Here is a 107,372-nt window from a genome sequence, read left to right as displayed (position 1 = left end):
GAGATGGAGGGCAACCCACTTTGTTGGTTATTCATTGTGAGCAAGCAAAGGGACATAATTTTTGTCCATGGTGCTGCTGACATTGCGAGATGTGATATTAAATACATCTGCTAACCTCCATCAGGATGATCTGCGCAACATGACGGAGCATTTATAGAGATCTGTACACGTCCAAAGTAGACTCTGTGTCCTACAACTACTTTACCACCAGTGACCAATGGTGTGTGGTATGAATCTAATGAGGATTGTGACTTTACGCCCTATGTTCACTTGTAAACACCTCCAGGTCACCATATACAGAAGAATGATGTTAAGGGGCTGAGGGTAGGAATTGCCACCACCCTCTCCCTTGATTACCTAGTTAATAAATTGTGATTACATCCCAAACTGAAAACCTAGGTGTTTGTGAAGCCCGTAGAGCAATTCAAGGCCCTTAGCTCTCTCACAATCAGCTTATTTGGTTGCACTATCTATACAATGATCAGTCAAAACATTAAAACCACTTGCCTAATATCGTGTAGGTCCCCCTCATGCTGCCAAAACAGCTCTGATGTATCGAGGCATGGATTCCACAAGACCTCTGATTGTGTCCTATGGTGTAGGGCACCAAAATAATAGCAACAAAGTTGTGAGTTGGGGCCTCCATCGGATTTGTTGTTCCAGCACATCCCACAGATGCTTAATTGTATTGAGATCTGAGGAATTTGGAGGCCAAGGCAACACCTTGAACTATTTCTGAACAATGTTTGCAGTGTGGCAGGGTGCATAATCCTGCTGAAAGAGGCCACTGCCATCAGGGAATACCAGTGCCATGAAGGGGTGTACGCAGGGGCGTATTAGCCGCGAGGCAAACAAGGCATTTGCCTTAGGCGGCATTTTCCAGGGGGCGGCAAAAAACGCCGCCCCCAAATGCCCAGGGCAAATGCCTTGTTAGCCTTGCGGCTAACTGACAAGCCCTCTGGGCGGGCGATCTGCTGGGCGGCGCTGGCGAGGGAGCACTTCCTCTGAGCGCTCTGCTCAGCTCCCTCGCGCGCCGCAGAGTGAGACTGGGAGCCGGAATATGACAGCAGCCACTGGACCACCAGGGAGAGAGGGAACCCCCCCCCCCCCCTCTGCATTCCCAAAGGTAAGGAGGGGGGGTTAAATAAAAAAAAATTAAAAAGTGAGTGTGTGTGTATGTCTGTTAGTGTGTGTGTGTGTATGTCTGTTAGTGCGCGTCTGTTATTGTGTGTGTGTATGTCTGTTAGTGTGTGTGTGGTTGTCTGTTAGTGTGTGTGTGGTTGTCTGTTAGTGGATGTCTGTTAGTTGTGTGTGTGTGTCTGTTATTGTGTCTGTGTATGTCTGTTAGTGTGTCTGTATGTCTGTTAGTGTGTGTGTGTGTGTGTGTATGTCTGTTATTGTGTGTGTGTATGTATGTTAGTGTGTGTGTGGATGTCTGTTAGTGGATGTCTGTTAGTTGTGTGTGTGTGTGTGTATGTCTGTTATTGTGTCTGTGTATGTCTGTTAGTGTGTCTGTATGTCTGTTAGTGTGTGTGTGTGTGTATGTCTGTTATTGTGTCTGTGTATGTCTGTTAGTGTGTCTGTATGGCTGTTAGTGTGTCTGTGTATGTCTGTTAGTGTGTATGTGTATGTCTGTTAGTGTATGTGTCTGTTAGTGTGTGTGTGTATCTGTATGTCTGTTAGTGTGTGTGTGTCTGACTGTGTGTGTGTCTGTTAGTGAGTGTGTGTGTATCTGCTAGTGAGTGTCTTTTAGTGAGTGTGTGTGTTTCTGTTAGCTAGTGCATGCGTATCTGTCAGTGAATGTGTGTGTGTGTATTTAGAAGGCGGGGCGGGGGAAGGGTTGGGTGGGGGTGGCGCGGGCGGGCGGGGGGCGCCTGAGTTTTGTCCTGCCTAGGGCAGCACAAAACCAGGATACACCACTGGGTGTACGTGGTCTGTAACAATCTTTAGGTAGGTGGTATGTGTCAAAGTAACGTCCATATGAATGCCAGGACCCAAGGTTTCCCAGCAGAACATTTTCCAGAGCATAACACTGCCTCCGCCGGCCTGCATTCTGCCCACAGTGCATCCTGCTGCCATGTCTTTTGCAGGTAAAGGCCATCCACCTGATCTAAAAGAAAACATAATACATGTCACTTGTTTTAATGTTGTTGCTGATCATTCTATGTAGGTCATTATATGGTAACACATGCCATTTCTGATATGATTTAATAATATATGATGTGTTCCAAACTCTCATAATTTTATTATTCAAGGGGAACGAACATAAAACATGTATGGTTATACCAGCTGAAGTGGTAGAGGTTAACACAGTGAAGGAGTTTAAGCATGCGTGGGATAGGCATAAGGCAATCCTAACTATAAGATAAGGCCAGGGACTAATTAAAGTATTTAGAAAATTGGGCAGACTAGATGGCCCGAATAGTTCTTATCTGCCGTCACATTCTATGTTTCTATATTGTTGCATGCATTAATACATGGGTTTGCAGAGTTAAATATATATATATATATATATATATATATATATATATATGTAATGAATATATGATGTTAAGTTTTTTAAGTATGAGCTGTTGGTGAGGCTGTGTTTAATAGTTTATACCAGCGGTTCCCAAACTGTGAGCCGTGCACACAGGGGTGACGTGGAATGTTTTCCCGGTGCTATGATTAAAGCACCGGGGAAACATTACTGCTGAACAGGGGCCAGGCCGGGTGCCACTGTACTTTAAGACCATGACCGGGCCCCTGTAATATCAGCCAGCTGGGAGAAATTGACAGCATGTCACTTCCTCCCAGCATCCTGGAGGGAGACAGCGCGGGAGGGAGATGAGGCAGCCGCTGCATGAGGGGAGAGGAGCACGAAGATCTCCAGACCCCTCACTTCTACCAGACCCCTGACAGCAGCAGGACTCCAAATCACCCTCCTGCCACATAAGGTAAGCTAACAGGAGGGTGGCTGGGGATATTAAAAATAATCACTTGTATGGGTGTTTCAGGGTGTGCATCTGTGTGTGTGTATATATATGTCAGTGTGCTTCTGTGTCTGCGCACACATCTGTGTGTCAGGGTGTGTATTTTTGTTGTCAGTGTATGTATCTGCGTCATGGTGTGGGCATGTATCAATGTTTGTGTGTTTCAGGGTGTGTATATGTCAGTGTGTATCTATGTGTATCTATATCTGTGTACAAACACTGGCCAAAATTGGCGTTCAAATTATTTTTTTGCATTTTTCACACACAAACAAATATTAATGCTAACTTTAGCCAGTGTTTGTGACTAAGTGGCTACTAAAAAAGACTGGACATTCCCCATTTGTAATACCTTGGGTTGTCTACTATTGCAAATGGTATGCCATCATGGTGGTAATTCTCATTCCTGGGTTACCATACAGTCTCAAAGGCAACGTAACTAATCTGGCGAATTTCAATGTGAAAAAACTGAAAAATGTAACATGCTATATTTGACCCTGTAACTTCCCAAAACACCATAAAACCTGTACATAGGGGGTAGAGTTTTACACATGCGACATCGCTGAATACAAATATGTGTATTTTATTGCAGTAAAAGCAAACCGTATTATGACATTCACAGTTAAAATGTCATGTAGAACTAAAAAAAAAAAACACATTTCTTATTTCTCATTTTTTTACATTTTACTCATATTAAATTATGTTTTATAGTTAAATATTTGATGTTAAATGAAAGCCCTGTTTCCCCTAAAAAAACAGGTATATATAATAAGTGTGGGTGCACTTAATATGAAATAGGTGAATTACGGTTGAACAGACATATAGCGCAAATTCCAAGTTTTTTTTTTATCACAACATGTACATTTGGCTCAGCCCTAAAGGGGTTAAAACACAATAACTATACACAAGCACCCCTTTAAACACCAACACTGTACATTACACTATAGCGCCAGTAAATACCGCAGCGCTGTACAGATATACAACCTAGACATTTTGACTTGGGTTGCCTTGGAAAAATACTGAAATATTAAGGTCGCCGTGAACCTAAAAAGTTTGGGAACCACTGGTTTATACAAAGACACAATAACCTCAACAATGCATGCAAGGAAACCCATCCTCTCATGGCGGCAATCTTGGAAAACACAGAGGTATTTTCTTCATGGTGGATTTATATTTGTACTTGACGCCTTATGTAACCAGGCAAAGAGCTGGTAAGGATACAGAGTGGAACTTTTTATTCAGAAGGTAAATATTAGCCGAGGAAGAAAAGAGGGCACCTCAGGTCAATGGCTTCTGTTGTGATAGCAGGGATATTGGCTGACAAGTTAACTTTGAATAGTCCCTTAATTATTCACCCTCCCCTCCCGATTTTTGGATCAAAGACACCTAACTAGCACACAAATGATCAACACACTATGCAGCTTCTACAAATAAGCTAGGGCTTCCCAAATTAAAGTCACAGCAGGGAAAATAGGAATGAGACACAGAGTTCATATTTTTATTCATGCAATAAATTCACACTAGGTGAATGTGGATTTGAATGAACAGAGGTGGCTCTAGACCATGGGTCGTCAACCTGGTCCCTACCGCCCACTAGTGGGCGTTTTAGGATTTCAGGTGGGCGGTAGGGATTTCCAGGTTTTGACGACCTGACGACCGGGCGGACGGGCGGGTGGGTGCGAGCCGGCGGTACCCCTGCGACTGGGTACCGCCGTGACAAATTGCGGCTCCGGCCCGCGCGGCAAACCGCCGGGGCTGCATATGGAGGGGTCCATCGGGTGGCCCATGCTGTCAGGGCCACCCGATGGATGTGGATTGTGAGGGGGCCCGGTCAGCGCTGGGCGCTTTAACAGCGCGACCGGGCCCCCTGTGATGACATCGCAGAGCTGGGAGGAAGTGACTGCACATCACTCCTCCCAGCTAACCCTGAGAGCCGCGCGGGAGGAAGACCAGGGAGTCAGAGTGGGAACTCTGACTCCCATCCACCTGAGCCACCACTGGACCCCAGGGAAAGTCACCCTCCTGAATCTAAAAGGTAGGAAACAGGAGGGTGACTTAAATATAATGTGTGTGTGTGTGTGTGTGTGTCTTTGTATGTATGTCTTGTGTGTGTGTGTGTGTGTGTGTGTCTGTATATATGTGTGTCTTGTGTGTGTGTGTGTATGTATGTGTGACTGTCTTGTGTGTGTCTGTATGTATGTGTCTTGTGTGTATGTGTGTCTGTCTGTGTTCCTGTATGTGTCGTGTGTGTCTTGTGTAGGTGTATGTGTGTGTGTGTATGTATGTATGTGTGTGTATGTATGTATGTGTCGTGTGTGTGTGTGTGTGTGTATCTGTGTCTGTATTTGTGTCTGTATGTGTCGTGTGTGTGTGTATGTGTCGTGTGTGTGTATGTATGTATGTGTGTATGTATGTGTGTCGTGTGTGTCTGTATGTGTTGTGTGTGTCTGTATGTGTCGTGTATGTATGTGTCGTGTATGTATGTGTCGTGTGTGTGTGTGTATGTATGTGTCGTGTGTGTGTGTGTATGTATGTGTCGTGTGTGTGTATGTATGTGTCGTGTGTGTGTATCTATGTGTCTGTATTTGTGTATCTATGTGTCTGTATGTGTGTCTGTATGTGTGTTGTGTGTGTGTGTATGTATGTGTGTTGTGTGTGTGTGTGTGTATGTATGTCGTGTGTGTGTGTATGTGTTGTGTGTGTGTGTATGTATGTGTCGTGTGTGTGTATGTATGTGTATGTGTGTGTGTATGTGTCGTGTGTGTGTATGTATGTCTATTTGTGTGTGTATGTGTCGTGTGTGTGTGTATGTGTCGTGTGTGTGTGTATGTGTGTGTGTATTTGTCGTGTGTGTGTATGTGTCGTGTGTGTGTGTATGTATGTGTGTCGTGTGTGTGTATGTATGTGTGTCGTGTGTGTGTCTGTATGTGTGTCTTGTACGTGTGTCTGTCTGTTATAGTGGACTATATAGTAAGTGGGCTACCTAGCTCAGCCTTCCTACTGGGCATTGCTACAAGGAAGGTTAAAAAATAGAAAAAAGGGGAAAAAAAGGTGGGGAGGGGAATTGAGGAGGGAGAGGAGATGAGCTGACGCACAAGAAAAATCATAGAGAGATAATATGAGAAATCATATTATGCGCAAACAGAGAAGTCGTCTGAATATCACTGAAAGAGACCTTCGTTTGTTCCTTACGAAAATCGAACCAGATATCAAATATTAAGTCTCGCAGCATCAACCTCAAGGATCTCATTAATCACTAGTAAAGGTAATTTCAATTTACTTTATTGTTTTCTCATTAAACTTTATAAAGTTAAAAACCTTATAAACCTGCATTAAGTAGAAATAAAAAGATAAATGTACGTACATTTATTTTTTGTAAAACACCCTCCTTTCTAAAAAATATTCTGCATTTGCGCGAAAACTGGTGGGCGGTAAGGAAATTTTTTCAACCAAAAAGTTGCATTAGTGGGCGGTAGGTAAAAAAAGGTTGACTACCACTGCTCTAGACAGAGGGGAGGCCGTAAGCAAAGATCAAATATGAAAACCCACAACCCTTCATCCTCTGCCTGAAACTATTACATACCCCAAGCCCCCTAACCTCTACCCTCACAAGGAGTTAAACTGCTAATATTTTAGCTAGGCAGCGAGAGAGGGTGCGGTGCTCAGCTCTTCTTGCTCCATCGCACGCCCTTCTGTGATGCCGGGTGCCGGAATATGACGTTACTTCGGCCCTGGTACCACTAAGTGAGAGAAGAGCATGTACAGCTCAGTTCCCTTGAGGCCTCCACTGAACACTCGCCCAGCAAGCACAGCCAGCCGCCCAGCAAGGAGCCCAGTCAGCCCACCCAGCAGCAGTCAGTATCCACTTCAGCACTCCCAAAGGTAGGGAGCATGTGTGGATTTAAGTTAAAAAAATATTAATAATTGATGGGTGTATGAGAAAATTTTTCTGTGAGGGTCTGTCAGTGAGTGTGTCACATTGTGTGTGTCTGTTAGTGAATGTGCGAGTTTGTGTGTGTGTCAGTAAGTGTGTGTATAGCGGTCAGCTTGTGTGTGTGTAGCTGTCAATGTGTGTCTAAGTGAGTGATTGTGTGTGTCTGTCAGAGTGTGTCAAAATCAGTGAGGATGTGTGTGTGCCAGTGAGTGTATGTCAGTGTATGTGTATCGGAGAGTGTGTGCCTGTCAGTGAGTGGGTGTGTCTGTCAGTGAAAGTGTTTGCTTGTTAAACGGTGTGTTTGCCAATGACTGTATCTATCAGTGAGTGTATGTCAGTGCATGTATCAATGAGGGCCTGTGTCTGTCAGTCAAAAAAGTGTCCTTGACACAAAGTGGTGGAGCAAATTTAGTCATAACTAGGGCAACACAAATCCAAAATATACCACTGATAACCACTATAGCCTTCTTCAGTAGTTATGGTGCCAGAAGTGCCTTGGGTGCTCTCTCAGAGTAAGTAATCAAACTGTTTAAGAATGTTTTGAATACTTATTTATGTCCCTTAGGGCACCCGCTTCCGCCTCACCAGCAAGGGCAAACTCATGGATGCTAACAAGCTAATTTGAGCTTAACACCAGGGGAGGAAGTCCTGGGCACCCAGGTAAGTTGTCAAAGAACTTTGACTGTTCCTCTAACGAATATGTATTATATATACACTTTCACTTTCTGAATTTTAAGAAATTTTTTCAGAATTTCATCATGTGTTTTCTTTATTCACCCTGTATATTAGAGATATATGTACTTGTAAATTATTCTACCAGTTTATCTAACCGTTAAATTAATTTGCACCAATGCCTTGGAAAGCTATAGCTAAAGTTAGAGCCTAGGAACTTTTAAGTTTGGTCATAGATGTCTCTTATTTGACCCAGAAGATATTTAAAATGAATATATTTTTTAATTGTGGCTGAAGAAGCCATGAAGGTGGGATCTGCACTGGTGTCCAGAAGTTTTCTGGTGGCCATTCAAAGCAGGGCTTCCAGAGCCAAGGTTTCGAGAACATGTGTCCTATTAACAGCTCATTTGTGATCTGTAAGAGATTTATTTTGCCAAATATGAATTGTGAACTCTCATTGAATGTAACACGAATCCTAACCAGGATAAATTGAACTATTACATTTGTCTAACATGCTTTTCAAATCAAAATGATGATAATTTGTTAATGTGATGAGAAATGCATTTCATTTAAACATAAATTTAGCGGTTGCTGAGGTCCCATTTTTCTTTCTTTCTTTTTATTTTTTGAAGCTATTTTTTTAATCGGCTGCTAACCAATAGTTTTTTAAAAAAAATATTGTGTTTTGTTGATGATGGTCTATAAGTCAACCATCCATTTGTGTTTCGAACAAACCCTCACCCTCCCCCAAATTTGGAAAAATTTGAATTATTTTACCGATAATTACTACTATATGACTTTTACATGAACGTGTAATAGGGGGAAAAAAAGAAATACTAAAAAAAGGATCTTAGGGGGAAGGGGGGAGGTCTTGGTGATTTGTAATGTGTAGATTTATGCAGAAATCAGACCACCTCTTGGACCTACAGGGACTAAGATTTTTTTTTTCTGTATCTGTATACATCTGGTCCCATTGTCCAGTCCTAGAAGTCTTACTTGTGAAATGATTGCCAATTTTAGAAGTATGATAATGATTTATTTTAAAAAGCATGTATTAAATTCGCATTCCTCATATTTGCATTGATTTACATGACAAAAGGGGGCTGATTCCTAGTGAGTTATAGACGATTAATATTTATCAACTCATTACAATTGAAGTCCAACAAGAGCTTGGTACAGAAGTTGGACATCTAATTCCTAACGATTGACTGAGTATTACTGAAACTGACACGGAAGATAACGTTTGAAGCTGTCATTGCACCATGTATGAAATTATTATATGGTTTAAAAAAAAAAAAATATATATATATATATATTGACCAAAAACGAGATATAAATATGCAAATGGAATCCAGGCTGGGTGTATAGAATGCTTGCGGTTCAACACATTTGGACAGAGTCCTTAAAATGACGGTGCTTGATGTGTTGGTGAGGAGAGGTGGTCACGCTAAGGAGGATGATGTAATGGATTAATGTTCCAGTAGAGGAAATTAGGATTATTTTTTTCCTAGCTAATGCCAGACTAGTTTATTTTAAATAACTTAAAATGCTTTTTCACTTTAACCAGTGGGTCAATGTTTGGCCATTGTTACCTATGACCAGTATAAAGAGTTGGGAAGAACGGTCTACAACTTATAAATGAATGAAGTGCAAAAGAACAAAGTACACCAGTACAAGGATAAGTGAACCGCCCACCCAAAAAAAAGACCACGGAAAATATAGAACCCGCACCTCTGATTGCCTTAAATGTAAAAACAAAAGTCATTTATGTATGCCGTAGGCTATTTGTTATGTATCATCTCATCACAGGTCTTGTTTTGGGTCATAGCACTCAGTATGACGTATCCTACTCTTGGCTGCAGTCAGAGTAATGTTTCATCGTTACTGAGGCTTTGACTTTTCAAGCTTTGACTTGTAATTCCAGGCACTCAGGTGATCTGGTACCTGTCTATCCAACCTTTCACAAATTCTCTACCACATCAACAGCTCTTAATGAGAAATTCTCAATAAGCAGAAAGGTTCCAGCTGGCATTGAAAGTGGAATATTTTACATACACGGTTCCAAAATAAAGGTAGATGTGCCATATTTCGAACCATCTGCCAGAGAAACGGAGGGCTGCAGGGAAAAGAACTAGGTCACTGAATTATTTAAGATAACTTTCCATTCCCTCATAGGAATGTAATCTTCTGCAAATTACACCCCATCACCACCACCCCCTGTTCACGTTAATGAAAAGCCACACGACCTTCTGTGCTTGAAAATGCCTGATGTAAAATGTATATTTTCATTAATGACCTGTGCTCTGTCATTTCAAATCCTCACTAAATCGCAGACGCACTGGCAACCTCTCCTCATCCTACACTGTAGTCACATTCATTTCATGTTTATTGTGAGTTTTGGACTTCAGCTTCTAGATGTATTTCCAAAGGTACAGAACCCGCCACCCATAACGAAACATCCTGTAATTTGTTACAAAATCGCCACATTGCTGAATGCCCCAACTGTAATGTATGTTACAAAAACATCTGTTCGGAAAATGGTATTTAGGTTAGATAGTCTTCTGACTCAGAGATAAGGTCCACCTTAATATATATTTTTAGATACAAAATCACTGAGATGGCTAGGGATTTTTTTTTTTTTTTTGCAATTTAAATTTTATTGAAGATTTTCAAAAAATAGAATGAATAATAGTAGTAGCAGCATTACTGCAGTATACAATTCAACAAGGGATGATAAACAAGAGATAATAAGTACGTAATCGGGGGTTAAGGGCCATTGCTGTAAATAGTGATACAACTACAAGAATGGAACTGTGGTCATTTCGTCTACATATACAACAGGCAACCAAGTGAAGAGGGTTGCTCAAAGGCGACCTAGTGTGAAGGAAGAGAAACTTCTAACAATGGAAAATACACCGGTGGTTGAAAACCACAAGGAAGGGAGTGAGTGACAAAAGAGGGTATAGGTTCTGTGACACATCTATACCACTAGCAGTTCCGAGCTTGCCTCAGCCCATCCCCAATAGGAGGAGGAGATGTTTTAATTGAGCCATGCACCGACTTTCAACAGAGAAGTGCTCAGCTTGTCCTTAATCTACTCCTAAACTCAAGGTAATGCACCATGTTTTTTATTGAACAGTAAAAGAGGGAGGAAGAGACAGAAGACTATAGAGCCACCTGACTTGACTAATTTACAATGTTATGGATCTATTCCCAATACAGTGAAACAAATGCTGGATGCAGTGATTGAGTAACTAAAATAAATGAGTTATGACCCAAGTTTTGTCTAGTATAATCCACAAATATGAAACTTGGGTGTGTGAGTGTGTTACAGTCCTATCAGCTAATGGAACGGCCAGATGGCTATAACAGTCATCAGTTGGGATATTGATCACCTGGAGTTAGGGAGAAAAGAAGCCTTACTATTGGAAAGAGGATATGGGGATTGCGGCAGGCGCTGTACTATGGCGTTGGTTATTTTTATTTGTACCAACAAGTCTGTGCTGCCATTTGCTCCAATCCTGTGTTTCATATTCTACCCATGACATTTAAAACTGTAAAGTGCCCTATGTTTTTCTGTTTGCCCTCCACTTTCAACATTTAAATTAAGCACTGTAGCTTGCATGGCTTCCAGTGACTTACTTAAAGGGTTACTCCAAGCACCATGACCATTTCAGGGTTCTGAAGTGATCATGGAACCTGGAGCCTGTATGTGCAGTGTTTCACAAAGAGTTTAGCCCCTTGGCTGCCAAAGGTATAACTCCACCTCCTGTGGCATCATTGGGGCGTCAATAGCCAGCCCAAACTTTGTGCCCAGCTAATGTTAATTCAGTACGTATTTCTGTGACCAGACCCTCATTCATTGGTTGAGTTCTCAGCAGACGCTCTGAATGAGCAGGATCAGCATCTGGCTTTCTAATCATTCCCAGTCATATAGCCAAGCTCTAATACTAAATAATCTGTGATTAGCAATGGTCCTATGTAACGGACACTGTTTGTATGGCTGACCACTATATGGTGCTTATAAGCACTCCTTCCATAATATCTGTATACATTAACTCAGCTTTGCTTTAGGTGCCTCCCTCCCTGAAACCAATAGATTATGCCAGCAGTCAATGAGTTTTACAACGGTTTGGTTCTCAGCACCATTTTTAACCTGGAGAAACAGAAGGGTGGTGTAGCGCCGAATATGTCCTTAAAAATATGTGAGATGATAGAGAAAAAAATAATAATAGTGCAGTATGTAAATTACAATTGGAAAAGGGTGATACAAATAATTCACTCATGCTTTTTGGAAGCTTAGGTTCAGCTCCGACGTTTGCGCTTGGGCGGAATGATCCCCGCCAAGGGATATAATATGGTCACAGGTCTGCGAATAATCCTTCTTTCAGTTGGTTTCCTCGTCAGCATATAAAAGGGAAAAATTCAAGGAGATGTAGTGTAGTATGTCAGACCAAAGTATAAAATAGGGTGAGAAATGTGCACTCACATATTTTGGAGCCAGACTGTCAGCTCCCCAAATGGAGCATGGAGCAATATAATCCCCACTCTCTTGGACATAAACGGTGGTGGTGTTTCTCCGTATATAATTATAGAAAATAAAAAACCACAGTAGTGTATAACGGTGAGGTTGGAGTGAAAATATCAAATAGATAAAAAACATACTCACATGTAGTGAAGCAAAGTAAGGTTTGCTCAATCCAAAAGGCGTAGGTGGTTTAGTGTCCCCACCTAGCATACAGGTGTTTGTGAATCCAGCAGCAATCAGTATGGTCTGACAAAAAAGTACTCTTTATTTATAAAAACAAAAGGATGTAACAATAAAAACATAATAAAATAAACTGGCATAATATAGTATAAAATATACTTAACGTGTTTCACCAACAAACTGGCTTTATCAAAAGTGTTTTGAGAACACCACCACCGTTTATATCCAAGAGTGGGGATTATACTGCGCCACACTCTATTTGGGGAGCCGACTGTCTGGCTCCAAAATATGTGAGTGCACATTTCTCACCCCGTTTTAATTTTATACTTTGGTCTGACGTACTACACTATATCTTCTTCAGTTTTTCCCTTTTATATGCCGACGAGGAAATCAACTGAAAGGATTTTTACTGTGCACCACTCCATGCCTCCACTACATTCAATAGAGAGCCAAATGCTCTTGCTTAGAAACTTCCATTATCTCTCCTGAGTTAAGCCCAGCAGTGCACGACTAACACATTGGCTCTTAGTTGGCTGTAGTGGAAGCAGGAAACAGCGACCTGAGCACACCAAGTGAGAAGACAAACTGTTCTAAAATGATTTGTTTACTTATATTAGGATGGAGCCAGGGCACTCTTGGCACCATAACCACTACATATGCTGTAGAGTTTTTAGTGTTCCTTTAAATATGTATTGAATAAGCCCAGAGGTTGTTTTTCAATGAAAGAACATGAGAAATAATATTTTCTTTTTATTTATTTTATTTATAATGAAGAAAAAAAAAAAAACCTTTTATACAAAAGGAATAAAAAAAAAAAATCTCCATGAACAGGTTTATTCACTAAACTCTGAACTATAGCAAATTATAATCTGATGGCAAAATGGGCAACGTGGCTGTTTTGGCCTGGATTTCACGATTAACAGGGTCGTTCACTAATGTAAACAATGAACCTGTTCAAAATGGGGCAAAACTTTATGGTTGCATTTGCAGTCCATTTGGACTGCAAAATATGAGTCAGAATACTGCCTGGATTTCAGCTAAACCGAATGCTGTCGGACATAAAATTTCGACACCGGACGCTTAATATCCAGACTCAGATTTTAAATGTCTGAACTATTTGCTTACTGGCAACGCTAGTAGTTAACTAATCAGAGCTCCCTGACATTCAAGTTTCGCCTCTAATGACACTTGCCTGGGAATATTTTGAAGGTAAGTATGGTTTTTACAGGTATCAGATTTATTGTGCTTACCCTCACTATTAGGTGAAGGGCTAGGTAGATATTTTGTAATTGAGAGGATGACAAGGGGAGCGGTGTCAATAAGAAAGCCAGGGATAATGGAGGGGATTTTACCTTCTTTTGTGGGGATGGACTATGTCATTTCTACGCCACTTTATTTTTTTCAATACCTCCCACCCCCACTTGAAGCCCATACTTGGTCTATTTCAAAGCTCCCACCTGCCACAGATGGGTCTGGGGGGACAACATCATCTTCCCCCAATATCTCTTTAAGATGCTAGACCAAGGGTGCCCAAAAGGTAGATGCCTTTAGAATACCAAAGCATCATGACAGCTGTAGTTTAAAATCATCTGGGGATCTACCTTTTGGGCACCCCTGGGCTAGACACTCCATGGATCGGGGGGAAGGCACACATTCCTGGGTGGTAGCCAATATCTGTGTGTCTCCCACCCTTCCCCCCTCCCCTTATAATTTATCCAATGACGCTTTAATAATCCTTGTGGCAATCAATGCATTGGAACCCACATGTCAGTGATTAAAAATGAGGATACGGGATCATCAAAATAAAGTGAGAAATAAATATTAGAAACGTGCAGTTTATTTAGATTGTAACCATAACCACATTTATGATAAAAAAATATATATTTCCTATCTTTTTAGGTTAATATTTGCTATTTTACCTTTTTTATATATTTTCAGAAATTAGTTACTTTTTAAATCCATTTTCAGATATTTTTGTTGTTCCCATATAGTGTTTGTTTTTAGATTTATTTTTATTTTGTTTTTACATTTACATAGTTGTTTCTATTTTCTGATATATATATATTTTATGTTTTTATTCATTTTATTTTATGTTTATATTAATTTTCTTTTATTCTTAGATTTATTTTTATTTATTTATTTAAAATTTTTGAAAGCTATCTTTTCCATATATTATTGTTAGGTGTATTTTCTCCATTATTAATTCTGATATACTTTTGACCTACAGTTGGGTCTTGGCACTACACTTATGATACATACTTACAAGAGAATGATGAGAAAATATTTTAGTGTGAATTATATAAGGCAATTCATCAATGAAATGTTATTTCCCCTTTTTAGGTGTTTAAAATTTATTTTTAAGGAATTGTATCTGTTGTTTCTCTCTGTATTATTGTGACCTTAGTAATTAAAAAGCCACTATTAATACAATTTACAGTATTTATCTTTAACAAATTTGTACCAAGCTTTTATTGTAACCAATTTTTAATTTAGAACAATTTTAAGAACATTTTACTGTGAGTGGTTACAAAAATACAAACAGCATCTAGACAAAACTTGGTGTTTAGTGAAGAGCCCGGTCAGATTTTAATTTGCTACAGTTCAAAGTTTAGTGAATTAGTGATCCAGAGGAAGGCAAAAAAACTTGGACATACCATTAGTAATATGTCCAAGTAAAAAATTCCTTCCTGACTCCATATTAAGGCGATCGGCTACAAATCTGTCCCTGGATCTGTATTACATTTATCTCGTATGAATCATTTGCCATCAACCCATCCCTTTATACATCACCATCCTCTTCTGATCCTGTTTGGGTCCATGCGGTAGTGATACTGCTTAACAGACTTCATTCTAGGAAACCAAAGACATTGATATGTTAGCATTGTCCAGAATTATCCTGAAGGTTTCAGTTTGTTCTGATAATAGATATAACACCTGATGATGAGTTCCTGTTTACGATGTAGTCCCAGCTAAACACTGACTGGCTTCAGAGAGTGCAAGCAATTGTTACATTCCCTCAGCTTATTATGATGTAAGAGGCATAATGACATCACTGCTAAGTTACAACCTTATAAGGTAAATGGCACAGCAAATGGTTTGGGCTTTTTATCATTCAATGGATATCTATTGATACAGTTTATACATAAAAAAGACTGTATTGCAAGTGCATTGTTATAAAAGCAGATACAATTATTATTATAATTGTTTTTCTTTTTCGTTTAACTTTACAGTTACAATTTCATTAAAATGATCCTATTGATTGTAAATGGCTTTTTTTTGTTGTTTAACCCCTTAAGGACACATGACATGTGTGACATGTCATGATTCCCTTTTATTCCAGAAGTTTGGTCCTTAAGGGGTTAAAAAACAAAAAAAACACATTTTTACAAATATAAACCAACGATAATCACTCATAGTTCATAATGTCTGCCTGGGACTATAGAGTAAAAACATGTATTTATTAAGTTCTTTATAAAATTCTCTGACAGCCCATCTCATGCACAATTCTTTCAGTTGACGTCTTTTTAAACTGTTGATAGAAGTACATAAATTTTGAATGTAATATGATGCCCTCGTAGCTATTAAAAAGCTGTTACATAACATGTTAACAATAAATAGAACAATTACTAGTTTAAAGGGATAATCTAATCTAAGAGTGGCTTTAGTGTATAGATGCCATTATTCAATCATAAAAGTGACGATATCGCATGAAGTGCTTTATCGGTGTGGATTGGTCCTTTAACGTATTGGAGTTGTTTTGGAATATAGATCATTTCTGTGCCATTTAGGAGTTAAAGTTGTTTTGGTGATTATAGGGTCCCTACATTTTCTTTAAGGATAACAGTCACTTCTCTGGGAATGACACCATTGAAAACCACCTATAACTTGTCGTAACCTTTTTTATTACATTTATAATAATGATCTATCGGTAGGATGGAGGCCCCCAGTTCTAGGATCGATTTAAATACAGCGCGTTAGATTTTTACATTTAATGATATTTTTCACAAAACACACCTTTTCTATTTATAGGAATAAGTAATTATAATAATACAGATCCTGGTAATTGAGAGCTCCCCTTTAATTTGCACTTTTGATTTGCAATTGTTGTTAAACTTTACTCAAAGACTTGAGCCTTCTATCCTCAGTTGCATTGATGTAGGAAGTGGAGAAATTGGTAGACTAAATAGGCTTATGTAGGCAGGGCCAGCCTTATGCCTTTAGGCTCCTTACAGAACCCCTCCCTGGCCAAGTTAATGGGTAAGGAAACTGTAATATCTAGGCTAACATACCCGATCTGAAAATAGTTGAATTAGAGATTGTTTTCCAGTGCAGCCGTTTTGGAATAGGTTAATCCTTACCATGCCAATAGATTAGAATAAATGTCTGTGTGGTGCTTCATATATCCTGCATTTTTTTCAAACCCTCCTTGTGTGTCTCTTATGCCCTTATACTGTCTTTTATGTCTTAACCCCCTTCCCAATTTTTGCCCCCCATATAACTACACAGCCACATGCATAGATACCTTGGCATAAAATCACATGCACAGATGTACGCAACCACAGTCATTTGCAAAGACACAAATTATTATTATTATTTATAAAGCGACAAAAATAATTCTGCAGCGCTGTACAATGGGTGGACTCCCAGACACGTATTTGTAACCAGATTAAATTAAAACAAAACACAGTCATGTACATTTAAAGACACACAAAGTCCCATACACACACACACAAACACACACACAGAGTCATATAAAGCCACATACATACATAGATACACAATAGCAGGTACAGAGTCACACACACATTTACCTGACTTGGGGTTCAGATTAGACAGGGCAGCTAAGTAGGTAGATGGTGTATGAGAGTAATGCCGATTTGCCAACACCTATACTTGGTAGTTTCTTTGCCAGCCAAATACTGGGGGAGTTTCTGGGGCTGGGAACTCATGAAGACTGCATTTATTTTAAAGCAGCCACTCAATCTCCTACCTTGTCCTGAATGGCCATACGTTTCCTTGTGGTCTGGTTTTAAATAGCATAGACTGTTGGCTTAGATCATAATATTCTCTCCTTGTGATCCCAGCACTCAATGTTGAGTCAGATCACAGGCTAGGCTACTCAATAACCCAACTCCAAAGTCACAAGGAGAGAATATTATGGTCAGACTACACCTCATGTTGGTGCGCACCATTGGACCACCATGGAATCGGTTTTATTTAATTTGCCAGTCTATGCTTGCGAGCTGTGTTGGCCACTGGGTGCCCTGTTGTCATAGCGCCTTGTGCGATCGCACAGCTCACACATACCAAAGGCCAGTCCTATTATAGGTCTCTATCCAGTTCTATGAAGAGACTCCCTGGTGTATAATTTTGCCAATAGAAAATTGTGTAGTTTAATATTTATTATGAAAGGCTGACCCCCCCTCCCCACCCGCTTTGTTTGCTATATCAATGGGGACTCACCAGTCACTCATATGTCTCAACAAGCACACCCGTTTCCCTTGTGTTTTATGTACTTCCCCCTATATGTCTGTCATTCTTCTCATGTCCTCCGTCACTCTCTGCTATCCTTCGCACTGTCTTCACAACAGTAACCCCGCAATCGGAAATCTGAACAAGTTCTTGCCCCAATTTGCAGGGTCAGACACTGACTGTGTCTTGGTTCTGTTTGTTCATATATATTGCACACTTGGATTATTTACTGTCTTCTATCTCAGGAAGATAGAATTTTTGGAAACTTTAAAGTGTTTGCAGTCTTGGTGGACCTCTGGATCTTTCTTCCTGTTTCTTAGCAGAAAGGGTGTAAGTCTGTCACCCTACCCACTTTTGGCAGGCTTAAAAACAAGACTCACTGACCCCTCTCATCCTATTTCTGCACCATGATGTTACAGGAACCAGAGTCAGACCAAACGAGAGATTTTCTCTTCAGTGTCATGTTTTTCCAGACTGTCCTTTAGCCCCTTAAGGACACATGACATGTGTGACATGTCATGATTCCCTTTTATTCCAGAAGTTTGGTCCTTAAGGGGTTAAAGTTCAATGAATGAGAATATGTATTTTAGCGGTCTTTAGCAAAATCCTTCCTACGATAAATGGTTTTATAATAGTAATTTCTTGGCACACGTTATTGAAGCTACTCTATAAACACCTGCAAGCCAGTTCCTTAAAAAAGTTTTACCAATCTTCTAAATATTTAGATCAGTCTCCCAGATCCTAAGAATATAAGGTCTGGGCCCAAACAAATAGCTTTTATTTGGTCTGCTATGATCTACCTGTCAATATGAACTGGCAAAGGGGAAGAACTCTACCATTATAATGCCTATAGGTTGGTAAAACATGGATGGCACAGAGCCACAAAACTAATCATATATTCAGCATTAAAACAAAGGAATTGTGTTTTATGAGCACACAATATTGTTTATTAAATCAGTTGAACCATCTGTAATTGGTTGGGTGGGATAAATTGATCTGCAATGTGAAAATATATGCTTGGTTTTAAAATACAGTGTGTGCCAAGTTTTATGGAATTCTTTCTTCTGAAGTGCACACTGACCAAACTCCAATCTTGGCATATCACCAAGTCTCCCAGGTAGAAGATATTGAGCAGGGCTCTCTCCTTAGGATACAGACCTTTTTTCCCAAGTAAGAATTAGCTGTGATTAATATGATTTGTATTGTGAAGAAATTGAGCAGTCAGGGATTTATTTTACTTTAGGCCAACTGTTGACACTAGCCTGGTCTTTTTCCTTGAGTTTTGAGAAACAGAATTAAAAAAAAAAAAAACATATGTGAAACAGCTGAGCACAGCATAAACAAACATAACTACCACAGCTATCATGATCAATTTCATGGTGTGTGAGGCCCAGCCAAGCAGGATTTTCAAAAGGAAACAATAGTTAAAAGGGACACAGTAGGTACTGTAACTGCTTCATCTCTTTGAAGTGAATATAGTGTCTGAAGTCCCCTGGCACTGTTCTTCCATTTAGTATTCCACCATTTTTAATATTTTAATGTTAAACACAACAGTCCCATCCCCTCTGTGCTGCTTGGACTAATGATGAGCATTAACCTAAGCAGCAAAGGAGAGCTGTGATAGGCTAAAAGTGGTCAGCTTGCATTCTGAGACAATCACAGCATCCATTGCAGGTACAAACTGGTATGGTAGTAGGAAGTGTTTAAAGTGACACTCCAGGCACCCAGACCACTTCTGCCCATTGGAGTGGTCTGGGTGCCAACTCCCATCACCCTTAACCCTGCAAGTGTAATTATTGCAGTTTTTATAAACTGCAATAATTACCTTGCAGGGTTAAGTCTGATAGACAGCCACTAGAGGGACTTCCGGATTCTTAAAACCTTAAAAGTGTTATGCATGGGGGGCGGGGCCGGACCGCCGACGGGATCAGACGCGTCTGTCTGAGCTCCCGCTTTGGGGTCGGAAAACGGCGCAAACTGAAGGCAAAATCTACCCGCAACAACACCCACCCCGATCCCCAGACCCTGAGGAACGTGGAGATACTCTTAAAGCAGCCTTCTGTAACCCGACTACGACCCGAGGCGTGAGGAGCTTGAGCCGGGACGAGACGGCCGCTCTCCCGGGTCTCCGGCCGGGGTCTGGCATTCCCCCCCCCCCCCTCTGGACCGGGGGGGTCATCAGGTCTGCACACACACGCAGCGGCTCATGTCAGGCCACGACACGCGGGGCCAAGAAGCTACTGCCCTGCTACAAGGAACTCTCCGACGGAATCCCCCAAAATGGCCGCCGAATGCCAGCCACATGCGCGCCCTACAGCAGAAGCGTTTTGGAAAAAGCTGGAAGAGAGACTAAACAACTCACAAACTCAGGCTACAATTGCACCCATGGCTCTATCCTGCAGTTCCCATCCAGGCGGCTCGCTCATCCGAACCAGGCGCACAAAAAAATGGCGCCTCAAACGACACGCTCCCCCGCCGGAGAGAACACGGGTGAGGAGACTCACACCAGCGACTACAATCCAGCACAAGGCACAGCACATCCAACCCACAGCCCGGCGCCATTGCAGACTTGCCTACCCACGTCAGCAAGGCTCTACCACACACCGTCCCGGCAAAGCAGCTAACCATGAGAGCTGGGAAGAGCCAGCACTCACACCCGCGAAGGACCCACAGTATACCTGGGAACAGGACAGTCCGCCCACACCTCAGCAGGCAGACAGCGATATACATGCAACACGCAGCCCTTAAAACTAAACAAGCTCACAACGTAATATATGACTGCCAATTATTTCTCATGAGCATTGACTTAGCATTTTAGTTTAGAGTGGATGAGTTATATTTAAGCTTTAAGCTAGGCTTTTTCCTGCATCCAGATAGCGCAAAAATACTGTGTATGCATAACATTGTGTCTAACTACCTAACAGTGCAAGCCTTTACATATACCCTAGACGAGTTAGTTAACTTATGTCTATGCTGGGGGCTCAACAAAGTATGAATTGTAAAATCAGGATAGTGCTAGATTATTTAATCTGAACTTGACTCATGCAACACTTGAACGCTTATCGTTAAGTCTAGAAGTGAGCTTATTAACTAATAAAACTATGATTGTATCTCCATAAACACTATACATGACCTTGATTACATCTATTGTCTCACGTAATATACCTACATACAAGCTATTAGTACTAGAACGAACCACCCATGTTAATATAAAATTGTGCAAGTACTACCATGTACCCCACTGTTATAATTGTCATTGCAAAGTTTGTGGAATGCCGTTGGGGTACCACATACGCGTTGTTATATCTTTATGCACAACAAAAATAAAGAATTTAAAAAAAAAAAAAAGTGTTATGCATGAGGACCTCCAGCATCGTGGGAATCCCCGTAGGAAGGTATTGAATAATACTTTCCTATGGGGGAGGTCTAATGCGCGCGCCATTGCGTGATGTGGGCGGGGAAGAGTGTGGGCAGAGCCTGACCCAGCGCCGAGGAACACCGGCACTGGATTCAGGTAAGTGACTGAAGAGGTTTTAACCCCTTCAGCAACATGGGATGGGGGGTGGGAGGGAGTGGGGCACTGCAGGATTCTGTAATGCCTGGAAAACGGATGTGTTTTCCTGGAACTGGAGAGTCCTTTAATGTCTTCCTTATGCATACCTCCAGTGGATGTCAGACTGCTAGAAAGTGGTTTAATATTGAATGGAGGGACAGTGCCAGGGGGCTCTAGACTATAACCAATTAAATTAGATAAAATTGTTATAGTGCCTACAGTATCTTTTAATATATCTTCTTACAAATATCATGCTAAATAATAGGTACATACCGTTACCTGAAGCCGTATGATGTGCCTATCAATGAGGAAACTAAAAATATCAGTATAGCTTTTGGTCTTGATGCAGAGTTTTAAACGGCTGATGTATTAGGTGCATAAACAGAATAAGCCCTTCTTCTTCATATTTTAAACAGCCTGTGGTGGAGAGCAAAATGGGTTAGTGGAAGGGCACTTAAGGCCAAGGAAGGTAAAGGAAAAGAGTTGAAGCAATGTCTTGTGGAAGAGAAGTTTCCATTTGAAAGTGTAGGGTATTCGGTTTTGTAAAATATAGAGATAAGACCTATGTGAAGACACAAAAATGCAAAGACAAAAACTGGACTTTTGAGGAAGCGTCATGCAATGATTAGGGTAAAGAGTACCAGTCTGGAGGGTAAGAAAGAAAATAAAATCTCACATTGTGCCAATTGCAAAGAAATTATAGTCTATACACAACCCTCAAAATAATTTTCTCTTGAACAAACCATGATAGCACTGACATATTGGTGGCACTTTCGTTTACAGCAGAAAGAACAAGAAACAATACTTTGAAATAATTCTAAATAGTACATGGCCCAATCTATCAGACAGTCTTTATTTTCTACTCGTCCTTCATATCAGTATGGAGGGAGCCTGTTTTAATTGTGTCTTCACATTGCTATATGGAACCTTGATATTAATTGCATATTTTGAAAAATCCATTATTAGGAATATTTAATATAACGTAAAAGAACATTCAAAGCAGCATGTGTAGCGGCTATAGTGTCAAGGGTGCTAACAGGTTGACTTACTACAGGTTGCCAAGTACTTTAATAACAAAGAGCTGGTGGAACCTTCAGCTCACTGAAGTGGTCTTGATGCAGTGGCCCTGTCCTTTTAACCCTGCAATATAAAACAGTGCAGTATTTGAGATAGTGCAATGTTTACGCTGCAGGCTTAAACCCACTTTTAGTGGCTGTCCACTAGAGACACTTCCGGGGCACTGACCAAATAAAATTTGGTCATTTGACGCAGAAGTCCATAGGAAAGCATTGAATACAATGCTTTCCTATGTGGAAAGCTTTGATGCATGCCCCTACGAGGAGCATTGGATTGGACTATCGTTGAGGAGCCCATGCCTCCTCAATGATGTTGCCGGGGGCAGAGGTGAGCAGCAGTGTGGAAGACCCGGCTCTGCAATAAGGTAAGTAAAAGTTTGATATGTATTATTATGGCACTAGGGACAAGAACACTAAAACATAAGGAATACAGGTTTGTATTCTTTATGCTACAAAATTCATTTAATTGAATGCAATATATTATCTATAGTGGCCTAAATACACTTCTGGAACTTAAACAAATACTATTACTTTGACAAAGAAGAATACACCAAAAGTGACTTGTGAAACACAAATTGAATTTTACTGTCATGTTTGTCTTCTCGAGAAGTTTAAATATTGCTACAGAGACAATGTTAACTAGTAAATGTATCCATTTGTTCCTGAGTGCTGAAAGGTACAATGAAATGTTGCAATAGTCCAATAACACTGGAATGGCCCAGTAATAATTGAATGGAACATTAAGAAGCATTTTTACACATTTCACAAATTATTTTGAGTAAAATGAGCAAAGCCGAAACTGATTATCCACTTTGACGGTTAACAATCCGAGATGTGGCAACTACATTAACCAAATCGTTTTCAACGTGTGCATACATTCCCTATATATTGTGAGATATTCAATATACAGTTTTTAAAGTTAAAGAGCTTCATCTCCAGAGAAAAATCTCTCCATTGTTTCAGTGCTATTCCTAATCACGAAACAGTTTGTGATTGTGAAAATAAGTTTCCATAGGAAAATAGGAGATAGTCCTTTAACCTGCCATCCATATAGAATGTCTCCCAATGCAGTGCACATGTAGCAACAAGCATACTATATGTCATCAACGTATCTACACTAAATATGCGGATGGATCTCTTGGCTGCACATGAGTGGTTGCTAACTCCTACATTGTGACTCTATATTGGATCCCCATTATCTAGAACAGGCACGTTATATTTGGCTTGCTCCAGACATCCAGACACAGTAAATGGATTTCAGAAGTTTCACCAGTGAATCTTTTCACACCACAAAGAGCCAATAGTGGGTGTTATACAAAATGTATATACTATTGATATACTATGAAGAATGACTGTGACATATAGTTTCTATCTGATGCTTTGTTGTGTAATGATGTCTTTGATAAAAGTAGGGATATAAAGTTTTCTACATAAATGAAAGCCAATAAAATTTATTTTGTTTTGCATTTGAATATGGTCAGCGGTGGAAGCTCACAAATGCCTTCATGTCCAATGCCGAGAGTGGATGATTGACCATATATGATGGTTTATTATAGATAAACTGATTTACATAAATTAAATATAATTTGTAAATGCAGCATATTCTGTTTGAAGGCTGTGAAAAACAAGACGTAAATAAAAACAAATATGTGCAAATTCACATACAAATGTCTGCTACTTGGATTGGCCAGTGATAACACTAGTGTTATAAATGATGGGATGGTCTTAATGACATTATCTGTCCCTCTGGTGAATGGATGTCCTCAGGAAGACTGAACTATGAATTAGCCCTTCCAGCGATGATAATTAGATGTAGTCATTTGTTTTTACTGTAACACACAGAGCCACACTTTCTCAGAACAAAAGTCAGGGCTTCCTCTCTGAGCAAAATTCGTTTGAGAGGATGTATGGCCAAGATTGGCATGTTGTATTCTGTCTTAGGATCTAAGATGATGTAGGTAGGACACCAGTGGCCTTTGTGTTGCTCCTCAGACAAATATCTGTATTCTTTCCTTGATGAGCTGTCTGCAAATGGGGCAGGTAGTCAGGGATGTGCTGCAATCTGTGCACGACCCATGTCCACACTGAAACACCAGCTTGATGTGGCTGTCAATACAGATTGGACAAGTCATCCGTTCTTCCATTTGGCGATAGCGGTTTTGAAGATCTTCCATGATCTTGCGCTGATCAGATGCTTCTAAACTAGGAACACCATCAACTTCTGTGCTATCTAAAAATACAAATACAGTGCAATTCTATTATTGCTTTGATGCTCACAACCATATGACATATTTACTACAATAACTAACTGGGCATGAACCTCTGGGTTCTTGGATCAGTGTGTTTAGACTTTCAAACTAAAAAATGGCCTTTTGGTGCATTCCTCCTTTTCCTCTACCCCACTGATCTACACTTGCTATACCCCATACTCCCCAATGATTCTGTTTTTTATTTATTTTTACTTACATACCATCCCCTACTTTGAAAAATTTACTTCTACCTCTTCACACCATCCTTTACTTCTGTTGGTGTTCTATAACACATTTTCTTAGAATTGCTTCCTAATCAGGAGATATCTTAGAAAGTGCCCTGGTGTGATTGAGGTCACTACTTTTTAACCTTCACATATTCTGGCATTATGATGTATTTACCTTAGGCCTTATTTATATGTTGTATAGCTTACATTACTTTTTCATGAAAATATATATTTAATTGCAATTCCTTTGTTTTTAATAAAAATAAATATTTTTGATAAAAATGTTATTCTTTTCCTAACTGTGTCATCATATCAGCTTGCAGCTGGCTGAAAATTATGAGAAGAGCAGTCTGAGTTTGCAGCATAAAATTAAAAAAAAAATTGTCCCTAAAACTGCAAAGACATTCATAGTATTGTCTGCTTACCTTGCCTAAGTTTTTTGGTTATTGATACTTGACACTTAATGCATTTCTTCATTCGTTTGGAGCATTCTAAAGAGAAAACGAAGGGTAAAGGAAGACCAATATTAACAAGAGTCAATGATATAAGTAAATGTAATTCATAATGACAAATATTTGTTGTTGATAGGAATAGTTTTTATATTCCAACAGAGCACTTTATATAGTAAGTCTATATGTTCCCATAGTACATTATATACAGTCAGTCTATTTATTCCAAGAGAGCAATAAATACAATAATCTGTCTCGATATTCCCACAGAGAATTATATACACCAGTCTTTACAATCCAACAGAACACGGGATGTATTCATTATTGATATTCCCATGGATTACAGTATATAGTCAGCATTAATGTATAAAAAAATAAAATAAAATAATAATACATTTATCTTGCAATGTTTTATTTGTTAATTTTTAAAACATGGATATAGCATTCTTAATGTAGCTTTAAGGAACGGAATGCTGCGGGACCTCAATTCATTAAAGGAGGGTAGACCGAGGACTCCCCTAAACTCCCTCCGATACTGCAACTGAAACATTACTACGGCTCGCTACCGCACAAGGAACGTCTACACAGAGAACTCACATGGTTTGAGGGAATATGCGACCGAGGTACCACCATAGGCAACGCAATATCCACACTATCAATACGCAGTGGTCCACGAACAATAGGCAAACAAAACCTTCCGGAGACAATGGGAAGACCAGATGGGCAAGACATTCTCTTCAGCACTGTGGGACAAGGCACTGCTGTGGCAGCACAAGAGCTCCATGGGCTTCTATTACCAGGAGGTGAATTATAAACTAATATCGCTATGGTATAAAACGCCCGACATGCTGGAGATGCCAAATGGACAGGGGAACGCTGCTACACATCTGGTGGGATTGCTGTGACTTAGCCCCATACTGGGAGATGGTAAAAGACAAAGTGACCATGATCCTATGGGATATACCTGAATGGTCGGCCGACCTCGCCCTACTACATATCTCTCCACAACCAATTTCACGCTATAAGAAATCAATTTTGTGTCACCTACTGAACACGGCCAAGGCCAAGGCCAATATACTAGCCGACTGGAAAAAAACGGAAGTCCCTGGCAAAAACGAGTGGATCCATAGGCTAGAGGACATACAGAGGGTGGAAGTGCTACATGCCCTCCTGACAAAGAGAGACTAGACACGCAAAGGCATGGTAGCCGTGTTTCATATACATGGCTCTTTACAAGACCCCAGCTCCAGGGGTGGCGCGCCGGCGGGGCCGTGCTCCACCTGGCGGCGGCCATAGGCTAACCTCACCCAACCTGCTTCTCTATTCTGCCTCTACCTAACCTATCTTCTCCCATATCCCTGAACAGAGACTCAGGAACGCCGAAGGGGGATGCCACTGGGTGATGGCCCATGCTCTAGGTGGATGCTTACATCCCGGCCAACATGACCGTGGGACCTATAGCAGTCCCTGCGGCACGGATGCCAATCCCCGGAAGACAACTACAACACCTGCTCACACAAGACACAGGAGTGAAGGAGACTAATGGTTTACTGCATTGGCCTCCAATCCCAAGGCATCAGTAATCAAGATAACCACACCAACACATTGCAACCACGGGGGGCATATCCAATTGGCTAACTAAAACTAAGATGGGCACGCTCAAATGCTCACCAGAAAGAACAACTCAGAGGGATATAACGAAAGGTACCCACATGACACAAGTGCTGAGGGCATAACATGGGAAGTAGCGTAACAGTAAGCAAATACCGATAAATAAATTTAAGAAACACCGAGGGTAATGGTACAAGACACATGACTATTGTTGGTCAACCCTCTTATGCACCTATGTATATATGAATGCATACGTTATGCAATGTTTGAAAATGTAATGACACATTAACAGAGACCTGTGAGTCTCCACCTGCACTCTTCTCTTTACCTGTACTCAAAGTAAGAAGTTCAATAAAAACAGATTTACACAAAAAGAAAAAAAATTCCTAATGTTGCTTTTCTAAGGAAGCTGAAATGCTATTAAAAGTGAACACAGATTCTATATTTTTGAATTATTTAGAATAATGACTCGCCACATGCACTATGGATAGTGCACCAAAAATTCTTTTTTTTGCATTTTGCACTTTACATTTTTAATTATTTGGATATTTGCAAACTAAAAACACAAAATTTCAGTCTCAAATTGAATGTAGAGAGGCTTTGAATGAATAGGTCAAAGCCTGAACGAGGCAAAGGTTTTTGGTGAATAGACTAGAGTTTCACAAGCTTAATATTCAGGGACTCTGAATGAAAGAACAGACAGGGTTATTCACCAAACACTGAATTGACTTTATGGACTTTCTAACTTCTTAAAATGGTTTCCAGATCTCCCACTACAACCCAGGCTTTCAGGCCTACAAGAGGACATACCTTCACATACTATGCTGTGTTGGCAAGGAAAGAAGCTAATGAGGACTGCCAATTCTGAGCATACTAGGCACTCTGCTGGACTGGCAGGGCTGGATAGGCTGAGGTTAGTCATTGTGTTGGGAGTAGTGTGTACCCGGCGTAGACTACTGGTGATGGTGGTGGAGTCAGATTCCACCTGTTGCTCTCTGCAAGAAAGAAAAAACAAAATAGATTGAGCTATTGTGAAAATATTGAGGATCTAAAGTAATATCGAAGCCAGAATAACCAAATATAAAGCGATTAGATTCAGAATTACAGCTTTAGATTAAGGGCCAGCTGTATAATAACGGAAGGTCTGAAGTCTTCTTCAAATAAAGAATAACTGCCAACCAGTGGCCAGTTTGGTTACTATAGGTGTTGTGGATTACAGCCGCTATAAAAACAGGGTTCAAATCCTAAACAAATAAATGTAGGAGCTCCTGAAGCTTGTCACCTTTTCCCACCTGTTAAGTAATTCCCATTGTCCCGCTCTTAACCATCCAACCTCAAAACGTACATATATTAAATAATTAAATGTGTATTTTAAGGTGTATAATCAACTTATAATACCCTCTTAAATACGCTCCTTCACCACTCCTCAATTGCCGGCACAGTGTTAAAGGGATTCTATAGTGTAAGGAATACAAAGTTGTATTCCTTGCACTATAGCCCCCTTTATTTCCTTCTCTGGCTCAGAAAGGGTTAAAAAAAACTTTCTGTACTTAACCGATTCCAGTGCTGGGTTGGGTCAGTGCTCTGCCTCCTCCAACATCAGCCAATTCTCCAATTTGTTTACTACTGCTGTTGTTTCTTCTCTAACCATACTTCTATCACTTCTCTATGACTTTTGAATTGTATCTAGTCTCCATGCCTCATCATTTCTGTCCCTTGTGCCCTATTCCTAATGAAATAATTGTAATTTTTAGCCCATGTACCTGTATTTCTGGGAGAAGCTTTTAATCAGATGCGCTATCCTTGCATCTTTGATCAGGTCCATCGGGGACTTTCCTCGGTGATTAGCGTAGTTAATATCGGCTCCTGATTGTGCCAGAAAGCAAGCCATTACAGTACTTATATTCATTTCTATGTTTCCAAGCAGCCCGGATGCCTGCAACTTCAGTAAACATTAGAAAACAAAGTATGAGTTTTTCTACAGATCAACAGCAGAAACTTCAGTGGAGGTATAACATTATGTTAAAGGGACACTATAGTCACCAAAACAACCTTAGCCTAATGAAGCAGTTTTGCTGTATAGATCATGCCTCTGAAGTCTCACTGCTCAATGCCATTTAGAAGTTAAATCACTGTGGTTTCAGTTTATGCAGCCCTAGCCAGACCTCCCCTGGCTGTGACTGACACAGCCTGCATGAAAACAAAATGTTTTTATTTTCAATCAGATGTAACTTACTTAAGTTTTTATCTCCTGCTCTGTAATTTTAACTTTTATCACATGCAATAGGCTCCTGCAACACCAGCAGCATTAGGCTGTGACCCTTTTGACCATCACTGACTACCTACCACACTGTGCTGACCATTATATTTTAGCAGCAACACCTCCTGCACTCACTGAACTCTTAAACCGTGTTAAAGTTGGATTTTTTTGTAGACTTATACTGTTTGGCTGGCTTAGAATATTCCTGCTTGAAATACAGTTAAACCTAGCTTCTGTCATTAAGTTCAATTATAGACACGTTTCTCTACCAGACTTACACTGTGCATGCATATTACCTAACTTGACTACACTTACTATAATTAATCTGTTGTTTAACATTTAGCATGATTAGTTTGCTAGACTCTGCCCATGAAAAGCACCGTTTGAGTAATCTTCATAATCACTCACTGAACCTACTTGTTATACCTCGTCTGTGTTATTTTTTTTTTGTTTTAACTTACATACGACAGACACAACTTAACTAAGCCTGTGACCCTTTAAATTCACAAAATGTCAGTATGTTCACCCGAATAGCTTATCTTCTGCATTATCCGAAAACTGACATGTTGTCTTTATTCTTGACGATGTTACAACAAACTATCCTCTTAGTGCTTCTCACTCTGTTGAAATAACTGTTTAGTTGAACTTCCAAATATACAAAAATGTGCGAATCATCACGCCAATGTTTATTCTATGTACAAACCGTGATACGCTGTTGTGGCGTAAGTTGATATGTCTGTAACCCCCCGCACAACAAAAATAAAGAATGAAAAAAAAAAAATGAAAAAAAAAACATGGACTTACAATAAGCTAAAAAAATAATGCCAGTCAAGCACATGTCTAGTTATGATATTTGCTGAATAATTCAAACATTTTCTGCATGTAGCTGGCATGGAAGAAGATGACACAGAATGCATGTAACATATGTGTTTACCTCATTTTAATTTGCTGTATCAGCAAAAGTTTACCTAGAACAAAATTCTATTTTGACAGAATGTAGCTACTTAATCTGGTAACTTAAATATATGTCTCAGTACGCCATCCTCAATATGTACGGTTATCAAACACCCAAAATAAAATGTCGATCGTATTTACTAACTATCATTATACAGCCTGCTCACAATGTCAAAGGACAGAAGTAAAAATGATTTAATCCGTGAGTTGCACGATGGGTTGCTTCCCTGTCCGTTAATTGAGTTGCTGGATTTCTAATAGAAAAACGATTTAGGTAAACCTCTCCAGATCACTAAATGAACTGGCCATTCGAGGAACATCTGCCCAGTGTCAAGGATTATATTCATTGCAGAGGTCTCTTAAACTTTAGATTAGGCTACACACTATGTAGGCGTTGGGTAACTATACCTATCAGTTTCAGAACAGTTGGTTTGCTGCTGTTGACTACCCCTTTTTTATAGATCGTTACCTTGCTGAGTGGAGATGAGCCATCTTCATCCTGGTTGGCTTCCAGAAGCTCAAGATGCTGACGCATAAAGACAATGTGCATTGGGGTGTCGCCATCCTCATCTTCGGCATTCACATCGGCTCCTTCTGACAGCAGCAGATGCACTAAGTTGACATGGCCCTGGGTCACTGCCAAGTGAAGAGGAGACTGGTTCCTGTTATTCCTGAGATTGACATCACAGCGACCCTAGGACATGCAAACACAATAACCAATTTGTTGGAAAATGAAGATCTAAAGTGCAAAGACTTACAAGTAAAACTTTCTAAATATAAATAGAAAATAATCTATCTTTACTTGTGTGATTATAAAGCTTAATTTCTCGGACATCAATAAATGGAGAGAAGTTACTTGAACAGAACTACTGTCAAATCAAACAGTGTTTGGTTATACCCCATCGGGGATGCTGGTATCCCAATATCAGGCTTAAAACCTTAAGTCCTGTGCTACTAGCCAGGTCCTAGAAGAGATTTGAAATTGTGAACACTGAAAATAAGCCCCGAAATAATTCTGGTGGCAGTGTGTGACTGCTGGGGTAGCATGTGAATGTTATGCGTGAATGCTGTGTTCAGGGTGTGGAGGCGGCATCCAAGGTTTTAATGCTGTGAGCAGGGCCTGAATGTTGAGAGCAGGGCCTGAATGTTGAGAGCAGAGTGCAAATGGAAACTAAAAGCAGTGAGCCTCGAGGGCAACAATGTTTTGGAATATTCACCAGAACCTAAGGCCTAAGAGGTTTTTAATCTGTTTTCAAAACCCACACATCTAGCACTCTACAAGATAGATAAATAAAAATAACCATAATAATTGGTGCATAAACAGATATATCTTAAGTTCCGGTTTGTAGAAAATTCCCTAACTGCCTGTCAGCGGTCATGTAGATCCCTCTTTCTACAAAAGTGGAAAACATAAGGTCACTGAAATATTATAAAAAAATTTTTTTAACAATAATGACACTTGACTTTGACTGTCCTTGACAATTCTAGATGTGATAAACATTGTACTTCTGACATGCCAGGTTATTTGAGAAATAAAAAAATTCCCAGCATGCTCAGCTCCTGGATAATCATAATATACGTTTGAAAAAATAACCCTACAGCTTATGTACTTGAGACGGCCAAATCCTAGTTGTAATAAACAATGTTTGCAGTAAGACACAACCAACCATTCCGGTTGAACATTATTGTACTCAATTTTGCATCTAGCTGATTTTGGAACAATCCCTGCACTTTAATATATTATTTATTACCTCTTTAATTAAAACTCCTGCCACTTCCTGGTGGTTGTTGAGAGTTGCAAGGTGGAGGGCAGTGAATCCATCTTCCTTCTTGGAATCCACAAGTTGCCGGGCTCTCTCCAGAATCTTACGTACAGCCCTGGGAAGGAGAATGTCACACAATCATGAAATGTTAGTTCGCTGTGGGCTATGTCTCTGCAATGAAGAAGATATAAATACTGAAACGGCCTGTTTCCCACTGTAACAACTCCAAACAAAATGGAACATGAAACACAAACATGCGTGGGTCTGACAGCAAAATGAGAGTGATCATGACGTGAACACTCAGCTAGACAAAAGATGCTCAATTAAGAATGAGTAACTTGCATATTTATCTTCTGTAAGTGCAGTTAATCCTTTCTATCGTCTGTATACTTGACTTTGTATTTCACTCATTAAAACTTATAAATAAAGAATTAAGAAAATAAATTTAAAAAAAGAATGACTAAATTGAGCTACTAGGCTTTACCCTCTCTCATCACAGCAATCGCACACAAAGCAGAAATATTTTTTAGACTGTCTGTCAGACTAGAATTGTCCAATCCTGCCATGAAATGAACCCTTAAACAGGAGATGAAGCGAACTCCAGATTTACCTTTCAGTAATCTTTCTGCTCACGAGTAACCGAGAGTTAGGAATATGTGTTGCCCTGATAAGCTTTATATAGCAATATTAATTTTAAATATTTTTACAAAACAATACAATTCAAATAAAACATCTAAAACCTGGTAATGATACGATTTGGGAGACATGCTTAAATAGCAAAAAGCTATTTAACAAATCTATTCATATGCCATTATACAGCGATACGGAACTTGCGGACGCTATATAAAGAATAAAATAATAAAAATAATACATCCTTTAGCAATACAAGACAGCCCAGGTAAATTCAACAACATTATTTTTTTTTTTTTACACATTATTTGAATTTTTCACAGCTACACTTTTAGCAGACAAAATCTCAAACAAAAATTATGAGGTTTATTTACTAGACTGGGAATTATAAAAATATAAGTATCTTTGTCAATTCTTTACAATTACTGCTTTAATGAATATACAGCTATGGGTCTCTGTGAGATAAAGAAATGTACTGTGAGTAAAGACAGCAGCTGTGGTTTTTAAGACATGCAGTGGAAAATGTGATGGTGAACTGGATTTCACAATGAAGCTATTTATTTGTCTGTGCGATGGGAGACAGACCCACGTCCTCCTACATGTGTGAGCTGAGTGCAGCTTATCTCTGCCATGGTGAGTCAATGCAGGCATTTCAATTGGGAAATGTACTTGGATCAAAGGAAAAGGACTCTGTGACGTTTATCGGGATAAATCATTTTCAAAGTTATAGGAAAACAAAAAAAAAAACAAGTGTTAAAATTGGCAATATTTAAAGCAGGTCTGTCACATGTGTGAAGAGTGTATTAAAATCCTGGAAAGAAGAGTGGCTAGTATTTTTCTTTTTTTGCTTCAGTATCAAGTTATTTTTTTAGGCCTTAGAGGAGCAATGGATATAATTGACTTGATAACAATCTGATCTTCAAAGGTCCTATTTTAAAACAGACCATAGATGCCTCTAATTCTTGCAGTATAACTTCTAGTCAAGAGCTGTGTCAAGTTCAGTTCCTTAGCCCACGTCCCACCCCTTTCTCACCTCTGCTCTCATTCCTGTGTGCCAGTATAACATTCTCTTTAAAATATAAGACCAAGTAGGGACTACTTTGTTTTATGTATTTTTCCTACACCTGACAAATCTTGACAAAGGGTGGAGCTAAAGGCAAGCTTCACTTTCTTGACAAACCTTATGACTCAAACCTCCACTCCTTGTCAAGATTTGTCAGGCGTAGGAAAAATACATACAAAAAAAAAAGTAGTCCCTACTTTGTCTTTTGCTTTGAAGACAAATAGATTGGAATTAAAGAAAATATTCAGAAAGAGGAAGAGAAGAGGAAATATAAGAGACGGTTAAGTTTGAGACACTTTAATGTCCACATTTTATAATCCATCACAACCTAGCCATGTTTTATATTCTACAACCTGCAAGACTGTTTTAAGCTTTTACTGGTCACAAGACATTACACGTTTAATGTATCATACGACTTGCAGTAAATGGTATTTTTATGTTATGGCCTTTACAGATTTACGCTGTCAGACAAATGCAGGCTCATACTTCTTTATTGGTTGTTACTTTTTCTCTAAAGAACCATTATACAGAAATCATGGACTATTCCAGTTTTATATATCTGCACGAATAATAAAAGCATGTTGCTGTGATTTTGTGAAGGACACAATGTATCACTCATACGAGATAGCTTGTTAAGGTGGGAATATTTTAGTTTAGTGAAAATATAGGCATGTGTCGGCTCGCTCTAGTGAAGTGCAGGGTTAATTGAAATGTAGCACACGTGCACAGAGCTCAAGCTAATGAAATACAACTTTTAGTGAAAATGTATCAAGTGTGCACGACAGCTTGCAGATGTATAAATAGTTTATACCGCAAATTAAGCCATTTCAGAATTTTAAAAACAATACATTGTGATTAAATATTGAAGGATTTAAAATTAAATAAATAAAAAAACTATTCCGCTGACAATCAAACCTTAAACGTGCCAGATGATATACGTTTCCACTATAGGATATATTCACTCAACACTGAATTATAAAATTTAGGCTAAAGTAACCAAATTGTGACTAAAGCAGAGTTAAAGAATTATTGTTCAAACCAGCCATTTTAGGCCTACAAAATATTTATTACTTTACCACAGTTCAGTGATTGGTGAATAGAGCAAGGGAAATATAACATGCTGTATAATGTAGGAAGGTGCGCGTATTTGCCTTGTCTCGATAGGAAATATTTAACTATGGCCTGATTATTCATATTACATAAAGTAGAATTGCGTTTGGCGGGATTTTAGAATGTAAACAAATAGTGTGTTTGGTGCAAATTCTGTGACTGAACTCGTAACATTTTTCCCAAGCCCATCTAGATTAACAATAACCACAGAACTACAGCGGTTTGTGGACTAATCTGCCACGATGATCAACCTTTATCAACATGCAGCCCACAAACTTTTTCTGTGTCAAGATTGGTCATCATGTCCTAAGGGTCCATCGTTAGAAGATACAATCCTCTTTTGGGTCTACATTTTTAATTTCTTCTTTCCTACGCAGCTTCCCAATCCATTAACAAGCTGGGTTGTGTGTTTAAGGCAATATCTATTGTGATAATGCGTTCAGGGGCGTATTAGCCGCGAGGCAAACAAGGCATTTGCCTTGGGCGGCATTTTCCAGGGGGCGGCAAAAAATGCCGCCCCCAAATGCCCAAGGCAAATGTCTTGTTAGCCTTGCGGCTAACAGACATGCTGGACTGGTTGTTGGGCGGCCGGCGAGGGAGCTCTTCCCCTGAGCTCTCTGCTCAGCTCCCTCGCGCGCCGCCCGCAGAGTGAGACTGGGAGCCGGAATATGACGTCATATTCCGGCTCCGCCTCCCAGCCTCACTCTGCGGGCGGCGCACGAGGGAGCTGAGCAGAGAGCTCAGGGGAAGAGCTCCCTCGCCGGCCGCCCAGCCTGCCCGCCAGTGCCGCCCTGCAGCCACTGGACCACCAGGAAATGGGAGAACTCCCCCACCCCCAGCATTCCCAAAGGTAAGGAGGCTGGGGGGGGGGGGGGGTAAATAAAAAAAAATAAAAAATGTGTTAATGTGAGTGTGTGTGTGTGTCTCTGACTGTGTGTGTCTGATAGTGTGTGTGTGTGTGTCTGTTAGTGTGTGTGTGTCTGTGACTGTGTGTGTTAGTGTGTGTATGTGTGTGTGTGTGTGTTAGTGTGTGTGTGTCTGTTAGTGTGTGTGTCTGACTGTGTGTCCGACAGTGTGTGTCTGTTAGTGTGTGTGTGTGTCTCACTGTGTGTGTCCGACTGTATGTTTGTTAGTGTGTGTGTCCGACTGTGTGTGTTTGTTAGTGTGTGTGTGTCCGACTGTGTGTGTCTGACTGTGTGTGTCTGTTAGCTAGTGTATGCGTATCTGTCAGTGAATGTGTGTGTATTTAGAAGGCGGGGCAGGGGGGAAGGGTTGGGTGGGGGTGGCGTGCGCGCGCGCGGGGGGGTGTCTGAGTTTTGTCCTGCCTAGGGCAGCACAAAACCAAGATACACCACTGAATGCGTTCACTGGTGTAATAAATTGCCACCACGTGTTTATCAGATGGCTGGATCTTTATTACTAGGGCAAAGCCTGTGGCGAGTTTAAAGAAGATATATAGTTGCGTGTTCTTTTGTGGCAGACAAATAACATGCTGCAAATGAAAGGGTATAATTTCTGTATATGAGAACAAAAATGTGTCCAGATCATTGCTGAAAAAAAGCTTTACAGAATAAAAAGAAAAAAGGAAATGCAAAAACAAACCCTAACAATAATGCTAGACACGAAGAGCTAACCACATACATGTTTCTGTGCATCAGCTTAAATCACCATTACAAATCATGGCACCGAGGTTTTTAACATACATTACATATTAAGCTTAGCCAGTCATCACTGAAATTATATTTTTTTAATTTATAAATCTGCAGGCGCTCAATTTATGTGACAGTACACTTTGCTGGAAATGCTAGCAGAATGCTTGGTTGTATAAGGAGAGGTATTAGCAGTAGAAAGAAGGAAGTGCTCATGCCATTGTACAGAACACTGGTGAGACCTCACTTGGAGTATTGTACGTAGTACTGGAGACCATATCTTCAGAAGGATATTAATACTTTAGAGAGAGTTCAGAGAAGGGCTACTAAACTGGTTCATGGATTGCAGGATAAAACTTACCAGGAAAGGTTAAAGGATCTGAACATGTATAGCTTGGAGGAAAGACGAGACAGTGGGGATATGATAGAAACATTTAAAAACATAAAGGGAATCAACACAGTAAAGGAGGAGACTATATTTAAAAGAAGAAAAACTACCACAACAAGAGGACATAGTCTTAAATTAGAGGGGCAAAGGTTTAAAAATAATATCAGGAAGTATTACTTTACTGAGAGGGTAGTGGATCCATGGAATAGCCTTCCAGCTGAAGTGGTAGAGGTTAACACAGTAAAGGAGTTTAAGCACGCGTGGGATAGGCATAAGGCTATCCCAGATATAAGATAAGGCGAGGGACTATTTAAAAGCATTTCGAAATATTGGGCAGACTAGATGGGCCGAATGGTTCTTTTTTTTTTTTATAAATTCTTTATTTATGTCAAGGAAGAACATTACAATAATTGCATATCAAAACGAGCCGATACAGGATATTGTTACATTATATATGCATGGTTCACATCGTATTTGGAATGACCTTAAACTATCCCTCCTAGTAAACCTTCACTTCACCAACGTATCCTGGAATGCGGCTATCAGCTTTTAACCAGTCCTTCCCAGTTTTTTATTTTTAAAATTTTTAAACTTATAACATAGATGAGAGATAAGCAAAGGCAGTAATAAGACAAAAACAGAAACCAATAAGGCAGGTCAAACAGCACCATATATGTCATACTAGTATGTTCGCATGTTAAATATGTTTAGGACATGCCCTATTTTCCATCCTGTGTTTCCATGATAATCTAACAACTCGTTTGCTGTTTTATATTTTTTGTCAAACTCTTACAAAGTTCTATCCAATTGCACCAGTAAGCCCATGTCCCAATCCTTTCGTGGTACTAGTTATTTTCAGTCTGCCTGGCTTTCGTGAAATAATTAAGAAGATCTCACAAGAAAGAAGGAAAGGAACAGAGAGATGAAAGTAGATATCAGAGTGTGAAAAAAGGAAAAACTAGGGGAAAGAAAAAAAAGGGGGGGGGGGAGGAGGGCGACGTCAGGAGGGTCCGGCCATCCCATGTCGTGTGAGCTAAACTCACGTATTGGCTGCGCTGGCCTCCCAAGGGCCCCAAATTTTTTCAAACTTTTTCGTCGTACCCCTAACTCGAGCTGTGAGGTCATCCATGAGGTAATTATCTTTAATTTTCCTGATCACCATATCAATCCCTGGGGCCTCCTGTTTCAACCATCCCTGTGCCAGAGCTCTCCTAGCTGCCAGAGTCACCTTATTCAATAGGGTTAGTTGCGCTTTGGTCCAGTTATCTATAGGTCTGGCTAACAGGAACACCCATGGGTCTAGTTTAACCTCCCTCTCAAATATGTCTCGTAGCAATTGCGCAATTTGTCGCCAAAACACTTGTGCTATTGGGCATTCCCACCACATGTGGACATATGTGCCCTTGAGACCACATCCTCGCCAGCATAGGTCTGTAGTAATTTGATTCATACGGCTCAACTTTACCGGTGTGGTATACCACCTAAATAGCGTCTTATAGGACTGTTCCTGCAGGGAGACACACATAGAAGCCTGTGCGGTCGTCTCCCACATCTCCTGCCACTCCACTCCCTCTAATGTCTCTCCTAATTCCGCTTCCCATTGGGCTATGTATGTTAGTCCTCCCCATTCTGAAGTGTTGTGGCATAAATGTAAGTAGATAAGTGAAATCATTTTCCCTGGGAATCGTTCTTTTGCGCACATTCTCTCAAAGAACGTCATCTGTGCCTCTGCGGCTTGTTTAACCTGGATGTTACGGGCATAATCCCTGATCTGAAGGTAGCTGAAATAGTCAAAGGGTCGCAGAGGTGTTTTATTTTGCAGATTGTCAAAAGTCACGATCGAGCCCCCCTCGTATAGCTGAAATAACCTTTGCAGTCCTGCCCTTTCCATGCCTCTAAACTCCCGGGCCGACATCCCTGGTAAGAATGCTTTGTTCCTCAATAGAGGGGTCATCGGTGAGGGGGAGGACGCCAAGCCATACTTAGGTGCAGCCGTGTCCCATATTTTCAGCGAGTTAGAGATCGCTGGACAAGTCACTGTTATGTTCGGTCTGTGCTCCTTCGGGGTCCACATATAGAACTGAGGCATATCCATCCCCATAAGGGATGCTTCCAGGTCAACCCATCTTCTTTCCTCAGGCGGGGAGTGCCACAGCGCCACCTGTGCCAGTTGGGCGGCAATGTAATAAAAGTGTAAATGTGGAAGGCCAAGTCCTCCTCTGCCCATAGCTCGATAAAGAATGTTGCGTGATACCCTGTGTTTCCTGTTTTGCCATATAAATTTGCCTATGGCTTGCTGTAGCGGTCCTAGGTCTGATCTGGATACCCTTATCGGAAGTGCCTGGAACAAAAACAATATTCTGGGTAGCACATTCATCTTTACGAAGTGTATCCTGCCGATCCAAGAAATTGCCTTTTCCATCCATTTCTCCATATCCGTCATCAAGGTCTTAATCAGCGGAGTGTAATTCTGTTGGAATAATTTAGATGGATCCGCTGTCAATCGTATGCCTAGATATTTTATGTGATCTCTCGATATTCTTAACTTGTAGGTTCTCCCTATGTAGTCTGTGTCCAGCTCCGGCATCCCTATGGGTAACACACTGGATTTATCCATATTCACCTTGTATCCGGCCAATTCTCCAAATTCTCCCAAAACGTCTGCCAGTGCCGCCATAGATCCCCTCGGTTCAGTTAGCGTCAGTAACACGTCGTCGGCAAATGCCGACACCACGTATCGTTTCCCTCCGACATCTACCCCTTTGATATTCGGGGCTGCGCGTATTGCCTGAAGGAGCGGCTCTAAAGACAGGGCGAATAATAAGGGCGACAATGGGCATCCTTGTCTCGTGCCATTGCTAAGACCAAACGGTTTTATCTTTGCACCCGAAATGCGGATTTGGGCTCTGACGTTGGTATACATTGCTCGAACCGCAGTCGTGAACTGAACCGGGAATCCAAGGTGATCCAGCATTGTAAATAAGTAAGGCCATTGAACCCTGTCGAAAGCCTTTTCGGCATCCAACGATAGTAATATCGTCGGTATCTTCCTCGTGGTTTGTCTCCATATGAGGTCCACGTTACGTCAAGTATTCTCGAATAGTTGTCTAGTTGGTATAAACCCCACCTGGTCAGGGTGAATCAGCCGAGGTAGGATCAGATTTATCCTGGTAGCCAGGATCTTCGCTAGTATTTTTGAGTCGTGATTGATAAGGGAAATCGGGCGAAAGTTTTCTGGGGTCGACAAATCTCTGCCTGGTTTCGGCAGTAAAACGATGTCTGCTAGTGACATATCCCTATCAGGCGTTCCTCCATCTAATAATTCGTTAAGCCAATCAACCAGGTGTGGAACCAGTTCTTCCCTAAAGGTTTTATAATAAGAGCCATCGAATCCATCCGGTCCCGGAGCCTTATTACTTTTCAGAGTATAGATTGCCACTTCTACTTCCCCCTCTGTAATCGGTTTCCTCAAGGACTCCACTTCCGCCCCATTTAGTTTTGGTAAATCCAGCCCGGCAAGGAAGGCTTGTATCTTGTCCCTTTCGTCGCTGATTCTGGCGGGGTCTGTTGTGGAGTGGTTGTATAGTTTAGCGAAGAATTCCGTAAATACTGTAGCTATATCTGTGGGGTCTGTGCGGTATTGACCTAAGGCATCTCTGATTTTAGTAATGTGGGGTCGATGCTGTCGTGGCCGTAACGTTCTCGCCAGTAGGGTATCCATCTTGTTGCCCTTTTCAAAATAGGTCCGTTTAGATCTTACGATAGCCCGTGCTGTTTTGTCTATCATCGTTCCTTTAATCGAGGCTCTCAGTTCCCGCACCACCTGCAAGTTAGCAGGTGTAGCGTCGATCTTATGTTTCAGTTCGGCCTCACGCAAGGACTCCAGAAGGGAAGATAGCAGTTGGGTTTTGCGTTTTTTCTTCAGCGTTGCTGCACGAATCAAAACGCCCCTGATCACCGTTTTATGAGCCGACCACACCGTCACCTTTGATAAATCCGTGCCAGTTTCTCTAGCGAAGTAGTCAAGCAATTCCTTCCTAACCTCCTCAACTATTGCCGGATCACGCAGCAAAGAAGTGTTCAATTTCCATGACCATGGGGACATAGCACTTAGTTTATCCAATGTTATGGAAATGTCAGCGTGATCAGACCAGGTTATGGATCCTACAGTCGATATCGATACTTTGGGCACTGAGTGAGTATTAACCAAAAACAAGTCAATTCTCGAGTAAGTATCATGGGGTGCAGAGTAGAATGTAAAATCGTTGTCGTCCGGGTGTTGCGCCCTCCAGATATCTACTAAGCCTGTGTCCTGCATGAAGATATGTAATAATTTGTCCTGTCCGCCCCTATTATGCGATCTAGGAATACCTTTACCTGATCCCCTATCTCTCGCCGGGCATGGCGCTGCATTGAAATCGCCTCCTACTATTATCATGCCATGTGGTAGAGTGTTAATCATCAGTGTCAATTCCGCCCAAAACTCCTTAGAGGGGTCATTGGGGCCATAAAGATTAATAATATGTATGCTATGGGAGTACAACGTTCCTGACAGGAGCACAAAGCGGCCCCCCGAGTCCGCATGTACCCTAGTAACATTAAGCGGGCATCTGTGGTGTACCAGGATTGCAACGCCATTCCTCTTATTGAGCGCTCTCGACTCATACGTGGTTCGGTACGTACGGTCTCTGAGTGCAAATTTCGCCGAGGCCTGAATGTGTGTCTCCTGCAGGAAAGCTATATCGGGGTTCAAACGGTTGAGATCCCTAAACATGAGGCGCCTTTTTTTGGGTGCATAAAGACCTTTAACATTCATGGACAATATCTTCACCGGCATGGGTCTATCCCGTGTGAATCGCTATGATAAAACCCATTGTGAAGCCTGCGCACTAAATGTATTTCGTCTAACTTTCTCTCGGTAGGAATAGATAATCTTCGCCGGCGTGATCTAGCTTGCATAGTAAGCGCTGCTCCTGTCATTGAAGTCTCACCAGTTACGTTCCGGCCGTTCCTAAGGTGTATTCCCCCAACGTCACCCTCCAGGGCTGGGTAAGGGAAGGTATAAGAAGGGATAGAAAGGGGACAAAATAAAGAGGAAAAAAAAAGAACAGTAAGTAGAAAACATATTATGTACAGTAAATGCCTGGTCTTATCTAAAGCCAGGCTCTTGTGGGGTATAATTCCCTGTCCCTCCAGTGATCCTAAAAGGCTCAACAGGGCCAGGGATTCAGACCAACCTAAAAATAATTAAAACCGCAGCCGAATAGAAACGATTGGTGGCGGTCATTACAAATACATTCACCTAGGTAGGACGCCCCACCCCAGGCTCCCCTTGGGTATCATACCCGTACTTCTTCTCGGGCATCCCTTGCAACTCGACTTTACTCTCGCCCTGTGATCCCCTCGCTGCTCCCTGCATCCTATGGGTGGAAAGAGCTTGCCTTGCGTGTTATTTAAATCAAATGGGAAGACATTTATATAGGCCCGACCGGGGTATCCAGGGTTCATGCGACTAAATATGGGCTATAGCCCTGGGGATATCCCACAGCTAATGGAGCGTGAGCCGGAGGCGGGAAGAAATAAGGCCTAAACCGACGTCCCCCCTCCCCCGTAAAGAACAAGCAGTATGCCCTTTGCCTCAATTGTTGGGGACCCCCCTCATCCCTAGCTCCCCGAGTCAGCCGGAGTGGAGCATACGGGTGCCAAAAATTGGTCTTGGTGGATTTCAACTATCCACCTCTATGCAGCCCAACATGTGGCCGCATCTAATACCTGGTTGTGGGTACTCGAGAGTGAAAGAGGAAGCATAAATACATAGAGGGGGGTACGAAGAAAAAACTAAAAACTGTTTAAACATGCCTATAACCGAACAATAGGTGTGCATAGTACAAATACAAATAACCCCTCCGTCGGTGCCTACCCCACCGTCCACCCCGCTCCCGCCGGACATATTAAAAGTCAGAGTCCAGACCTCACAACAATAGCGAAAACGTTAACCCATGAGCTGGCAACCACACCGTGCCTCGATTGTATGCTGGGCGCCGCCTTGCAGATGCGTCAGAATCATGTCCCCAATATGAGTATATAATCCCACACCTTTCCAGAAGGAGAAGCCCTAACCCTCCCCAAAACACAATGGAGCCCCCCCCCCGGATATCAACCCCAGGCCGAGCAAAAATCACTCGCTCCTGACGGGTACAAAAACCTTTAAATTAAAATAGATATAAGTGCCCGCAGAAAAAAGACCCCCTCCCAAAAAAACAGGATGCAAAATACCCCCCACAAGCCGTCCCCAATGGGGCACTTCTTCAAGGGGCTGGCACCAGAAAAGGAACGTAAGGGAGTCCCCCCGCGGACCTCACTCACCCGCCGTGTACCATTCTCGAGGGAGGGGATGTACCGTCGCTGTCGCAGCTCCAGGCACTGCAATGTCGCCTGTGTCTTGTACCCCTAGGTCGTGCAGGAATGCCGCCGGATCGCCCCCAGGGTGTAGGATCTTAGAGCGCCCATCCTTAAAGGCCATCAGGCGGAACGGATGGCCCCACGCGTATTTAATAGAGTGCTGTTGGAGCAATTCAGTTATAGGCCTCCATTCCCTCCTCTGTCTCAGGGTGTCTGGTGTCAGGTCCTGAAATAGGGCCAATTCAGCTCCTCTATACTTGATTTGGTTTTCCCTTCCATATCTCATCAAAGCATCCTTTGTTTGAAAAAACTGAAATTTGATGATGATATCCCTGGGTCTGGTATCATTTGGCCGTCTGACCCTGAGAGCCCTATGAGCCCTCTCAACATGCCAGAGGTTTTCCGGTATGTTTGGTAGCAATGGTTTAAATATGGCGAGTACCACCTCAATCAGGGAGCCTTCCCCCTCTCTCTCTGGCAAACCCCGCAGTCTGATATTGTTCCTACGCGAGCGGTTGCCCAAATCTTCTAGCGCATATTCAGCCACCGCTAACCTGGATGTTAACAGGTTAATTTGCGCAGCGGCTGCATTGTGAGCTTCCACTGTGGACTCCACTCTTTGCTCTAGCACTGCTGTTCTATTGCCGAGTGCCTGTATCTCCGCCTTAACTTAACGGCGGTATTTCTAGCTATCTCTGTCGCTAGGTAGGATCTTACCTCCGCCAAGGTAGCCAGTATCTGTTTGGCGTCAGGCTCTTGGGATCCCGAAGTCCCGCTGGATGCCGGGCTGGAAGGAGATCGCGGCCCTCCAAGGCTTTCCCGTCCGCCATCTTGGGTGTTCCTCATGGCGCGGGAGGCCGCAAAGAGATCTGCCACCGTCGCTCCCTGTTCAGCCTGTTTTTTGGTCGGCTTCTTAGGGGCCCGCTTTTCCATCTCGGGTCTCCCTTCAGTTTGATCCGCAATCGGTCTCGGAATGCCGCTTCTGTTAGCCGTTGATCCAGTGGTCCCGGCGGAGCTCACACGGACACGTCCAGCTCGCTCCCACCTCAGACCACGCCCCGGGCCGAATGGTTCTTATCTGCCGTCACATTCTATGTTAGAAGCATAGTGAAGGCATTTCTGAGCTGGATAATGTTTTGGCCTAAATTCAAAGCAATTCCCAAATCAATTACTTTGATTTTTTATTTCTCTTCTTTTTCCATATTTTTCAGAGACATTTACTATAACAGTTGGACAGTCCGAGGACAGCTAGTCATCAATATGCTAGACCTGCAAACCCATCCATGAATATATATATTTTTTTTAATGGAACATGCTGTGAATTTTAATTTTTTTCTGCTTTTATCACCTTAGTTTGTCTACGATTTGTGTACTTTACAGAAAAAAAACATAAAAAAATACATATATTCTAATGTGACGTTGCATCACATCAGATAAGATATATAACTGTATCTCCTTCTGTATATATATATATATATATATATCCTCTAGATAAGTGGTTCCCATGCATGAGTCCCCTTTGTATCTGAAAACATTTGTTAACTGCAATATATAATAGTTCAAGTTAGGGATCGACTGATATCATTTTAACAGAGCCGATAACGATACAGATTATAGTCTGTCTCCTTTCGGGTCCATTTCTGATAACTGGTGCCGATATTCTGTGCATTTAAAGTTGTGAAAAGGCAACACAATTTTTACACAATTCTGGCATTAAACAAACACGCTGTCAGCAATCACACTCCTATCACTCTCAGTCAGCCGGCCCCGTGCATCGCAGTTTATTATTCCCTGCCCTCAGCTTAGCTCTGCATGAGGGGACTCACAGGGAAGGATGATGTGGGCTCGCGACGTGGCACCTCATTGGATGGCAGCTGAAGTTTCCAGATGCGGAATACAGTGTGTGGTGATTGGGAAAGGTGAGTGAGTTATCGGTAATATCGGTAAATTGCAAGACTGATACAGATGATCAGAAATATGCAGAATATCGTCTCTAATGATGGTTGGAATGGGTAATCGTTCTACGTCTAGTTCAAGTCTAATTACCCAGTTCACAGGCCCCTCCCCTTCATTCCCAAAGTCTCTCCACACAATTCTGTCTTCCTCCTGTGCACAGTCTCCCACTTGTGTTTCTTCCTCTATTCTGCTCATCTCACCCTTTTGCCATTGCTCTCTTCCATGAGGTTTTCTTTATCCTGTTGAATTTCCCTGCAAATTGCTATTATATAAACTCAGCACAGTCTGATTACAAATATTCACTACTGCAGACCTCTACAATCCTCTTACATGTGTTCTTTGACTCCCATACAGCGTTTGGCACTCATGCGGCTAATGAATCTTGAGCTTAATACATTGCAACATAGTTCAAAGTGATGACTACATGAATATTTTGGAATTGGTATGCAAAACTTTAAACCACATCAAACGTCTCGATAATGAGATCGGATTTCAAGAGTTTTAGATGTATGATTTACATTTTATAAGAATTTGAAAAAAGTGGTGAATTAATAAGAATACCAATACGAACAATTACAAATGTTGCTCGGCTACCTAATCAGAACAATACTTCTAGGATTAATTACTTTCTATACAGACGACTTACACTATGTTCCCCTTTAGAGTAGAGTGGTGTAGAAGATTGAATCCTTGACTATTCTGTACAGTGAAATCTATATTGGGGACTTCCGTGAGGATTTCAATGATGCTTCTGAAATCTGCTGTGACGGCGCAGTGTAACGGCGTGTCCCCATGTGAGTCCTAAGATAACAGACATCAGATTATTACCTTTTTTAATGTGATTTCATCATAAAAAGTGGGTAAAGGGGATACAAACAGTGAACACGTTTTCTCACCTGGATATTGATTGTAGAGTTTGGAATACAGAGAACTTGAACTACTTCGGCGAATCCCTTGTTAACCGCAATGTACAGCGCGGTGAACTTGGCATTGTTCAGAAGTTCTGTATCGGCTCCTTTTGCCAGTAGCACTCTTATTACGGCCGCCTGGTTTCTGGGGAGGGGGAGTGAGAGTTGAATGTTATGAAAGTATATAGAAAACACACAACAGCTGTGATTAATTTTAATTACGTAATTGTACTGGTCTGGAAGATATGACCTTGAACACAGTGATTGAGGCTGAACTGTCCCTTTATTCCTAGGGCTACAGGTTACATATATTTTGTGACTCTTAGACAGTCAGCCAAGTGATAGTCTAAGCGCTAAATCAACTCTGCACAATTGCATATGTTATGGTGCTGAAAGTACACATCTCCCTTCTAAAGGTGGCTAAAAACGACAATGATTTTCAAAACTTGCTGCAGCTATAAGTTGACCTATGGACCTGCTACAAAAAGGGAACAAGAGATGCTTTCCCCTTTTTAGTGTCTGATTGCTCCAATTCGTGCGCATGCAAAACTAGGTCTGACTGGTGTCTACTCTTCTGCAGAGTCCAAGCTGTGCAGATACTTGGTCGGCAGCACAACATTGTTGGACACAGGCTGCTTTACAAGACTCTGAACCAGACTTTGTATAAACGGACAGCAGTCACTGTATAGCTGTTATCAGCTTATAGAGCACTTCTACTCATCCTACGTGATGCATGGAACAACAGATGGGGGATAAACCACTTCTCATAAAACCTGCTGTATAGGTGTTTATAGGATAAGAACCGACCCCATAGACCAGAATAAAATATTCCTTCCTCTTTCTGGTCAGGGAGGAGTCTTCCAGCTGCTGACACATTTGCCTGTACAAATACAGCAACTCTAGAAACTTAAGGTTATTGTTTAATTGTTTCTTAATGCATAAAAACTAGGGTCAATTCCTGCCTATTGTGTCCCTTTACCAATGACATGTATTATATGGGGCAATCCTCTGGCGCAGGGAATTCCCAACCCAGTCCTCAAGTACCCCCTAACAGTCCATGATTTAGCGATTACCAAGTTGTGTCTAAGGTGTTTTCAGAAGAAGAAAAAAAAAAAAAACACTTTAGACACAACAGTGTCATCTCTAAATCCTGGACTGGTAGGGGTACATGAGGACTGGCTTGGAAACCCTTGCTATAGAGCTAGGGTTCCCAACGAAGTCCTCAAGTACCCCCTACCATTTTAAAGTGTTTTTTTTCTTCTAAAAACACCTTTGACACAACAGGGTAATCCCTAAATCCTGGACTGCTAGGGGGGACTTGAGGACTGGGTTGGGAACCCCTGTTCTAGAGCCTAATCGTTTTAGGCACTCTAAACAAGCTTCTTTGTCTTACAAACATGACCGGATACAGTCACCCGCTGGTAGCTAACCGTACCCATAAGCGGCATAATGCAGAGCAGTGTCCCCTTCATCATCCTTAAGGTCAATATTAGCATTGGCTTGAAGCAAGATCTTCACCACCTCTATATATCCCAAGTGGGATGCCACCTGTAGAGCTGTCTTGCCCTGATTTCGTATATCCACCTACAATGGAAGGAAAAAAAAGAAATGCTTGAAATACAGGCGTCACACAGTACAGTCTTAATTTAGACATAGATCTCCAGTCAAGCCCTGGGATGTGTCTTTTTTTTTTTGTCACCATCTGAAACTTCACAGATGAGTATTCAACCTGCCCCAGATTCTTCTAATGATCAGCTGCAAAGTGTTTTTTCCAATAATTATACAGTTTTTTTTTTCTTTTGACATGAATGACAGTATAATACTGAACGACTGGACTTGAGACGTAGAATTTTATTAAACAAGACTGATTGTGTTAAACAGCTGTGGCTCTGGTTAGTGTAATTTTATGGTGAGGAATTCAACTGGACGCAAGCCAGGGCTAGCTAAACGATCAGAGGACAATCAGGCACATGGAAACACGTAACAGGGAGATTATTGTTATTATATTTCCTTACAAAGTCTGCAGCTACACCTCACTGTTTACAGTTTTTTTTCCCCAAATGAGGAGATTATCGCAACCTATTTACAAACATGATACCATCACACAAGGATGTGGTATGTTACGCACCTTGTCCGGATGTTTCTGTAGCATCTCCTTCACTTTGGCTGCATTGCCGTGCGCCGCTTCAATAACCAATGAACTGGGGCTTTCACAATCAGTCTTCTGAGCAAGCAGTTTCTCAAAAATGGAAACCAGCGTGCCTGCCAATAGAATGGAGTTCAGTTTTAGGCACAGTCTCCCTGTTGCATCATCTGACCCGTTTCTAAAGGCAGATGTTTAGTTGGCATTCAAGGCAGTGCAATCATCTGTGGTGTAGAATTTTAAAGTTTCAATCAACAAACCGGGAAGGTGTCCATTTAATGTGCAATTTGGGTTGAAGGGACACTGGTGGGAGGATTTACTTGTCAGTTATGTAAATCATTATAGAGCTAACGATTTCAAAATATAAAACTCACCTAGTAATGTGCCTCTTTTTGGCAAATCCTCTGATACTTATTCAGAGTCCATGATGTCATCCAGGAAAAGGCTGAGATTCTCAGCAAATTATAGTCTCCCAAAGCCTTCTATATGAAGATCACTGAGCATGCTCATGTGTAGGAGGTTATATGTGCACACACTTAGCAATTTGTAATGTAATTAAACAGATTCAAACACATATGCTACAGAACTGCTCACAGTTTCTTCACCAACACTATTAACAGCCAGCTTCCACTCATTGACATTTAAAGGGACACAGCAATCTATTTTATTCACTGGTTTTCAGCCAGTGCACGGTGGCACATTGGAGACTGAGGAGCCATCAAAGTGGGCCACAAACACATAGTCCCGATTTGTCTTAGTATATCTTTGACTTGGTTGGAATTTCAGAGAAATGTCAGCACAATCAATATGAGCATTTCATAAAAATGATATCTTTATGAACTACTCATGTCGGAGGGAGGGAGACAGTGCCACTTTAATTAACCTACTGTGTTACACGAATGAAGGGAGAAGTCACACTCAATCCAATGGACAACAGGTGCACTGGAGCAGGACAAGCAATCCCACAACGCTAAGGCAAACATAAGAATGGTCTCCAGGCACTCAGGATGTTCAAACCAAGGGCAGATTTATTGGGCCAAGAAAATGTGATAGAGCAGCAATGTTTCAACCTGCTACGAGGTCTTTGTCAAGCTTGACTATATTAAGCCTAAGTTATGCAATCTAATGTTCAATTCACAGTTCAATGTCTAGTAAACAAACCTACTATTTCACAAATACAGAACATACTATGTAATATGACTAAAATTAGATTAGGGTTCACCACAGAGAGTAAACAAAGCATGGTTAACATGAATGCTTAAAAAAAAATATTGCAATTATATTATATAATTTCCTGTATTATTCTCACTTTTTGGCTCCTTGTTGTTTTCAGTAGTCATGAAGTTAGCGTCTCCTTCTCGCTGGTATGCCGCAAGACAGGCTGGATTGAAAGTCCAAGACTGACCGCCGACCGATACCCTCATATCTCCATCCCCAAACACTTTGATCACCTTGCCGATTTGTCCTAGTGCCTGATAAAATGGAGATACTCTGTGAAACAGGATTTGTTAGCGAGAGATTGCCGAGACTTGACATGAATAATCTGTAACCTCTGTGTATACGTTTCTCAAGTAGAATAGATGGTGTTGGTACTAAACATATTTTTCAAATATAAAAGAATGACAGTGAATACAAAGACAGCTATATAATTGGGTCCCACCTTGGACGATATCTGCATCTAGGAAACGTTTAGCATTATTTTTAGACATTACAAAACACTTGATAAGGAAGAAAAACAAATGCAAAATGAAAACAAATGAAAAAGGTTTGAAATGTTGAATATTTTATAACCTTGTCTATCACGACCGTACCTAACTTTTCAATTTGTTTATTATTCACGGTTTGTTAGTGCATTGGTAATCACAACCTTACCTAACTTTTCAAAATGTTTATTATTCACTGTTTGTTAGTGCATTGGTAATATCAGGGATTTCTAATAAAAAATAATTTTCAAAAAATGTAAAATCACTGTTTGATATGTTTTACAATAAAATCTTGCATGCATTATAGGCTCTGTGGGTATGTGTATACACGTAAGTTATTATCTCTTTTTAGTGCTTCTCCCAGTGTACCTAATGCTGTATGGAAATGGCCATCTTTAGTCCTTTATGGTCAGAAGGACAGCTTGTATGACAAAAAACTATGCAGCAAACTAAAGGGACGCTCCACTGCCCATACACCAAACAAATAAATGAATGAAAAAAAATAAAAATAAATCACTGTTTATTAGATATACCCAAAATGATAACAGGCATGCATTTAATTAGGTACCTTTCCATATCGCTAAAAGCAGTTCACAAAAGTAGCAGATCTCTTGTCTGAAGCCTTTGCAAGGCCTCCCCTTCTAACCCCAGACTTTCCGTGGCTGTCCAATCACAGACTTCCCAATGCAGCTCAATGAGAAGTCTTTACAAGGCAGATGCTCTGAGCCATAGCTGCCTCTTGAGTATAGCTCCACTGAGCTAAACAACCAGGAAGCAACAGGGTCCGTTGTCTGATTGACAGCCAGGGGTGTGTAACTAGTTTAATTTATAAAAGTGCCAATTTCTAATGTAATCTGCACTTTTTGTAAAATAAAAAATAGGACACACTTTTCACACATAAAGCACTTCAACATGTTAAGGTTTATACGGACATCATTACACACAAAAAATGCACTTTAAAATTATTTCCAATCTTTAAATTGTGCATGATCTAAACAAATAAGCACTTTTCACCAAGAGGGCTAAAGATGGCCACCGCAGACAGAAAGGGTAAACAAGGAGACTCTTTAAAAAGACGTATTAAAGGAACACTATAGTCACCTAAATTACTTTAGCTAAATAAAGCAGTTTTAGTGTATAGATCATTCCCCTGCAATTTCACTGCTCAATTCACTGTCATTTAGGAGTTAAATCACTTTGTTTCTGTTTATGCAGCCCTAGCCACACCTCCCCTGGCTGTGATTGACAGAGCCTGCATGAAAAAAAAAACTGGTTTCACTTTCAAACAGATGTAATTTACCTTAAATAATTGTATCTCAATCTCTAAATTGAACTTTAATCACATACAGGAGGCTCTTGCAGGGTCTAGCAAGCTATTAACATAGCAGGGGATGAGAAAATCTTAATTAAACAGAACTTGCAATAAAGAAAGCCTAAATAGGGCTCTCTTTACAGGAAGTGTTTATGGAAGGCTGTGCAAGTCACATGCAGGGAGGTGTGACTAGGGTTCATAAGCAAAGGGATTTAACTCCTAAATGGCAGAGGATTGAGCAGTGAGGCTGCAGGGGCATGTTCTATACACCAAAACTGTTTCATTAAGCTAAAGCTGTTCAGGTGACTATAGAGTCCCTTTAATTTATATGTATTTATTACAAAATAAGACTCAATAAGGCTATACTGTATTTAATCTTCTATTTTCAATAAAGTGATTAAAGTTTTACTTTAATAATTACAGAGTACAACTACTTTAGAACTTACAAGTGTTTCAATACATTTCAAAAGCCAATAGAAAATATATTTTTTTTGTAGAAAGATGCACACCGCTTAAAATGACTGGGATACCAATTTGTAAGAAAATCACATTTATTAAACTAAAATACGGTAGGTTGTTCTATGTGCCCCTCCCCCCAAAAAATAATAATAATAAATATATATATATATATATATATATATATATATATATATATATATATATATATACACACATATATATTTTTTAAACAAATTTACATACTTTACAATTCGTTAATTCTCCTGTAATTTATTTATTTTGTGTGTCGACAGTAGTTTTGTGTTGAGTGTTTTCCTACAGTGATTTCCTCTGCTATTACTTGGAAGTGATTTAACGATCCATGTTTAGAGAGATGGATAAAATATTAATTCTTATTTTTACAAGCCAAGAGAGTTAAAATGTATATTTTGCATTTGGAAAAAAAAAAAATGAATAAAAAAAAAAAAAAAAAAGACGATCACAATGCCAGCAGGTGGCAAACTTAACTTAGAGACAATTCCTCTTCACCTCAAGGCAGGCCAGTTCAATACAATGTACGTTCAGGAATGATCATGTTGCCATGGGAACTGCTCTGTTGCCATGGCAAAGTGCTTACTCAAATGTTGTATAGTCCTTAATAGGGATTAAATGAATACAGTGTGTCTAATCAATCAAAGGAGATGCTGACCTATGTTACAATTAACCCCTGCTCGACAATCGTAAGGCATAAGCAATTTAGATGTCATCAGTCGCATAGGGATTAAATGGACTCTAAGGTTATAATAAGTAGACACGATTTGGAGAGATAGATTATTTTGGGTCGCAACTGAAATCAAAAAAAGAGATCAGGTGCAGTGGGTCCAGGAGTCAGTTCATTCAGAAAGGCTTATTCTAATGTATTCTGGTGATTCAGAAGGAGCACAGCACTTGCATATATGGGGTGTATGTCTTTAAATCTGCTAAAGGCAGAGTCAAATTTTGCTACACACCAAATAATATACTTTTGATTTAAAGCTCCAAACAGGAGAGAATCCAAATCAAAGGCCTCGATTTACTATGTTAGGCCCAATACTCAGCCATAACCTCTTCTTCCACCCAAAGGTCCATGAGTTGGGGTAATATTTAAAGGTGGGCCAGGGATTCTAAATGCACTGGCCAAACAAAAGACCAGGTGTGTCCAGGCCATAATACAAAAAAATGTACACCACCAAATAGGAAACAGTGGATGCTGATACTCCTGCTACCGCAAAAAAAAGTCCCAGGTCATCGATCCCAATTAAAGCCATAATATTTTCAGATCACAGCCAAGTTTGTGTTGTTTTTCTGGTTTGTTTTATTTATAGATATGTTGCCATGAGTTAAATATACTCCATGATGTTAAAGTTAGGGGTTAGCTCTTGTCTCAGGTCACAGAAGTACCACTAAGTATGCAAAAACGTGCAAAATTTTTTTATGAAAAAGCATCTTGAAGTATCAGGACAGTAAAGAGACACTATAGGTAACTTGGGTAGGTCTGATATCGGTTAAGGGAGTGAGTGGGTGTGACGGGCATATAGGTAAGTCCATAACTCAATTATCTCCATGGACAACATGACTCCCCACAAAGGGGGCCCACTGTCCTGGTGCACATTAGCAAAAGGATGAGGAGCTGCCCGTTAAGAGTTGCCAATCAGGATGAGTACTTGCAAATCCAAAAGCTGCTTGGGTGATGATGATTGTTGCTGGATGCACATTACCATATGCAGCACCAATCATACGAGAGATGGGGTGGTCTTTGGACTTGTAAGCACCCTTTCCTGGGAGGAAGTGCATGCGAGTTCCTCCATATTTGGAGTGACAATCAATTCATTAGTATGAGTTTACATGTGAGCCTGGACATATAAATCCTGGCTCTCTGAGTGACGGGGCTTGTTTGCAGAGCTCCATGTTCAAGCCATATTTTGCTAGTTTGAAAAACATGTCAAGTGAAAGATTACAAGGACATTTCATTTTTTTAAAATTAAGTGCATACAGGTTTTATTCACTTTCTGGGAATTGTTGCGGTTTCACAAGGGAAATGCAATTTTAAGGCCATAATTGCTCGATTGAGATATTTCTCTACTCTAAATTATTTTGGTCTAAAATCTATAATTCTACTGCCAGTTTAATGAATAAATCCTGTATTTGTATAATCAAACATGTCTGTAAAAATTAACACAAAAATTGTTTTCCCAATATTTTCAGCGGGTAATTAGAAAATTCAGGTTATCAGTAATAGGGATAGTAAGAGGCAAAGATCTATGAAAAGAATGCTTGTGTGTAGTAGGGATGCAACTGCACTCACAGGGGCCATATCATCTGTCCACTCCCCATGACCAACTTGGAGCTTCTTAACTGAATCCATGCAATCCATCACACGCACAGCATCACCAACCCAAATGCTGTTGTGCTAAAAATGAAAGAAAAATAATAAGAATAAAACAAAAAGGTTTTTCGGATTTCTAATTGATGCAAAAGAAAAACGGAGCAACAAATGAAAAATAAAGTACAATGCGTTTAAGATGTGTGAAAGCACCACCCCATACGTAATTATGAGTGCAGATAAATCTCAATGATTAGCTGACTTAGCACAAGACATGGATTGTGTCACTCATCCAAAAACAGGGCCTGGCGTGGCCAACAGTTGTTGATGCTGTAATGAAAGCCAAACACCCACAGACTATCATCTCCCACATAGGTCAATCGCTCTCATTGATAAATCAAGCAGAAACGCTTCTTTTAGAGATAATCTCACCCTTTTTGATAAATTTGACAATACTTTGTTTTGGTGCATCACAAACATGCTTCCTATTTGTTTACAAAACAGTGAAAGGGATATTTAAGCACCAAATCAACTTTAGCTTAATTAAGTAGTTCTGGTGTATAGATCATGCCTCTGTTGTCTTACTGATCAATTCTCTGCCATTTAGGAGTTAAATCACTATGCATGCATAGTGATTTTATGCAGCCCTAGTCACACCTCTCTGCATGTGACTTGCACAGCCTTCCTAAACACTTCCTGTAAAGAGTCATGTAATGTTTACACTTCCTATATTACAAATTTTGTTTAATTTAGAATTTCGTATCGCCTGCTCTGTTAATAGCTTACTTGGCCCTGCAAGAGTCTTCTATACTTAATTAAAATGCAATTTATAGAGCAGCAGATAACTTTTTAAAGTAAGCTGATTTAGCACAAAACCATTCTGTTTTCGTGTCAGTCACGGCCAGTGGAGGTGTGGCTAGGTCTGCATAAACAGAAACAAAAGTGATTTAACTCCTAAATGGCAGTGAATTGAGCAGTGAAACTACAGAGGCATGATCTATACAGCACAACTGCTCCATTAAGTTCTTTTGGTGACTATATTGTCCCTTTCATAGAGCAGCTTTGGTGTATAGATCATGCACATCCAGGCTCACTGCTCAATTCTCTACCATATAGGAGTTAAATTATTTTGTTTTTGTTTATGCAGCCCTAGCCACATCCCCTATGGGTGTGACTCAGAGCCAACATGAAAAAACAAAACAGTTTTTATTTTCATTCAGATCAAAAAGTTTATCTCCTGCTCTCATTCTTACAATTATATAAAATTACCCGAACAAAAAGAAACATGTTTTCAATGGGTATGAAAAAAATTCAAATTAAATAAATAAAAAAGCCACATAAAACAAAAAGCAGAGCCCTTCTACTATGTTTCCACTCAGATTCACTTCCACATTATCCTTTAAAACCGACCAACACTAAATGATCACAGTGGATCTCTGTGACTTCCTGTTGATGGAAACCATTCCAAGCACCAGGTATAGCAAGACCTACAGCATTCCATGTTATAGCAAAAGAAACACAAGAATGCATATATCTTGTAAATTAAAAAGCAAGAACTATTAAAATAGACACGTTAACATTCACCAACATGTCAATACTCAGATTTAAATTTTGGTAAACTTGGAAAGCATACTAGAAATGAAATAAGACCCAATCCATGACAGACTAACATGAACTCTTCTCTTTACTATATCATAAGATAAACTTATTTGGCCTTTTTGAAAAGCAACAAAAACAAGTATTACATTTACGTATAAAGTATTTTGCCAGGAACACAATATTAAGTTTAATTTGTATGCAAGTTTGATGGCATTACCATGATCTTGTGAAAGTTTAGAAGCAGTCAATTATCCACAGTAGTAGAATTTGTAATGCTAATGGTTCTGATATTTTCTTGTTTGTAAAAAATGTAAGTTAAGGTAACTATGCTGCCAGCCACAACTAACATGCCGTTCGAAAATGTTCCTTATTAATCATAAAATTGCTTGTTAGGCATGGGTCGAACACATATCTGCACATAGGTTACAAATCAAGTGGGCGTTACTAGAATTAGTAAATATCATATTATCCTTAATCAATTTTGCCATGACGATTACATTTATTCCCTGTACCTTTGTTAACGCCCCTGGATGAAAAGTCCAACGCGTTTCGCTATTGTATTGTACACGGACATCACCCCGTTCTGTGATTCTGTGAACTGTTCCTGTTTGACCTATAAACTGCATAAGCAAAACAACTAGTTAAAGCAAACCTTTAAAGTTTAGCTAATAAATCTTTCACTTTAGATCTATGACTAGAACAGCTGTTCATATTTACCTAAAAATGAAAATAAGTCACACTCATGAAAGGGCACATGTCAAAGTAAAAAATATACTTCTACTTATTAAAATACACTCTGAATCTTATTTTTGAAACACTTAGTGGTTTCTTATGGTCAAGCAACAGTCCAAGGGCTTATGTGCTTACTTTTCTATTCCAATGCAGACACTGACAAAACCTGGACTGTGGCTGGGTCACAAGGACTGATTTGGAAACCAGTGATTTAAAGGGAAGTCAACCTATCAATAAGCCATATCTCAAATCAGCAAAGCTGTTCCTGTACTGAAGATCTAAACACAATAACATAATATATAAATGTTTTAAACTAATTATTGGTACAAAACATTTTAAAGTGTGCAGTTTCTCCAGGAGAAGAGACAGGAGATCCATCCTAGATGAACCTGTGGTTTTCGCATGATATATGCACAAGTTGAATCAGTCTCATACTGCAAAAGTATAACCTCCATTTGACGTCTCTAGAAGCCAGACTTATTGCTACAGCAGATTTTTAAAAACTGCATTTATAGCCCACCACGGGAAAGCAGGGCTTAATGAAGAAAAGTTGTTGTGGTGCTTGTAGTGACCCTTTTAGCTATAATAGTTATGTAAGTGCATGCATTACCTCTGCCATTTTGGGATTCCACCCTCCATGCCCCTCTTGCATTTCCCGCAAAATTTCAATGTCCAGTAGACATTTTACTTTGTCCCCATGTTGAAATGGATGTCTGTCTGAGTTTTCCTTTCGTTGAATCTCAGCTGGTTTACCTAAAATTGATCGAAATGTCTTGTATTAAACAGAAAACAATTTACGATGGTTCTTTAAACTGTAGTACCAACAGTAAACAACTGCATACCAAGCTTGGGCAAGTGGTCTTTGTAATAATGGCCCGCAGAAGCGTCAGTGATACATCTCAGATCCACCTTGCCTTTGTGCCCAACTCTGTATACATTAGTGGTTCCATCTGCCCATGTTACACTAGCCACGCTTCGGCCAGTCTCTACGTCCCATCCACGAATATCAACAACTCGGCCAACTTTTGCTTCCCCACCTAGTGAACAGAGCAAGAACAGAGCATAACCATAATGGTGCTACACCATTCACTTTTGTATATCTTATACTAATTAGAGTTAATCTGGCCATGGGTACACATATGACGGGACACATTTTAATATAATCAGTTGTAAGCTACCATAATGGCATGCAACAGGAAGCAGGGACGTAAAACATTTAAATTGTGGTTGCTCCATATTTAGAATTTTTCCACACAGGTGATTTTTGTGATGGTGAAACAATTCTTCACTCTCTAAATAAACATGTACACAAGTAAATGTTAACGCGACACTATAGTCACCAGAACCACTGCAGCTTAATGTAATGGTTCTGGTTTCCATAGCATGTCTCTGCAATGCAAACACTGCCTTTACAGAGAAAAGTCAGGTTTCACTTTGCTGCCTAATAGCACCTCTTGTCACTAAATGTGCTTCCTGGGTTAAGTTCTATAATGTATGCAGGACCAATTTTCAGCGTCTCCACGTTCTGCATTGAGACACTGAATGCTACTCAAAAGGATGCACTTATTCAATACACCTCTATAAGGCGATGCTGATTGGCACACTAGCCTCCCTATGGTTTCCTATGGGAAAGTATTGGGTTGGTTTAGATCATCAGCCTAGGAGGCAGGGACACCAGTGCGCTGCAGGATATAAGGTAAAACCTTTTTTTTTACCCCTTAAAAAGGGAACACCCAATAATCAAAATAATCAGAAGGACACTATAGCTTTAGCATGGGCGTAGGAACCGGGGGGGATGGGGGGGACGTATCCCCCCCAGCAAATCATGCGGGGGGGACAGGTAATGGGGAAATCCCCCCCAGCTCCGCCGGCCCCCCTTTTGCTGCAGCCGCCCGAGCGCTCTGCAGAGAGCCTCAGGCGGCTGCAGCTCTGCCCGGGCTGGTGCGTCCATGAGGGCGCACCGCCCGGGTGCAGCCAGAGGAGAGGGGCTGACAGGAGGGAAGCGCTCAGCGCTCCCTCCTGTCACTCCCTCTATGTAGCGTGGCCGAGCCTTGTATAGTCCGTCGGTACAGGGAGCATCTGTCTCCTGTACCCGGCCGGACTAAAAGGAAGTGAACACTGAGTGTGCACTTCCTGTTAGTCCGCCGGATACAGGAAACAAAAGCTCCCTGTACCCGCGGACAGTACACAGCTCGGCCACGCTACAACACAGGTAGGGGAGGGGGGGGGGGAGATAAAGAAACAGGGAGGAGGGGGGAGATAAAGAAACAGGGAGGGGGGGGAGATAAAGAAACAGGGAGGGAGGGGAGAGGATAAAGAAGCAGGGAGGGGGGGAAGAAAGAAACAGGGAGGGGGGATAAAGAAACAGGGAGGGAGGGGGGGGATAAAGAAACAGGGAGGGAGGGGGGGATAAAGAACAGGGAGGGGGGATAAAGAAACCGGGAGGGGGGGAGAGGATAAAGAAGCAGGGAGGGGGGGAAGAAAGAAACAGGGAGGGAGGGGGGGGGTAAAGAAACGGGGGGGATAAAGAAACAGGGAGGGAGGGGGGGATAAAGAAACAGGGAGGGAGGGGGGGATAAAGAAACAGGGAGGGAGGGGGGGATAAAGAAACAGGGAGGGGGGAAAGAAAGAAACAGGGAGGGATGGGGGAAGAAAGAAACAGGGAGGGAGGGGGGGAAGAAAGAAACAGGGAGGGGGGGAGAAAGAAACAGGGAGGGGGGATAAAGAAACAGGGAAGGAGGGGGAGGATAAAGAAACAGGGAGGGAGGGAGGGAGGAGGGATAAAGAAACAGGGAGGGGGGAAAAAAAAACAGGGAGGGAGGGGGGATAAAGAAACAGGGAGGGAGGGGGGATAAAGAAACAGGGAGGGAGGGGGGATAAAGAAACATGGAGGGGGGGATAAAGAAACAGGGAGGGGGATAAAGAAACAGGGAGGGAGGGGGGATAAAGAAACAGGGAGGGAGGGGGGGAAGAAAGAAACAGGGAGGGATGGGGGATAAAGAAACAGGGAGAGGGGGGGAAAGCAACAGGGAGGGATGGGGGATAAAGAAACATGGAGGGGGGGATAAAGAAACAGGGAGGAGGGGGTAAAGAAACAGGGAGGGGGGATAAAGAAACAGGGAGGGAGGGGGGATAAAGAAACAGGGAGGGAGGGGGGGATAAAGAAACAGGGAGGGAGGGAGGGAAGAAAGAAACAGGGAGGGGGGATAAAGAAACAGGGAGGGAGGGGGGATAAAGAAACAGGGAGAGGGGGGAAAAGCAACAGGGAGGGGGGTGATAAAGAAACAGGGAGGGAGGGGGGGATAAAGAAACAGGGAGGGAGGGGGGATAAAGAAACAGGGAGGGAGGGGGGATAAAGAAACAGGGAGGGAGGGGGGAGAAAGAAACAGGGAGGGGGGGGGGAGAAAGAAACAGGGAGGGGGGGATAAAGAAACAGGGAGGGGGGATAAAGAAACAGGGAGAGGGGATAAAGAAACAGGGAGGGGGGATAAAGAAACAGGGAGGGGGGATAAAGAAACAGGGAGGGGGGATAAAGAAACAGGGAGGGGGGGATAAAGAAACAGGGAGGGAGGAGGGGGATAAAGAAACAGGGAGGGAGGAGGGGGATAAAGAAACAGGGAGGAGGGGGGATAAAGAAACAGGGAGGAGGGGGGATAAAGAAACAGGGAGGAGGGGGGATAAAGAAACAGGGAGGGGGGTAAAGAAACAGGGAGGGAGGAGGGAGTAAAGAAACAGGGAGGGAGGGGGGATAAAGAAACAGGGAGGGGGGGGGGGAAGAAACAGGGAGGGGGTGGGGAAAGAAACAGGGAGGGGGGGAAGAAACAGGGAGGGGGGAAAGAAACAGGGGGGGGGAGAAAGGGGGAGAAAGAGTGACAAGGGAGGGGGAGAAAGAGTGACGAGGGAGGGAGGGAGGGGGAGAAAGAGAGTGACGAGGGAGAGAGATTGACACACAATCATGCCACCCTTACACACACAGAAACACACAATTCATCCTTACACACACTCGATGCACCCCGTGCACACACACACACAATCATGCAATCCTTACACACACAGAAACACACAATGCATTCCTTACACACACTCAATGCACCCCGTACACACACTCAATGCACCCCTTACAGACGCACACACTGCATCCCGTACATACACAGAATCACACCTTGCAGCCCTTACACATACAAACACAGATTCACACAATGCATTCCTTACACACATATCAGGACATCCCCTACACACTCCACCCCCTGTGAACAAACTCATTGGTGGAACGTGAAGGTGGACCCTGGGACCCAGACCTTGAGCTGTGTAAAGGGCCCCCCAAAAATGGAGCTGCTTCCCGTTCTCACAGAACATTGATTTTTGGGACCAGTTACAAACAGCCTCCAGAGAGCCTGTTCTACACCAGACCAGTGGAGCCAGACGGCAGCTAGAGCCCATCACCATCCTCATCTGGTTGTAAGTAGGCAATCTAGTATATTATTCGTGGCACTAATCTCTAATTTACCTCACATTAAAGAAACACTATAGTCCCCAGAACCACTGCAGCTTAATGTAGTGGTTCTGGTGTCTATAGCCTGTCCCTGCAGGCCTTTTAATGTAAACACGGCGGCACTCCAGCACTGACGTTAGTTAACATGGCAGAAAAATAATTGGAAAGGGTTAGGGGGGCTACTAATAAGGATAGGGGGAGAGGGGTAGGTAGAAAAATAATTGGAAGGGTTTAGGGGGGCTACTAATATGGATGGTAGGAGGGGGGAGGTAGAAAAATTATTGGAAGGGGTTAGGGGAGTACTAATATGAATGGAAGAGGTAGGGTGGGTTCTAATATGCATGGAAGGGGTTAGGGGGTACTAATATGCATGGAAGTGGTTAGGGGGTACTAATATGCATGGAAGGGGTAGGGGGTTAATATGCGTGGAAGGGGTAGGTGGGGTTCTTTTGTGCATGGAAGGGGTAGGGGTGGTTCTAATATTCATGGGAAGGGTAGGGGTGGTTCTAATCAGGAGGATCCCGGCGCTGTATCTGGGTAAGTAAAACCCCTTCCTTGTAGTGACCCTTTAATGTTATTATTTAATCATTTATATAGCGACTGCAAATTCCGTAGCGCTGTACAATGGGATAAACAACTCCTAGTTTTAGAATATACCCGGCGAGTAAAAATGCTATCCCCCCCAGATTTTTTTTGGGTTCCTACGCCCATGAGCTTTAGGGATACTTGTTTGTAAAATTTAAATCTGTATTTGCCTTTTCCTTTCCTATTTAATCGGGTACAGTTAGGGACATGCACTACTTGAGAATTTTTTTCATTAATTTTTTTAAATCAACAAGCAAAAATCTTTAAACAAATATACCAACCAAAATAAATCAAGAAAAACTGATATTATATAAAAAAATAATCTGGTATTTTGGCATCATATATAAATTATATATATATACACATACACACTGAAAAATATTTATAATTTTTTTCAGACCAGTCCACAAAAGGTAGAAACAGGGCACCATTGTGCTCCAGGAGAGAGAAACCGGACATTGGTTCCTGCTCTACATGATTACACTGATCAGACTCCCTCTATTCTCCCCCTGTCAGGATGTTGCAAGATGAATTTCAACTACACATGTGTAAATCTGACAGGCATGCCCATTGCACTTTTCCAGCATTCCTAGGGATAGGGCACTGATTGGTTAGATTAATGCCTCCCATGAGTGGGTGTGGAAAACATAAGAATGAAGAAGCAGGTAAATATAAAAAAACAAATTATATTGACCTTTTTTCTTTTCAGTCTGCAGAATGAGGCAATTACCTTATTCCAATCTATAGCTTTTGAATGACACAATTGTCCCTTTCATTGAATATATTAAAACAGTGTCATTTTATATCATGTAATATGTGACAGTATTACTGTTAAACTTTCCCATAGTCTTATAGAGAGAGAGACTATGCTTGAGCAAGGTAATGACAGCTGGACACTAATGTTATGCAGGAGCCATGTGACTCTGCCTAAGGCAAAGCGATGACATATATTAATAGCAGGAGCCAGTATTCAGACACAAGTTATAGAAGGCCAGCTGGGATTATCTGTTACTGCTTTCAGTGTGTGTTGGAGAAAATGCAATTAACAAAGCATACATTATTTTGGTTCATATAGCACTGTGCGGAGAAAGGTAGTTTCACCACAAATCAGAAAAAAAGATTAAAACTATTTATTAGATTGTACAAATATATAATGAAGACATTTAGGCTAGAATCCCTTTTATTATTTTATTATTTATGTAGCGCCATACAATGGGTATATAAATAAATATTACAAATTTGCCTTAATATTAATTAGTCTCCATGCCATGTCACAGCACAGGTCCTGTAAGTGAGAGAGACTGGCTTGGACAGCAGGCAGGTACTTGATTGACTCATTGGGAGATGAAAAGCAATGGAATTAAAAGGTTACTGCGCAGGGACAGCATTTTAGAATTTTGCTACTGGACTTGCAAGGCAGTGAAGGAATCACTCCCATTTTTAAATACCAGCTCCATGTAGATGTTACAGGGGTCGAAGTGTCTGAGCATTGCCTTCTCCTTTAGGCGACTGATAGCCCGAGAATGTCAGTAGTACGTAGTATTCATCGCAATGTGCGGTCGGTGACCGCTAAACCAGATGTTTCGGGTGCTAGAGGTTCAATAAGCTGAAGTGGTTATGGAAGAGTGAGTACTCATTCTCTGTACCCATGGTCACATCCACTAATAGACTTCATATATAATGGCTGCTTATTGCGTATGTTACCTTCTTACATAACCTGCAAACCCAGCTTTATCACTGGCTACAGTGCGGTTACAATTTAACAAAAAAAGAAATTTCACCATATTCTCTACTTACCATCCTGATTACCCCATTCCCAGTCTGGGCCACGTACAACCTTGGCTCCTTGTAAGATACCTTTCAGTACAACACGAGGCAGGCCTTGGCGTGGGTTCAATAAGACACTGCAAAGAGACAAGAAAAACAAAAACAAAACAAATCAAATCAAATATCTTTAGCTCTCTACCTATCTATAGTTAAACATGTCTAGGTTTGTCAACACCTTTTAAAATGTCAATTTGTAAGTTTTTTTTTTTTTTTATATATAATAGGGTATGCCAAGCACTGGGAATGACGACAAATGTATTTATGAATAAAATTCAAGACATTGGAATCCGGCTCCACTTCTTGTCATTCTCTTCCAAGAAAAAAATATCACAGGGTTATTCCCTAAAATCAACATTTTGTGCATTACATTTCTGTGGAAAATTTGCTCTGGAAAAATTCTCCTACTCAGATAGTCACAACTTGGCTATTTTTGCTACAGTTTCGACATTCGCATATAATTCTCAAAAATTACGTTTAGTGAATAACCCTCTATGTTTAACCAAGACCAAAGTTACTGATTTTCTAATAGAAAACCTGTGTAGTGAAATTGACACTTAGTGGGACTGGTTCCAGGTAGTGTCAGGGTTTCCCACTTGGACTGGAGACAGAATGCTGGATTATACATGTGTGCATCACTGGAAACATTTGTTAGTGTGTAGTGTTTATGGGCTGTGTTTTTCTGGATGGAGTGATAATGTAGAGTGTGTAATTGAGTTATAACATGGGGTTTGCAGTTCAGGGCTACAGCAGTCACGACAAGGATTCACGAGTCGAATGGGGTTCATCAGGAAACAAATGTCCTGCTGCTGTTATTACCTGTCCTACCTTGTAAGTAGGTGCCTCTTTTAGAAAAAATATCAGTCCCTATACTAAGGAAACATGATACTTACTGTGAAAATAAGAATGGAGAAAATATAGACAAAAGACATCTAAAGATGACAAACAAAATAGAGAAAAAAAGGTTACTGGTGTGTTCGTCAATACTGAAATATAATTGTCTTTCTAGGGACAAAGGATGTGAGCTGTAACAAAAATACTGAGAATCCTCAAAAGCTGAAAGTTTGGAAATTTGCAGTGTTTCTGATATTATCTGTGTGTGTTTAAGTTTAGAATGTCCAGGCCATGCCAAAGCTACAATTTGACAGCTTTAACATTAGGTAATGTTCCAGCAAATGATGCCAATTACCACTGGGATTGTCTGAAATGGCTTTGCTGATCATTAAATAACATACTAATTAGCTAAGAAGGACTGTAACTATTAATATATTGCCCAGAGCTTTCAATTTAACAAAGGCTTTAGTGGAAATGTGTCTTTTGAATTAATTTTGTTTGTTCAATAATTATTGCACATCTGTTCTTTATTTTAAAAGAACATGAAACCGATTATTGGAATCAGTGGCAATAAAGAATAAAATGTCCAAAATAGTTGTTTAATGAGTTGATGTCTCCCCCTATTGGTAACACATAATTCTACAAGTTAATCTGGATAAAAGACTTGATGGTAAATAGGCTAAATAGGCTTACCTAAACAGGACCTATGAAGGGTATTGTGTGTGATGGTTTTGTAAACTATTAAGAGGAGTAACCAATTTTAATATAAAAATTAGAGGCTAAACTGAAAGCAAAAAACAGGGTGCAAGAGAATACTGAGAACAGGCAAGAGCTCAATTAGCCTGCCCTTCGGTGGATCCCCGCTCATGCTGGTTTTAGCTCATCTTGTGCCATTACAAAAAGAACCAGGGCCATTTGCATATCAGACTGATCCCACCCAAAAGGGCAGGATAGATCCAAAATTCAGACTGGTTCTCTTTGCATGAGAGATAGAGCAACCCCAGACAATCGTTTCAACCTTGTTAGGCACTGTCAGTAAGGTATAGCCAATATCCCTCTAGGCACCGTGAGCAAGGGATCCACATCTGGATTACCCTTTAAACTTACGAAGAGCAAAAAACAGGGAGCAGGCTAAACTGATTTTAACTACTTGGTGTTAAAATACTTGGCCCAAGCAAATAAAAAATAGATTTCATTATTAAACATGATTAAAGGAGCCATTAGGGGAGGGGTGGCTAAAATGAAGATCCCCAGCTTTAGTATTATTATTATTATTATTGCCATTTATATAGCGCCAGCAGATTCCGTAGCGCTTTACAATATCTTGAGAGGGGGGGATGTAACAATAAATAAGACAATTACAAGAAAACTTACAGGAATAATAGGTTGAAGAGGACCCTGCTCAAATGAGCTTACAGTCTATAGGAGGTGGGGTATTAGAAACATTAGGATAGGAAATATCAAGTAGGAGTGAAGCAGAGCTGGAGGAGAGAGCAAAGCACTATCCCATAGGAGAGCAAGAGACAAGTATGTAAGGGAGAGATTACTCTGGGAGGCCATACGCTTTCCTGAAGAGATGGGATTTAAGGCCCTTCTTAAATGATTGAAGACTAGGGGAGAGTCTGATGGCAGTAGGCAAGTTATTCCATAGGAGAGGAGCCGCCCGTGAGAGGTCCTGCAAGCGTGAGTTGGCCGTACGGGTGCGAGCAGCGGTCAGGAGGTGGTCGCGGGCAGAGCGGAGGGTACGAGGAGGGGCATACCTCTGGATCAGTGAAGAGATATAAGAGGGGCTGGAATTGTTCAGTGCTTTAAATGTATGGGTTAGCACTTTGAATTGACTCCTATAGGATACAGGGAGCCAATGTAAGGACTGGCAGAGGGGCGAGGTGTGAGAGGACCGACTGGATAGGAAAATCAGTCTAGCTGCAGCATTCATTACAGACTGTAGCGGGGCAGTACGGCTTTTGGGGAGACCAATCAGGAGAGGGTTACAGTAATCCATGCGGGAAATTACTAGAGCATGGACAAGCTCCTTGGTAGCATCTTGCGTAAGAAAGGGGCGGATGCGGGCTATGTTTTTGAGTTGGAACCTACAGGACTTGGCAACAAACTGGATGTGAGACTCAAAGGTGAGACCAGAGTCAAGTATGACGCCAAGAAAGCGCGCTTGTAGGGATGGACTTATGTGGATATCACTGACTTGAAGGGAGAGTGAGAGAGGAGGATCAGTATTAGGAGGAGGAAAGACAAGGAGTTCAGTTTTAGAGAGGTTAAGTTTGAGAAAGCGTGACGACATCCAGTCAGAGATGGAAGAGAGGCAAGCAGTGACACGTTGCAGGACGGCCGGGGAGAGGTCCGGTGAGGAGAGGTATATCTGAGTGTCATCAGCGTACAGGTGGTAGTTGAATCCAAAAGAGGCAATAAGTTTTCCAAGAGAGGCAGTATAAAGAGAAAATAGAAGGGGACCAAGGACAGAGCCTTGGGGAACTCCAACCGAGACAGGGCGAGGGGAGGAGGTATCCTTGGAAAAGGAGACACTAAATGAGCGTTGGGAGAGATAGGAGGAAAACCAAGAGAGGACAGAGTCACAGAGACCGAGTGATTGAAGAGTTTGAAGGAGGAGAGCATGATCAACTGTGTCAAAGGCAGCAGAGAGGTCAAGGAGAATTAAATGGAGTAGTGACCTTTGGATTTAGCGGAGATTAGGTCATTAGTCACTTTGATAAGAGTGGTCTCAGTAGAGTGGAGAGGGCGGAAGCCAGACTGAAGAGGGTCAAGGAGAGAGTTGGAATTAAGGAAGTGAGACACACAGGTAAAGACAAGTCTTTCCAAAAGCTTTGATGAGTAAGGGAGTATTGGCAATGCATAATGGGATATGTAGTTCCCCAATACCCAGAGGATCTATTTTCAACCATCCTTGCCTTACGGCATCTGGCCTGTTGGGCACATTGTCTTTATTTGCCATTTTTAAATTTTACATTCCAAATGATAGCTTTAAAGGGACACTATAGTCACCAGAACAACTACAGCTTATTGAATTTGTTCTGGTGTGTAGAATCATTACCTTCAGGCTTTTTGCTGTAAACAGACAAAATGCAGTGTTTACATTACAGCCTAGTGATAACTTCACTGGCCACTCCTCAGATGGCTGTTAGATATCCTTGCTGGGTCATGGCTGCCTAAAATGCATCCAACCATTCAGTATCTCCTGCTTATGTATGCAGACACTGAACTTTCCTCAGAGAGATTCATTGATTGAATACATCTCTATGAGGAGATGCTGATTGGCCAGGGCTGTGTTTGAATCATGCTGGCTCTGCCCCTGATCTGCCTCTTTGTCAGTCTCAGCCAATCCTATGGGGAAGCATTGTGATTGGATCAGGCTACCACTTCTGATGATGTCAGCAGACTGCTTGTTTTTTTTTTTTTTTTAGGCAAACAGCATGCAGAGTTACAGCTTCAGGCTTGAATACAGTAAGATTTTTTACTATATTTATGGAGGCATAAGGGGCCCAGGGGGTCTAGATGGTGGTTTTTAACACTAGAGTCAGGAATACATGTTTGTGTTCCTGACCGTATAGTGATCCTTTAAAGAAAAACTATAGGGTCAGGAACACAAAAATGTATTCCTGTCCCTATAGTGTTAAAAACACCATCTAGCCCCCCTGGTCCCACCTAAATATAGTAAAATCGTATCTCTATTTTTCAGTCTGCTGCTGGTTCTACCCGATTTTCCTCCTTGGCTGACATCATCAGAAGTGTTGATCAAAGCCAATCACAATGCTTTCCTATTGGAAAGTATTTGATTGGCTGAGACTGCCAAGGAAGCAAATCAGGAGCAGAGCAAACACAAGCCAAAAAGAGCCCTGGCCAATCAGCATCTGACCCAGGAAGTAACTCTAGTAGCCATATGAGGAGTGGCCAGTGGAGTTATCACTAGGCTGTAATGTAAACACTGCATTTTTTGCTGCAAAAAGCCTAAAAGGAATGATTATACTGATCAGAACAAATACAATAAGCTGTAGTTGTTCTGGTGACTATAGTGTCCCATTAACAATCTTAGTTATGTCATTATAGTGGCTTAACATCATGTAAAATTGAGTCAACAAACAAATACATTATTATTATTTTTTTTATTTATATAGCGCCAGCAAATTCCGTAGCTCTGTACAATGGGATTGACCAACATTTACATTGACCAACATTTACTATCACTGGTGGTAAAACAGCAGAACTACTGTGCCCATGTGTTTGAAAAAAAGTTGTCAATTTTACACTTTTACAAATAACGTGAGAGGAAACAGAAATATACGTAATAGAAATACAAAGATGTATAAGATGCTCTTTGACATGTAAAATGTATACATGTTCATACGTTTTAAAATTCGTTTTTCATCGTTAAGGTGGAGCTGCTTCTCAATATATTTTGTGGATAATTTTAGATGTATTAAACAAATCGATTAGTCTATATTATATCACATTAAGTTGTCCAGTAGGAGGGGGCGGGGCCGGGCCGCCAAGCCGCATGGCAGCAGAATAATGTGGCTCCGAGCAAGAGCCCTGAAAAAGGGCAGATAACATACTTTTAAAATGCCCTAAAGCTGGAATGCTCGCTGGGACATAATGGGGGATCACCTAAGCTTTCGAAAGATACAGATCTGCAGCCAAATACCCACCGGGAGCACTGAAATTAATGAGGCCGGCCTAGGCACCATCTCCGTCCGGAACAAGCATATTGGCTGACCGGGACCCGTTACCCGACCGCTTGGCCAGGTGAGCGAGCACCCCAGATGCAGAACCATTGATGGGGGGTCCACATGGACGAGAGAGGCGGCCCGCCCCCCCCAGATCGGAGGGGATAATTCCGGCCACATGGAGGCTGCATGCCCCGGAACGGAAACCACCGCCTGGGACACACGCTGACCTCCATTACAGGCACAGGCCACACAAATGTGGCCCGCCTGATAATTACACCTGGAATTAAGGGACATTTATTACCCACGCTACCTTCATCAAGGGGGACTGTCATGAGCGGCCCACGCGGGCCCTGGCAGGACCGGGCGCCGGACGGATCTTCCATGCTGTGGCCTTGACTGATGGAGAGGTGGGTGCCCGGGTCTCCGGGTCTGGGAGGTCCCCGGAGGGCCCAGTCCCCGGCGCCGTGAGCCCGGTGAGGCGGGACAGCGCCGCCCCCCTCGACGAACCGGTGGTCGTGGGGGGTGGACACCGGCTTCAAGCATGTGGCCGGCACCGGGCGAGACGTGGGAACACACACCTCAAGGGACCCGTATGGAGCTGGGGAGGTGCAGGGAGCGGACGACCAGAGGACTTTTGTGGTGGGGTCCAACGGACAGTTTGTGCTCCTGAGTGCCCACGGAACTGTGGGGGACCTGACCGGTGAGCAGAGCTCGGCATGGGGAGAGGGAAGGAGGCCTGGCACCCCAGGGACAGTGTGGAAGCAGTGCCATGAGAGCCTCCCCTCCTTCTAGACAGACCGTTTGTTTAAAAGTACCCAGAAAAGGGTTGGAGTGATCAATAGTGTAATGGCCTACAATGCATAATGAAGGCACACTATCCTATGAAGGACCAAATCGCTTTCAATTGCTTCCTTTACTATACTAGCTTATTGCAACATGCTTTAGATTGCGATGTTTAATTTCATAAAGCTTATGTATACCAAATACTAGCGAATACTTGCCTACGTTGAAGCATACGCCTCTGCGCATGCAACCACATGCTAATCAGATAAAACCGCAATATGTGTGCATAAGGCTAACCATAATTTTAACACGCACGCCTCTGCATAGGCGACTAACTGCATTAATTGTTAATACTTAAAACCCGCGTCTATATTGCGATACTATAAAAATATTTAAAACAAAGTACGACAACAACTGCATACTTAAATGATTGTTAAGTATATTCTGATGTATAATATTTACGACGAGAATTGCAAAGTTAGAACAGTGTACAATATCTTATTCGGTTATATACAAGTTAGGTAGATCTAATGTTTTAATACTGCCTAATTACTGCTTTGCATGTTATAACGATTAAGCAATCACACAACCTAACTAACACAAAGCACTGACACAAACCAGCTGCCATACAGCACTTGCATACACCAGACAAGTTGTCCAGTAGTACGTCATTGCATTACCCATGTCTAGATGCAGCTTAACTATATCCTGTTAAACTGTGATGCTAAAAGGCTTCTGGTGTATTGTCCATAATTATGACTGAAAACCAGACCATGACAGAAACAAAAGGTCACAATGTTTTGAAAAGTATATGTAGGGCCAGACTTTTCTCATGTCTTTTGACAAGCCTCACTACTACATATGAAGAAAAACTCAACACATACTGTAACTACTGACCGGCTTTATTACTTACGGCTGAGAGTGGGCAGTTTCATATCTTTCAAAGGCATGGGACAAGTCGTGTTTGTTGTTCATGTAGCATTGGGTGCACAGGTCATAGTCAAAGCAAACTTTGCACTTCCAACGCATTCCGCGAATTCCATGCTTCTTGCAACAGTCACAGATGATATTAGGATGGCGGACGCCTGGGAAACAATCGCAATTTGTAGTCAATTGATAAAAATTTAAGAGAGGCGTAAAATAGTAGTAGATTAATTCAGTAGTAGATTAGTAGTCAAAACTATAGGAGAAGCCTATGTGGGCATCACCGACTGCCTGTTCTAGTGACAAGCAGAATAAACCATGAGACTCTTTAAGATACTCACAAATAAAATGGCACTAAAGAAATCAGTCTGTTTATGAGAACAGACATACAGACAGACATTGAAAAGGGGAGAAATCATTCATAAAGGGCTCTTCTTAAAATAAATAAATATTGAAATTACTCTCCGAAACAATTATTTATCTTTCTTTCCCTCAATATCCTACGGTATTTTAATTTTTTTAATTATATTAAAAAACCATGTACTGTGCACATGAAAAGAAAATTCTATCCCCTGCACAGTTTCTATAAGCAGAGATCAGTACAATTTCCTGTTCAGTAACATAACAAAGTTTAATACTTCTCAGTATTCTAAGATATAGCATTCCAAAAAATTTAACAAAGCCAAGTTTTTATGCATGCAGCTACCTATTTGAGCATTATCATACAACAGCAGGTCATACGATCCCTGGAAGCCTGTTCGATAGTTAGTCCTGGTGCCATGATCCCACTGCACAACCACTGTCTTATCCGGTGTCGTCGGGCTTCCCTGTCGGCCGATTTCCACCACCGTTCCTAAACTTCCTTCTCCGTTATCCTGGTTGACCCATTTCCAATCTATGCCCCTCACTACACGCATTCCAACCTGCATCGCAGCAGAGGGGTCCCAGTCCATCTCAATCTACTGATGTGACATTAGTGGGCATTGAGAAGATCTCCCGTCACTTGGTAGAGACCTTATTGGGACGTCCAATATTTTCAAGTTCAACAAAATCTGTAAAATATAAAACAATAAATAAAAAATAGGACATCAATTTATTACAGCAGCTATTTGTACCATAATAAATTACAGAAAACCACATTAGATTAAATAACAAGCTATCTGTTCCCGGCACTGGCATTACATGAATAATTATTTCAAGTTCTTGCACAAATTACACTTGATGTGAAATTGCTTCTTACATCAGGCTTCCAGCGAGCCAGAAGATACAGTTGTGTTTTCTGCATTTGATGAGACACTAATAAGCCTTGGGGCCTGAAAAAAAAAGATGATCACAATTTCCTGCTTAGACTATTAGCTGTACCGACAATTCATTCATTTATATGTATTACGCTGATGTTGTAATCTGTGTCCGGGAGTTTCAGATCTATTGCCTATGCAGAGCAAAGATCAATGTAATTAGTAAACCAATGAGAGCAGGTATAAAGAGATGGGACAAGCTTTTAAATTAACCATTATTCTGCCAAACAGGTCTACAAGGCATCATGAACACTTCTCTTCATACCATTACACCAAACCTTTAAAAAGAGCAGGGAGGAGAGAGGGGAAAAATGCTAGGTGCAGGGATTCCCAACCTAGTCCTCGAGGCAGCAGTGGGGATTCTACTGACAAACACTGGACTGTTGGTGTACCTCGAGGACTGTGCTTGCAACCACTGTACTGGCTTGCAACCCTGCACTGTACTTCGGAAAACAGGCTACTAGTATTCTTCCACTCCAACCTTCTGCAGAGCTAGTTTTTTTGTTTTACTTCAGTCAACAGAAAGGCCAATCAATTTGACAAGTCATTCTGTAAGGCCTTGTTTCAGGGATTGAAGTAGTTTGTCAGGGGTGACCCTGTAATGATGGGAAACAAGTTGATTTCTACAAAATACCCCATTTGTGCCTTTTGAGAAGTCGGCTGGGGAGGCAGAGTGAAATTAATTAATCTAATTATGAATACAAGTGAGAAAATAAGCAACACCCATAATGGCTGCTTTTATTTGTTGGTTCCAAAACTTTTCGTTGACATGAATGGAGGGGGCCGGGAAAGGGGTGGCTTCCCAGTTAAAAGCCCCTGCTTTTTAGAGTGGGTACAGGATACTCTCTGCACCATAAAATTTGCAATAAAGTTATTATGGTGGTTAAACTAATCCATTATGTCACTGCTTGTTCTCCCAGCCACTAAACAAGCAGTAAAATGGCCTTGTTTATGTGCACTGCGTTATATAGAGCTTGCTTTCCTCTCAATTGCTTCCTTTTTCTCTGGCATGACAGAAATTAACCCGCGACACAGGGTCTGAATATTAGAAAGATAGACGGAGGTAGAGCAGATACCAGAAATAACTTCAATGCCCAGAATTAGACACTCAAATACCTTATAAGTCCTCTATTTTAACACTGAACATGTATGGAAAGCATGAAAGGTCAGCCATATTTCTCTGGACCTAAACACTTCATGTTGATGGGGAGTACATGGAAAGTGCTGCTCTGTAGTATTCATAAAATATAGTGAAAGTGTAAAAATCTCTTCCCTACCACCATGTGAGGTAGCAGAGTTGGTAAAGACGGTGAGGTAGCTTGGTTGGTAAATTCCCTGACTACAAAGCCTCTTCAAAATCCCGGCAGGGTCAACTCAGCCCTTCATCCTGCCGAGGTCGATAACATGAGTACCATCAATTGGGTAATAACATCTAGTGCTGTTCAGCTGCCGATTTGGTTAATTCCGTGAGCGTGCGCTGAAAAGCCCTTTGAGTCCCACTGGGAGAAAGGCGCAATATAAATACTAGTTATTATTATTTGAGATGGGGCAGTTACGACCAGCCAATTTAGGTTACTCTGACACCAAGTTTATATGGTACATAGCCAACTGACCAAGTCACGTATGCTCCATATATTTCTTTTAACGGCAATATAATATATAGAGAGCTCTGATGTCCAGGTTTTTATTCATAACGCCTAAAAGGAAAAGGAAAATTAAAATGTCTCCTTTTAGAACTGAAATATCAATTCATGCGCTCTTGATGAACTTGGTATTTGCTTGGACACAAATCAGGTATCCACATTTGCTGGCACACATACCCATCATACATTGGCTGAACAAGAAACATGCTGTCCTTCAGCATGTACAATTCAAATGCTGCAGTGGAATATCAAATATTTAACTACTTAGTATTCCTTTATTATATGAACTCTACATATGACAGCACTTTAATTGGTCAACATGAAGTGATAGCTGCCTAGAAAATATGGTGGACCTGGCAACCGTTTCTTTATGCACACATGCTGGGTTTTATACAATAAATAGGAAATTGACGAGTACTATCATCGCAATAGTACATGTGATGCCAAAATTCCTGCCTAGGAAATGTAGAAACCCTGACGCCTTCAAATTGGCAATCTCCTTATCAATTCTCCTTGACCTCTATGACACAGAACTCTTATCAGAGAAATTACTCGCAAAAGTAACCAGCTAAGAAGGCACAAAGAACTAGCACTTGGAGACATCAAACATTTAAGAAGCACCAAAATGCAATATCTAATTCCTGATAAATTCTTAAATGCAATCAGCTGGCAATAATTTAAGCTGATTCCATTAGCCTCCAGCACCTCAGGCTCACTATCTGCATAATACCCAACTAATTATGACTGACAGCAACAGACAAATCTGTTTTAGTCATGGAAGCAGCTGGTGTAGAGGCTTTTGTGATTCGTTAATGTCTGCATATTGTTATTCTAGAGAAGGCCCAAGACCATGTTCAACTCACGTTCAAAAAAAGATCTATAAAAGAAAAAAAAGCACAATTTAATATTCTGGTGGTGTCGCAAACTAAACAAAGATATATGGAAAAGATTAGTAACACAACCCTTTGTCTTTTAACTGTGTACAAAGTAATAATCACAAAAAAATTATCCATGTGGAATTGTCTCTGTCAAATTAGTTCCCACCATATATGCAAACTCATACCCCTTTAATACTCCACTTGCTATATTTGTAAAAAAAAAAAAACACACAAAAAAAAACACACAAAAAAAAACAACACACAAGGATCTGATTTAAGGAAAAGCTCCCCAGGGCCACCTTTAACCTCTTAAGGACCAAACTTCTGGAATAAAAGGGAATCATGACATGTCACACATGTCATGTGTCCTTAAGGGGTTAAACATCTTTCCAAATGAGGCTGACATTTCGCATTTACTAGGAACAAGCTATTAATGTCCTGGGACAGTTTTAATCTTTTGTCAATGCATGGAAAAGAAATATATATATATATATATATATATATATATATATATATATATATATATATATATATAGTTCGCCTCACATATGTACGCATTGGGCTGTGATGTAGAACTGTGATCCTCTAAAGCTACCCCTGAAAACAACAGTGGACTTTATCGTATGTGGTTTATAGCCAGATGTCACAGAATGCAGACAGAGACACCAGTCAGATGTTTGACGCTTGCTTGCAAAAAGCACCATCGTCCAGGACAAAAGCACACAACAAAAAGAAAGCAAGCCAAGTTTACTGTTTTAGATGGTCATAGACGACCACAGGCAATTTTTTGATTCTTGGGATTAGGGCTGAAATATCTTGGATAATCTGCAGGCTGTACTATAGTGATGGTAGCTCACATTGCGCTGCAGCCATACACATATTAAAAACTATAGTTTGTTAGCTGAGAAGTGGCAGGATATGGTAACGTTTTAATTACATCAAGCTTTGACACAAAAAGATTTTCTCCACCCTACCATGCAGCGTAAAAGTAGATCCAATATTATCTCATGTATATGTTCGAATTTCAGTCTACTTATGTTTCCCATAAAGATTCTAACTCAGAACTGTCAGACGCTTTCAGAAGCAAACTGATTTGAAGCAATAGTTGGGTCAAAAAAAAACATTCCTGCCACAAGTAGTATCCTGTGACGCAAGTATACATTAAAAACATTCGGTGATTATATACCACAAACTTGTTACAGTAGGAGTACGCTCTTCCCCAGTGTAATGGAAGACCCTTTGACACTGTGGAGATTGTAAAGGTGCTGGATGGAATGTACTGTGTTACATATAGTACTGAAATTGTAGATTGGCATCGAGAGGGAGTCTCCAAGCTATTGTTATGCATAAAATTTGTACCACTGTCAAAAATGGTGAGTAGTCACCACTCTATATCCTATTTGAGACCCCCTAAAACGAATAAAGAACTTGTTAGTATTATGGAATCTAATAGTTTCATAGTAGCCTTCACATTGTCTGATATCTGCAGTAAAACTTCCTTACACTTCTTGGCCCCCAAAAAATCTTGTACCAGGGCCCTCACTACGTTAGCTCCACCACTGGAGGGAAACACCTTATTCCATAAAAAAAAAAAAAAAAAAATATGGGTGGGGTTGATTAATATAGAAAAGTCAAGACAACTTTATGCTATAACATTTTGTGTGACATGTCATGATTCCCTTTTATTCCATAAGTTTGGTTCTTAAGGGGGTTAAAGAGACTCTCCAGACCCCTAAAGCACTTCAGCTTGCTTAAAACCTTGTCAGAATGGTGGTGGGCTTTATGTAGGCCTTACCCCTGATGAGGTAATGGGAGAATGAAGATTTCCACTGTTCTGTTTCACAGCAATGAGGATAAGGCAATCTGCCTTGCAAAGGCTTCTCATTGAGCTGCATTTGGAGTCTATGATTGGACAGTCACAGAAAGTCTGGGCGGGGTTAGAAGGGGAGGGCTTGCAAGGGCTGCAGACAAGATATCTGCAGCTTTTGCAAACTGTTTTTAGATATAAGCTCAATGTAAAATGCATTATTAAATGTGTGCAGGTTTTCATTTGGTGTGTATCTACTAAACAGTGATTTTATTTAATTTGTATTTGGTCAGTGGAGTGTCCCTTTACGTTATCTTGGGTTTGCATCACAGTGACATTTGCAGAATGAAATGTTGCAAAAAGCACAATGGCAGGAACCAATCAAAATCTCAGGTTTGTTAAATAACCTTTGTAATTATGCTGTATGTCCACAGAGAAGCATTGGTTAGATAGAAATTCTACAATTGCTCCATTTAAAAACACTCACTCAGAACATTTCAGATATGGCCACATGGTGGAACTGAAACCCCACATTTGTTTGCCGAAGTAAGGGATATTAAGTAGCCTTGTAAAATGTGAAACTGTATTTTTGTGTTCCTTAACCTTTATTTTAGAAAATTTCTGATGACAGATACAGTTTAACAAACTAACATTCTTCTATGAGCCAATATGAATAATACAAAAAAAGTTTTACTATAATTACAAAAAAATGACAGTAAATGTCTCTCAAAAATTATTTTGCATCTGCAAATGGACAATAAAAGTGAATACATCCCTGCAATGCTTTAATTGGTCTTTCTGAAGACACTCACTTGTTCATTTTTTTCCGTTGCAGATGATAATGTGCTCATCAAATGAACATCCATGCAGATTGCCGAGAGTCCAGGGACCAGCTGACATTGTTTATAGTTCCCTGGAGATCCCTTTAACAATTCGGAGAAATTATAAAAAAAAAATACTGCAACTTATTCAGAAGCTCAATAATTTATCTGTGCCTCATAAATACGGTATCCCCACCCGTCGCTGAAATGTGAAAAATAATTGCCATGCTTTAAGCCCAGAGCTACTAATTAATGTTAACATATTCAAAATGTGTTGCTGTGAAAGTGGGTGTAAAAAAGAGCTTTGTGTATAATTACATATATACAGGTGTGTAGACACACACACAAATACACAAAATATGCAGCATATCTATCTATCTGCAAGAGCCAATCTCCTGTTGTATGTACCACGAGCTGCACTTTCGGCTAAAATGTACAAAACTGAATGAGGCGCACTCAAGGAATTTGTCAATTGTAAATACACCTTTAAATTAAGTAAGAATTTAGTGGGGGGTGGAGGCAGCACCCAAGTGAGATGCTCGCATTCCCAGTGAGCTCTGGGCCATCGCCTAATTACAGAGCCTGTACAGCGACTCATGGGGCTATTACTGACCTCAATCTGAGCTCCTACTAATCCGCAGAACATGGCACGACACTCAAAAAAAAACACAGAGCGGGTCCTAGGCCCGGCTGCCGAGATATTGAGAGCTTATTCAGACAGCCACAACAACCAGCGCTTTCCAAGATAGCACCGACTGCGGCCTAGTCCACGGCTTCATCTGAGGTCGAGAATATACAGGAGGAAGATTTCCCTGCCACCACGCAGGTTTCACTGCCCATGATCACACAGCCTTCTGGGCTGGAGGATGCTGCTCTCACGACTAAGGTGAATGAATATAAAAGCCTTACTGCAAGACATCAAAGCTATGTTTTGAGCAGACATGGCTGTATTAAGGGAGGAAGTAGCCCTGCTGACAGGCTGTGTTCAGGCTTGGAAGGAGAGCAAGGAGGTACACAATTAGCACAATCTGCCACAGATGAAGCGCTCCATACCCTTCAAAAGAAATGTGGCGAATTGGCACTACGGCTGGCAAGTGTGTCTCACCAGAAGAATTGCCACACTGCATACAGCGTTTGCTATCCACATTGCTGTCGCCAACGCCAGCCAACCAAGCTGCTGCTGACCGCTGTTTTCGACTGCCAAAGGCTGCTAAGGCCCCGAGTGAATTTCAAAGGGACTCTGGCTAGTCTGCAGATTTGGGAGCCACAAGAGTATCTCCCTCACTGTCTTTTGAGGGTTTACAGTTGTCGTTTTACAGAGATCTATCCAGATTAAAGGGACACTCCAGGCACCCAGACCACTTCTGCCCATTGGAGTGGTCTGGGTGCCAACTCCCACTACTCTTAACCCTGCAAGTGTAACTATTGCAGTTTTTTTATCTACTAGACAGCCACTAGAGGGCACTTCCTGCTTCATAGCACAGGTTTTCTGTGCTGGACGTCCTCACGCTTTCCTATGGGGAGACGTAATGCGCATGCGCGGCATTGCCGAACATGCGCATTAGGTCTCCTCGGCCGGTGGTCGGGATCAGTCTCGCCCACCGGCCGACGCAATGAAGAGGAGGAGCGTCACGGAGGAGGAGACAGCGGTGAGGGACATCGCCGCTGCCTCAGGTAAGTGACTGAAGGGGTTTTCACCCCTTCAGTAACCGGGGATTGGGGGGTGGGAGGGAGAGGGACCCTCCAGTGCCAGGAAAACGGATTGTTTTCCTGGCACTGGAGATTCCCTTTAACCATGCAATGGAGGCAATCACTTCTCTCAAGCTACAAAGAGAGGCTTCAATTCCGTACAGATGGTGTTCACACTGCCTATTGGCAGAGAAAGACGGCAAGAAGTTCCCACTTACGCAGCTTCAAAAACGCACCTGCCCTTCTTCAAGCATTGGCAGTTACAGCTGAAATTGTCCCAGGGAGAGCCATGGTTGGGTCGGTGGATCCTCCGGCTGTAAACTGTCTGAACTTGTTTTTTGTTTCCTTTTTATTTTACTAGGCAGCTTTTGAGTTCTTTATTTCCAATTTTTTTAAGCCCCATTGTATTATCATCTCTGGCTCTGTAAGCAACTCTAATTAGCTTCTGCTCTGCCATTATTTTCCCCCTCATACATGCCTATTTATTTATAAAATATTTTACCAGGATCGATACATTGAGATTTCTCTCGTTTTCAAGTATGCCCTGGGTCCACAAAACATTGCATTGTTACAATAGGGTACAATATTAAAAAAAATACAATATAAAAACTATAAATATATATATACACATACACACATAAATAAATGTTATAGATAACAGATAATAAATATATTCAACCATGACAGGTGCATTCTGTATTGAGGTATATTGCCATAGATCTCTTAAAAGATTTTAGATTGAATGAAGATTTGACTGTGTCCCTGAGATTATTCCATAATTGCGGTGCTCTGTAGGAAAATATAGATTGAGCCACTTTATTTTTGTATTGCGGTATGCCAAATATCGTGCTAGTACTGGATCGGAGGTTATAGGAGGTGGGAACAGCCGGGGAGAGCATTCGACTCAGGTAGGGTGGGAGCTTCCCAGATATGCTCTTATGCACAAGGCTGGAAAGATGAAGAGTGCATTGGGATTCCAGCGATAGCCAGTTTAGCTCTTTTAACATGTCACAGTGGTGGATAAAGTAATTACATTCTAGTACAAAGTGGCAGAATGAATTATATAATGTTTTACATTTATTAAGGAGGGTTTGCGGTGCGGGTGCATACACAACATCCCCATAATCAATGACCGCCATTAGCATTTGCTGCACTATCTGTTTCCTTACTGTAGGGCTTAGGCAGCATTTGTTTCTGTACAGGGCACCTACTTTTGGGTAAAGTTTTGAAGAAATCTTTTCAATGTGAAGGCCAAAGGATAGATTGGGGTCTAGCAACATTCTTAGATATTTAAAAGAGCAGACTGCTGTCAGTGTGCTATTTAAATTTGATACACAGTTGTGGATTTTGCAGTTGATGTAATTTAGGTACCGTTTCAAAGATCATTGTGACAGTTTTGTCAGTGTTTAGGAATAGTTTATCTGCTATCCACCTTTCTACCTCTGTGAATTGGTTTTGGAGCACAGCCTCAAGCTGTGGTAGCTTGGGTTTACTAGCATAGATTACATCATTACAGCGTCGTCTGCATTCATGTGTACAGTTGATGATTTGCAGAAGTTAGGCAGATCATTTATAACTAATGTGAATAGCAGGGGGCAGAGTATGGAGCCTTGGGGAGCACCACACGTGACTGGAAGAGGGAAGGAAGCCCTAAGATATAGCCACATACAGGGCAGTCTTTAATATTGATTGAGCCTTGGGAAAGCATTTAATTGGGCAGCACAAAACCAGGATACACCACTGGCTCTACCATTTTCCCATGCTTGCAGGATTGCATTTAGCACTGAACAGTGTTTGTGTGTTTGAATGTAAGCCTGTTTTTGTATGGAGTATGTTTGTGGTGTGTTTGTATGTGTTGTTTTTATGTATTCTGTTTGTTTTTTAATGCAGTGGCGTGTTTATATATTGCTGTATGTGTGCTGTATGTAGTGTTGATGTTTCAATGCAGGAGTGTGTTTGTATGTAGTGTTGAAGTTTGATTGCAGGGGTGTACTTGTGTTTAGTGTTGGCATTTTGAATGTATGAGATGTATGCACATGTACACATACACTGCCACACACACACTGTGATACACATACACACATAGATAAACATACACACTGGAATACATGCAGATACACAGATAAACACACTGACGCACAAGCAAATACAGACTGACACAGATACACAACCTGACACACACAAGCAGACACCTTTCAGTTTCAACCTTTTGGATACAGGGGGGTGGCTTTCCTAGGGTAAAGTGGCAGGCTGAGGTATTTGGGAGTGAGATCCTGCACGTGGCTTCACTCTCTCAGTGATGAAGTGACTCACAGCTGTCACTTCCTCTCAGCCAGTTGGCATTAAACAAGGTTATGCTGTAAAAGGGCCACAGCGCCCGACAGGGCCCCTGCTGACAAAAGCCCACCGGGTGGCCCCAAAAGTTCATGGGCCACCAGATAAGCCCCCTTAGTGTGTGGGCCCCTGGTGCAAATGCAGCATTGGCAAGCCCATGGGGCAAATAAATATTTTTTTGTGGGAAGCAGGGCCCATGGGGCAGCTGCTTTGGGCCCCAGGTGTAATTGGGCCCGGGGCAGCTGCCCTATTCGCCCCACGTTAAAGATGGCCCTGGCCACATATTGCAATCGGTCTGAAACATACAATCGAAACCAGGTTAGCGGACGATCACCAATGCCTGAGTTTTTAAGTTTTTGCAAAAGAATGCCATGGTCTACTGTGTCAAATGCCTTGCCGAATTCTACATATCTGTACCAGTTTTCTATGCAAACCCATGGCACGCATAAGTCCTCACAATGTTATTTGACAGTGCAGGGTCTTGAATGCGGAGGATGTATTGTTTTAAAGTTTCATTTTGTGTTTTTTTATTTCTAAACCTCACTGCGCGTAAATTTACTTGATATTTTGGTTGTCACGTACTTATGGCTTCTATTCTGATATACATGTCGCTTGTATTACATTGTGTCTGCTTAAAGGAACACTATAGGGTCAGGAACACAAACATGAATTCCTGACCTTATAGTGTTAAAACCACCATCTAGCCCCCCTGGGCCCCTCATGACTCCCTAAATATAGCAAAATCTTACTTTTATTCAAAAAGTAAGCTCTGCATTCTGTTTGCCTAAGAATAGCAAGTTGTCTACTGACATCATCAGATTGGCCTGATCCAATCACAGTGCTTCTCCATAGGATTGGCTGAGACTGAAAAGGAGGCAGATCAGGGGCAGAGCTAGCACAATTCAAACACAGCGCTGGCCAATCAGCATCTCCTCATAGAGATGAATTGAATCAATGAATCTCTATGAGGAAAGTTCAGTGTCTGCATGCAGAGGGAGGAGATACTGAATGTTTGGATGCATTTTAGGCAGCCATTACCCAGGAAGGATCTCTAACAGCCATCTGAGGAGTGGCCAGTGAAGTTATCACTAGGCTGTAATGTAAACACTGCATGTTCTCTGAAATGACAGTGTTTACAGCAAAAAGCCTGAAGGTAATGATTCTACTCACCAGAAAAAAAATCAATAAACTGTAGTTGTTCTGGTGACTGTAGTGTCCCTTTAAGGCTATTTGGTGTCATTACACAGCTTTAATATGTGATATATGAACAAAAAGAATTAAAAGAAAATGTAAGAAGAATTTAATTGATTTACAAATTCCTTGAGTGTGCCTCATTCTGTTGCCTGTGTATATATTATTAGAAATAACAAAGAATAACAAAACCATGAAAAACAGAAGTTGGAAGAGCAGGGAATGTTTTTTGACACTCTCCTTGTATATAGTACATAATCTCTAACAAGCTGTAAGGTCACATTCATTATTATACTATCTAGCATGCGTAAGAGTACAAAGTGGGTTTCTATGGAGGGGTTCGCAAAACTTTCTATAGAAAATTGCACGCATTGTGTAATTAGGTGCCATAGGCTTCTATTGCTCATCCCACGAGATGATACCTGTTCCTAACAACCGTTGTGACCAATGGCTAATGGGAAATGGTGGTGGAAACTCGACATTTGCCAAAAATTGCAAACTACATGAGACAAAGTCAATGCTCTGTCTCGTGTATATCTACTGATTGCATTGAAATTTCAAAGCAATTACAATAGTCGATAAGAGTTTTTTTCAAGAGGGGTCATGTTCCCTGTTTGAAATTACCTCTAGCCCACTCCCTCCTCTGCACCCATCCCTCTGGTCTTTTCTTTTATTTATAGAGCAAGATTCAAAACCGGCTATCAATCATGCATAGTTATTGCCTGCAGGCTGCTAGACAGTAAATCAACATTCCTCATGTCACTGTTCCTCTAATCACACCTTCCTTAGATGACTAAACCCAAACCCACAGTGTGACTACTCTGGATCCTCCTTCACTATTCCAGGTCAATGAATCCTCTTGTTCGTAAGCTCCAAAGCAGTGAATTAATTAGCAGAAGCAACTTTAAAGGTATTGATAGTTTATCTAAGTTATATTTACATCTCGTATGCCATTTTTGCCACATTTTAATGCAGTGGCTTTATAACTTTGTCACTTTCACCCTAGAATGTCTCTGCTAGTTCTGGTTAGGACACTTATGCCTCGTTTCCACTGAGCGGATCGCTTCGGTTCGGTACGGTTTGCTATTTTGGGTGTTTCCATTATGAAAGTGGTCCATACAAGCGAACCGTACCGATCCATTCAGGGTCCTGCTTCAGATGTAGGGCCATAGGAAATGGAACGGTTTGGTTAGGGCGGAGCTACTATACAATCCATTGATTGGTGGACAGGAAGAGCATTTTTTCTAAACCCCACATGGCCCTGAAAGGTCTGACTTGCAGTGGAAACGCTTACCAGAATGGGCTGATCCATTCTAAACCTTCCAAACTGTACCGACCCGAACCGATCCACTCAGTGGAAACGAGGCATATGTATCACTGTAAAGACAATTATACTGTCATACTTCCATGCTTGGCACTGAGGAATATTCAGAAATTCACTTGACAATAACCTTGTCACATCACATACTTTCCTCCCAGATCAAAAGCCTAGGTAAGTCATATCAGTGTTATATAGATTTATGATACGTCACTGAGCATTGTCGAGTCACGGCACACAGGCATAAAGGGTCATTTACTTAACTCAGGTTTCACAAAAATAGACAAAATCCAGTGAAAGTTTTTTTCTGGAAATTGGACAGCCTAACCAATCGGCACCAGTCAGTAGGATACATTCAGTGTACAGATTAAAATCAATGCTTTTATAAAGTATAGGATTCCGAATTTGCTTTTTGCAAGCGAAATATAATTTTAAGTACCATCTTCCCAGTGGCAGTGTTAGCATCCAGCAGGCAAATAATTAAATAATCCTTGGCAGCGCAATGATTAAACATGTGGCGGCAGTCCAGCACTTATGGGAAATATGTCCCCCATATTACTAAGAGGGGGGTTGTACACCTGCATTATGCCCCTACCCAACGTGTGAGGAAGCATATCTACTAAATACTAAACAAGAATGGGGAGTGTAAAATAATGGGGTGGGGGACCTACTCCCTCCCGTAAAGTGGGGAACTGAAAATTAAATAATGGGGAGGTGAACAGACCACTGTCCCCCCCTCAAACTCCCACCGATGTACAGCAGCTGGGGGTTCTAATAAATATATAAAGGGGGTGGGGTGACATGCTATTGTCCACCCTCCAAGCCACCCCCCATTCACAAAAAAGTTCCCTACCTACTCTCCTCTGCCTTATTTTAGAGGAGGGGCAATTAAACTAATAAAGAAGACATTTTTTAATGTAGCGGCTGGGCTGGTTACCAAGCACTAGCCAGGTCACAGTTAGCCATTGCACTACCAAGAGTTATCTAACTATTTGCCAGTGGGCCTGGATTTGAAGTATCCAGGCCTGGACTTTTGGAAGCATTCTGTCCAGGTGAAATCCAGACTATATTCATGCTCATTCGTAGCCTGCTTTTCTAAATCGTGACATTGTTAAATAGCTTGAAAAAAGAAAAGCTTGAATGAAATGAACATAACTCCATAGCTCCCAATATTGGAAGGTATGCAATTAGGACGGGAAGAGGGGAAGGCCCATCCTCTGAAGGGACGTGTCAGCCTGACTGGCCGGTAATAAGTCAATGCAGAGAGCGCTCCGGAAGCAGGACTGTTGGAAGGCATGGAACTCCTACTGCAACCTCAAACACCATTCACTGCAGTATTTTTTAAAGTTAGTTTATTATTGTAATTGATCTCTTGATTCCGAATAGATCCCTACAACATAGGGGTTATGTATAAAGTAATTCTGGGGCAAAGTTACACAGGTGGAACAATCAGCAGGAACATTGACTGCTCTACATTAGATCTTAGCCCTCAAAGAACTCGTTATACATACCGAATATTCCAACATCTAATGGAAAGTCATCCTAAAAGATTGTAGTTTCATAACAGTGGAAGACTGATTCCACGTTTATGGAAACAATTCAGAGGGATAATTGACAAGCAGGTGTTCACACCCGTTTGACCATATATTTGCACATATATAATACATGTGTACGTAATCAATTCCTCGAAAAAGCTCTCCCATGTGCAAAACAAGAGATTAGAGATTAGTCACGCTTTGCAATATCCAGGTCAGGTGTTCAGGGAGCTAGAAACTTTAAAACCATCCATCAACCAGGAGCAGCAGTAATGATGTCTTCAAAGAGTGACTCACATAGATACTGGATTGAATGCAGTATTTTCAGCATATTAATTCTAACACTAAATTCTAAGGAATTTAAAAAAAGGATGGGATGTAGACCACTTGCTATATAAACCATCATAAGAAACCAGTCATTAAACCAGGCATAAGAAAAATGTATAGAAAGTAAATCTAAATATATATATATATATACACACACATTTATGTTGCAGCTCTATAAACCTAATAGTTATTTAATTTAATACACATAAAGTGCAATGTTATAGGCAATAACATTCAGTCTACAAACTAGGAGAAACCGATTGTTGGTTCCGCTGATTATTAGAGACGATATTCAGCATTTTACTGATAATCGGTATTGGCTTTGTAATTTACCGATACCTTACTTACCTTTCCATTCACCATACGTTGTCTACTGCGTCCAGAATATAAAATATTATACTCTTAGACCTACTGACATGGTTCACATACCCTTCACTTATTAAAATTTATGCTCCCAATAACATAGAAGCCCCCTAAGAGGTCCTCTCCAGGGTAGGATTAGAACAGATGGTGTGGGTTGGCAAGACGGACTGTTGAGGAGATTGATAGACTCCAGTAGTTTGATCAATATATGGAGAACACAGCATCCACATACACTGGACTATACTTTCTATTCTGCTCCCCATAGAACATACTCTAACATAGATTAGGTTCTTGATTAACAGTGGAGTCTTCTGTATTAGAGATCAATTCTATCTCATGGTCAGACAATGCAGACAGAAATTAATAGAAGGGATTCTACTAGTCCTGAAGGCTGAATGCGGCTCTGAGGAACCAGGGTGTAGTGGAAAAAGTTACCCCCAGCATAGAAGAATATTTTGCATCCAATGCCTCAAATGAAATCTCCCTGCCCACAAGGTGGTGATTAGCTAAGCCACCCAACGAAAAAAGCCAAATCTCAAGCAATAATCAATTTCCAAAGAACAGAAGGCAGAATCAAGACATAAAACAGATCCCTCCTCCCCAAACACTAGAAGAACCAAGAGCCTCCAGGGATCATCTAAAAAAATTCCTACTAGAGGATGTTGCTCGACAGATTACATTGTACCATCACTTTTTCCATAAAGAGGCGAATAAAATTGACATGTTGTTGGCCAGAATGCTACACCCTTGTACTCGCACCAAGCCTATTGTAGCCATCAAAGCGCTGCAGAATTATTTTGGCGCTATATAAATAATAACATAACATATCAAAGACCCATTGGGAAAGCTAGTGTCCTCTCCAGAAAGCATCCACTCGGCCTTTAGAGATTTTTTTCAAATCATTGTATAAATCATGTGCCTGAGCATTTATTTGAAAATCAGGCATATAAGGAATCCTTGGATTTTTTAAAAAATCTTTCCCTTCCTTCTATGTCAGGGCTAGGTGACCTTTTAATAGTACTGTGTCAAAACAAGATTTTGAAGTTCCTTGGCGTGCTGGTCCTATTTTTTTTTTTTTAAAAATGAGGTCTGTATGTTAGCGTATTGTGCTTACCGTATGTTATTTTTGGGTGCTGCAGTTGCTTTGTAATACTGTATTTTTTGCGTATGTGAGCGGTTATATTGTATATGTACATGAGTAGTTGGTGACATTGTGTATGATACCTATGAATGTGGGCTGTGTATGGGGCTGCTTGTGGAACTGTGTCTGGATAATATAATATGTCACATTGTGTGTTTGGTGGTGTGTGTACGTGTGGGGCTGCTTATGGTATTGTATGGGAGTGTACAAAAAAACGTGAAATTACAATGGCGCTAAGAAGGTGTCGCCAATCCCTGAATGGGAATCAATCACCCAATTCCCCAAATACAAAATGCAAAACCCAGAAAAAAACAGTGGGTGGCGCACTCTACATGCAATCAAAAAGTGTAAGTGCAGAATAACAGGTGTAGAAACCACTACCTAATCGGGTTTGTTCTCCACAAATGGCTGTAAGAAATAAATAAACTTGACAGAGTAGTATATTCAAGGAACAACCAATTAAATGTGTATTAGGTAGTGGTTTCTTCACCTGTTATTCTGCACTTACACTTTTTGATTGCATGTAGAGTGCGCCACCCACTGTTTTTAGCAATTACGGCCACTTTAGTAATTACGGCCACTGTGGTTAGTAATTACGGACCCATACGATTACTCAATACTGTTGCAAAAGTGTTAGTAAAGGTGCCAGCTATCTGGCCTTAACCCAGTACTACCGAAATGAATACAGATCAGGTGGGGTTTTTCCTCTCACCAACAATTATACGACAATACCATAAGAGTGATAGATTTGGCCTGGAGAATTAGAAAGATACAGATGCCTTCTCTGTTTCTTTCCTTGGATGCATGAAACGAACTTGACAGGGAAACATGGCCATATCCGTTTGGCCTGATGGAGGCGTGGGGCTTTCCTCCCCCATTTTTAGAAGATATCAGAGCTTTTTAAACGGGGCTAAAGGAACAACTAGCCATCCCTGGGGCATGTCCTGCATCCTTTTGCACTAGCAGGATAAAGCAGTGGTGCATTTTGTCTCCCTTGTTGTTCACCATTTCATTGGATCATCTCCTCTATCTGAGGGAAACCCAAGTAATAGAAGGGATAGAAGAAGGGGTATTTTTTTTTTTTAAATAGTGGTGTATGCCAATGATGTTCTTCTGATCCTTGCAAATTCTACATCTTCATACCGCTTTTTACACTACTCAGACTTTGCCTCCCTCTCTGAATATCGGATTAACATAGACAAATCCCACGCAATGCCTAGGAACCAGTTAGCCACTGACACGGACAAATAAAGTCAAAGTATAAGTTCCGGTTTAAATCATCTTTTCAGTATTTGGGCATTCAAATTACAGATGACCCAAAAGCCTTATTTGCTACAAATTATTCAGTACTGTTCCAAAAACTCAGGGGAGACCTGGAGAAGAAACTGATCTTGTGGGTTGGAAGAAGGCATAATATCAAAATGAATGTACTGCCGAGGTTGCTCTTCCGAGTTACAATGCGGGACCTTGAGCTATACATTTATTTATGTTGGGCAACAAGCAGCACAGACTGGCAAGGAATATGCTCTACAATTCAAAATTGACAGATGGGTTGGACTTACTGATGTACTGCTACTTAGCTCCACTGGCAAGATAATGTGGCATGCTCCACCAGGGGAGAGAAGATGGGCAGACCTTGAATCCTATTTAACGTGTTCCGATCTCCCTAAATTCTACACGTGGCCAAAAACTCCACAGGTCATTACTCTGGACTACTTGCCCAGCCATACATCTGTATCAATTTGGGATAAAATCTAAAATTCAAATTACCCTCCAATCCTTCCCCAATGACCACAGTCCTAAGGAATTGGGTGTTCCACACTGGAATGTGCCCTTAAAATTTTAAGAACTTAGAAATTACAGGTATACAACATTATGGTCACTTATGGTGTCAATCCTCAGTACTTAATTACGTTGCCTTGAAGGAGAAAGTCTCACTAAACAATAACTGCTTGACAAACTCTATAAATGCCTCGGTGTAGCAATTTTTGTTCCAATAAACATGTCCTCTTGCAGCAATCCTGAGTGCCCGGACCTCATTTATTTTATCCACAAAACAAAAGAGAGACTTTTTTTTTTTGCTACATACAAATTTGTGATTTTGCACATCAGACTGGTGTGCATAAAGCGACAGAACAGTCTTCTACACTCTTCTAAATACTGTGCCTTTCAAGCAAATGTCAACCAGGCTTAGTGTCACAGACACTACCATTTGTGGACCAATAAGGTATATTTCCCAGAGGGAGAAAGATCCAGGAGGGTGAATGGGAGGCTGCTACCAGGGTCTCCATATGTGTAACTGCCGAGTAACAGATGTATAACACTTTTTTTCGCTGGTACACTACTCCTGTTCAACTGTATAGAATGGGAAAATACCCATTGATGATTTCTGGAGATTATATGGACACCGTGGTGGACCTGTCCAAAAATAACTCAATTCTGGGAAGGTGTTAGAGATCTTTTGACCGACGTATTCCATAGGACATTTGATTCAGAACCTCTGGAAGACAAATCTCAGAAACGGTTTAATAAAATAACCTTAGTAGCGAGGAGGGCTCTGGTGACATCTTGGTTGGGAGTATCAACCCCAACAAGGGAGGAGGAAATATCTAAAATAGCTCAAAATCATCTCATGGACCAGCTAACAGTCATGGTACACAATACACTACCATCCTTTTACAAAAAATGGGATCCTTGGTGGGAATTCGCTTTTACAAAATAACTTGGTTGGTTGTTAAGGAACCGAAAATGGTCTCATTACATTGTTCCCCACACTATCCCAGCCCTCCCTTATTTGCCATAATTATTTTTTTCTTTATCTTCTCATGTTCATAATTGTGAATGCTACATTTTACCTTAACTGTCAAAAATAAAACTAGAGACAGACAATCTGTATGCTTGCCAATGACACTGAATGTGTAATGCTACTGTCTCTAAAATAAAGAACTAAAAAAAAAAATGAACCCACAACTCTTTGCCCTTCTCCTAGATATCTCCATCAATCCTGGTTTCAAGTTTGTCTTTTGCATCTCACTCATCATAGAAAGAAGAGAAGAAAATTAGATGATGTTTCTTTTTCTCCTCCTCATTTGCATCGTGGGCCCTGGCTGTGCCTGGATTGAAAATGATTGTAATATTATTTGCTAAATATGTAATACAAATTTAATCACATGGTAAAAAAACAAACAACCCAAGATTCCTGCTATTTCATGTATTTATTTAGTAATGGAATTTCCAATGAAGTGAATGTAATCACCGGTTCCTTAGGTAACCTCTTGTGCTTACAGACAACATGTTGGGAGTGTTACACCATCCTTGTCTGCCATGTTGCCCAGACATAAATAAGCAGCTAACCAAAAATAAGAGGCTTAGGACTTTCTATCTTAGACAGCAAATAGAGTGCTCAGGTATGCTGAGCTGGACGTTTTCTAGATAGAGGGATGGATATAATCCTTTAGAGCAATTAATAAATCCCTCTACAGGATTTAGGGGGATTGAAACATCTTCTGCTTGGCTATTGGTTAAATCAGGATTCAAGTGTTCAAAAGAGAATTAGGTATGACTGCTGGCAAATGTCTTGATGAAATGATTAGCAGAGATCTACGTAGTTAAAAATAACCCAAAACAGAAGCCTCATGATGGCACTAAGTATACTGTGATTTTATTTTGTGAATTCACCTCCAGCTTGGGAAAGTCCAATGAAAACACATTACAATTTGACAAAGCATCATTCTATACAAGAAAATAGACGACAGAGTTTATTGACTAAAAAGAGAGAATTTCAAGCAATTTCAATATATATTTTTTTTAATTGCCTTATCAATTCTCCAAATTCCCAGCTAAGTTAATAAACCACATACGGGAGTCTGTCGAAAATATACAACAATATGACCAAAGATAATTCCCTGGGTGCAGAGGGAGGGTCTGTTTTGACTAATGCATTCCATTAGTAATTGCCTGCGTGTATTACTGCCATTGAACCTGCAAATTAGAATCAATATATTATTTAGCAACCGAGTTACTTTGCCCCCACTCAACATTTTAGTTTTGCAAGCCTGCAATACTGGGCTAAAATCAGTTTATATGACCGTATGTACAAATTATATGCATGCCGTCAGTCTGGTGACCCGGTAATTTTATAAACCGATATTCAAGTGTAATATATAAAAAAATTTTTTATAAAATCCTGCTAAATCTTGGGCTTTTGCCTCAAACTATAAAACTCAAGGAATTTTTTGTTTCTCCTGCTCAAATGGTGTCCCCTATAGCTTTATATAAATTTTTAATGTGTTTTCAGAAATGTCACTTAGATTCCCTATTTGCTATTCGCTTACTGTGAATTTATCGGTGTTCTTCTCAGATCACATTATGTATGTTTTATTAATTTTACTTGTTCTTTATAATTTGTTATAATTAATGCATTTTTTTTTATTCTTTATTTTTCATGCATAGATAATACATATAACAATAATGCCAGCAATGCCACAACAGCTGTCACCTGTCACAGGTGTCTCATCTCAGGACCCTATTTAAGCCTTGTACTGCAGAGAACTCGAGATGGAAGGATTTCCCCAAGTGAGTAGCTCATTTAGTAGACAGTTGGCAGTGAGAGTAGGACCTGCCAAAGATGGGGTACATTGACGTTTGTGGCAGGCTTATGCAATGTATGATCATATAGTGTAACCAAACCCCCATTATTTTTTGCCTAGATTAGGTGTTTTTAATAAAACCAGTAAAATCTGTCAGCATCAAAGTAGCTGTTTAGTTGATAAGTGAGTGTGCTGGATTTCTATTTTTACTGTACTACTTGGCCCCCAGCAGCACCCCATTTAAGCATGTTTAGGTGAGTGCAGCCAGCCCCTTGTTTTCCCAGCTGTTGATCGAGTTTTAGGAGACAAAGATTTACATATGCATGGCATGAATAACTCCGCACATTTTTATAGTATAATTAATGCATTTTTTATGCTTGATGCTCAATAAAATAATTGAAACAAGAACAAACAAAAAAAATCTTTATTAGACTCATTCCAAAGTCATGGGGTCTACTCTCTACTACAGTACTTTTGGGAATGCAGTACTGATACAGAAATGTACGAATCGTGGACAGTAGCCTGTAATTTGAAAGAACACTCCAAGCACCATAACTACAACAGCCCACTACAGTGGTTATGGTGCCTGGAATGCCCTGGTGAGACCCAGGTAAGTTGTCAAATCATTCCTAAAGCTTGCTCTTCAGTAATGTTTGTTAACATACTAATGCCTGTATAAGCTGAGCTACAAAACACATCTATAATTAGACCTCTGCATTTGGCTTATTAGATGTTAACTGAGGACAGGAGACCTGCAGCCCTAAGCAGAGGAGAGCCCTAAGCATTTCTTAATAATAGTCTACCTGTATTATTAAAGATGAGTTGTGACTATAAATAGAACCAAATGAGTGGCATCGTTAGTCTTTCTTTTACCATTAAAATAAAAAAAGAAGTATTATTTTAGGTGTTCATACATTTTAAATTTGTTTTTGCGTTTCATTCTTTCCCTTTTCCTTCTATATAATAATGTTTGGACATGTAGGGTGTTCTGGCTATTATCGCACCAGAAATATCATCAAAGACTGTAGTTACAACTTTACCAACCAGAGTAGCTTCATGTTTAACAGGCCCTATATCAGGGGTCAGCAACCTATGGCACTCGAGTTGCCTTTCTACGGCACTCAAGGGTGCTAGAGCCCAAAGGGACTTCAGACACCTGCTAGTGCAAACCGAGTGGTGGTTGCAGGTGATGAAGGATAATCCTTGAATAAAGCATTGCAGCACGAAGAGGAAGTCATCTCAGATCGCTTCCTCCCAGCTCTCATGAATGGGAATTTGCACTGGAATAGAGCAGCCTGCAGCAACTATCGCAGCTCCTGCCCTTGACCTGTTCCTGGCCATACAGGTCCCACCTGGACCCCAGAGAAGCCATCCACACTGCTGGATATACACAGAGCTGCTCCACTCATAAGAAGCTTTTCACTCATACAAATAATACAAACAGCCAACACATACATGGTTCCCACAAACACAATACCACTGACAATCCACATACAAGCACACAATCCCACAAGCAGCCACACACACACACACAATCAGCCCCCATACACAGCCCACATTCATAGGTATCATACACAATACCACAAACTAGTCATGAACATATTCAGTATAACAGCCCACATACACACAAATACAACATTACAACTGCCGCACCCATAAATAACACAATCAATATACGGCAACATACACACACCAATTAAAAAAAAAAAAATTAAAAAAAAATAAGCCCGCAGGCCAAAGAACGTTAAAGGATCACTATAGGGTCAGGAACACAAACATGTATTCCTGACCCTATAGTGTTAAAACCACCATCTGAACGCCTCATGCCTCCATAAATATAGCAAAATCTTACTGTTTTAATGCCTGAAGCTGTAACTCTGCATGCTGTTTGCCTCAGAAAAACAAGCAGTCTGCTGACCTCATCAGAAGTGGTAGTCTGATCCAATCACAATGCTTCTCCATAGGATTGGCTGAGACTGACAAGGAGGCAGATCAGGGGCAGAGCCATCATGATTCAAACACAGCCCTGGCCAATCAGCATTTCCTCATAGAGATTAACTGAATCAATGAATCTCTGAGGAAAGTTCAGTGTCTGCATGCAGAGGGAGGAGACACTGAATGTTTGGATGCATTTTAGGCAGCCATGATGCAGGAAGGATCTCTAACAGCCATCTGAGGAGTGGCCAGTGAAGTTATCACTAGGCTGTAATGTAAACACTGCATTTTCTCTGTGTTTACAGCAAAAAGCCTGAAGGTAATGATTCTACTCACCAGAACAAATTCAATAACCTGTAGTTGTTCTGGTGACTATAGTGTCCCTTTAACATCTTGTTTTGGCACTGTGCTACAAAAAGGTTGCTTCCCCCTGCCCTATACAATATATTGCCATCAGTCTGGCTGGCATGTTGTCGCCCCCCCTTCCTCAAAGTAACAGAAATCTTACCATTGTCCTACAAGTTTCAATTCTTATCTGTCTTTCATTGTGAAACAAAACTAAAAATTGTAGCATCTTTAAAGGGTTTTCTTTATTACATTTGACATGCTATCTATTCATGTTAACTTGGTCTTACAAACACCCAAAAACAAAGTTAAAGGAAATCTATAGGCTAGGAATGCAAAATTGTAATCCTAGCCCAGGGCTCGACAAATCCCAGGCGCCAGGGAGCAATGGTGCCCAGGAATTTTGCCTTGGCGTCTGTGATATGTGAACCCATTATTTCAGAGGAGGGGGCAGCCTGTAGTCAGTCAGCATGCTGGGGGATCATGGAGGCTGCGCGTATTGTTACTGGGAAGCTGTGATCTCCCTGCTCTGCTCCCTCATGTGCCGCTAAGTAGGGCCGGAATATGACATCACAAGCTGGATGATTTCACGCAATCCAATGTTTTCCCATAGGAAAGTATTGAGAGGCTATTGTGAATGTGCAGCATCTCATTTAATTAATGCGTCTCTATGGGGAACGTCTAGCACCTCCATGCAGGGTGTGGAGACTCTGAATATAGGTCCTGCACACTGTGCAGCACGGACACAGGAAGCACTACTGGTGGCCGTCTGAGTGGATGCCACTAGAGGTGTCACTAGGAAGCAAGGTAAACACTGACTTTTCTCTGAAAAGGCAGTGTTTACATTGAAAAGACAGTAGGGACAGGCTATAGAAATCAGAACCTCTACATTTATCTATAGTGATCCTGGCGACTATAGTGTCTCTTTAAGAATTGTATCTTGAATACAATTATCATGGATTATAAAGCTTTGTAAGTTTAAAAAAACAAAAAAAAAAACTGGCTCCTTACTTTTTTAGCTGGCTCCTAGATTCAAAGCAAATTTGTCAAGCCCTGTCCTAGCCTATAGCGCTTGTGCCCCATCCATAGTGTTGCAAGGGTTCAAAAAACCCTTTTGTCAATTACCCCAATCCAATGCCGATGTCCCTCGGCACTGGGTCATGCTCTGCCCTCGCCTCTCTTCCCCTGCTGTGCGCAAGCGTGGCAGTCACTGCAATTGCATTAGGACAACCCCATAGGAAAGCATTGAATCAATGCTTTCCTATGGGGTTTTAGCTGACACTGAATGTCCCCATGCATAGCGTTAGGACGCCCAGCGTCCGGCTACCAAAAGTCGCCTAACGACCCAAAAGAGCCTCTAGTGTCTGTCTGGTAGGCAGCCACTAGAGGTGGAGCTAACCCTGCAATGTAATTATTGCAGTTTATCAATGAGCTTAAAGGGACACTATAGTCACCGGAACAACTACAGCTTATTGAATTTGTTCTGGTGAATAGAATCATTACCTTTAGGCTTTTTGCTGTAAGCACTGTCTTTTCAGAGAAAATGCAGTGTTTACATTACAGCCTAGTGATAACTTCCCTGGCCACTCCTTAGATAGCTGTTAGACATCCTTCCTGGGTCATGGCTGCCTAAAATGCATCCAAACATTCAGTATCTCCTCCCTTTGCATGCAGACACTGAACTTTCCTCATAGAGATTAATTGATTCAATTCATCTCTATGAGGAGATGCTGATTGGCCAGGACTGTGTTTGAATCATGCTGGCTCTGCCCCTTATCTGCCTCCTTGTCATCCTCAGCCAATCCTATGGGGAAGCACTGTGATTGGATCAGGCTACCACTTCTTATGATGTCAGCAGACTGCTTGTTTTTTTTTTTTTTTTGGCAAACAGAATTCAGATCTACAGCTTTTGGCTTGAATACAGTAAGATTTTGCTATATTTATGGAGGCATGAGGGGCCCAGGGGGGCTAGATGGTGGTTTTAACACTATAGGGTCAGGAATACATGTTTGTGTTCCTGACCATATAGTGATCCTTGAAGTGATCTGGGTGCCTATAGTGTCCCTTTATAGCAAGTCTCCAAACATCGAAAGCACTGTAGCTTGCTGAAGTGCCTTACATGTGACGAAGTGTGTCCTCGTTTTATTTTTGAGAGAGTGCTGTTTTCAATAGAAATGAGCACTTTTAAAAATTGATCCTCAGCTGTCGGTCAGACGACTGATCCTTTTACTTCCTGGCAGACAAGAGATCTGCAGCTTTTGCAAGCTGTTTTTACATTAATGCCCCAATGCAAAATTGCATAATAAAAGCATGTTTTTATTGGGGTATATATATAGTAAAATATAACAGTGTAGCGTTCCTTTGAAAACCTCTGTATTATACTGTAGTTACATTTATTTCCTAGTTTATAATCTTTGCGTAGTTTCATTTCTTACAAGTTTTGATTCTTATTTGGCTTCCATTGAGTGTGAAACAAAACAAAAAATAGTAGTTTCACTAAAGAACACCTGTTAAAAAACAAAAAAAAAAAAACACCTGTAAAGAACATCCATGTAAGCTTGCTCTCAAAAACACATACAAAAAATAAACAATGGAAAGTTAAAGGAGCACTTTAGCTTGCTGAAGTGCCTTATATGTGAAGAGTGTGTCGTCTTTTTTTCATTTTACAAAAAGTGGAAATTTCAATAACAATTGGTACTTTTATAAATTATAGGAATACTTTAGTATTAAGAATACAAAGCTGTAATCCTAACACTATAAAGTTTTTCAGCTTCCCTCTCCTCCAGCAGAGTTAGTATTGGGGGTTTATCTAGTAAAAAAGTGATTTTTATAAATTTTTGTATTTGGGCAGTGGAGGATCCCTTTAAAACTGGACTGGGATTAAAACTGGGATTCAGATATTTAACCCTTTAACACCGGAGGGCGTACAATTACGTCCTTTTTTAAGCGGCTCTAAATGCCACCGGGCGTAATTGTACGCCCTCCGTTTTTTTGTTTTTTTTTTAACTTACCCGGTCGTCGGCGATCCCACGCCGGCGTTCGCGGTTGGGGGGTCCCCCAGGAAGACCCCCGCGGCATGTCCGCCCTCCAGCAGCCCCCCCGGCCATGTGAGAGTGAGGTCCTTGCGAGGACCTCACAATCACATGGCCGAGATAGCTGCCTGCTGCATTGCCAGCAGGGGGACTGCCTGTAATGACAGGTAGTCAGTCCCCCTGCTGGCTGAAATCAAATAAAAAAAAAAAAAAAAAGTTAAATAAGTGTAAAAAAAAATTATTATATACTTAGATCATATATATATAATAAGAAACCAAGAGGGCTGCACTCACCTGAACATGCAATGTATGATCATATAATGTAACTAAACCCCCATCATTTTTTGCCTAGGTGAGGTGTTTTTAAATAAAACTATTACAATCTCTAAAATTTGAAATCACTGTTTAGTTAATAAGTGCGAGTGCGCTGGATTCTGTATTTTGTGTGTATGTATGTGTGTGTATATATATATATATATGTATATATATATATATATACACACAATTATAATTAAAGTGACAAAATTAGGCACAAAAAATAAATCAAAAAAATCAATGATAATTACCAAAAGTTTTCACAAGCCTAACAGGGCAGAAACAGGACACAAAAAGTAACCCCCCCAACGTTTCGGCACCTCCTGGTTGCCTTTATCAAGGGAAATTAATTATTTTTTGTGCCTAATTTTGTCACTTTAATTATAATTGTTTGTTTTTGCCTGTATCTGATATTGGCGTATTAAACCAGGTTAAGTGACTATTATGGCTTTTTTTTGGTGTGCATTCTCTTTCTTGTTAGATTACCATTTTTTCACATTAAAATTCACCAGATTGCTTACGTTGCCTTTGTGACCCTATGGTAGCCCAAGAATGAAAATTACCCCTATGATGGCATACCATTTGCAATAGTAGACAACCCAAGGTATTGCAAATGGGGTATGTCCAGTCTTTTTTCGTAGCCACTTAGTCACAAACACTGGCCAAAATTGGCGTTTTTTGTATTTTTTACACACAAACAAATACTAACGCTAACTTTGGCCAGTGTTTGTGACCAAATGGCTACTAAAAAAGACTGGACATACCCCATTTGCAATACCTTGGGTTATCTACTATTGCAAATGGTATGCCATTATGGGTGTAAATTAAATTCCTGGGCTACTATACAGTCTCAAAGGCAACGTAACCAATCTGGCAAATTTCAATTTCAAATGTAACATGCTATATTTGACCCTGCAACTTCCCAAAACACCATAAAACCTGTACATAGGGGGTACTGTTTTACACGTGAGACTTTGCTGAATACAAATATATGTACTTTATTGCAGTAAAAGCAAACAGTATTATGACATTGACAGTTAAAATGTCATGTAGAACTTAAAAAATAAAAATAAAAATCTTATTTTCTCCCATTTTTTTCATATTGAATTATGTTTCATAGCTAAATATTTGATATTAAATGAAAGCCCTGTTTCCCCTGAATAAAATGATATATAATAAGCGGGGGTGTATTTAATATGAAAGAGGTGAATTACGGTTGGACAGACATATAGCGCAAATGCCAGGTTTTGTTTACGTTTTGTTTTGTTCACAACTTGTACATTTGGCTCAGTCCTTAAGGGGTTAATATATACCTCTAGAACTTTCGTTTCTTTTTATAGCAAGTGATAATTATTTAGGATGGTTTTTACTGTTAATAATATAATGTTCTGTTATGTAATCTGTTATGTAATAATATAATGTACGGTTAATAGATAAAAGTGTTGAGTACACACACTTTTATACAAAGTGATAAATTGTTTAGACAAATTAAATATTTATCCTCCTGAATAATAATGTGAGCCCTGGCTGTGCTTTATCTGGACTGGATTGTCAAATAGTTTGAATGGTTTGGCAAAAAATGGCTCTCGGGTATCTGAAGCCTGGCCCATTGGTAAACTGGGTGCGAGTATGTGGCTAACTGTCAAAGTGTAAGTGTGCTTGTGGTATGGACTAGAATAATCTGTGTGTTTGGGAGGTGGAGGGGGCTTCCAAGACACCAGGAGTGCCAGGAATTCTACGGCTGGCTTGCGAAAGGGAATGTAATAGGGAGAGAAGTAACAACGATCATTGCAGGTAACAATGGATGGGGAAAGGAATTAAAGGGAGAAAGCAATACTATAGGGGAAATCAAAGGGGGAGTAGGGCTGGGCGACGTGTGCTTGGGGGAACCAGTTAGAACTCTTTTTTGAGTAATCCCAAATACATATATAGCCAATGAACCAGCACTATATGCAATGATGTATTAATAAGTACTTTAAATACGAAAAGTACATTCCACACCAACATTAAACAAAACGTTTCAGCTAATTTTAAGCAATATAAAAGAACCTGTGCTTAAAAGAACTCACCTGTGTAATGCAAGGCGCATGCGCATTCAGCCGATGACGGCGATATGGAGGAGGAGAGTTCTCTGCCCGGCGCTGGAGAAAGAGGTATATTTAACCCCTGGCACCCTCAGGGCACTATAGTGCCAGGAAAACGAGTATGTTTTCCTGGCATTATAGTGGTCCTTTAACGCTTCCCCCCCCCCTGTGCTGAGGTCAGGTTCTCCCTCAGCCTTATGTTCCTCTGCTTATGTCACTCTCCCTCACCGAAGGAAAAAGTGGTCAAGGAAGGTGCACAGAGGGAAGGACCAGATTTAAAAACTCAGCCGTTTCAAACTGCAAATGAAAATTTAAGAAAAAGTTTTAACGGAGTTTAAAATAAGAAATATGCTTAATGATTTAATGCACAAAAGGTTTAATCTGTATAAATGGAGGCGGCCATGCCTGGATACAAATTCTGGTGAATTCATTCTCATGGAAAACCACTTTTAAAAAAATGATTTATTTATTTTTTAATAAAACTGCAGTGATACACACATAATACCCAGTACACAAACAATGGATCCTGTCCCTTTATTAGTTCAAGTTCTGGTTAAATTAAATGTTATCGGCTATTGCAGAATAAGCAGCAAAGTGGGCAAGCACACGCTTGGACCGGTGCCCCGGGAACTGTGTATTCTGCTTTTGAATTCAACACATTGGCTCACATTGTATTCTGATCAAAGCTGATAAAGCAAAACAATGACCTACGGCAGTGGTTCCCAATCGGTTGGCTGGAGTCACTCCCCATTGCCATGTGCTACCAAAACCCACTGGGACACTTTAACATGCTCTTGGCCAGGCTGCCGTGGAGTAAGATGTCTCTGAATACTCTGTAGGCAGAGGAAGCCTTAACTGCACCCAATTTACTCTCCAGCATAACATTGAGACAGAAGCTGGGAAAATATTTTATGCTATCATCATCCTTTACATAGCTCATAATTAAGGGGGGGAAGAGCATTAAAAGTAATCTTTGTCATTGGAGGGGGTGTACAGACAGTCTTATTTGCACATTAGACACTAAGGACAAAGAAGAGTCGCTGTTCTGCCTTCTGCCGGTAACAGTAGAAGAGTCACTGTATTATATCCAAAAGCATCCGAAAACTCCAGAAGGCCACAGTCACGTTGATCATAACAGATTGTGAGCATGACAGCTCTGTTTCTTTTCTGAGATGGTTGACTATCAGTGCACTACACCAGTGTAACTTTTGTGAAGGGCATAGCAGATGGGGAATTGGGGAATTAATGTAATGTCCCTGTGCCTTCATAACAGCAGACACAGGAGTGTGCAGAGAGTGTCAGAAGCAAAAAGGTAGAGGTACAGAACTATCACTGGCTCTAACACCAATTGACCAACAGGGAACATGATTTTATGCAGTAATCTTTTCTCCAGCTGTGAGTGTAACACTGTGTGTAGACATGTGATGGGGAGGGTTGGTGTCATTGTGTGTTTGTGTGAGTATGCAAAGTGTAAGTTTTGTGTTTGGGAGGTGGAGGGGCCTTCAGAGACACTAAGTGTTTCAGAAATTCTCTGGCTGGCTTGTGAAAGGCAATGTAATAGAGAGAAAAGTAACAAATTATCAAAGCAGGTAGCAAAGGATGGGGTAGAAATAAAAAGGAGAGAGAGCAATAGGATAGGGGAAAACACATTGATACAAAGGAGGATCGGAGGGTGGAAAAAAAAAAGAGATAGCTAAGCGGGGACAATCAAGAGAAGAAAAGTGAAAATATAATGAGGCATAAATAATTTCAAAATTTTTAAAAATTGAGAAAAAGCATGGATGAAACAAGGAAGATGTAAACGATGGAGAGAGACAGAAAGCAGATGAGTGGAGGAGAGTGCAAGCAATGCGAAAGCAACAAAGAGGGAATGTGGAAGGATCACTCCACAGACCATAACCACTACAGCAATATGTATTGGTTATGGTTCCAGGGCCTGGTGTCTGCGCACTGTAAGTAGGCGAACCATTTTGAACTTCTAACCTGGGGTCTGCTAGGTTCCCTGCCTACAATAGTGGTTATTGTGCTTGAGGTTTTCCTTTAAGAAAAAAGGGATAGCAACGAAAAGAAGAGCAATAAACATAGGGGAAGATTGAACCGAAAATAGGAAAAGCAATGGAAACAAAGGGTGCAATAAAAATAGATGGACCCTGCAAATGGAAAAAAAAATAAATATATATATATATATATATATATATATATATATATATATATATATAACAACAACATGGGGGAAACTACACAGAGAAGGAGGGAGAACAGAGGGTGATAGAAAGTAGGTTCCGAGGTGACCAAACTGTACATAAAACACAATTATTTACCTAAAGTAGCAAAGTGAATTATTTATATGTGAAAGGAGTGCTAACATTGCATTTCTTTCAAAAACAAAAATGGTTTCCGGATTTTTGTTTTCCATACTTTTAAAACTTATTGCAAATTCTACATCTCTTCATTAAAACATATTCTTCTAACTAGAATCAGTGGCAGTACGTACTGGTCGAGCACTAAAATAATCTTGCAGGAGAGGAAAAACAAGGAATATGAATAAGGTTTTTTTCATTTTTGTCTATCAGGAGTACAGCCAATATAATGCTCTCAAAAAAGTGACAGCCTCGTGATAAATAAACTGCTGAGCTATGGAGTAAGCCTAAGGTAAAACTAAAGTCTTCCAAATGGGAAGCTCATAATAGCGTAGCAAAAGGAATTTTGACCCACTGCTATTGTTTGGACAGAAGAAGGTAAACAATTGTATCATCGGTGCATGTATCACTGCTGCAGGTGCGGGAATGGCAAGAGGGGACAACAAAATAAGACAGACAAAATATCAGACACTACGAAGACACAAATTGGTTTGTGATATAGAACCGTTACCGCCACAGAAACACAAAGGGAAATCAAACTGTAGCTTTGAGGGGACATAGTTTTGTTTGATCGCTGATGTTACCACACAAGTAATAAGGCACAAGACTATAATAAGGGAACAAGGAAAATATTTTTTCCAAAGGATGGCTTCAGGCCACAAGGATTTTTCTTTTCGAACTAAATGAAAATGCTCTGACAAAAACTCGAGAGACAGTACTCATGACGTCCTGATACCATTACTACAACAATAAACCATTGCGGCTGCAGTGCTTGTTATGTCCCTTTAAACCTAGCAGGATACAATGATTAAATATTGGTAGGAGGAAACCTGCGTACATTGCGGGCGTAGACTGCTAGCGTAATTCAATTTGGTGAATTAATTGCATTTACAGCATAAATGACAGCTGTTCTGCAAAGCATACAGCATATACCATAAATACAAGTTATCAGTGTCTCCAGGCTATAAAAACATATAAAAACCCATTGGGTCATTAAAAAAAATAAACAGAACATAAAAAACAACCAAACCAAAAACCACAAAATGCAAAGCAGCTCAAGTAAAATGTTGGCATGGGGTGTGATTGATATAAGCGTACTCTTGTTTAGTCACCAGATAAAATAGTCATACTGACAAAATTCTCCAAAGTTTTATGACAGCACATCTAGCTAGACCAAAAGAAAAATGTCTTATCTGCTTCCCATAAATTAAATTTTTGAATAATTAAACAGATATTTATTAGTGCACACACACAACATTTTTTCCAAAACCACAAAATTTCTCACATTTACACGACAAAAAAATGCCACAAATCCTTATCATAGAGGTTTCCACGAAGTATGATATTGCCACAGTCGTAGTGATATTTCCTGCACTTCTAAATCCGCAACATTCCGTGAGGCATAAATTGTCTAGCTACTTGTTCACGAGAATTCCTCGAAAAATATGCCGTACACATGCTATTTAATCATGATTTGTTGTAGTGAATTTGTAAATTTTAAAACAAAGAGGGTGGACAACAATCTCCAATACAGCCTCTAGGACACAAAAATAAAATGTCTTACAATGCGGTTTCATACCGGACGCTAAATGCTAGTGGACATACTGATCTATAACCAACACTTTTTATATCAATGTACAAAATAACAAGTACACAATACACAAGAAGACAAAAAGATCGTAATTAACCAATTCGCTGCAGGAGGGATGTACATTTTGGACTCCATTGTCCAAATACAAAAAAAAAAAATCTAAAAAAGGAAATGGTTTAGTACATATGCCCCCAATGAAAACATGCATGCATGTCAGTATGCATTTTTTTCAAATCTAAAAATTACTTGCAAAAAGCAGTAGATCTCTTGTCTGCAGCATTTGCAAGCCCTCCCCTTCTAATCCCAGCTCAGACTTTCTGTGGCTGTCCAATCACAGGCTTCCAATGCAGCACAATGAGAAGTCTTTGCAAAGCAGGTGCTCTGAGCAATTGCTTCCTCTGAAGTTTAGTTCCACTGAGCTTAACAACCAGGAAGTAACAGGATCACTTGTCTGATTGACAGCCTGGAGGGTCTAACAAGGTTCATTTATAAAAGTGCCAATTTCTATTGAAAGCTGCACTGTTTTTTTCTCTCTAAATGAAAGAAGGAGAAAAAAAAAAAGGACCTGTCTTCACACGTCTTCAAACAAGGTATTTCAGCAAGGGAAACTGTGTGAAAGGTCTGGAGTTTAGAAACAGTAAAACAGGCTGCACACAAGTCACCTTATATAACATGTGGGAGATGACTACTGGAGGCTGTGTGGTTAACAGGGTAATTACCTTCACATGTGGTGGCAATGCCTAAAAGTTCTTTCTCAATAAATCTGCCCTTAACTTTATACCATGCCTGGGACTTGCTTTGTTTTGAATGCCCAAAAGTCAAACTGTTTTGTGGAAAAACACAATCTTTGCTCCGTCCAGTGTGGCACTTCATCGTCTCCACTTGGGCATGCCATCTGTGGAAGATTTTGGCACACATGAAAATCAGACAATGGCTAGAAATTCTCCTAACGGCATGGAGAGCCTAAGCCAAAATTTGGAGAACAGTTGGGAGTTCTGTCTCTCATAAAATGTTTTGAATAAAACTTTCGACAATTACCAGAGATATTTTAAAGTGTAAGAAAATTTGGAGTTTATGGATAGCCATCCTGTTGGTGTGTTAGCGCAGCACAGCTTACTCCCTTAGCCCTCTCTAAGCACCATAACCAATTCAACTCACTTAAGTGGTTATAGTACATTGAGCAACCTAATGCCTGATTTCACACGGTTTAAAACTGAATGAGGGCCATTGGCTACCCATGGCTCTACCACACCACTGGAGGTATGGCTAAAGTAGAGCGCAAAAATTCAGAACCACTTTTGATCTGGATGAACTTAAGAATTAAGAATTCCAACCACATTTAATTCAAACTTCTAATGAACATTAGGTCTCAGAGTTGAAATAATTCAGGAGGGCTTCTATTTTATTTTCTCCAGTTCATTAACCCTTCAAAGCAACAACAATACGGTCAAAGGGTTAAAAAACATCAGTCGAAATATTGCTTGCACGTCTTGAATATCATGAAGTTTTGCTTTTATGTAACACTTGACAACACAAAGGAAGGTATACAAACAACAAAACACGGAAACTGCACAAATCCAATTAGAAAATCGGCATGTGTATAATTCAGGACAGGTAATAACTCAGCACCTTTAACCCGGCTGCAGTGTAAAATCACGTTATGAATGCCTATGGCCATTGCCGTCAGTCAGTGTTTACAACCTATTACTATGTAATACCGTCAGTGTCCCTGTAAATCTGAAGAGGATCTTTGACGCGTCACTGAATAGGATATATTCTCACGATAAATGCCTTATGGTCATTACTGATAATCAGTGTTTATTATAACATTTGTAGTGCTATCAGTGTCTTTGATAAGGCTTTATTTAAATGAAATTCAGATCATGAATGCCTACTGTTATTGCTCTCAATGTAATATTGTCAGTGTCCCTATATATCAACATAGCTTTAATTAGGGTATATTCTTATTATGAATGTAATGGAGTATTGCTATTAATCAGTGTTTATATTAGGTATATTATAATATTGTCATTGCCTTTGATATGGCTGTATCTAGGGTAAACGCCTGATTATGAATTCCTATGTGCATGGCTCACAATGTTTACTAAGTAATATTGTCATTGTGTACATTAAGGGCAGGCTCTTTAACATGGCTTTAATCAGGCCAGGCTTCTTTGACATGGCTTTAAATAGCTTATATTCTTATAGTGGATGTCTATGTGCTTTGCTGACAGTGTTTACGAAGTAATATTGCCAGTGTTTTGTGTAAAACCAGGACAGGCTCTTTGACATGGCTCTAATTTGAATATATTCTTATTATCGATCTCTATAAGTGTTGCTATTAATCAGTGTTTATTAAATCTATTGTTATACTGTCAGTGACTTTAATATGGCTATATCTAAATTATATACTTACCATGAATGTCTGTCTATGTGCTTTGCTGTCAGTGTTTACTAAGTAATATTGTCAGTGTTTGTGTAAAACCAGGACAGGCTCTTTAGCATGCTTTAAATAGATTATATTCTTATTATCAATGTCTGAGTGTTGCTATTAATCAGTGATTATTAAATCTATTGTAATACTGTCAGTAGCTTTCATATGGCTATATCTAAACTATATCCTTATCATGAATGTCTGTCTATGTGCTTTGTTGACTGTGTTTCCCAAGTAATATTGTCAGTGTTTGTGTAAAACCAGGACAGGCTCTTTAACATGGCTTTAATTTAAGTATATTCTTATTATCAATGTCTATGAGTGTTGCTATTAATCAGTGTTTATTAAATCTATTGTTATACTGTCAGTGACTTTCATATGGCTATATCTAAAGTATATCCTTATCATGAATGTCTATGTGCTTTGCTGACAGTGTTTTTACTAAGTAATATTGTCAGTGTTTGTGTAAAACCAGGACAGGCTCTCTGACAAGGCTTTAATTTGAATATATTCTTATTATTATGAATGTCTGTCTAGGAGTGCTGCTATTAATCAGTGTTTATTATATGTATATAATACTATGACACTGTCAGTGTCTATAATTGTATTTTAATGATAATAATAATAATTAATATATATATATAGCCCTCCCCACGATCAGTAAGTGGAGTTCCCAGACATGCAGCCCAGTACATATGTCACCAGTCCAGCTCACTGCCAGCCATGCCATACACCCACAGGGTACTTACGTTAGAAGCCACCTGCCCTCCCTCTGGATCTATTCTGCGTTTATTCTGCCTGGGGACTCAGCCGCATTTCCCCTTCCAGTTGGCTGTGACAGTGGGCACCGCAAAGCCAAAGCCACGCAAAGGCTGTCGGGAGTTGTAGTTGGCCGGCGCTTAGACAACCAAACACCAACCGTCCAATAAAACCACAACTCCCGAAATGCTCCGGGACAAGAAAAAAAAAAAAGCAGCATAACCAGTGAGCTGTCTGAATGGGGCGCCCTCTAGTGCCCTCTGCAGTGCTGTGCACAGTAAGGCCAGTAACAGGCTGTCAAGCACTATACTGTACATATTTAGTAAAGATTGGGCTTAACCAGCTGGCTTGTAAAACAAACTGTGTTGTACCTTTAAAGGTCTTTATGGTTTATGTATGTGCATATTCAATTCTACAGTTGTTTATAATGTATTTATGCATGTATAGTGTAATGGTCCTTGTTTGTGAAGGCCATGGCAGCCATTCTGAGGTAAATTACTAAATTTGGAACAATCACCCTCTGTCTGGTTTAATAATATACTTGGAATTGCTCTACATTATGAATGCCACTGCCCTCCCTCCCCCCCCCCCCCCCCCCGCAAAAAAAATAAATTAAAAAAAAATAATAAATTACTTTTTAGTAGATATACCTCCAATGAAAACATACATGCATGCATTTAACCCCATTAAGGACCAAACTTCTGGAATAAAAGGGAATCATGACATGTCACACATGTCATGTGTCCTTAAGGAGTTAAAGGGACACTATAGTCACCTGAACAACTTTAGCTTAATGAAGCAGTTTTGGTGTATAGAACATGCTCCTGCAGCCTCACTGCTCAATCCTCTGCCATTTAGGAGTTAAATCCCTTTGTTTATGAACCCTAGTCACACCTCCCTGCATGTGACTTGCACAGCCTTCCATAAACACTTCCTGTAAAGAGAGCCATATTTAGGCTTTCTTTATTGCAAGTTCTGTTTAATTAAGATTTTCTTATCCCCTGCTATGTTAATAGCTTGCTAGACCCCACAAGAGCCTCCTGTATGTGATTAAAGTTCAATTTAGAGATTGAGATACAATTATTTAAGGTAAATTACATCTGTTTGAAAGTGAAAACAGTTTTTTTTTTTCATGCAGGCTCTGTCAATCAT

The 107,372-nt window shown here is 40.8% G+C and overlaps 1 protein-coding gene across 6 annotated transcripts; it reads right to left on the bottom strand.

The window, feature by feature from the left end:
• Window positions 1-22,941: 22,941 nt before the first annotated feature.
• Window positions 22,942-106,318, bottom strand: MIB2 (MIB E3 ubiquitin protein ligase 2). Of its 6 annotated transcripts, none has more exons than XM_063436378.1 (19): window positions 106,211-106,318; window positions 71,138-71,483; window positions 70,421-70,592; window positions 63,167-63,273; window positions 57,135-57,329; window positions 56,903-57,045; window positions 56,073-56,180; window positions 53,944-54,048; window positions 49,456-49,618; window positions 48,132-48,265; window positions 47,439-47,587; window positions 45,992-46,148; window positions 45,742-45,896; window positions 31,886-32,012; window positions 30,604-30,828; window positions 28,684-28,862; window positions 27,731-27,915; window positions 25,286-25,351; window positions 22,942-24,614 (listed from the first exon to the last, which is right to left on the bottom strand). In XM_063436378.1, exons 2-19 carry the CDS (start codon window positions 71,382-71,384, stop codon window positions 24,373-24,375), a joined length of 2,859 nt encoding a protein of 952 aa, XP_063292448.1. In that variant the 5' UTR covers window positions 71,385-71,483; window positions 106,211-106,318; the 3' UTR covers window positions 22,942-24,372. The 6 variants fall into 6 exon arrangements, with proteins under 6 accessions (XP_063292448.1, XP_063292450.1, XP_063292452.1 ...); XM_063436380.1 differs by lacking the exon at window positions 106,211-106,318 and adding an exon at window positions 93,809-93,829; XM_063436382.1 differs by lacking the exon at window positions 106,211-106,318 and adding an exon at window positions 71,995-72,012.
• Between the last annotated feature and the right edge of the window lie 1,054 nt (window positions 106,319-107,372).

This window comes from Pelobates fuscus, chromosome 11, assembly GCF_036172605.1.
Source record: "Pelobates fuscus isolate aPelFus1 chromosome 11, aPelFus1.pri, whole genome shotgun sequence".
NCBI lineage: Eukaryota > Metazoa > Chordata > Amphibia > Anura > Pelobatidae > Pelobates > Pelobates fuscus.
The sequence above is the reverse complement of the archived record's forward strand: the minus strand, read 5'-3'. Positions and strand labels throughout refer to the sequence as shown.

Coding starts and splice junctions, on each gene's coding strand:
- MIB2 (XM_063436378.1), bottom strand. CDS start 71,384: ATGGACTGGGACCCCTCTGCTGCGATGCAGGTTGGAATGCGTGTAGTG. Junction 46,149..47,438: donor CTGCATTATGCCGCTTATGG/GTACGGTTAGCT, acceptor CCCCCTCCCCAG/AAACCAGGCGGCCGTAATAA. Junction 24,615..25,285: donor AACCAAAAAACTTAGGCAAG/GTAAGCAGACAA, acceptor TTGTATTTTTAG/ATAGCACAGAAGTTGATGGT.